General features: G+C 38.8%; 1 protein-coding gene across 2 annotated transcripts; it reads left to right on the top strand.

Moving 5' to 3' along the window:
- Window positions 1–25,943: 25,943 nt before the first annotated feature.
- Window positions 25,944–107,108, top strand: ERICH1 (glutamate rich 1). 2 transcript variants are annotated; one of them, XM_039322581.1, is made up of 7 exons: window positions 25,944–26,143; window positions 38,407–38,565; window positions 64,529–64,669; window positions 87,100–87,462; window positions 91,834–92,028; window positions 106,445–106,549; window positions 106,650–107,108. In XM_039322581.1, the coding sequence occupies exons 1-6, from the start codon at window positions 26,119–26,121 to the stop codon at window positions 106,519–106,521; spliced, it is 960 nt and encodes a 319-aa protein (XP_039178515.1). In that variant the 5' UTR covers window positions 25,944–26,118; the 3' UTR covers window positions 106,522–106,549; window positions 106,650–107,108. The 2 variants fall into 2 exon arrangements, with proteins under 2 accessions (XP_039178515.1, XP_039178517.1); XM_039322583.1 differs by lacking the exon at window positions 25,944–26,143 and adding an exon at window positions 79,739–79,850 and having other exon boundaries at window positions 38,429–38,565.
- Window positions 107,109–144,179: the final 37,071 nt, after the last annotated feature.

Below are 144,179 nucleotides of genomic sequence, written 5' to 3'. Positions count from 1 at the left end.
GGGTATCAATAAATTTATATGGAGTGGCAAGAAATCAAGGGTTAAGTTTAAGATTTTACAAGATGCTAGAGAAAGGGGCGGACTTAAAGCACCTAATCTGAAATTATATTATGATGCGGCCATTTTAACTTTAGTAAGTGATTGGCTCAATTTAACAAACAAAAATATTTTGGTTCTTGAAGGCTGGGATTTATTATTTGGTTGGCACGCATATTTAGTTTTTGATAGCAAAGTAGATTGGGTGTTTAAGTCACATATTTTAAGAAATGCCATACTCCGTGTCTGGAGGAAGTATTATTATAAATTGAACTATAAAATACCCATTTGGGGGATTCCTGGACAGGAAATTCAAGGGGTTTCTAAAGGAGTGAATTTTGACAATATTTCCTATAAAGAATTGCTCATTTGGTCAGGTACAGATTGGCAATTAAAGTCTTTTGATTTGTTAAGGCAAGAAAATATTTTACAATCATGGTTTCAATATTTACAAATAATGGAGAGATGGAGGGTAGATAAGAAGGTGGGAATTACTTTAACAGATGAGAACTTGGTAATTCAGATTAAAGATCAGAAATTTGCTCATATTAAAAGAATTTATAATGAGTTGATAAAATTGGATTCAGAAACAGAGTTAGTAAAAGATTGTATGATCAAATGGGCCCAGAATATACAGGAACCAATCTTAATGGATTCTTGAGAGATAATCTGGGTTAGAAATGTTAAATTTACTCAAGCACAAAACTTGAGGGAAAACTTTTATAAAATGTTTTATAGATGGCATTTGGATCCTAAAAAGTTATCTTGTATGTATCCGAATTTGCAACCCAAATGTTGGAGATGTGGTTCCTTGGATGCAACTTATTTTCATGTTTGGTGGACTTGCAAAAATATTAAAGCTTTTTGGATTATGATTTGGTGGAACATTCAAAAGGTTTTTAAAAGGAAAATTAAATTTACTCCCCAATTATTTCTTTTGGGTATTTTTGTGGATTTTGATGTTAAAGAAACTATTTTAATGCTGAATTTAATAACAGCAGCAAGACTATTGGTGGGTCAGTATTGGAAAAAAGATTCTCTGCCTTCTTTGGAAGAATGGGTGTTCAAGGTTTCTAACTTAGCAGAAATGGCTAAAATTTCTGCTTACTTAAAGGACCATTCACAAAAGAGATATGTTTCTGTATGGAGAAGATGGATAGAATATATTCAGAAGAAGTATGGAACAACAAAGTTTCATTTATTTTATGAATAATGGATTTTTATTAAATTATGAATTCAAGTTTGTAGAGAGTTAAGGGTTATTAGGACTCCGGTTATTGTATAAGTAGTAAATTTAAGTTGACTATGTTTAGTTTTCTTTTTTTTTCTTTTCTTCTTTTTTTTTTGTAACCCTGTATTGAGCTCTGGGAATTCGGGGGGGGGGAGGGGGTGGGGGAGGGGGGAGGGGAGAGTATGGGTAGTATCTTCAATAGTTCAGATTTTGGTGATAGAGGATTGCTTGGGCATTTTCCCTCAGACTGCATCGGATTGAGAAGAAGAGGAGAGGGATAAGTAAGTAGAAAGATGGAGGAGAGAGGGAGGGGAGGAGAGGAGGAGGTAGAAGGAAGGGGGAAGTGAAGAGATGAGAGGAGGATGCGGTCTGGGGGGAAATGGGTGAGCAATGTCGGAATTTGTGTTGTATTTTAACTTCTTATGTATCTAAATTTTTCTTCTTATGATTGTAATGAAAATAAAATAATAAAAATTGAAAAAAAAAAGACCTGGCCTACAGTCTGAATGTATTGATCAGATTGTTATTAAAGAGCGTTTAAAAAAAATTTAAAAAATAAATAAAATTCAGCAAGCATAAATAATGTAGAAAAATCAAGTTTCCCTATAAATGTAATTCATTTAGCAAAGAAATTTTAAAAACTGGCAGGTTGGTTGGTTGGTTAGTTAATTAGTTAGTTACTTAGTTAGTTAGCCAGCCAGTTAGCCAGTTTGGTCTAGTGGTGAAGGCACCAGGCAAGAAGGCAGGAGATTGTGAGTTTTAGTCCCACCCAGGCATGAAAGTTGACTGGCTACTATGGACCAATCACCAAGAGGCTGTGAGTTCTAGTCCTGCCTTAGGCATAAAAGCCAGCTGGGTGACTTTGGGCCACTAATACACTCTCAGCCCAAACTACCTCACAAGGTTGTTGTGGGGAAAATAAGAGGAGGAAGAAGGAATATTAGGTATGTCTACCATCCTGAGTTACAGAATTTATAAAAATAATAAAGATGGAATATAAGCAAATAAATGAACAAATCAATAAAGTAAGTTACAAGTTAGTTGAATTAGTAACCTGGTTGTTAAGTGAATCTGGCTCCCCCATTAACGTTTCTTGTCAGAAGATCACAAAAGATGATCACACAATCCCGGTACACTGCGACCGTCATATCAGCCAATTGCCAAGTGTCCAAATTTTGATCACATGACTATGGGGATGCTGCAATGTTTGTAAGTGTAAATAACTTTTTCAGTGCCGTTGTAACTTCAAACAGTCACTAAATGAATGGTTGTAAGTTGAGGACTAATTGTATGTATATATTTGTGTGTGTGTGTGTGTGTGTGTGTGTATGAATGAACCAATTAATCTTCAGAATGTTTTAGATTCCATCTTTCCATTATAATCAACCACGCCAAAAGATTATTTAGTACAAAAGTGAAAAAAAATGCCTAAATATAATTAGTGATTAAAATAAACTAAATGTGATAAAAAAGAAGAAAAAACAACTAATTAACAAAAGGGGAGGAGAGATTTTCATCAAAATCAACACAAAACTACTTCCGGTGGCGACGGCCGCGCCGATGGCAGCTTTTTTCAGCTGTCCGCCCTGGGATGTGTCAAAGCCAACTGAGACAGCGAGCAACAGCTGTCTCACGGCTTGGAACCTCTCCCCGGGAGAAGGGGAGGAGGTGAGCTTTCCTCAGATAGTGGTAGAGCTCCCTGAGACCCCAAAGCTTTTTTTGGGTGGTCGAAGGGTCAGAGCTCCCACGGAGTCTGAGGTGTTCTCCACATTCCAGGATTCCTTTGCCCTGATTTTTCTCCAGGGCAAAACAAGATGCTGCTTCCACATCTGTGCTTAAAATGAATTTGTGAGTAAAATTTAAAGCAGACAGAGCTGACCATGAGAGATTAAAATGGTGATTATTTCGAGACTTTAACTCTGGAAAAGAATTTATCTTCTCCTTTTTGCAATTAAGAGTGGTGAAAAATGGCGCTGAGATGTTGATTCTTTGAAAGGACTGGAACTTCTTTTTGGAACAATGTAACAGATTTTGTATTTATATAAAATGCAAGAATCTTTTTTTTTCTTTTAAGGGGGCTTTTGTCTTTTTTCCTCCCCTCTTTCTTTCTTTTTTTGGTATTTGTTGATTTTATAAGATTTTAGCAGACTTTTTAACAAGTGGTCTTAAAAATAAAATGGCTTCAAAGCGTCTCGGAGCTTCTGTTGTTTCTAAAGCCTTGATCTTCCCGGTAATGCAGACAGCTCAGCAAGCTAAGCTTAAGTTACCACCACCTTCTCCATCATCATCAGCATGTACATTTAAAGATTTACAGGATGCCTTGGGAAATATGGCATGACAGATCAAAAAAGAAATGGAGGAAATTTTTGAAAATAAAATTAGGAAACCGAGAGAGGACATAGCGTTTGCGTTTCAAAAGTTTGTTGGTCATATAGATCATCTGGATGATCATATTGATGATGCTGTGAAAAATTTTGAAAAACTGAAAGATCGAATTGACAAAGTAGAAAATAAGATGGAAATAATACAGGATGAAATTACTATGTTACAATATAGAGACATGGAATTTGCTTTAAGAATAAGGGGATTGAAGGAAAACACGCAAGAGGATTTGAGACAAGTGGTGGTAAAAGACATAGCTTTCATTTTGGGGGCTGAGCCTGAAGAAATACTGAGAGAGACGGAAAAAATTTTTAGCGTTAATTCAAGGGTTGCGAGGCAGAGGAATTTGCCACGAGATGTGGTTATTTATTTTTCAAAGAGATCACTTCATAATGAAATTTTACAGGCTTTTTATAAGCAGAGATTTCAAATTGCAGCTCAAGATGTTATAATTTTAAAAGAAATACCTTCAAAAATTCTTAGAAAAAGAAAGGATTTTGCTTTTTTGGCTGATGAGCTCAAAAAATGACAGGTCCGGTTCACATGGGAGATACCGGCTGGAATAGCGGTGCATTATGCGGGGATATATTATAGACTTAATACAATTTCAAAGGTGAAAGATTTTTACACTTCTGTTTATCTTTACGACCTGAGATAATAGAAGAAAAGTTGGAAGAGCAGCTGATTGAAGGTGCTATGTTATTGGATGTAGGAGACATACAGGCTGAATGCAGCAGTCTTTTGTGACAGAAGATTTTTTAAAGAAACCGAGAATGACTCGTGCAGCCTACAGACGTAACGAAAAAGAACAGCAGAAGGCGGATGTTGGAATTTAAAAAAAGGAAATGATGAACTTTTCTAGTAGTTTTTTTGAGACAGAAGATGTTTTAAAGGAATAGTGAATGATTCATGTAATATGTAGATGTAAAGAAAAAGAACAATAAATGTTAGTTTAGCTGGTAATTTGATGTTTTAAAGAATAGTGAATGATTTGTGTAGTATGTAGGTGTAAAGAAAAAGAATAATTGAAGGTGTTGATTTAGTGGAAAAGTTTAAATATTTGGGAGTATATATATTATAAACTTTTAATTTAAAGATATAAAAATAATTATGAGATATTATAGGTAAATGTGTAAAAGAATTTAAATTCTAATGATCTCTGTTGGTGAGAATTTTAGTGATTAAGATGAATGGTTTGCTGAAACTTCTTAAATAGGAGGGTATTAATAGATTTACTTAGGGGTGGGGGGGGAAGCAAAGAGCCAAGTTTATTGAATGTATATTGGAGGGAAAATTTTGTGTTTATTATGGATGAATGGTTGTTTAAAAGAAATATACACCTCAGCGTGGAGAAGATGGATAAATTACATGTAGAGTAAATATGGGTTAGAGTTGATATGGGATTAAAAAGTATTATTTAGATTATGAATAATTTTTAGTTTTCAATTTGGAATTGCTTATATTGTTATATTGTTATTTTTTAATTTGCTTAAACTTGTTTTATATTAGAGTTAAAGCACATTATTGATTTTATTCTTTGTATAGTTGGATAAGTTTATTTAAAATTTGCTTGTTTATTCGTAACCCTGTAACCAGCTCTGGGAAGTGAGGGGGGGAGGGGGGGAGGGGGTTATTCTAGGGGGGGGGGATATTGTTAAAAACTTGTATAAAACTTTTCAATAAAAAAAATTGACACAAAATTAATTCTATACTTAGGTTTATTATTAACTCTAGACCACATAGAATCATATTATTTCTCCCTCTCATTTTTCAAACATAAAGACTTTTCAAAAATAAACTCAGGAGGATAATTTTAAAATTAAAATTTGTATGACCTCTATAAAGTATCTAGATTTATATCTTTCTTCAAATACATCACAATATAATGAATTAAATCTGTCTACATCAGGCATGTCAAACTGCCAGCCCGCAGGCCGGATGTGTCATGCCAAAACCACACCCACCCCATTGCCCGCAATGGGGAAAAAGTACTGATACATCGTGCAATGTCACGTGACATTGTGAGTTTGACATGCCTGGTCTACATCTATAGGTAGCATTTCAGTAGACAACTGAATGGCAAAAAGTGAAAGCTAAATTCTCTAAGATAAGATTAATGCTATCCAAATAAATACTACATCGAGACTAATGTATATTTTAAGAAGGATTCTGTTGTTAATCCCTATTAGACACTGTAGTCAAATAGATAACTTAATGAGAAAATGTTTGTGGCAGGATGAAACCAAAGTGAGATTAGTTTATGATGACAGCAGCTTTAACCAACCAGTTTTATTTCAACACTTACTGTATATTCTTTGGGAATAAAAACTTTTATGAATATTCCCCTCTTTGGGCATACTTGGAGAGTAAATGTGTAACACTTCTAAAATCTTGTCAAGTTTTCAGGTCTAGTTATATTTAACAGGGATCTTTATTTCTATTTTAGAAATCTGCCAATTATAGCTGGTCAGTAATAGGTAAGTAAGTACTTTTGATCCCAAATTATATGAGAAAATGATGTCTTTTGAAAGTAAAATGGAAAATGTCTTATTAGAATGCTTTGGCCAAACAGGATAAATATCTCAAATCAGTCAATTATTAATGGTTATTTCAAAGACTTGGATAAATTGCATTTTGAATATGATTTACTTACAATATTTACTTGCAAATATATACTTGGCTGAAAAATATATTTGGTAAACAAAATGGCTGAAATGTTTTAGCAGCCTCTGAGGCAACTGCAGTTTTAGGATTCTTAAGAGATGAGCATATGAACAGAAACAAGAATTCAATTTTATGAAGAATTAAAATGAAAATAAAAGTTTGTTACATATCTGAAGATCTGAATGAAGATCTGGAATACATAGTTTGGAGAATCAATAGGTAGCAGCATTAAGAAATGTTAAGTAAACCTCTTTATGATTTAAGAGGAAATTAATTCAGCAGGAATATTTTAATGTATTTATTGAATCTCTCAAAAATACTTGGATCTTATATTTTGTGGGACTAGCTTGTCATTAGCTCAGATGATCTGTTCTTGTCTAGCTATAGTTTTGAATCACTACATAAATTAATACGGTTTTGGAAACAAACACTGAAGATCTGAATATGATGTTGAATTATATTCATAAAATATGGAATTTGTCATCTCAAGAAAAACTTAGGTTCTCCAGGGCCTAGGGTATGGTAAAGAAGTTAATTTTATGTGAATGGAAGTTAATTAACTTCCAAATGAACTGGTGGGAAGAATTACAGGTAGGTCAAAGAACCCTTTGGCTATTAGCCATCTTAAAGATACCAAGGGCAGTGTTAATGGTTGATATACTCTTCCAACTTTACACTTCTGAAAATTACAGAGATGCCCATGATTATAGCGCTAAATATATCCACAAATAAATAAAAAGGATAAAAACCTGAAAATATTCAGGTATCTTCTATGCAGATACTTTAAGTATCTTCTATGCAAACTTCAAAGTAAATGAAATGATAGTCTGAATTGCCTCATAATCCCAAAAAGCAACCAAATTATTTATTTATCAATACATAATTATTAATACATAATTTTATTTTGAGAAGTATAGTTGGAGAAGAGACGGTCCCTGTTTAGAAGCAGAGAAGATAGAATTAATTATTTATAAGGCTAGGCTCCTCTAAGCAGAAGATAGTAAATACATAGACTAATGATATAAGAACTCCAGTTACATTATGGTAGCAAATCATCTCTGAATATCTTGAAGGGTGAGTAGTAGAATGACAATGTAGGCCTCTTCTCATGGAAGACACAAAGAACAATGACTGAGTTTTCAAAAGTCTCTTGTGGTTATAAAATTAAGTCCAGCAAAGGCTTTAAAATATCTGTTTACATGCACCTATCCCAAAAATGATGGGGTCAGTCCTATTCAGACCATCTATTGATAGCCTTTGCTGAAGTAAAATTCCTGCACTTAGAGATGGATGTACTTTTTGCCAACAAAATGAGAAATGGAACATTTTCTCTTTACTGCATTTTTTCCCAAATACAAAAGAGCTTTTTTCCATTCTGTTCGGCTAGTACAAATGTATACTGTCTGTCTAGTAATAAGTAACATGAAGATACAGAATCTTATTTGACAACCACTTCCAATAATACTTGCAAATGATTGCCTTTTAAGTTGAACATTCCCACCTTATCCTCTCCCAGAGGGAAAATGATGGGTTTTTATATCTTTGTTAAGCTCGTTGTTTAACTGAACAGGTAAAAAGAAATCTGGTATTTTTCTTGAAATATTCCTGTGGTCAGATTTATTTTTTTAAGACAAATATGATAATGCTTAAATTTGAGGCAGTGTTATGCTTTTAAACTAACAACATTATACTAGAAAGCATAATTCCAGGCTGTTTTTTAAAAACTTTACGTCCTCCAGAGGAGCTTGACCAACTGCCATAATTCCCTACTCAAAATGTTCAAAGGCTATTTATGGTTTATGGATTCTACATTCAGAAAATCTGGAAAGTCAGCTGTTGTATTAAGAATACTTTGCTGCAAGCACTAATAAAATATACAACTCTAACATGCCCTCTTATATATAACACATTAATTTAAGCACAGATAACTCTCAGGGAATATACTGTAACATAAAGCTTCAGTGTAGCTAAAAAAGTAGTTGCTTTCATCCTTACATAATAACAGCTAAAAGGACATGAAAGTTATGGCTATTATAAGATCCAAACATTAGAAGCTTACACAATCAACCTCGTGTACATGCACCAATGTTTTCTGAGTCACAACTATTTCCTTATGCCAACTTATCTAACATCCCTGTTTTCCACCCATTGGAATCAAAGATATGCTTAGCTATAGAATTAGATAATATGACAATATGACAAGTTCCTTACCGTGGACATCTGCAGAGTACTTTCTGCTTGCCCTGTTGTTATGGATATTTTTTAGCTTCCTCGGCCTAAGAACATGAATTGAACACATGAAGGGCAAACTGAGCAGCTTCCATTTCTCCACTCTTACCTGCTTAAAGCAGCACTGCTGGGCTGCCTACCTGACTATTATGCTGTCATTGCTTCTGTGGGGAAGGATAAAATAGCAACATTTTTGATAAACCAAAGGCGAGTTCCTCTCCTGAGGACAATTCTTTAAGGTCCATGATTTTAGATATCTAACAATCTGGGAGGGGAGGGGAGGGGAGGGGAGGGGAGGGAAGGGAAGGGAAGGGAAGAGAACAGAAGAGAACAGAAGAGAACAGAAGAGAAGAGTTTATTGGCCAAGTGTGATTGAACAACAAGGGATTTGTCTCTGGTGCATAAGCTGTCAGTGCACATACAAGCAACTAAGTGATAGGTCATAGATCCTAAATCACAAATATGTCTCCAATGTTAATTTTTGGACATGTTGTGTATGATGGTTCAATCCCAAATGCTGAGCGATCTGTCTCAAAAATGGTTTTGGAACTGATACATGTAGTCTACTTGATAATGGGACCAGAAAGTACATCCTTTTTGGTTCTGCTGGAACTTTCAATTATGTTATTAATCTATAAAGGTTGGCTTAGGTTTTGTTTTAATTCAATCTAAGAGCATTTCTTTCATTATTCATCCTCTTGGTTTATGAACTGTCACAGATTTCAACGAAGTTCTAGATTCATGCATATACAATCTGATCTGTTTCTGCTTATCAATGTTGCAACCAATGCACACACTGTTATAGACACAGATACACAGAATATCTCAGATCCTCATTTCTGCAAGTCTTAGAAGTCACAGAGGCCTGTCTATACAATAGGCATTGCATACTCTCTTCCTCCTCTTCTCTAAAGTTGAGGCCCATTTGAGATTGAAACCCAATTCAAATGGCCCTCCTACCTTTTCCTGATTGGCCTTAAAGGGGTCTAGCAAAGAACAGTTGTTAAAAAAGAAAAATCATTGGCTTCTTCCAAGACCCCACCTGACTGAAGGCCCAATAGCTTAATAGAATCCTAAAACAAACTACTAGAAATATTCTCTTGATTTTGCAGTAAAAAGACTTGGTAGTTACTGTTAAGTCCTTCGCGAAATGGCAATGACACGAGAAGCAGTTGTAGTTCTCAGGAACTCTTTATTTCTGTTCAGCATACTGGTTACAAGACGCCGACGACGCCCAAATCTCCCTGCCTCTTTTATAGGCGATTCCCGGGCCAAACTGCAACATTGGGCGCGCTAGCACCCGCGCATGCACGCGAGTGCTGGCGACAGCCAGTCTGGTCCCGGGCAGCTTGCACCTGCCCAGGACCGTTGCAATGCCCCGAGCCTGCTTCCACAGGCTCAGGACATAACAGTTACCAAGCTTTCCGCAAAAGGAATCTTTCATCAAATCAGCAGAAGGTAGCACTAGCAAGTTAAGAGGAACAGATAAATATAGAGAGAGTGAGGAACTTCAACCTTCTCTGTCTAGCAAATTCAGCAGAAGATAAGAATGCTATCGGTATCTGGATCTTGCATTCCACATGCACACAATCAATGTAGATAAAAGCCAACGTTCTATAGATCCCTGAAACTTCAGACAAAAGGCTTTACTGAATTATTTTTGTTTCTAATATTCTCTAAATTTATATATTAATATATTCCTACATAATTAGCAGGTCCCATGAGTATCCAGAAGGTGATTGTGCTGTAGCTTCATTCTACTAACAAACTGAGAGGACAAGTCTTTATATTAGAAAAGATCTTTAAAAAATAGGTCATCTGCTAAAATTCCAACAATATATTAAAAGTTGGATAATTTTAATATATTCAATAAAAACCACTTTAGGAGCCCTACTTGTCCCTAGTACAAAATACAAATACCGTATTTTCCGGCATATAAGACGACTTTCTAAGACACAAAAACCTTCTTAAAAGTTGGGGGTCGTCTTATACGCCGAGTCGTCTTATACGCCGGAAAATACGGGTATTCTATTTTATTCCTTTACACATGTGGTTTGGTATATTACTCATCAAGTTTTCTCTCCCCCCCTCACTCAAAAAGAGTCCTTGATTGGTAGAGTGGCAGTGGGAAGAGCAATTAAACTCTAAGCTGTTTGTTTCAGCAATCCGTCCCCGCGGCTCACCTCTAGCAGGCGTGTGGTTTGCAGCTGCTTTTTGCTAACTTGAAGTCACAGGCTGATAAATGCCTGGGGGTCTCAATCTGTCTCCTCGCTGCTTCGCACTTTCCGAGCTGGAGATCAGGGTGGGAGGGAAGGATTGGAGGGAGAGGGAGGAGGGAAAGGAGGGTGTGTGTGTGTGTGTGTGCGCGCGCTTCTCCTCGCTGCTTTCTGAGCTGGGAAGGATTGGAGGAAGAGGGAAAGGAGGCCACGCCCACGCACACACACACACACAGGCTTTGCATTTTCCGAGCTGGAAATTGAGCTGGGAAGGAAGGATTGGAGGGAGAAAGGAGGCGTGCGTGCGTGCGTGCTTACTGGAAATCAATAGCCATTTTTACAGTACTGCACAAAAATTACTTTTTCCTTATCTCACTCCTTAATTTTCATTAATGTGCCATGAATAGCCAATGCAGATATGCATGCTTCAGCAGGTGAATCATTTTGTACAGAAATCAGCAAGGTTTAAATAAGTTAAAAATTACAACAAGCAACTACTGAAATATCTGTCAGCGCATCCTCTTCGGTGCCCAGAAAAGAGCCGACAAACAGGAACGAATGACAAGCGAATGGCCTTTAATCCATACAGCAACAAAGTTAGCACTGGGAGTGAGTTGCTCCCAGTGCTTTACATAGGCTCCCACTTGCTGTTCCCACCCCCACCCCCCGCCCGGCAAACCAGCATCTGGCCTGTGGTGAATAAAAGCAATTAGCAGAGGCGTCACCCCCCCCCTCCGCTTGACGTGCCATTCTCTCCATGGCGTTCCAGGAAACAGAGTAAGGCAAGTTCCTCTTTCCCTTGCTGTCTCTCATTGTGCTCCCTGTCCCTAAGTGTCTCTGGCAGTCTGGTGTGCACGTGCACACACACACACACACACTTCTCCTCGCTGCTTTGCACTTTCTGAGCTGGAAATCAGGGTGGGGGGGAAGGATTGGAGGGAGAGGGAAGAGGGAAAGGAGGGGGTGTGTGTGTGTGTGTGCGCGCACGCTTCTCCTCGCTGCTTTCTGAGCTGGGAAGGATTGGAAGGAGAGGGAAGAGGGAAAGGAGGCATGTGTGTGTGTGCACGCGCGCGCATGTGGGATGGAAGACCAAGAGGAGGAGATCCAGTCTCCGGAGATCCCGGTGCGCAGCCCGGGGGAGTCGCATGCATGCCACACACACGCACACACACGCTCAGCACTGGCATAAAAGGGCGCCTGCGGAGGAGAGAATACTGTACTCATTTGGGCTTACAGGTGGCCAATGAGAACTCAGAAAACTTCGCTCCCTTTCCTCCCTCCCTCTCCCCTTCTTCAGCGAAAGGGTGTATTAGCATGTCCATTTTTTCCCTAGGGCATATAAGAGGACAGGGAGGGCTGGGCAGGCAGGGAGAGCTGACCCACCCAATCCAACCAGGCTTTGTATACAACAACAAGCCAATCACCGGTAAGGTACATCGCTTGCCAGTGATAAGGTATATCGCTTGCCATGATTGGCTGGTTGTTGTATACTGGGTACGTACCGGTACAGTACAGCACCAGTATCTGTACCAGTTCATACAGTAGAGCACCAGTACATACAGTACTGTATACAAATGTCCAACAGTCAAGATGCCATCATGGCTCCACCAGCAAGAAGAAGGAAATATGAAGCCAGTTTCAAACTTAAAGTTGTAAACTTTGCCATGGAACATAATAACTGCGCTGCTGCAAGACAATATGGAGTAACAGAAAAGATGGTTCGGGACTGGAAAGCAAATGAAAAAGCGTTAAAGAGTATGGCAAGGGGTAAGTGTGCATTAAGAAGAGGCACCCCACATTGGCCAGAACTTGAAAAACATGTAGCAGACATGGTGAATGAGCATCGCCAAAATGGTTATGTAGTGACACGAAATAAAATATGTTTGTCTGCACTTCAGTGGGCCAAATCTAACCCAGATCACAGCAACAGATTTAAGGCCACTGTATCTTGGTGTACTAGATTCTTGAAAAGGCATAATATGGTACTGAGGCAAAAGACAAAAATGGCACACAAATTACCTGCAGATCTTGATAGCAAAGTAATTAGTTTCCATCGATACGTAATACAACAGCGCATTAAACATGGCTATGCGTTAAGTAGTATTGGAAATATGGATGAAACTCCAATGAATTTTGATATGGTTGGAAATAAAACTGTCCATCAAAAAGGTGAAAAAACAATTTTAATTAAAACAACAGGACATGAGAAGTCCAGTTTTACAGTGGTACTAGGATGCACAGCTGATGGTGCCAAACTGAGACCAATGATTATTTTTAAAAGAAAAACAATGCCGAAACTCAAGTTCCCTGTTGGTTGTTTTGTACATGTGAATGAAAAAGGCTGGATGGATGAAGAAGGGGTAAAGCTATGGCTTGATAATGTATGGAGCAGGCGACCAGGTGGACTTCTTCAAAAACGTAGTCTACTGGTGTGGGATATGTTCAGGGCTCATTTAACTCCCAGCACCAAGCAGAGGCTTGCAAGAATAAACACAGATGCGGCAGTTATTCCTGCAGGATTGACATCGTTGGTACAGCCACTGGATGTGTGCCTAAACAAGCCATTTAAAGATCGCATTCGAGAACAGTGGAATGAATGGATGGTTAGCGGCGAAAAGTCATTCACAAAAGGAGGAAACATGCGTGCTCCACAGTTGGATGTTTTGTGCAAGTTTGTCATAAAAGCCTGGAATGATATTGATGCAGAAACAGTAATCAAGTCTTTCAAGAAGTGTGGCATATCAAATTCATTAGATGGTATGGAGGATGACTACTTGTGGCAAGATGAAGAGGAAGCTGAAGCTGAGACCACACCATCTGATACGGAATTCGATCCATATGATGACTGCCTTACAAATGTACCACAAGATGTCATTGATATTTTTATGATATCAGATGATGAACAGGATGATTTTGAAGGCTTTTAAAGGGAAACTGTCACGCAAGCAAAACCTGTAAAAATAGCTTGCAGTTATGATGGGCGTTGCTGACTTGCCAGGGACTTGCCCGGCACTTGCTCTTTCTATTGTTTTTTATCTTCCTCCTATCATCATCAGTTCAGTTTGGTTGACAGCTTAGAAAACAAACAGCATGGCAGCTCCCATGGTTTTATTGTCTTATCCTTCCTTTCAGCTTTAGAGTGAATTAGGAAAAGTTTAATCCACTTGCACTGTTTTATGTTTATATGTTTGATGACAGCCTTATGTTTATAAATGACAGTTTTTCTGCTAAGTACCTGCATGTCATAAGCATTTGAATTAAAATTACCATATTGAAATCAAATCTGATGTTTTTTAATTTTTATTTGGTGTGCGTTGGAAGAGGGGTAGTCTTATACGGTGAGTATAGCCCAAACTCTATATTTTAACTGGAAAAGTTGGGGGTCGTCTTATACGCCCAGTCGTCTTATACGCCGGAAAATACGGTATCTCAATTGTGTTTTACTGCTCAATTATCAACCGTTGTCACGATACCTATATATAAATCCCACCTGAATGCCCAAGAACTCTTGCCAGAGGCAATACATGTAAAAAGCCCCAAAATAATGGCACAGTATTTCCCCCCCCCATCTTAGTTGGTGACTCAAATGAGAAAACTTTAAGACTGATTATGTCTTAAAATTTAAGTAGTTGTTTTATTACTTTGGATCACATGAAGGCAGAAATTCTCAATTCTGCCTTTAAAAAGAAAGCAGGGAACAGGAAGAATAGAGTATGTATCCCTTACTGCAGAATCAATTACAAATAAATACTTTCGTGGAATATTGTGACTTAATTGAATATTGCGAATTGCAAAGGGAATTAGTTTGAAACTTAAATAATATTACTGTATAGCAAATTCCAATATGCAAGAAGCTTCGCTGGTGTAAACTAAACACCCATTATTCATCCTAGTAGGTCAGATCCCTCTAAAGACTTTAAGCTTGATATATACTTCCATTTTTAATTAGAACTCAGTTTTCCAACACCAGATGGAAAATCTGTGGGTTATTTTCTACAGGTTGCAAGTAGTTTCCAATCTCTTTTATATCCTTCCTGTTATAAACATTCCACAAATACTGCAAATATTTTGATTTTTTTATGGCTTATCAATAAAGTTCAAGATGGGCTACAGTACATTGAAACCAAATGCTAATAGCATCAAAGCACTGAAAACATGACAAAGTATAAATGACATCAAATTCAATTAAATTGTGCTCATCAACAATTATTTCATAGAGAAACAACAAAAAGTTGCTCACTCTGCGATTGGGTTCATACATTGCATTAATCATGATTTAACTATGATTTGTTCACTAAGTCACAAAAGTGGGGTACAAACAATTTATCAAGGTAAAATCAAACAAATCACATTATAATTCTGGCAATATGTAAATCCAGCCTATAAAATAACTATAAATTAGATGTTTCTGATACTAATCTCAAAACCAGAGAAAATAACACTGGACTGAGCTTAAATATTAGTACACTTTTACTACTGTATATGTGAATAGGCATAATGTAGTCTTTAAAATTGTCAGTATTTCCAAGAAGTTTTAAGGATAAGCTTCTGCCAGATAATGAATCTAAAAAGTAAAGTTATTGGACATGATCTAATCAAAGCTTAGAGTATCTCTAGTGATTTAAATGGGGAAAAACTGTTCAGCAGTTCAGCAACCTGGGAGCCAATTATACGATGTTACCAGACTGGTTTAAAAGGAACCGAGTGTGACCTGGGCTCATCCCAAAAGAAGACTGCAATTTTTGTGATATGTTTCAAAGACAATGTAACAATAGCAGATGCATCTCTACATTTCAGTAGGATAGAGCTGCAAAACTAATGACAGTCTATTTTTGCAGCCTAAAATCTGTAGTTCTAGCATAAGCTACAGTAACATCCATGTATCATAGGGAAAGGGGGGGAACTCTGCAGAACAGGCACACAAAAGTGGAGATGTGATTATTTTGCTATCCCTCCCAACATTTAAAAAGTAAACATTCAGTATAAGATACTAGCTGCCCAGAGTTCCACAAAAGTGAGATGGATGGCATATAAATTCAATAAATAAACAAACAAACAAACAAACATCATGAATTATTATAAGTAATGGGTTGTTTTAAGCATGATTTCTTAAGAAAGCCACAACAGCTGAATTTGTAGTTAACAATGAGTAAACAACAAAGGTTGCATTGGCTGGTATCACACAATATGGTGTAACAATTAAGCAAAGGACAAAAGTTACATTTTTCCAGAGATTTGTGTGCCTCCTCCCCGATGGCCTTCCATAAGCCTTGAAAAGCTGGCTACTCTCCCAGGGTCTGGGGTAGAATGGCTGTGGTCCCCTTGTTAGATAGGTTTTGGGATTTTGGATGTTCTGTCTGGACAGATGTAAAAAAAAAATTGTACCTTTCATATTATATATTTTGTTATCTTGTTTGTTTTACATGGCCAACCACTCAGAGTGGTCTTGGCATCATACAAATAAAATCAATCAAAAATAAAAACGTGGTATCTAATTGTGGCAACATCCCCAAACACAAGTAATGAACTCCAAGCAGTGGTGGGATTCAAATATGTGAACAACCAGTTCTCTGTGAGGATGCCGCTTCCGGAAGTCCATTCTGGGCCTGGGCAACAAAAAATTAGCTACCGGTTCTGCAGAAGTGGTGTGAACCGCTGAATCCTACCATTGACTCCAAGCCACATGCTTCACACCAAAATGAGTACAAATGTCCTTAGGATTGTGCTGATTCACTGCTTTGCCAAGACAAATCTATCTTTCTAGCTGATAGCAGGGACGAGGAGAAACTCCTCTGGTGAGTTTGCAGAAACAGAGTCAAGAAGTTGCTGATTCAAAATCCCCTGTGATCAAGACATTTTGCTTTGGATCCACTACTAAGAAAGACACTGGAGGAAGGAAGCCAGACAGAAATGTGTTTTGCCTGGTCTAAGTCTGTTTCTACTATCAAGGGGAACATGAATGAAAGAGAAGATAAAGATATATAAATATTTGTGACATGGGAGCTGCCTTTTTTCACTTAAATCTCATTATTCTTTAAACCTCTCTGTCAAAGATGGGGGAAAAAAAGTTCTGTTCATTTCAGTTCCCCTCGGCTGCCTCTTTCTAAGTTATGGAAAAATGGATGCTACAAGGAGGACCAAACCTCTGTGATACAGGTAGTCCTCACTTATCAATCACAACTGAGCCCAGCAAAGGTTAAATATTGGAGACGGAACTGGGATATTCAAAGAAATGTGTGGTATAATGAAATATGGAATATGGCAATAAATGATAAATTAACAACAGAAATTAAATTTAAAAAAGGGATGATTAAAGTAAATAATTATAATGAAATATGGGATGACTTTATAAAAACAATCTTGGTGGAAGGCAAAGGGAATAAACCTGCTCAAGAATACATGCTGTTTTGGAGGGGATAAAGACACAATTGAAATATATTGTATATTGTTAGTTGTTATACAAGAAGAAATATAGGTAATAAAAATGGTCTCCAGGGGTCTGGGTGCACTGTATTTTCATTTTTATACTGTTTTTTATTTAGATTTACAAGTGTTGTTGTATTATTTGTATTTGAATAAAATAAAAGTTTATAAAAAACAACAACAACTGAGACCAGCAACTATACCATCAAGCGATATGGTTATAAAGTGAAATGTCACATGATGATCACACATAACTTAAGATGACACTTCATCAATTTCAGCTAAGGTCATTAAGTGAATCATCATAGGTTGTTAAGCACATCAGGTGACCGCAACTTGCGATTTCCTGCTGACTTCCCCACTGAATTTGCTTGTTGGAAGCTTGCTGTTGCAAATGGCAATCACATGGCCGCAGGACACTGCATAGGCTGCAGCTTCAAAGTCAGGTTGTAAGTCTCCTTTTTCAGTGCCATTATATCTTTAAATGGTGAACAAGTGGTTGGTAAGTGAGGACTCTCTAACTATTCAATCCACTTGGACTGCTCCATCAACAAGATGTGTCATCACTGTATGTTACATGCGAAAGGAACCTCTTAATTTCTACTAACAGAGCTACATGTTTACCAAACCTTTAGCTCCTTCAAGAAGTTCAGTTTAGGAGATAAATTTGCATAAGACCAGGGGGAGATGTGAAAAGGGGGGTCAACCTAGAATTGCTCTGTGGCCATAAATGAACATAAGTCCAATCCCCTTTGAATGCCATTGACCCTTATGTCTATGGATATTCTCAGTCATCCAGGCCATGGTTGTCCCAACCATGGACACTGCAACCATCATAAATACATGCCAGTTGCCAAGCATCCAAATTTTGATCACGTGACCCTGGGGATGCTACAATGGATGTACATATGAAACCCATCATAAATCACTTTTTTTAGTGCTGTTGCAACTTTGAATAGTCATTAAATGAATGGTTGTAAGTCAAGGACTACCTTTCATAACTCTATGAAACCCAGATAGAGGTTCACTTTAAAATATATGAAGAAGGATCTCTTCTTGAGATCAATGTGCATTCCTTTTTGACAAGTGAGAATATTTGGAATTTTGAGGACATATTATGGAGTCAATAATTCCCATGATTCAATAGTTGGCAGGATGAATCACAAAAAGCCCATTTTACTAAAGAACAGGGGAGGCTCCCTTCATCCTTTCAATTCTCCATTCTATTGCCACCATTCTCAAATGCTTTCTATCACTTCAAGTCTTATTTGTGCTTTTTTTCTGGGTAAGATAGCAAACTACAGTATACTATAGAGCCATATAATTTTTATTTTTTAAAAAACATCTCTGGGTTATACATAAAAACCAGAAAAATTTTCTGAAATAAAAGATTGGTACTTCGCTTTGCAGGAAGCTAGGCTCTCAATTTTTTAAAACTAAACATTTCATTAAAAATGCAGAGGAGGCTTAGAAACCTACCAGGCATCTTAAAAGGTATCCATGGCCACAAAAGCATCCCCAGGTATTCCCACTGGTGTCCCAGAGCTTGATACAATGAAAGAGCTGATGATAGGCAGTATAAACACTACCAATTATGTTGTCTGACAATGCATTCTAATCTCAGTAGCAAAAAAAATACAACATGTACCCAATAGCTTTAAAACTACCAAACTCAGTTGTTCCAAAATTGGAAGGAATTTTGAAATCCTTCTATAATCAGAATGAAGTCACCTCATGGTGGAGAACAATTGAAATAAAATTCATTCAGATTACAGGTGGTCCTCAACTTATGACCACAATGGAGTCTAAAATTTTGGTCATATGTTGTTCTAGTTTAAGGAATGCTGACTCTGTAAACTGCTTAGAGGGGGCTGTAAAGCACTGTGAAGTGGTATATAAGTCTAAGTGCTATTGCTATTGTTTAGCAAATCTTTCAACATTGTGCAGAAGGTAAGAAGGATGTATGATGTGTCCTTGGTTGTTTAATGTATTCATGGATAAATATGGAAGGAATGCTCATGGTGATGTTAGAAGTGTATTACTTGGAGGCATGAATGTGTGTGCACTTTTCATTAGAAATAATGCCATATTATTGGCTGAGGTACTGTATGATGCAACAAAGTATAAATCTGAAAACATATGTTTCAAAACCAAAGTATTTTATGTTTGACAAGGGAAAAGCAGTGAATTATTCTATGTTATATAGTGTGTGTGTGTGTTAAAAAATTAAAATACATGAATTTATGTACCTTGATAGAAATGTTTAGAGAGAGTAGGAAAATGATTGTAAGCATTTAAAGAAGTGCATATGCTGGTATAATGGTCTGTTGAAAAAAAAGAATGTTGGACATTCATTGTGGCTGTGTTTAGGAATATGCTTCTGCATACTTACTTATACTAAAGTGGTAATAGGCTAGGTCAGACGAAACATAAAGATGAGTTGGATGCAGTGGAAATAGTATATTTATATATGTGTGGTTTTAAAAAAAGATAATACAGGGAAGTATGAATGGATGTTGAATTAATATGGTCTGTAACTAAAAGCAAGTGGAAAATAGGTGGGTTGGTCAATGAACTAGAATCCAATAGCAAAATATAATTTTGAGAGAAAGAGGAGGGCACTGAGTAAGTTATGTTGCATGAAGTAAATGAGATTCTTTAAGAGAGAGAAATGAGGTTTAAAGAGCATAAAAGCAAAGTGGTATATGGATATGCTGAAAACAAGGATAGTTTGCAAGGACATAAAGACAGGGAAAGGTACAGTATAGTGAAGGATACTGGCGTAAAACAGTATTTAGATTTCCTTTTCTTACCTCTTGGCTTAGTGTATTTGACTTATTTCATATTCTTTTTCTGTGCTTTACATAATCTTGGTTATTTCTAAAGGGAAAAGCATGATGGATATGTATGTATGCTGAACACTGGACATCTAGCAACGTTGCATCAGTTAATAAAACATAACTGCAGCAGCTGTTCTCCTTCGACTCATGTAGTTTGGAAAGCCTCCAGCAAGATGCTCAAGCAGGAAAAAAAGGCAACTTAAGCATTCTGTTACTTAAATTGTAGGAGAATGGTAAATGTTTATTGAACTTGATGCAACTGCATTTTAACTGTTCTTACAACCAAATAAATACAGAATATATGGTAATTTATCTTTCATATTAAAATCTACAAAATTACAAAACTGTTGTACTGGCTATTCAAGAGCCTACTAATAGTGTAATTATTGTATTATTGTTAATTATACACATTGTCAATGGTTTAAACAGTGCATAAAATCATTTTGTGTATGTATGTAAGTATGTATGTATGTATGTCAGTGACTAACAAAACAAAAACTTATTTTTTTTAAAAAAAAGAAAGCAAAACATTGTGGCTTTCCCCTCTATCAGCTATCTGTAGTGGATAAATATGCCATGCCCAAGTTAACAGTTCTGGAATGATAAGGATGACTGTCCCAAAGTGCTTTTTCCAAAAGGCAACTGGGCTTTCTTGGTATTTTTTTTTTCTTTAAAAGCATTTCATTTATCATCCAAGAGTACAGATCTATGGTAAAACAGAAGCTTCTTGGATGAATCCAGTTGCCTTTTGGGATAACCATAACCTGGATGATTGAGTAACGCCACAGATGATAAGGATGATTATTCTAAAGAATGTCAGTTGCGTCACCAAATTAGGGCCATTGTAGCATTAAAATGGAAAGATGATTCAGATTGATATCCCTAGTACTGTATCAATCTCTAGCTTTTGATGCTGGACCAGGGTAGAAATATTCCTTGCAATCAGTGACAGGCTATGATTATCAGAATTGAAGGATTCCTTTCTTTCACTTCCTAAGTTGCAGATACATAGTTTTCTTTTAAAAATTTAGTATTGTTACTTACTGTTCTATGGATGTAACATATTAGGCATTGCTGTTCAGTAATATAAATTTTTGCAATAATTTTCAGAACTCACAAGGAATTTTTTTTCATATTATAGCTTCAGCTGTTCAAACTGTTTACCATAGATCTATAATTCCTGAGATCCTATTTTTTGCTTTGATACTTCTATATGTTGTGTGTGTGTGTTTGTGCCTCCAAATCAGGGAGAAATCCCTGCAGTTTTCTTGGCAAGGTTTTTCAAAAGCGGCCTGTCATTGCCTGCTTCTTAGGGCTGACACTGACTAGCCCAAGATCACCCAGCTGAATTCACGACTAAGATAGTACTACAGTAGAACACATGGTCTCCTGCATTCTAGCCTGGTGCCTTAACAACTACACCAAACTGGCTCTCATATATACTATTTATAGCCTAAATATATTAAACCCACTGGTGAAGAAGGAAATCATACAGATGTATCTGCATATCATTTTATTTTATTTTTTTATTTTCATGTGAGAAAATACTTAGCAAGAGCTGCATATCAATCAGTGCTATTTTTGTCCTGATTTCTTTTTCAGGGTAAATAGAATTTACCTAAATGATAAAATACCAATTCCATTTATAGCAGATTACCTCCAGATTCAAATGAGATCAAGGTTGCATCCATAATTTTCAGAAAGGAACTAATAATCATATGAATAATCTAAAGTGAATAGTTTGCATTCAGATGGAATACTGATGACTGACAACGTTTGATGTTATTGTTCAAGGTCTGAAATAAGTTTTTATTTGATATTAAATGTCAATATCCAAGGTGTCAGACTACCCACTAGGTGAATATGATAGTCCATGAAGATTATATAAATGTTTTAAGCCCTAAAGAAGATCTTATTCTCATCAGTTTAAAATGGGAAGAAAACCAACAGCAACTAAGCACAACAAAATAACATTAATCAACTCATCTTTATGAGACAAAACCTGACAATTTGGTTTGTTCATTAAGCTAACTTTTCAGGATCTCTTTAATTTGAGCCACTACATTGGAAAAGCCAGTGCATATAAGTGGCCTAACATTTGATGTCAAGCCACTGACATCACCACAAAAATAATGTGACAGCTACAATAGGAATTTAGTGACTTTTTCCAGGATTACCCACACTCTTGGTTCTCTCATTTTTAACTAATCCAACCAACCATAGCTAGCCCCTTCTTCCCAAGAACCTCTACAAACAGAGCATAATTAACTATTCAGTCCAACTACTCCTTGTCCTGTCAGTTGTAAGAGAAAGAAATACCTATTTCCTCATGGGATGGAGTCCAAAGGCAACCATCTAGTTCAGGAGAGGAGGAAAAAAAAAGTGCATTGGTACACCTCCTCCACCCCATCCCCAGCAGTTTGCATTTCACTTTTCTTTTACATAAAGAATAAGTACAGGTAGTCCTCAACTTACAACTATTCATTCAGTGACCACTCAAAGTTACTGTTTTTCACACACATGACAGCTGCAGCAACCCCCCCCCCCCAGTTACATGCCTAAAATTCAGACACTTGTCAACTGGCATATATCTGAGGGGTCCTTGAAGATCTCTGAGCTTGGCTGTTTTGTTGCAGACATTTCATTACCAAAACTAGGTACTGATGTTGAGATGCACTGATGATGTTACCTACTTTGGGTAATGAAATGTCTAGAAGAAAACAACCAAGCACAGAGAGCACCTGCACCTCTCATGTCAACCCTGAGCTACAAATATTCTCCTTTATTGGTATGTATTTAGGATGGTCGCAGTGTCCTGGGATCATGGGATTTTGCGACCTTCTGACAAGTAAAGTCAGTGGGGAAGCCAGGGTTCACCTAACTGTGCTACTAACTTAACAACTGCAACGATTCACTTAACAACCATGCCAAGAAAAGTTATAAAAGGTTATAGAGAAAACCCATCTTGCTTAGCAATGGAAATTTTGGCCTCAATTGTGGTTCAAAATCGAGGACTACCTTCAATGGGGAATATAATCTCAAATCCTGATTGTATGTGTCATCCAACTTGCTGCAGAATTTAACAAGGAACAGATATATAGCTTTTGCTCAGTGTCTTAAACTCCGGAGGAGAAAAGCTTTGGAAGTTTGTTTGGCACGAAATGGACCATTGCAGAAGGGAGGAGCGCGGGAGCGTCGCCTCGCCTCACCAGCAACGCGACTCATGTTCGCGGTCGGCCTTTCTGCACCGGGCGGCAATGTCGATCTAAGAAACGCGGGGTATTTGCCTTCCACGCGAGACTTTTCCGAAGGAAAGCAGCCCACCGCGCTTCTGATTTACAGCCGTCCTCGGTCCTCGCTTCTCTTTCCACCTCGCTCAAACTCCTCCGCCGTTGGCTGACCTCACCTCGGGACTAGTAGGCGTCTCGGAGAAGAGAGACGAGGCGGTTCGGAGCTGAACCCCCCAGCAGCCTCTGTAGTTCTCTGGCTCGTTTCCCCCCCCCCTCTCAAAGCAACCCATCTTCCCACAGATTTAACGGGCGGGATGGGCGCTCGCTCTTTACTTCTTTGAGGAAACAATGAAGTAGGTTCGCGCTCTCTTCACACTTCCAGGACTCTAGAAATCGAGACCGCGCCCGAGGGCGTCTGTGGGGGCAGCGGTGGAGGGAAGCAGTCCGTTTGGGCCCAAGCGCACAGTGCTCTCCTCCCTGCCCTCGCCACGGCTTGGCAAACGGGGGCCCAAAGACACCCCTCATATCCCCGCGGAGTGTTTGCAACGTCTCTGACAGAGCCTCGTGGAGGAAACCCTGCGCGCTCCTTGGCAGCTTAGAGAGCCTCGCCTACTGAGCGCCCGAGAACGAGCAGGGGAAGCGAGCGTCAGTCCGCAACCCCTCAGCAGCCGACGGCGTCGCACTACCGAAGGAATGCTGGACGGCAGTCGCCCCAGCCAAAAGAACAAGAGACACGTGCCCGCGGACACGTTCCTCCCCTCCCCCCCGGCACTTTCCGCGGCAGCGGGATAATCTCCTCTCGCTCTAGCTTTTCCAGAAGCGCCGTTTTTTTACGCGCCTGTTCCCGCTCCCGCCGACATGGATACACTCGTACGAACTGGCAGAGGGGGGGGGGGGGGCTTAAAGCACCTAGAATTGATACTGAGGATGACTGAGAAATATTGGGGTGACAGGACGTCCTCGACCGTTCTCCCATCTTTGATCTGTAGACGCTCGCCGCAGTCCCAGTCGTTTCTCCATCTGGGCGGTGGAGGCTACCTCAGAAACGGGAGCATCCTCGGGGCCTTCCCGATTATTTCTGAGAAAGTTCTCCCTCGCCCCAAAAAGACGTCGCCGTCGTTGCAACACTTCGTTTGCCCAAACGGGAGCCCGGCTTTTAGGAGGACGCCGTGGTATCTGCTCCTTCGATCCTTCCCTTGTAAAGACAGACACCCCTCCCCCCGAGTTTCCTCCCTCGCGCTTTCTAACCCAGCTTCCATATATCGTCGCTCTCCCCACCAGCCACCCCAACTCATCCTTGGTTTTCTCTCTCACACTTCTACAAGCATCTCCAGGATTGGGACTTCGGTCCCCACAAAGAAGAGACGGGGGACTTAAAATACACGTCCTGTCACCCCAATATTTCTCAGTCATCCTCAGTATCAATTCTAGGTGCTTTAAGCCCCCCCCCCTTCTGCCAGTTCGTACGAGTGTATCCATGTCGGCGGGAAAGCGAGGGACGGCCACTGTACCCCCACTTCTCGACAGCAACGATGCCGATTGTGGCTCTCATCCCACGCAATACTCCCTCTCCGTGACCGAAATAACCGCAGCTGTCACAGAAAACTCCCGTTCTTCTCAACTCCGTCTGCCCCACCGTCGTCCCCTACCCGAAAGAAACAGCCTCCGCAACAGATGCTACCCCAGCCCACGAGCATCGTCTCCCTCATCAACGCCACGTCGAAAGTCCCTCCCCGGGCTTTTGACTCCAATGGCCCAAGGTGAACCCCTCTGTCGCCCAATGACTACTACGGTATTAGAAATCCCGGTCGGAACAACCACGCCGAGGCAAACGGCAGCGTTTCCTCTTAATGACCCCCCACATGACTTAATCTTACCAATTCTTTCCATCTCCAGTTCGGACACCCACCCACCCCCCCGAAACCCACACACTCCGAGAGTTTGCTACGTTAACGCTAATTCGCCGCTGGCCAAGCATCTTTGCTCGCCGTGGCTCGTTTTAAATCTTCGGCAAAAGATATACTTGAAAGTTGTGTGTGGGGGCTAACCTTAGATGCCCCCTCCTGCCTCTCCGCCCCCGCCCCACACCACCATCATCACACGAGGGTCCTGGGCGGTCTTGCTCATTGGCTGCCCGCTTACCTTTTTCAGCGCGGACATTCTAGTGCATTATTCATTTAGCGTATAAGTGGATTGCATGCTGCGTTCAACGAGTCAGGTGAAGGAGAAGCCGGGGCAGGAGGAGATAGTAGTGGTAATAACAGTGGTGGCAATAGTGAAGGTGAAGAAGAAGAAGAAAAGAGGCAGAGAAGTATGCATAATAACATTATCTCCCGGGTGTATTTGTCTCATAGACTCGCGCGCGGCCGACACACATTCGGAAAACGGCGCCTCTGGATAGTTCCCTTGTCGCGGTCCAGGCGCAGCCGGCTGCTCCGTAAAAAAAGCGGCTGTGCGCTGAGCAAAGCGGGTTTGCTCGCTGCTGCCGCTGTCCGAACCACTCTCGAAGCGAAATTCTCACGTTCTGCGCAGCCGCGCACGGTCTCCCACACCCTCCCTTCCAGAGCTCGGCAGGCGAGGCGCGGTTCAGTCCGCGGCCAGGCAGCCCTAGAGGGGAGAGGTCTTCCCGCCCTTGGAACGCTGGCGTAGAGACCGCCCCCTTCAGCGCAAGGGCCAATGGGAAGCCAGGGCTTCTGCGGATAGATACGCCCGGATGGAAAGAGGAAGCTGGGAGCAGGTTGGAGCTTCAGCAGCAGCATTAGCAGCAGTAGGAGAACGTGGAGGGCTGTTTTCAACTTGGTGCCTATGATTCTCCCTTTGTGAGGGGTGTGAGCCTTTCGCTGCTTTTGTGCGCCTCTCTGGGACACATGGCCTTGAACAGGAGGAGAGAAGGTGAGGCGGCGGGGCGAGCTGGGGAAGCAGGCAAACAAGAACGTCACTGTGCAGGAAGCATAGAGATCAAGCGGGGACGGGCTGGACAAATATCCGCCCCCCTCCTCCTCCCAAGTATAGTAGTGGAGTTTGCTGCGATCGGTAGAGAAGAAGGCTTTGTTTGTGTTTTGGGCGTGGATAAGGCACTAAAGGCTAACGAGAAGAGCCTCAAGACTTTTCTGCTGTTAAGGGGTGAGAAGATTGGAAGAAGCTGTGGAAAGAGGTCATCAAACAGTGGATGAGAGAGAGAAGGAGAGACATTAGGTTTGCTCATAATGCCTGCCACATGGGTTGGTGGGCAAAGTAAGGTCCTATAGAAGTGAAGCTGCCAAGTGACATAGTAAGGTTTATCTGTTTAGGTTCCACCTCCAGGTAATTCCCACAGTTGCCAGGAAGCATGATCAACCAGCCAGCAAATCTGAGGAATGCCATACCAGGAAAGACTAGACTCTATTATTAAGAAGTCACATCCTAAGATCCCAAAATTGGGATTGCTGAATGTCAACTTGGTCAGAAAAGAGTCCTTTCAATTGCTAAAGAAAATGTGTTTGTTATTTTTCAGCCAAGTGCTGAAAAATATTTCAGTGAGTAATTGATGAAATTATATATTACTAGTTTTTATTTCTCTAATATTGCATCACATACATATACAAGTTTTAATGTTTTTAAAAGAATGCCTGGGACCTTGAGATGAATTGATCTATATACCAGATAAAGCTAATTTGTCAGGAATGCAGCAAGCCACAATTTTGAAATTGAAATTGTCTATTTACAGAGATAGACCTACTATTACATAAGTGAGTCGGCCTCATCCAGAGTGGGTAGGGGGAAATGGGTAGTAACTGCCCAAGGACAAGACTATCATGAATAAAGTGTAAAGTGTCACCTGGTCTCCCAGTCCCCCCTAAATTAACTTGCAGTTTTCAGATATAGTTAAATAGCCTGTCCTGTTGTCAATGTTAAAATAAGACAACAGTGGGATTTGGTATTTAAACTGAAAAGGTTGATAACTTATTCTTCAAGCTGCAAATAACTTGCATCAGCCCTATAACTAAATCTTGGAAGATAAAATAGAGTGATCAATTCCCTTCCTACTAACGGAGTTGCATTATTCTAAAATTATGCTTGTAAATCTGTTGGGAAGATTTTTGTAGTAAATCTTGGAAGTTTCAAATTCTTCTGGCTGGATTCAGAGGGAAATATCAATGAACAACCATTAGCCTAGTATAGGCCAAAATGCACTCTTGACTGCTATGTATTTCTCTACTTTTTGGTGGGATGGCATTCATCATATCTGCTGCCATAAGGAAGTCCTAATATGGAAGATGCAGAAATGTTTGTTTATTTAGTATTTATATCTCGCCTTTATTTTATAAATTACTCAAGGCAGTGAATGTACCTAATTTTCCTTCCTCTCCTGTTTTCCTCACAACAACTCTGTGAGTTGTGTTGGATTGAGAGAAAGTGACTGGCCCACCAGCCAGCTTTAATGCCTAAGGCAGGACTAGAACTCACAATCTCCAGCTTTCTAGCCTGGTGCCTTAATCAATGTCTAGGTCAGGGTTGTCAAACTGCTGGTCCGCGGGCTGGTTGCATCATGCAAAGGCTGTGCCCACCCCAGCTCCAGCAATGCAAAAAAAGTTGTGATACATCACAACATGTCACGTGACGTGGTGAGTTTGACACCCATGGTCTACGTCATTATTCCTGTATAAGTGAGAAGTTTATAGAACCAGTATTATGGCAGGAACATAATGGCATGATATGAGTGGGGCTACATTTCCATGAAAATTATAAATTATTTCCACTGGCTCTAATATCTTCTGTGGAGCCTGACTATAAATCAAAATATTGTGAAAGTAGAGAATCTCATCCAGAGTGGGTGTTTTTTAAGGGGAGAGGGGCAAAGTTAGTTATAGTGAACCTCAGTATAAGATGTATAGGCTCAGCTAGATGGCAGTACCAAGCTGACCTTGGCTGATCTTTAAAAAGTAATCAGGGTTGGACCTGGTTAGTGTTTATATGGTAGATATAAAGTCTTTAGGGTAGATTTGGAAAGTAAAAAAAAATATCCTGGGAGAAGGCAGTAATGAATCTCTTCATATTATTTCCAAAGGAACTCAATGAAGATATGCATTATTATATGTGAAGATGTCTAATAAAATGTCTCTAAACACTTTGTATGTGTGAACCCAGCCAGAGAATGTAAACAATGATGAGTTGCTTGTTAGAGGAATAAATCTTAGTTTGTCACTAATGCTAACATTGGGAGTACTAAGTTATGATTTGTTCAACCTGTTCAGATAGTGGGAAAACCTGAAGAGTAGCAGTTGGACAGAAGGAAAGAGCATAAATGTGCATTTACAGTATTAGTTTTGGTTATCTGTTAAATCTGTTAAAAGGTTTCCTGTGTCATTTAGTTATTCCAGTAAAATTAGGAATGACAAAGAGAGCTAGATTTTTCACAATTTTAAAATGTAGATAAGGGTTTTTGAAGTGGTTGTAAAACAATAGAGTCATTTACCATTGGAACTTCGCTGTTGAAGCAAAGGAACACCTTATCCTTTGGGTCAGCAAAAAACTTAAGCAATGTAATTACTGTCAGTTCCACTCTTCCTTTACAGCTGTTCTGGCCAAATTATGTGATTCTAACTGATGGGTGTGCTAATGCACCCTTCTGTTCGTCTCTCCAGAGTGTGCAATTCTTCCCCTTGGTAAATGTCATCTGTAGCATGGAAGAGCCAAGCTGTTTTATTTATTGATTCTGTGTCATTTTTGCCCATTGCAACATTTCATCTCGCAGAAGTTCACCATCACACCAGTTCAGGTTTGCACAAATTCGCCTCTGCCCTCAATTCCCCTTCTCTTAAGTTTTATTTGTAAGAATTTCATATATATCATTTGGGGCTAGAAGAGAAGATTAAGGAAACTGACAAAAACTGTTTGGAATTTGGAGATATTTATCTCTCCATTCCTTGAATTCTTTTGCAAAATCATCTCTTTTCAATAGCATAAGGGGTAGTGCAATATCATGCTCATGTATAATGGGTAAATTGGGGAGAACAAGAGAAAGGGGTGGGATGGAAGAAGCAACTAGGTTTATATAAGCTAGGTATCTTTACAGGTACATTTTAAAAGGAAAGGAGGAACAGAGAAAAGATCTGGTTTTAACTGAGAAGCAGCGGATGCTAGCCATTCAAGGGGAAGGTGATAAAACCATACACACCTGATACAACACTCAGAGACAGGTGTTTTGCCCGTCCTTGTTTGTTTATGGCCTTCAACTCATTCTTGACTACTGGCAATTGCCTGGGCATTTGCTGCAGTGTTCTTGGCAACACCTTTCAGAAATGATTTGCCCTTCCCTGCTTTTTAGGGCTAAGAAAGAGTGACTGGTCTATGGTCACCCAGGCATATGGGATTAGAGTTTGTAGCCTGATGCCTTAACCACTATACCAAACTGGCTCTCTCCTTGCGCTAGGTGCTACAAAACAATACTGATTTTATAGACAAAATCTAAAAGTGATTAGATATGATTTATGTACCCTGTTATAATGGGTCCCTGTCACCTTTAGCAGGAAAAGCTTCTTTTAATCTGCAGCACAATGAGTACAGACAAGTTTAATATTGGGCTGAGAACTAGATAAGTCTAGTATAATAAGGAATATGGGTTGCTGGAATATACTGGAGTCTGTTCAAACTTCAAGTATTTTGTCTTGTTACTTCTGTACATTTTATGTCATCGGTCTTTTCTGCATGCTTCATGTTTCTCCTCTCAATTGCCCTTTTAATTAATTTTCCAAATTAAAAATAATTTCTGCAGCATTATAATTCTTGGCTCCTTTCTTTAGGGAGACTGGAACAGATTCAACTTTCATTTGTACAAAATCAGCTAGCTCATCACAAGTCTATACAGATCATAGAATTTTTACATAATTGATGTCGGTTATGCTCTTTTTTCATTGTAGAATTTTATTTGCTTCTTATTTAATTAGTAAATCATAACTTAGAGCAGAATCTAAGGTAACAGAAAATTAAAACCCCTTTATTGCCATCACATATTTCTCTAAACTTTATCAAAATAGGCAGTTTGTTTTTGTATCCTATTTCTTGGATGAAGTATATTTATGAGAGATTGGTTAATGGAAGGTTTCAGTACTAATTTAGGATATTTTTTTGTTAGATATCATATGATACAGATGATGGCTTCATTTTTCTATTATGTTGTCCCTTCAACAGTAAAAAAAAAATAGCCATCTTCTACTAGCTTTGAATTCTTATCAATTTCCAGGGCCAGTTTTCTTAATAAGTAGTAATACAAGAATGACAAGGAAAAGATTCTTTGCATTTATTATTAAATTGAAAACATTAATATCACATTTGTTTTTACATAGCTTTTTGTGAAAAACATACTTATCTGAATTATGTATTAATAAATGTACACATTTAGTGTTTCTGTCAGCATACTTTATAGCCCAGAATTTTGCATACCTGTATATCCATTTTTAAAAGAGGAAAATATGAAGGTGACTATATATAGGAAAATGTTTCTCATTCACAATATAGAAATAACAAAGATGAGATACAGAGCTAGTTTTCAAATAAAGCTTAAATATCTTGTTGTTTAAGAACAGTTTTTAAAAAGATGCATTTGCAAATATGTATGTGAAAATGCTCACAACCTCTCTCAGGGGAAGTGGTTGAGCAAGGGGTCTCATTGATGTTGAAGTTACTGAAATTTATGGACATGAAATGTTACAGGAGATCCACATTTGGAGATCTGCACTGTTTGCCCAGATTTTTTTTATTAAAGGTATTGTTCTTATTAAGAGAGAAAATAGACAAAATAAAAATCATTGTGGGCTGGCGATTCGAGCTTGTGAGTCTTGTATAGAATGCCCTGTGAAACTATAACGATGAATTGCAACACATCTGAAAATAGCTGTAGCTTTTTTCTACCTCTAATTCACATAGCTGTTTTTTAATATTTATTTATTAGATTTCTTTTCACTCCTTATTACATTATAAGTAATAATATAATATTACATTATTACATTATTACTTACTATATTATATTACTTACTTACATTTAAGAATAATGTAATATTGTAATAATATAAGCAGATATACATAGTACTTCTTCCTCTTCCTATTTTCCCCACAACAACAACACTGTGAGGTGGGTTGAGTTGTGAGAAAGTGACTGGCCCAAAATTACCCAGCAAGTTCCTAAATAGCTTAGGATCTGACTTTTTTTTCATATGTTTCTAGTAAGTATTTCTGCCAAATGAAGTGATGGTGGCTGATCATTAGTGAGCAAAGTTCTATTATAGTGATATCAAAATGGCTTCTGCAAAGACATTTGCCAAGTGTTATCCTTCTGGTCTTTTAGATTCCCAGCAAAGACATTTTCGTTCAGACATTTATTTATATTTACAACATTTATTTTTGTTTGGAAGATTTTATGTATAAAATTCTGAACGATTTTTGAACGACATGTTTTTATGTTATTAACTGTTTCATTTGGTATTTTAATAGTACATTTATGAGCTGCCAGCTATTCATCTTTATGGATAACTGTACTTATATAAATATAGTAATGAATTACTGCTCGTTGACAAGGTTGTTTCTAAAGGTTCTCTTTAGCAGGAGCTTTTTTTGAATAGAAAAAGAAAAGGAACAAACAGATGTTACTGGTTTTCCACTTGGCAATTTGGTATACTGTGTAATTGGTCCTAGTGAAAGCACAAAACAGAGGGCTAATTTTCTCTTCATGCATTCTGCACCTCCTATGATGATGTCACATTTTTTGTAATTAGTTTCTGGATGCATCTTAGGGCAGCTTGCACTGCAATTTCATCTTGTAAGTATTACCATTAGATATTGCTATTGTATTCTCTTTTCCCAACTTTATTTGTTCTTTAAGTTTTTGAACTGCTAATATAATCTTCAGAATATAATCTGTAGGGATAAAGGTGAAATGGGGCACAGGTAATGCTTGATTTATGACCACTATTGAACCCAAAATTTCTGTTGCTAAGCAAGACAGTTGTTAAATCAATTTTGCTCTATTTTATGAGCTTTTTTTTTAACCACATTTGTTAAATGAATTACTGTAAATGTTTAGGTTGTTAAATGAATCTGGCTTCCCCATTGACTGTTTGCCAGAAGATCACAAAAGATGATCACATGTCCCCGGGACGGGCAACTGTCATAAATGCTTATTACATAATTTCTTTCCAACATAGCATTGGATTGGAAACTATAAAAGGAAAGACAATTGGTAAGACAAAACTCAACTTCTCAAGGGCCTGAAATAGGCTAATTGATGTTACCATAGGTTTTTTTTTTTTTTAATTCAAACTGGTTGGGAATAATGAAATAAAACACCAGATGGATTCCAAGGCATATGGTAATGTGTTTGAATACTAGCAGAGATTATTGTAAGGCAGGAATAGTGAAAGATCACAGTGTTTGGAAGGCAATAATTGCAGTGGATAGCTTAATGGTACATATTGGTTGAGGCACGTTGTTGGTTTGATTTCTGGATTTAAAGGGGCTTTTTCTTAGCTTTTTCAAATTGTATTAAGTCTGTTCTAGAATAGCAAAAACTATGCTCAGTTGTTTTCAGTAGAGGCAGAGGGTTCTAGATATTGCAAAAGCTGAATTGGTAAGCTGCAAGAGACCCTGAGGAATGAAATTGTCCATCCCTGTTGTAGGCCGCATTAAATGTGATCTAGTGGCAAATACTGTTAACATCTGAGTCTTTGTCTGTGAAAACAGATTTGCACTTGGCCAGCATTCCTTTGAAATTGGAATAGTGTAATAGAGAACATTGAATGTAATCTGTCAGTGCAAGAGATTGATTTGTGAGTGCAGGGTTTGTTCATTTGTGAATGCTGTGGTGTATATCTGGTGCAGGTGATTGATAGGAAAACTAGGGATATAGAGACAGCATTTTGGGCCGTGGACAAATACAACAGAGCCTCATTAAGTTTAGAAAATGTCATCCTTGCCTTTGGTTGCTAAACTACATTCTTGCTGCTATATTCTTCTGCATATGTGCATTCTGTTTGTGACAAATGCTGTTCATACTGTGCAACAATATGCCCAGGTGTTCGTTTTTCTTTCGAAAAGTTATACAAGCTGCTCCACCTTCCCTTCCCTGTGATATTTCTTGTTTACACTGGGATGTGCAGAAGCTTGCCTACAGGCATATCTAAATTAATAGTACTACTAGGAAAAAAAATCTCCCCAGGCACATTGTATATAATTTTCCCCTACAAAAGCAGCTTTAAATATGGTTTCTGTTCACAGTCGTTACTGTGAACAGAACGATTGTTTCAGGTGCCTTATTCAGAATACAAACAGTCCATGATTTAAAAGAGAGCCAAGTTACATTTCCAACTTTTCTTTTGCCTGAAATTTAAAAAAAAAAACTGAAAAGGTTTTGTTTCTTGAGGAATATAATTATTATTTTCTTGGCAATTACTCATCCTTACTGCACAGATGTCATTTTCTTCTCAGCTTTTCTGATAAAGATGGCATTATTGAAGTTTTCTTAGTGTTGTGAATTGTTTGCATGAATCTGCCTGGAGTATTAATGACAAATGACAACTTTGGGTATTTACTATTTACCATTTACCATTAGAAGAAAAGCTATAGGCCTTTACTTGGCCAAGGCCAAGAAAAACTAAGCATACATAGAAAGGGCTAAAAGAAACATGAAGTATTCACCCAGATACATTAAACAAATGACAGTTTACAAAACCTATTATTTCAGAAGGGTTTGTGTAGGTAGGTCTTTAAGCAAATATGATTTGATAACAAAAATTACATGGTTCTACATAACAGCTGTCTGTGCCTCCAAATAATGTTGGAAGCAAGCAGAATTTCATCTGGGTTGGATCTAGGCTTCTAAGAAGTATATTTTTCATACCTTTAATGTGCATTGGGGCTAAGAAAATGTTCCCCTCAGTTGTTGGTGAACTCTAATTCTAAGGTCCTTCACCAATGGTCATCTTTGCTAAGGGTATGGAAGTTGCAATAAGGTTGCATCTTGAGGGTTGCTGATTTATCAGCCCAAGTTAACATTTCTTTTATAATTTGAAAATTATATAATTTGTTATGGGGCTCACGTACCGTAATTTTACTTTTCAGTTAAAAAATGAAAATAGCTGAGGTGGTCGCTGTTTCTGATATCCATTCTCTCTCTTTCTCTTTCTTCATTTATACGTAGCACAAATTACCTGACAAAACTTTGCAAAGCTTACATGACCTGAAAAGTCTTGTTGGCTGATAGCAATGCTACCTGATAATCATATGACGGCTCTACCATTGTTACTAAAAAATAATAAATCAAATTTTGCATAAGGCCAAATGAAATCTACAAAGTAAAAGTGCATGTGTAACCTTTAAATTTCTTCCATACCACAAGGACACAAGCAGAAGATTACAAAAATTTTGAGGTACCTGCCCTGCAGCAGTACAGTAGAAAGAGTATTGCCATCTGCCTTTGTAAATGTCCATTGATAGTTGGAAAAGGCCTATAACTTTTGCATCAAATATAATCGGGATCCTTGAGAAAATATATAGCTGGTATAGATTGAACTGCAACTGTAGATTTAGGAATCATTGTGTGATTTTTGACCTTGTCTCTGTTTAATGCACAGTTGGGAATAGTCACAAGATGTTAGTTTCTAGATCAAGATCTTTTTCCAGCTGGATTAAAAATTACTATTCAGGTGAGATGGGGCAACCTAGATACAGTCAAGTTTATTCTGCTATCTAAACTCTGTTTTATAACCTGGACCTTAAGGCTGGTGTTAGCAACACACTTGGCAGTGACAAATACAGTTCTAGGAAACCTAGAAGTCAGTCATTTTATTTTGGTCATTGGCCAGTAAAACGAAACAAAAGGCTGACAATTGATTAAAGTAAAATAAGCTTTAAATCATATCACAGTAGAAGTGAAAATTGTAAGTTAAACATTTAAGAGTCTGGGACTGTAAAATGTACATATAATTTACGTATGACAACAAATGACAAAACAATAAAATTACTAATTTGAAATATATAGATTATAATTATAATACTAAAAGCTATGGAAAAGTTGTAATTAATATTATTTCTTGAAAAATGTAGTAATTAATATATGAGGAAGGATAATGCATAAAAAGTGATTATGGTTTCCAAACTAAGAGTCCAATTATAGTGACTATTTATGTTGATAAAACAATTCTGGCAGCTAATTAACAGAAATAAGATTCAGTTGAGAGTAAGGACATGAAACATTAATAAACAGTGGAGACTAAATAGCTCCATTTGAAATGTTTCCAAACAGAAAATACCTAGGAGATACTTGAAAAGAAATTGTGGCGAATTGTACAAACTACGGAATAGTGCTTAACTGTAATTATTGTAGTAGAAGCAGATTGGTCTGATAGTAGCAACTTGAGATGGAAGGAATCAGAGCGGCCAGAATATTTGGTGATGAGTGAAAATAGTAATTCCTAGCATCTATGGAGATTCTCAGTCATCCATGTCATGGTTGTCCCAAAAGTGCTTTTTTCAAGAGGCAACTGGACATTCTTTGTTTTTTTTTCTTGAAGCTGTTTCGCTTCTCATCTAAGAAGCTTCTTGGATGAGAAGCAAAGTATTTTCAAGGAAAAAGAAAGAAAGTCCAGTTGCCTCTTGAAAAAACACCTTTGGGACAGTAATTCCTTTGGGACAGTAATTCATGGCGAGTGTCATTATAGAAGAAGCAATACAATATAACATATTCCAACATTTTAATTGCTTCTCCACTGCCCAACAGATGATGGCTGTCCCTGAGAAACTATTAGGTTTTAATTTTTCAAGTATTTCCCTACACCAGAGATACTGGAAGTTGTCTATCATAATTAAAAGGGCCAAACCAGCTGATTTTTGAAAACCAATTGGACAACCATTTGTCTGAAATGGTATAGGGCTTAGACTAGAAGATCTCCAAGGTCCCTTCTAACTGTGTTATTCTGGAAAAAAGTTTAGGCCAAGAGGAAAGGATGTATATCCAAGTGAAAGTTTCTATTTTAAGTAGGCCAGTTTCATGGAAATGTATGACACTTGGAATGCAGCAGGATGCTTGGGAGATAGAGCTCAAGCACTTAGACTGAACACTTTCAACGGGAAGAAATGATCTGTAAGGCCTTCCAGTTGGTCTCCAAAAGGAGGTTTCTTGTTGAGAAGGCTTTAAGCACTATAGGTATATTCTGAGCTCCTTTGGAGAAGTAGATAGAAAGATTGTAGAGGTACAGTTGTTTTTTGTACCTTTAAGCCAATGTAATTGGCATGGGATTTGCATTTACTCTTGGCATGGAAAACAATCCCTAGGTCAGGGGTAGGAAACCTTGGCTCTTTTATGACTCATGGACTTCAACTCCCAGAATTCCTGAGCCAGCCTGGCTCAGGAATTCTGGCAGTTGAAGTCCACGAGCCGTAAAAGAGCCAAGGTTGTCTACCCCTGACCGAGGTATTTGAAGGTCTTCACTTGTTCAGTTGGTTGTTTGGCGACTAGACATGTGCCTTAGGGCTAGATTGTTCAATCTCAAGTGAAGTTACTACTAATAAAAGAGAATATTTGTAGCTCAGGGTTGAAATCAGGAGTCCCTGGTGCTCTCTGAGCTTGGTTATTTTCTTGAAGATGTTTCATAACCAAACTAGGTAACATCATCAGTTACTACTCTGTATGAGCCAAGTGTTATCCCAATAAAAATTGTACTAGAGCCTTTGTCTCAAAAAGTTTAAAATACAGCCATCATCATCATCATTAGGTCCTGTGCAGAGCACATTGAGCAGCAAGTGTTTTCCAGCAATTTTAATCATTCGCAGCATCTTCGGCATTGCCCCGAGAGACATTTATCATCTTAAGATCTTCCTTAAGTGTTTGGCCTCATTTTTCCTTTCCTCCAAGAGGTATCCAATATACAGTAGTGCAGGTTTTGGATGTCGGTCTTTAGGCATACATAAGATATGACCAACAAGCCACATTCGATGTTCATTCACAGTTCTCGATAGGTGTTCTAAATCTGATCTTTATAGTACTTTTAATTAGTGATGTGGTCACAATATGAGATGCAGTCACAAAGTGTTTATTTAAATACAACCACAAAATGTTTATTTGAAGGTGTTCAAGAAGTTCAGTTGTTTACAGTGCACCAGTGAGATATTGTCTTTTAAGTGTCTTGAGTTTTTTAATAACAGATTATCAGTTGTTCATCTCGTCATGGTGACAAGGCTTTTCCTTCTGTTCAATTTTTCCTAGCCACATGCTTAATTAAAAAAATGTAAAAGAATTTAAAACTAGGAACTCTTCCCCAAGGTTCCAATATCTTAGGGGCTGCCACAAAGAAGAGGGAGTCAAGCTATTCTCCAAAGCGCCTGAGGGCAGGACAAGAAGCAATGGATGGAAACTAATCAAGGAGAGAAGCAACCTAGAACTAAGGAGAAATTTCGTGACAGTTAGAACAATTAACCAGTGGAACAACCTGCCTCCAGAAACTGTGAATTCTCCAACACTGGAAGTTTTTCAGAAGAGATTGGATAATCATTAGTCTGAAATGGTATAGGATTTCCTGCCTGAGCAGGGGGTTGGACTAGAAGACCTCCAAGGTCCCTTCTATTCTATTCTATTCTATTCTATTCTATTCTATTCTATTCTATTCATGTTTTTCTGTGCATGCTTTGTAATAGTTGTAATAGTTCCACTGTCATCCCCATCCTCCAAGATGTATAGTCCACAGATCGGGAACCAGAGAGCTAGTGTGGTCTAATGGTTAAGGCACCAGACTGGAAACCAGGAGACTGTGAGTTGTAGTTCCATCTTAATCAAGAAAGTCTGCTGGGTGATCCTGGGCCAGTCACTCTTTCTCAGTCCAACCCACCTCATATGGCTTTTGCTGTAGAGGAAGTAGGAGGAGGAAGGAGTATTAGGTATGTTTGTCATTTTGAGTTACTTATAAAATAACAAGGGTGGGATAACATAAATAAATAAATAAGTAAAAACCACTGCTGTTCTAATTCCTGTATCTTGCTGTGTGATTTTTTTCCCCACTTATGGGTTCTCCTGCACAAGAATGACTGCTCCTTGCTTAAGGAAGGCTTTTGAGACAGGAAGCTTGAATGCCTTAAGCTTTTTCTTGCTTTACCAAGGTTTTAACATCTTTATTCTATTGTTACTTTTTTAGTGTTCCAGAAGAAAGTCCTGGAAAAAGTCTTTCCTGCTCCTGTACTTCCCGATGTCGTTTCTTCAAGCGTAGAGAGCACTGCTCTTCTGAAGGGTGCACTTGCAACTCAGGAAGACCCAAAAAAGGAGACAGCTTTGGAAAAAGATTCTAGGGTGCAAGGTAATACTTGCTTGTGTGTATTTGCAGGTGGGTGTGGGTGTACATACACATGTTTGTGCTCATGATCATTAAACCTAACCAGTTCCATTTTGCTTTACTGTGATATCAAAATCCAATCAATGTCGACAAGGTTGACTTGATGCAACAGGATCTGTGAAAGATACAGGTCACTCCAAACTGTTTTGACTCTGGGGATGCTGGCAGCTTCTCTGCTGGGCTGCTGGCTGCCAGCTTCAGATGTTCTGCCAGCCAAACCATTGTACATCTGCCCAATCTCCCACAACTTTGGCATTGTTTTACACACACGTCCAGTGGTCTAGATCTCAGGACACATATCAAGCACTAAAACTAAGGGGAAGAGACAGGAAGACATACCAGGATTTGCTGATAGGAGAAAAATAGAATTAAATAATCCTGGCAATAAATAACCAAGGATGGGGTGGGGCACGTGGGTAGTAGCCTTAGCTTGCATCTAGCAGCTGGGCCAGCATTTTCCTCTAAACTTACTCCATATTGAACTGCAGACTGACCATTTGGCAAGGTTTGTGCTGGCAGAAACTGGAAAGCCACTTTAAAAGTGGAGCAGATAGAGGCACCATCCTGCTGGGCCAGAGTCACACTAAGGACAACAACATGCATTCATGTCAGCAAGTAGTAATTGGCCATCTATGCCACAGCAAACAGGGTGTCTGAATAAGCCCTGTATCTTTATAATCCAAAAAGGATTTTGGATGAACTCAGAATGATATATTTGGGATTTAATTGCTTCTTTGCTGCAAAGCTACACTTCTTCTTCTTGTGCCATATCCGTTATCAGACGTTGGCAATCATGTTGGCGATCCTGTTTTTATCAGCAGCCGCACAAATACCCAAAATCATTTATACTAGAGCTCTCGGCTTCAGGTGCATCAGTGTGAGGACTGCGATTGATTATTTTTGCCTTTTAGGTTGGATCTGAATATTGAATTACTATTAGTCATAGTTTTAAAACCGTAATGCTTCTCTGAAGGAATAACAGCTATCTAGCATTTTTTTCAACATAAAATATTAGCAAGGCAAAAAAAACTTCAGAAGCTAAAAACATATCATAAATATTCAGCCAGCAGGTGTAAAACAAAAGTCACCTTTGATAATTTGCCACTGAAACAGCAACACACCTGTGAATTATAAACTATTATCTTTGAAATACTGACAGATGGACACTTGGGAATTACACTTTAGTATTCAGCTGAAAAGAAGAGCGGATGCAGATTGGTTGAACTTGTTTTACATTCAAAACAACCATGCAGTGAATTATGATTCTTCCTGGAACATACTTCCTTAAAAATTCCTTCACTTATGAAAATCATGCATGCTGTTGCCCTGAAGTATCATCTGGCCTTTTCAAATTGGACACAGTGCTTGATATTACAATCTTGAGAGCATGATGCAATCAAGCATTCTAATCAGATTCACGTTTATATGAATGGTTTCCACATTAGCATCCCATGTAAGTAGTCCTTGGTTAGTCCTCCCTTCCATCCAGGACAAAGCACATAAGCGTTGCTTGAGCAGGGTCCGCAAGATTGTCTGGGACACTACACATGCTCTTCACAACCTATTTTCCTTGTTACCTTCTGGGAGGAGGCTCCGTAGTATCCAAAGCAGAATATCCAGATTCAGTCACAGTTTTGTTCCATACAGTGTTAACTTCGTGAACTCTAAAGCTTCCTCCTTCCGTTATGTATTCAAGATGGACAGTGATTAATATTAATATGTTGCTTATATGTAAGGGTGTAGGTCTATACATATGTTGTATATAGTATGTTTAAATGTGTGTTATGTATGCGTACACTTGGAGAGCAAGCAACTAAATTTCATTTTTAATGTGTGCCGTTGTGCCCACAGGAAAAAATAACAATAAAAGTTATCTAATCTAATCTAATCTAATCTAGTGACTGTTTGCAGTTATCGTTCCAGTTACCGTTCACAATTATGATGATGAAAAAGTAATTTCATGAGCATATTTATAATCTTCACAGGTCTGTAAAGCAAAGGAAAGCTGAAGTATGAATATAAGCATGGTCATGGTTTCACATAGCAACCTCTTTGCTTAATGACCCAGTTGTAGTTGCTAGGAAGCATTTTCAAAAGAGATAAAATTGCATGACTCTTGACATGAGCCCAAAGAATATACAACTTATTTTATGCTACGTGGCCCTCCTAAGTAATAAAAATGCTTTTCTTTTTTAAAAAAAGTATTCACTGTTCATATTATCCTAATAAGATGGACTATTTTGCATCTATGTATATATCATTTGATATTAGGGGCGCATGTCTCTTTGGACATAAAGTTCACTGCAATCCCACAAAAGATGCATTTAGTTTAAGGAGTTGCAGACAGGTGATTCTCTGTGTGTTCCTAAATATCTTTTTGCCTTGGAACGCGAAGTGTTTCATTGCTCTGCTTGATTTATCAGTATAAGACAGCTTTCTTCAAATCCAAGATGCGTCCAGCTATGCTGCTTTTGGAATCTGGGGATTTCTAGTTCCAAACAGGGAATTAATTCATTCCAACACTTGAAGGTTTTAAGAAGAAATTGGACAACCATTTGTCTAAAATGATATAGGGTTTCCTGCCTGAGCAGGGGGTTGGACTAGATGACCTCCAAGGTCCCTTCCAACTCTATTACTGTTATCATCATCATCATATCAAAATTAGTTAAATAAAATTAAGTCCATAGATTTAAAGAGGCTGCTGTATATTTAATTCATTGCTTATCATTTTATCATAATACTTTATAATCAAGTATTGTAATTCTTTTTAACTACAAAACATTGAGTTTTGCTTATTCCTGATGATTTCATGGACATATCTATGAAGTGTTTTTGACAGCATCAAAGTGTGGGATCTTCTTTAGGTTATATAAATAATATAGGTTATATAAATTGAAGTCTTTCCTTGATTCCTAAAGCTGCAAGGCCTATAGCAAATAGTTTATTGACAAGGACCTAGCAAGATTTATTTAAGTAGATTGGAGAGCAAAGGAATGAACAGCCTGTAGCCCTACAATTATATAATCATTACATCAGGAATAGATTTGAGAACATTGTTGGGAGCCAGAAATCGTGCATATTCAACATCGAAAAGGAGCATACTTACTATAAAATCTGAAATCTGCCGCATATGAATAGCTAGAAGAATCATAATATATTACTAGATAATAATAAGGCCAAAAAAGTGCATTAACAGATGGATAGAATCAAGACCACATGAAGCGTTAATACCACTTTACAATGGCTTGGTAAGGCCACACTTGGAATACTGCATCCAGTTTTGGTCACTGCGATGTAAAAAAGATGTTGAGACTCTAGAAAGAGTACAGAGAAGATGATTAGGGGACTGGAGGCTAAAACATACAAGAACGGCTGCTGGAATTGGGTATGTCTAGTTTAATGAAGAGAAGGATGAGGGGAGACATGTTAGCAGTGTTCCAATATCTCGGGGGCTGCCACAAAGAAGAGGGAGTCAAGCTATTTTCCAAAGCGCCTGAAGGTAGGACAAGAAGCAATGGATGGAAACTAGTCAAGGAGAGAAGCAACCTAGAACTAAGGAAAAACTTCCTGACAGTTAGAACAATTAACCAGTGGAACAACCTGCCTCCAGAAGCGGTGAATGTTCCAACACTGGAAAGCTTTAAGAGGAGACTGGACAGCTATTTGTCCGAAATGGTATAGGGTTTCCTCCCTGAGCAGGGGGTTGAACTAGATGACCTCCAAGGTCCCTTCCAACTTTATTATTATTATTATGGATCATCGCACAGTCAGCCAGATGTTCAGACTGGATTTGGCATTTTGTCTATCTATCGAGTCCTTACCCAGGACCTGGGATAGGCAGATGTGGATGTTTGATGGTATTACAGGTATCGTCGCAGGATGGAAGCAGTTCCTAGTAAGGCCGCCTTTTGCAATTGACTAATAGCGAATTTGTCAATGCCAATGGTGTTCAAGTGGTGCTCCAGTTGTTTTGGGATTGCACCCAAGGAGCCTATCACTATTGGTACTACCCTTGCTTGCTTTTGCCACTGTCTTTCTATTTCTATTTGTAGGTCTTTGTATTTTGTTATCTTCTCCAGTTCTTTCTCGTCTGTTCTGCTATCTCCAGGCACTGCCACGTCCACTATCCAGACTTTTTTGTCTTTCTTATCGACAATTGTTAAGTCTGGGGTGTTATGTTGCAGGTGCTTGTCTGTTTGAATTCTGAAGTCGCAGAGCAGTTTAATTTTATCATTTTTCTATGACTTTCTCTATTTTATGATCCCACCAGTTTTTGCTTACAGGCAAATGATATTTTTTGCAGATCTTCCAATGCACCATTGTTGCTACTTTGTCATGCCGCTGCTTGTAGTCAGTCTGTGCGATCTTCTTGCAACAGCTTACCAGGTGGTCCACTGTTTCTTCAGCTTCTTTGCATAGGCGGCACTTACTGTCTGTTGCTGTCTTCTCAATTTTGACTTTATATGCATTTGTCCTTAAGGCTTGGTCTTGTGCAGCCAGAATTAGTCCCTCGGTCTCTTTCTTCAATTTTCCTGCTCTTAGCCATTGCCAGGTCTTGTTATTATCTGCTTTCCCAGCTATTTTTTTAATGTATTGGCCATGTAGTGCTTTGTCTTCCCATGCCTCTATTCTGTTCTTCATTTGGTCTTTCTTGTAGGCAAGTTTGGTCTCTCCAGTAAGCCTTCCTGATATACTAATTTCAGTGCATCTTCATCATTGTTCTTCAGATATTCTTCCAAAGCCATTTTTTCTTCTTCAACCATCTGATGTACTTGTAGCATTCCACGCCCACCTATTTGCCTTGGTAGATAAAGTCTATCAATGTCACTGCGTGGATGAAGGGCATGATTCATTGTCATTATTTTTCTGGTCTGCCTATCCATTGCTTTTAGTTCTGCTTGAGTCCAGTCCACTATTCCAGCTGTGTACCTAATGACTGGGATTGCCCAGGTGTTGATTGCCTTTATGGTATTTCCTCCATTGAGTTTGGATTTTAAGATCTTCTTCACTCTCTTGATGTATTCACCTCTAATCTTTTTCTTGACTTTATCATCATCATTATTATTATTATTATTATTATTATTATTATTATTATTATTATTATTATTACGGATCATCGCACAGTCAGCCAGATGTTCAGATTGGATTTGGCATTTTGTCTATCTATTGAGTCCTTACCTAGGACCTCAGATAGGCAGATGTGGATGCTTAATGGTATTACAGATATTGTCGCAGGATGGAAGCAGTTCCTAATAAGGCCGCCTTTTGCAATTGACTAATAGCAAATTTGTCAATGTATTATTATCATTCATCGCACAGTCAGCCAGATGTTCAGACTGGATTTGGCATTTTGTCTACCTATCGAGTCCTTACCCAGGACCTGGGATAGGCAGATGGGGATGTTTGATGGTATTACAGGTATCGTCGCAGGATGGAAGCAGTTCCTAATAAGGCCGCCTTTTGCAATTGACTAATAGCAAATTTGTCAATGCCAATGGTGTTCAAGTGGTGCTCCAGTTGTTTTGGGATTGTGCCCAAGGAGCCTATGACCATTGGTACTACCCTTGTTTGCTTTTGCCACAGTCTTTCTATTTCTATTTGTAGGTCTTTGTATTTTGTTATCTTCTCCAGTTCTTTCTCTTCTATTCTGCTATCTCCAGGCATTGCCACGTCCACTATCCAGACTTTTTTGTCTTTCTTATCGACAATTGTTAAGTCTGGGGTGTTATGTTGCAGGTGCTTGTCTGTTTGAATTCTGAAGTCCCAGAGCAGTTTAATTTTATCATTTTCTATGACTTTCTCTATTTTATGATCCCACCAGTTTTTGATTACAGGCAAATGATATTTTTTGCAGATCTTCCAATGCACCATTGTTGCTACTTTGTCATGCCGCTGCTTGTAATCAGTCTGTGCAATATTCTTGCAACAGCTTACCAAGTGGTCCACTGTTTCTTCAGCTTCTTTGCATAGGCGGCACTTACTGTCTGTTGCTGTCTTCTCAATTTTGACTTTGTATGCATTTGTCCTTAAGGCTTGGTCTTGTGCAGCCAGAATTAGTCCCTCGGTCTCTTTCTTCAATTTTCCTGCTCTTAGCCATTGCCAGGTTTTATTATTATCTGCTTTCCCAGCTATTTTTTTCATGTATTGGCCATGTAGTGCTTTGTCTTCCCATGCCTCTATTCTGTTCTTCATTTGGTCTTTCTTGTAGGCCAGTTTGGTCTCTCCAGTAGTTAGTAAGCCTTCCTGATATACTAATTTCAGTGCATCTTCATCATTGTTCTTCAGATATTCTTCCAAAGCCATTTTTTCTTCTTCAACCATCTGATGTACTTGTAGCATTCCACGCCCACCTATTTGCCTTGGTAGATAAAGTCTATCAATGTCACTGCGTGGATGAAGGGCATGATTCATTGTCATTATTTTTCTGGTCTGCCTATCCATTGCTTTTAGTTCTGCTTGAGTCCAGTCCACTATTCCAGCTGTGTACCTAATGACTGGGATTGCCCAGGTGTTGATTGCCTTTATGGTATTTCCTCCATTGAGTTTGGATTTTAAGATCTTCTTCACTCTCTTGATGTATTCACCTCTAATCTTTTTCTTGACTTCAGTGTGCTTGATGTTGTCAGCTTGAAGGATACCCAAGTATTTGTAGTATTCTTCCTCGTCCAGACTCTTAATGTTATTTTCATGGGGCATCTTGATTCCTTCAGTTTTCACTATTTTTCCTTGTTTGATAGTAAGTGTGGCACATTTGTCCAAGCCAAACTCCATTACAATATCTTGGCTATATATACGGACAGTGTTGAGCAGCGATTCTATTTCAGATGATGTTTTTCCATACAGCTTCAGATCATCCATGTAAAGGAGGTGGGATAGTCTGGCAGATGTTTTTGATGTTTGATAGCCATGTCCTGAGTTATTCAGTATTGTTGACAGAGGAAACAGTGCAATAACAAATAGTAATGGTGATAATGAATCTCCTTGAAATATTCCTCTCTTGATATTAACCTCTCCCAGCCTCTCACCATTGATCTGCAACTGTGTCTTCCATTGTGCCATCGATTTTTGCACAAATTTTCTGATGTTTCTACTACTCCTGTTATTTCTAGGCACTTGATTATCCAATCATGTGGCAGAGAGTCAAATGCCTTTTTGTAGTCAATCCATGCCACATTCAGGTTGGTCTTCCTTCTCTTGCAGTTTTCCAAGATCATTTTGTCTATTAGGAGTTGATCTTTTGTTCCTCTGCTATTGGGGCGGTTTCCTTTCTGCTCAGGTGGAAAGAGATTGTTTTCAACTAGATGCTGTTGTACTGCATCAGCTACCACACCAGTTAGTAATTTGAAAGTTGTTGGTAAGCAGGTAATTGGCCTGTAGTTACCTGGTGTTGCCCCTTTTGCTGGATTTTTCATTATTAGGTAGGTTTTCCCAGTTGTTAGCCACTTTTCAATTTCTCCTCCTTGTAGTATATTGTTGAATTGCTTGGCAATGAGTGGGTGTATAACAGTTAGATGTTTCAACCAAAACCCATGCAGTTCATCTTCACCTGGTGCTGACCAATTTTTGATTTTCTTTGCTCTTTTTTCTACCATTTTTGTTGTTATTACTAGTTCTTTCATTTCAACTTCTGTTTTATTTGCATCCACCTCTTTTAACCAAGCCGCATCCTTGTTGTATTTCTTTGGGTTATCCCATATCTGCTTCCAGAACTGCACTGTTTCTTCCTTGTCAGGTACTGACTGATTCCTTGCAGTTTCTCCATTGATGGATTGGTAGAAACGTTTCTGATTGGATTGAAATTGGAGGTTCTGCCTATAGTTTGCAATTCGAGCTTCATATCTACTGATTTTCCTGGCTATAGCTGTTATTTGTTGCTTTATTATTTCCAGTGCTTCCTTGATCTTCCTTGTTTCTAAGTGGTATTTCTTGATTAGGTATTCTTTGGTCTTCTTGTTCTTCAGCTTCTTTTCTTTCATCTGTTCTAGCTTGCTTGCATGTGATCTTAACTTGCTGATCTTATTTTCTAGTCTAACCTTCCATTTTTGTGGTGCACTGTTTGTTTGTTTTTCTTTTTTGTTGATTTTACATCCCAGGTATTCTGTTATAACTGCAGCTGTGCTGTACATTAGTTGGTTTGTTTCTTGCAGTGAATTGGTGCTTATACTTGCTATTGCAGTATTTGCATCTTTTAATGCTTGTGCTAGCTGTTTCTTTGGAACAAGCTTCAATGCAGGCAGCCTTATTCTGTTGTTTTTGTGCTGTTCTAGATGCTCAGTTATTCTTTGTTTCAATTCTTTTATTTCTTTAGTTAGAGGGTTTTGTTCTTCCTGAGGAAGAGGTGCCTGGTTTCCAAATGAGAACAGTTGTATATCTCTACTGGATTCTTTCACTGCCAACTCCCCCTGGTTTGCCTCTACATTCTGAATTACTTCTTGTAAGGCTTTGATTTCTTTGCCCTGGGTAAACCTTTGCAGTTCGTCCAATTCTGTTTCTGTAAATACTTTATTTCGTGTTATAAATCGGCGTTGATCTGCTAGTCTCTGTTCTGTTATTTCTGATTCTGGATGTTGTTCTTTCCAGAATTCGTGCATTCGTTTTAGATATCCTCGTCTTGTTGGACTTGATCTGTAGTAACAGATCATTATTTCTTTGTTTTCCATCACTGTGTATCTGCGACGGGTAAACACCTTTTCTTCCAGTAGTTCTGCAGCTGCTGGCCCTGGTTGCTCAGCCAACAGTCCTGAGTCCTGTAACCCATTTTTCACCAGATATCCAGGAACTCCAATATCTAGTGCGGACCTTGTTAACCCGGGCGACGTCCGAGCCGGTATGGCATTCTGAAATTTACGTCTCACCATATTTTTTATGGGAGAGACACTCTTTGTCTGACTCCTCTGATGAGACCTGTCCAGTATGGTTGAACCTCTGGCATAGCTCTCATCTTCCTCAGAGTACACAAGCCCCACAACCACGTCAAGGTAGTGCCTTATTATTATTATTATTATTATTATTATTATTATTATTATTATTATTATTATTCCTCATATTGATAATATTTCTGTAGAGTGGCAAATATATTGCTAGAATCCAAATCTGGGGTTGCAATAAACTCTTGTTTGTTTTTAATGTAGTATTTTAAATGTAATGTGAGTCCTTTCTAAATTCCTTTGCTGCACTTGTGTTGATTTATAAGAACAGATGTGTTTCTTTGCCAGTTCAGCAAGAATCCACCATTCCATTAGCTTAAAGCATACTTTGCACACACAGCCTTAACAAAATGTTGCTTGTCTTGTATTAAAAATGTCTGTGATTTTGAGGATTGAGGACTGGAGATAGGCTGGCAAGCAAAGCAAATATTGTCTATACATATTCATGATAGACTCTTTGGCAGTGCAATATTGGAATAAACAACTTCTGCAGACTGATTAAACAATTCATTGTAGCAGTTAATTACTGTTGCAAGAAGGAGCGGCAGACTGTAATTATTACTTTGCACAGTAGAATATGACATTTTAAAATGGTTTTCCATCAAGAATTTGTCTTCTGTTGGGTGCTTATGTTAACATGATATAATTATCAATATGGCTGCCGATTATTCATAATCTTCTGAAGCCATAATTTTATGGTTTGGATCAATGAACTGCTGCTTTTAACTCTCAATTTCTATTGCATAGATCTTCTCAAGCATTGTCAGATAATTATCTAGGCAAAATTCCTTGAATCAATAAGAGATGGTAGAGTAGAATTACTTGATTCTCATTTATATATATGTTTAATAATTTCTAAACTATACACCATGCAAAATTAGTAGAAGCATTTATCCTTAGAAGTAAGCCTTGGTCCAGTAGAATTTATTCTAATGTAAATGTGCAGAGATTATAGCCCAAACTTTTGTTTTATTAAATTATGCATTTCTGGTATCACACTAGTTCTCCTCTAGTGTAACATTTTGGTTATTTTATTTTTTATTTATTTATCAAATTTATTTGCTTCCATTTCACGTTTCAGGCAGTTTCTTATTATAGCTCTAACAAGGACAAATCTATAACATCACCATATGAAGACAAAAAACTAGTTTCTGGCAACAAATGGCAAATGGGAAGATGTGTGAGGGGTCCTTGGTGCACTCTAAGTTTGGTTGTTTTCTTGCAGATGTTTCATTATCAAACTAGGAAACATCATCATGCTAGTAGGGAGTAGGATTTGCTCTCAGTTTATATCTAGTGGCTTGCCCTGTCAGTGTTGGTGAGAATGTGCTTGGAGATTCTTTGGTTGGACTGTTTACTGATAGCTTCCTTGGCAATTCCTTGATTGGGGTATGGTTTACTTCTTGATTGTTGGTCTGATGTTAATCTTGATGTTTATCTATGCTCATTTGGGTTTTGATTGCTGGTAGGGAGGGGTTTTGGTCATTTTGTTATCTTTTTGGCTTGTTGGTTGCCTCTTTTATACAGTATACAGATGTTGTTTATATCTGTGTGTCTATTGATGGCCAATTTGTGTCTCATAAAGGATGCTGTGCCTCATAGTTCACAGATACCACAGGTTGACATCAAACGAAAGAAAGTGGAGGATTTGGACTGCCGGACTGGAGGTTATACTACCAAGCATCTATTCCAGTGTTTCTCAACCTTGACAATTTTAAGGCATGTGGACTTCAACTCCCAGAATTCCACAGACAGCAATGCTGGCTGTGGAATTCTGGGAGTTGAAGTCCACATGGCTTAAAATTGTCAAGGTTGAGAAACACTGATCTATTCTAACATGGCTTAAAGAATGGATAATGCTTAGAGATAAAAGACTATTGTACCTAGAGGGGCATGACCTACAAATTGGTTGGCATGCATTTCTTTGGTATGGGAAGAATAAAATACATAGATACTTTCAAAACCATTTTATAAGGAAGGCACTTCTTTCAGAATGGGAAAAAATAAAAGAAAAAAATTATATTAAGTTACCTGAATGGCTTTCAACAATGGAAACTTTTGCTTACCCAAATTTAATTAACTACAATAAAGTTCTGACTTATAAAGATATTTTGGACAATGAAGGAAAATTGAAAGACAGACAAGATCTACAAGAACAAGGTATTGATCTAGCATGGTGGCCATATCTGCAAATGCAAATGAGATATGAAAAAAATGTTAAAACAATGGGATTTTATAAAGAACAGACAGAATTTGATCAGATACTGCTAAAAACAGATGAAAAGTTGATTAAGAAACTCTATAGATTTCTGTTCAACTTAAAGATGGAGGAAGAACAAGTAAAAGAAACAATGATATGACAACTTTGGATATAATATAGAATTAGAAGATTGGCAAAAGTTAATGGGAAAGAAATATTAAATTAACTAAAGCAGTAGCATATAAAGAAAACTTATATAAAATGTTTTACACATGGCTTATGACACCAGTGAGATTAGCAAAAATGTTTAAAAATACTTCAAGTAATTGTTGGAAATGTAAACAAAGACCAGGTATTTATTATCATATCTGATGGACATGCTCTAAAGCAAAAAGATTTTGGGTTAAAATACATTTATGGTTGGAGAAAATGACTAAAAAACAAATAGACTTTAAACCAAAATTATTTTTGTTAGGAATAATAAGAGCTAATTATGAGAAAGATTGCAGATACTGTATTTAATACTACACTTATTAACGGCAGCAAGAATTGTATTTGCTCATCATTGGAAAAATGAAAACTTACTAGCTGAAGAAGTATTAATTAAGAAAATTCTAGAATGTGCAGAAATGGATAGATTGACTTTAAAGATAAAAGAGAAAGAAGACTCAGTGTTCTTTAGAACATGGGACAATTTCTATCAATGGCTAGAAAGACGAATTAGAGAGAAAGGAATGTGATAGGTAATTTTGAATATATATTAGCAAGATTGAGTGATTAATTAACATATTGTTTATGATAATTAATTACTTTTTGTTATTGCTTGTTAAATACATGAACCCAGACATTATGCTGTTTACTAAATATTGAGAATGTTACTTGGAAAAACCCCAACCCTGACCTTAATCCTAACCCTAACCTAAATCCCAACCCCAACCCCACCTTATTCCTAACCCCATAAAAACTAATAAAATTTATACGAAAAAAAAGAATATGGTTGCCACATCATCCCGTTAATGGATTTGGTCAGTAACCCCATAGCTTTGGACTTCTGTTATATGCGAAACCATAACAAGCAGTGATGACCCCACTCCAAAAGATAATGAAAAAGTGTAAAATAGTAAAAGACCAGTATCTATATAGTATCTGTATAGCCAATCAAAAGTGGATAAAAATCATAGCCCTGATACAAATTAGCAACAGGTAGTATATTAGCAGCAGGTAGTATATTGCAAGAACAGATAGCACACTTGTTTTTAGCCAAAGGTCTAGGAGCTTGGTTCTGGTGCCTAGTCAACTGCTCTCCTATGAGTAGAATGCACATGTCAAATATCTGCAGATATTTGGGAGAATTAATTTCAAATAACTTTCCACTCAGAACTACTAAATAACCTCCTTGGTAGTCCCCATTGTAATATATCTCCCAAATAGCCACCTCTGTCTCTAGCTAACACGAAGTCTCTTATTACGCTATTGAGACCTGGAAAACCTTTTAGAGATTATTTCATCCCCAAGAATTACTAAAGAAGAATAACAGTTGTTGGGGTCCAGTGCTCGTTGATTTATTTACTTATATTTACAGCACAACATGTTTTCTCTCTGAGTGGAAAGAGGCTCATTCTGCAAGGATAAAGGAAATAGACTTGACCTTGCAAATTACAGATGTACTAGCTTGCTTAATAAGCAAGCTATATGCAAAATACATTTATTTTAAAATATTGGGTTGGATCCAAAGTGAAATTGTCCTTGCTGAGGAGCAAGCAGGATTTAGAAGAGACCACTCATCCTTGGGTCATGGTTTTATCCTGCAGCATTTAGCTGAAATATATACTTTACTACCTAAAGCAGTGGTTTTCAACCTGTGGGTCGGGACCCCATTTGGGGTCGAACGACCATTTCACGGGGGTCGCCAAACAAGGCTGTCCACCATTTTTTCCCCCTTTTCTTTGGCCACGCCCCTGGCACCCAGTGATGTATAAGTGGTTGGGGGTCACCACAACATGGGGAACTGTATTATGGGGTCACGGCATTAGAAAGGTTGAGAACCACTGACCTAAAGGAATGCTTTTGGTAGCCATTTTGGATTTAAAATCAGCTCTTGATTTGATTCCAAAGGAGAGGCTATGGAGAAAATTTTAGGGATCTTCAGTAGATAAAATGTTGCTTCTTCTTATTCGTATTTTTTATTGTAACATCTTATTGAGAGTCAGGTGTTTCTCCCAGGGGTATCTTTCTGGAGGTGTTATCATGGAAAGAGCAGTAAAAATAAGGGTGGCTTCTAGCTCTTTACTTATGTCACTCTGATTGTATGCAGGTAACATACCAATTTTGTCTATTCCCCAGATGGGAATGAGATGGTATTAACTTTCTTTTTCCTAAAAGAGTTATTACAGTTGTAAGTCAAGGACTATCTGTATTATCTGAATTACACAGAAACCTGGGAGCAAAAGATTTGCTTGTCTGGAGAAAGGATTCTTTATTTATTTGTACCCTGCCTTTATTATTTGACAAATAACTCAAGGAGGTGAACATATCCTACACATCTTTCTCCTCCTCCTCCTCCTCCTTGCCCCACAGCAACAACCTTGTGAGGTGGGTTGTGCTGAGAGAGAGTGATTGGCCCAAGCTTAGTCTTTCTTAGCTTTCATGGCTAAGGATGGATTTGAACTTACTGTCTTCGACTTTTGAGCCCGGTGCCTTAACCACTACACTACACTACACTAGTTAAGCAGTATCACTGGCATGGTGATATTATGAGGAATATGACATTTATATTCAGGATCATCTCCCAGCGGAGGGGGAGGAGAAAATCTTCATGCTTAGATCTGCATCAGATGGGTGAGAGGCATCTCTTAGTGGCTTCTCTCTAAGGGGTGAGAAGAGCTTGGTGCTTCCCATCGCATGAGAAGCTGCCGTTTTTCCATACTGTGGTAGGACAAGGGGCTGGGGCAGGACAAGTGGGCTGTGCTGGGAACCATGGATTAGGAGCTCATGCTGCAGAGCTGAGTTGGAGGAATTGTGTTGGGTCTAAGTGAGTGCGTGAAGCAGCTTGTGTTGTGGTTGAGTCCAACTCTGAGGGCTGACATCCCAGAGCTCCACTGTATGAGATTGCTCTAATGCCAACAAGAGCTTTTTCATGCTGGTGCTTCAAAATTAGTAAGGTCTGAGGCCCTGCTTACTCACTACAGAGTACACTCTAAAATGTACATAGATAGCAAAAATGAATGCTGCCAGAAGGATGACTCTGCAAGCCTTCAATATTTGCCTCTGCTTTTTTTTTTTTTTTTTTTGCTGAAAAGGACATAGAAAAGAGAACAGTTTGCTAGGAAAATGTTTTGCTAATTTACTATGCCACTAAACTTTCATTAACTGTATGCTTTCTAAATTACTTCATTTGTATTCAGTTAAGCCATGTTAGTTAGGAATCCTTGGAATTGTAGCCTAACATATCTGGAGGGCATCACACATATCCTGATCAAGTGCTTTTCAAATACCCTCCCATCCTACTGGTTATCAGATGGAAAGGGCTCCTTCCGGATATATTTGAAGGCCCAGGGTGGTGGGAAGTGAAGCACTGGGCTGCATGGAGGACTAAAGTGATCTTGAGGAATAATCAGATCACCTTGTGAAAGGCAGCACAAATTTAGCATCAAGCATGCAGTGGCATCACTCATGGGAAAGAGTGGGTTAAGGGAGAATGTGTTGAAGAAATCTTGCTAGGCAGAACTAGAAATAAAACAATTTCCCTTTTGGCTTAATATATAAGGAATAGAGAGGAAAAAACAGAAATAATTAGTCCACCTATAACAGCGGTTCTCAACCTGTGGGTTGCAACCCCATTTGGGGTTGAACGACCATTTCACGGGGGTCGCCAAACAACGCAGTCCGCCATTTTTTCCCCTTTTCCTTAGCTGTGCTACTCCCTTTTATTCTATTGGCTTTTGAAAGCCAATAGAATAGACTCTCTTGAATAGAGTCTAATTCTATTGGCTTTCAAAAGCCAATAGGAATTGTCCAGGCTTTCTTTGCCCTGCTGAGCCCGCCAAAAGTCCCATTCTGCAAACAGTGCTGCAAGTTGTCTGCAGCGAAAGCGAGCTGTCTGGACGTTTCCACCCCTCCCTGCTGAGCAACTATTAAACATGTAAGTAAAAGAGGGCCAGGGGTGGGAGGTGAGAGGCCGGCGGGCACAGGGAGGGTTGCTGGCGCGTGTGGGGCCCGGCGGGTGCCTTACCTCCCTTGGGCTGGGCCAGCTGGTGGCCCAGCCGGTGGTCGGCCTGCTCCATCTCTGCTGCTTGCCAGCTATGCCTCAGCCGGCGCAGGGGGCGGCACCACGCATGCGCGGCGTTCCCGGGCAGGGAAAGTCCTCAACCTACGACCGGTTGGGTAGTCCTCGACTTACGACTGGTTGGGGGTCGCGGCACTAAAAAGGTTGAGAACCACTGACCTATAATATATGTTGGCTCTTCACATCTGCTTTCTGTGAGAATGAATTCCTTAATAAACAGGTGTTTTTGTTCTCCATATTTCAGGATCTTTCCTTCCTGTCATCACTCTAAATATTTCTCCTGCAGACCTTGTCTAGATGCTTCCAACCACTCCTCCAAACTTGTCGGGATATTTCAGACCCTTCCTTTTGGAGGTGATTTAAAGCTATATCAAGCCACTCATTCACATACAGCCTGGATTATTCAGGACAACCCTTCTGAACATTTTATATGGATTCCTGGAACCCTTCCGCCAGGTTATTTCTGGCTTCATTCAGGGATTCTTGTCTGAGTCTTTTCAGAAATGTTTACAGCCATGCTTGCACCCCTGTTCCTGGAACTTGCTAAAGATGCTGGAAGCCATCTTAAGGTTCTTTCAAAGCCACCAGGTTATACCCAAATCACTCCCTCCTTAAACTTTACCATGCTCTTTTTTGATGCTTTGGAGTATTGTTCTTTGGGTTGGCTGGAGCTGGAAACGAGTGACAGGAGCTCATCCCAGCCGACAACAGCAACCGAGTCTCGAACACGAGCCTGCCAATCGTCATCCTAGTGTCCTAACCACATGAACCACTGTGCTTCTTTTCTTCAAGGATATTTACAGGTGTTTCAACCCATTTTTTGGCATTTTATTTAGAAATTTCAGGACCTATTTTCTCCAGGGCTTTCAAGGATTCCTGAAGCCATTTTTTCAGAACTGGCTGGGTTCTTCAGATGATGAGAGGTTTTCTAGAGAGCTTTAAAGCCATTGTAATATATTTCTCACAGGTCCTTCAGAACATTGTGATATATTTCCCTTATGGTCCTCTATTGATTTTTCAACCCAACCATTACTTAGGGCAGTGGTTCTCAACATGTGGGTCGGGACCCCATTTGGGGTCGAACGACCATTTCACGGGGGTCGCCAAACAACGCAGTCTGCCATTTTTTTCCCCCTTTTCCTTAGCTATGCTACTCCCTTTTATTCTATTGGCTTTTGAAAGCCAATAGAATAGACTCTCTTGAATAGAGTCTAATTCTATTGGCTTTCAAAAGCCAATAGGAATTGTCCAGGCTGTCTCTGCCCTGCTGAGCCCACCAAAAGTCCCATTCTGCAAACGGTGCTGCACCAGTTGAGTAGTCCTCGACTTACGACTGGTTGAGTAGTCCTCGACTTACGACCGGTTGGGGGGTCGTGGCATTAAAAAGGTTGAGAACCACTGACTTAGGGTATCTCAAAACTCTACTTTAGACTTCTGTAGATCCTGAATGTCTTTAATACATGTTTTAAGCCATTCCTGAATCCTAGATGGGGTGGTTTAGTTCCTTCCTCCTTGAGTTTTTTTTATATTTCAAGCCATTTTTTGCAATCTTATTTAGATGCTTCAGGATCTTGTCCAGGTTTTTCAGTGACTCTAGAAGCCATTTTTTGGGAATTCAGTAGAAGATGAGAGGCTTTCTAAGGATCCATGAAGTCACTGTAATGCAGCAGGTGGTTGAGGTGCTAGAAAAGCCAATTCTTGAGCTAAATTTTTCATCTGCTGGAGCATCTGATACATATTAGTTGTTAAATTCACACCTCAGTTTCCAAACTGTCTTGGTGCCTGCAGATGGTATCCATTCAATTCAGTCTGCCATTGCTCCAGCTTGTGGAGGCAATGCCATGCTGTGCTTTTATTGTAATCTGTGAAGTTTTGCGGGAGTAGATGAGATTAATGTCAGGTTCAAAGAAATCAGGAGCCAGCGTAGTGTTCAAAAGTCCTATGAGTTTATTTCATGCTACTGATCCACAAGAATCTGTCAAGGCAAATTGGAGGTAGGTAAGAGTCAATGAATTCACATGTGTTTGTATATATGTGGATTTAGGTCACTTGTGGGAGCATAGCAATTCCAAACTGATGATACCTTGACCCCACCCCTTGGTTCAGCCTGGTCATCTCCAACACTTGCTCTTAGATTTGTATATGTAGGATTAAGTATAATGAGCCATAGTTCATTAATTTCTTTCTCTTGTTTTTGGTGTAGGAGGGGGATATTATTTTCACTATTTGGCCAATTACTGAAGAATGTTATATGTAAGATTCAGGTAAAATAATAAGTTACATTGTCCTAAAACATCCATTGTAATTTTACCTAAATATTTATAAGATGGAATTTATATGTGGCCCATGAACAAAGGTTTTCACTTACCTCTTCTATGACACCCTTCATGGCATTTTTCATTCTTCTCTTGAAATTGCCTTCCATCACCAATTAGTGACAATTGGCAGCTAGAAGATAAAGTAATTGGTGAGAATGTGAAATCGCATTAACTTTTTTGGAAAATGAGAATATAGGTTTAAAAAGACTGAATCCAGAACAGCACATAATTTTCTAAATGCATCTGCTGTCTAGTTCCTCTAATCTGAATGAACTTTGGGACAACTGTTGAACATCCAAGGCAATTTATAATTTAAAGTAGCATTAAAAAGATTAGCAAATAATGTTCCTGTCCCAAAGGAACTGGAGGAATAGTTAGAATAATAAAAATTTGTGATTGGTAAATTAAAATACAAACAATAAAACCTTTGGCCTCTAAAGGCTGGACTAAAAATAAGTGGTTTTTTTAAATGTATTTTATAAAGACAGTGGTAGCCAAATGCAACTGCTTAATGATGCCTTCCAAACTCTGGGAATGATGCAGGAAAAGACCATCTTCCATTTGTCTAATGCATCAATCTCAAAAAGCAGTGGAGCTTCTAGGTTTCTTCTACAGATTTTAATCTTAGGTCAGGGGTAGGGAACCTTGGCTCTTTTATGACTTGTGCTCAGGAATTTTGGGAGTTGAAGTCCACGAGTCATAAAAGAGCCAAGGTTGCCTACTCCTGCCTTAGGTAGTCAGGCTCTTAAGTGCTTAAAAAGGGAGGCAATTCCCATTTGCCTCCCTTAATACCAAAGAGAGAGAGAGAGAGAGAGAGTCCATGCTTTCTGGACAGTGCCAGGTTGCCTATCCCTATCCAGTAGTTTTCATTTTCCTTTTTTGTTTTAACTAAATATTTAGTATTTGTTTTCCAATTGTTAGGATCCCAGGAATTCTAAGCTTTTCAATATGCTATAAGTGACAAGGGAAATGTATAAATGTTTTCATGAAAGCAGATGATTGAGCCAAATTCGCCACGAGGGAGACATTCTTGTTTCCTCATGTGATTTCCACCAATTAAATTGTCTCTAGAGGCTACAACCTGCATTTCCCATTCCAGCAAAAGTTTATCTGAACCCTACAGAATTCAGTTTCACTATTGTTTAGCTATTGTTTGTTTAACTTATATGTCACCCATCTCACTAGAGGCAACTGTGGGTGGCTTACAGTCAATAAAAACACAATAAAACATTTAACATATCAAAACAATAAATATTAAACCTGAAATTGTTTTAAAAACATAACAATGGATCTCTGGAACTATCTATAGTCATCTATATATTTGACCGTATATAGCCCCCATGAAAAGTCTTTCGATCCATAGAACCTTTGTCTCTTTCATACCACAACAGAATTCAAAAGAATTTCTAGAGGTAAAGTTTTGGATGAAGTGTGTGGAGAACATTCTCACTTTGTTCCCAAATGCCAAACTATAAAGAGAGAGAATGAAAAGAAAACCAATAGAAGAGATGCTTAACTGGCTTCTCTTTATTGAGGAACTAGGATGGAAAATAGGGAAGGAAGATGGGGAATGAGAGGCAGTTCAGTGATTTACTTGATCCCTCTAAGCTTTAACAGAGATGTCACGAGATGATTCATGTCATAGATAAACTAGTTATGTTCACACATGGTAGGGAAAAGACCAACCTGCTGCCTTCGCAATACATGCTAAATTTGGTTAGGGACTTTTCTTGGGGGGGGGGGGGAAATGACTGATACTCTGACATCATTTGATTTTGGTGCTCATTCCAGTATTGACTTTTTGCATTTGAGGCTTAGTAGCTAGGATCTGCCCTTCTTTCTGCAGCCTGCAAGGTCTTTCTTGCTAAGGTTATTTCTCAGCTTCTTTACTGTGTTCAGATCCATACTTTTACAAAGTTTAATCCCCGGGAAGCTGTCCAGTCCAAGTTTATAAGAGCTGTCCTTGCATTTCTGAGATGCATGAAGAATGCTGTCTTCTGGTTAGAGAAATGTTTGGTTTGTGTGGATTCCAGAGTCTGGTGCTAGCTAGCTCATTAATTTCTAATTCAATTTTCTTTTCTATGGGTATCTGGCTCTAGTAGTTCTAAAAGACCATTTTAATCAACTCGGTTAACAAGAGCTAATAGCAAACTTCCAATCTTTAGATCTCTGTTTGGATAGCCTTTGTCCATTAGGGCTTGGAAATGCCAGGAATCATCTTAAACAGTGTGTCTGGAATATTGATTTCCAAACCAGTCTAAGCCTAATATCCAGTGCCATAATCTGTGAAAAAAAAATTTCTCAAATGGGCATATGCCATCATCCTAGCCCTCTTCCATTTCAACTCTGAAATTTCACAGAGTCTTTATCTTGTTGGCTGCTTTATCCTCTACAATCCTGTGAGGCCCATTTAAAACAGCCCTATAGAGGTACATATGTCCATATGGGGGATGAATCTGAGGAGTCCCTGAGACCCATAATCCTCTGTTGCTTCCTTTGGAGTCGGGATGTCCAGTCTTGTCCACATTAGGACGTGTGGACTCCCCAAATTCCCCAGACTGGCTGACAGCCATCTATTCCTTTCCATTACCTTGGCAAGAAGGCACAATGCTTATTTGTTGTTTCTTCTATCTGACCAGGATTCTGATGTATTTTCCCAGGTTGCCCAATTCTGCGCCTCTATTTGTTTTATTTGTTCTACCGACAACTGAAGGCTAGTGCTAATCTTTGTGATTTCCAATAGAATTTATATTGTTTTAATATATCAATAATGTTTTTACTGCATTCTATGCCTACATTTTATTCATATCTATATATTTTGGGAGTATGAATTTCTGTATAGTATTTTCCTGGCTTCAAGGCCATAATAAAGCTTTGCTGGTGATTACAGGACTCTGCAAAGCATTCAGAAGAAGGGTTTTGTGTGCCCTCCCACTCATTGCAGAGTATTTCTTTCAGATGCATTGCCAGACCTAGCATGTAGCAAAATTCAATTGTGCACAGCGGATACCAAGCTTAAAAGGCATCACAGGGACTCGTGATCAATAAGCTGGGAATTCAGGCACCGGGCTCTTATTTTGGTCTGGTCCAGCAAGAAATTATTTGCTAGGTGGAGCTGGGTCTGCTGATAAATTGCTTTTGACCTGCTGTATCGGTACTTATTGCTGCTGTTAGCCTAGCAGACATATACAAATGGAGCCCCTAATCAAAGCTGGGCTGAGTTGCCAAATGCAAAAAAAAAAAAAAAAAAGAATAATCAAAGAGCAATTCTCACTTGCTGGTTTATACGTTGCTGTAAATTATAGATAGATAGATAGATAGATAGATAGATAGATAGATAGATAGATAGATAGATAGATAGATAGATAGATAGATAGATAGATAGATAGATGTTCAGTACATAATAGAGAATTTAATGAGCAATGTGCATTTCAGCCTCCTGCAATCTTTCTGAATCTTGGCAACTTTAAGATGTATGGACTTCAATGCCCAGAATTCCCCATCCACCATGCTGGGTAGTTGAAGTCCCACCTATCAAAGTTACCAAATTTGATTAACGCTGTCCTAGCACAGATGGCTCTCGACTTAGGACCATAATTGAGACCATCAATTTTCATCGTAAGTCATGATGGTTGTAAAGTGAGTCACCGCATGGCTGCGCTTGATTTTGTAATTGTTGTTTGTGGCGATCTTAAACGAATGGCATGGTTGTTAAGCGAACCCCTGCTATGGGCAGTTTTTGCTTGAAAAAACAAAGTAAACACTGGTTTCAAGCAAAAACATCATAAATCATGCTCACATGAGTTGCTAATGCTGCCCAGGTGCTGAGCACCCGTAATGGAGTCATGTGACTGCAACCATTTTTCTGAACCATTATTTTTTTCCTGTGAACCAATTGTAAATCAAGGACTACCTCTGTAGGCACTATAGATGAGTAACTTCAAGAGTCGGTCCTTCCTCATCATACCTCTTAGTCTTGAATTGAGTGACATCCTTTGCAGAGAATATTGCATTCTTTGAAGCAGGATATATCGAAATGCTTCCTGAATCAGGAATACGGCTGTATTCCGGCAGTGTCTTAGTCAATTAGTCTTGCTGCAAATTGACACAGCAGGATGATCTGCTCCCTGCAACGGCACATTGGAAATTTGGGACAACATTTTCAAGAATGGAACCTATAGACTAGGTTTATAAACCTCTTCAAGTATGACAGCAAGCAGGTTCAACATTTTGGAAGCTGAACAAGGCAGAACCAAGCAGAAACTAAATTTAGTGTAATTGTCATGTAAATATATTTCAAAATAAAAGTATTTAGTAGCCATATTGATTCTAGTTTATGGAAGGTTTTGAGGGTTGCATGAAGCCTTTGGGCGTGTCTAATTTGGAAAACTGTGCTAAGGCTATTGGAAGTTTGCAGGATGTCTCCTGCAAATTTTTGCATTTACATTTACTAAATAAGAAATTTTTACAGGAAACTAAGATAGCTTATCTAAAAGTTGCATTTTTTTTAAAAAAAAAAGCAAACCAGTATTGTCTAAGAGCTTTTAAACTTTCACATTTCTTTTCATTAATTCCAGCACTGATTAACACCTCATTATTCATCAACAGTGGAAGGAGAAATCAACCTCAAGACTTGTCAGTTTGATATAGTTTGAACCTGAATCTAGGGGAAATGAATTTCCTGAATAGTTTCAATTAATTTTTAGCTTGATGTCTGTCTTTTCAGATTGCATGATTAATCAGTTGCATCTTACTGCATTATTTTTCTCTTTGACCTCTAATAAAATCTGTTGGAGCTATTTTTTTTAAAAAAAGCTTTTTAAAAAAGCTTTTTAAAAAAAAGCTGAGAAGAGCCTCTTATGGTATGTCCTAATTTCTTCTCATGTGTGCAAGAAAATGGGCTGAAATAATAAGAGTTCACTTAGAAATTGTAGAAATGGGATCTATGTCCAGGAATATCCATATTTTGCTTTTACAAAATCAGTGGACAGTAGCTCTGTGTTATAATAATACATATGAGGATAGGTCATTAGTCTATGTTAAATTTCTCATACTGAAAATCAAGGTAATACCATTATTGCATTGACAAGCGTAGTTAAGTGCTATTAAGGTTTTTCCAAAAGTTTTTCAGCAATACCATATAGCTGCTTATGAACAATATTTATTCTGTTTTCTGTTCTACTCTGTGAGAATTATTCTGCTTTTTAATGAATTTATTCTAAAGATGATAGCGGGGTAGCAGTTTAAAATTTGACAGGTTGGCATTGAGTCATTCTTAAATTCTGACAGTTATATGGACAACTCTTTGCAGATCCCTACACATTTTCAAAAATCATTTGCCATTGTCTACGGCTGATAGAGAAAGAATGGTTTAAGACTGCCAAGCTGGCTTTTTTGCTTAAGGCAAGGCTACAACTCAGGTTTCCCTGCTCGTAAACTAGCACCTTAATCCTTAGACCCCAGTGGCTTTCAGTGTAATCTCTAGCATTGTCAGGTATCAGGGAAATCACTAATCCAGTGCAAGTTGGCTAAAGATCAGGTAATGATGTGATTCATAAAAGTATGTATGATAGTTTTCTATATATACACACTAAGATAGCCATAATCATTGTATTATAATAATAATAATGATTATGGTGGTGGTGATGGTGGTGGTGGTGATGATGATAGGAACAGCTTCCATCCTGCGACAATATCTGCAATACCATCAAACATCCACATCTGCCTATCCCAGGTCCTTGGTATAAGGACTCGATATGTAGACAAAAATGCCAAATCCAGTCTGAACATCTGGCTGACTGTGAATAATAATAATAATTATAATAATAATAATAGTAGTAGTTGGAAGGGACCTTGAAGGTCTTCTAATCCAACCCCCTACTCAGGCAGGAAACCGTATACCATTTCAGACAAATTGTTGTCCAGTCTCTTCTTTAAAACTTCCAGTGTTGGAGCATTCACAACTTCTGGAGGTAATTTGTTCCATTGATTAATTGTTCTAACTGTCAGGAAATTTCTCCTTAATTCTAGGTTGCTTCTTTCTTTGATTAGTTTCCATCCATTGCTTCTTGTCTTGCCTTCAGGTGCTTTGAAGACTAGCTTGATTCCCTCTTCTTTGTGGCAACCCCTGAGATATTGGAACAGTGCTATTATGTCACCTCTAGTCCTTCTCTTCATTAAACTAGAAATACCCAATTCCAGCAACCGGTCCTTATGTCATGGTTCCGACAGATGAAACCCTTCAAAAGAACTTCTAGGCATTGTTTTCCTTAAGGAATCTTTTATTTGGGAAACAAAGTATCAACACTACATAATTGAACCCAAAAACTAAATTCCCCTCCCCTGGATACAAATTAATGAAGTACAATTCCCACCCCCAATAAACAGTCATAAACCACATTCCCCAATTAGCTTGAACTGTGGGCTTTCTCCCCAGCTCTCCAGCCCACCAAAACATTATCAGCTCTGGACCCAGTTTGTCCTTGGATTCCAGGCAGAGTTATTATTATTATGACTAACTGAACTCTCATTCCAATCCCCCCTCCCAGCACCAAGTAATTCTAAAAGCATAGAGAAAATGGCTGCATTTTCATCTCTTCATTCGATGTTAGCAGCGTTGACATCTATATGTTTTAGCATCCAGTCCTCTGATCATCTTTGTTGCTTTTCTCTGTACTCTTTCTAGAGTCTCAACATCTTTTTTACACCGTGGTGACCAAAACTAGATGCAGTATTCCACGTGTGGCCTTACCAAGGCATTGTAAAGTGGTATTAACACTTCACGTGATCTTGATCTGTTAATGCAGCCTAGCATTGTGTTGGCCTTTTTGGCAGCTGCAGCACACTGCTGGCTCATATTTAGGTGATTGTCCACTAGGACTCCGAGGTCCCTCTCACAGTTACTACTATTGAGCAAGGTACACCCTATACTATATCTGTGCATTTGGTTTTTCTTGCCTAAATGTAGAACCTTGCTTTTTTCACCAGTGAATTTCAATTTGTTAGATAGCGCCCAGTGTTCAAGTCTGTCCAGATCCTTCTATATCTTAAGCCTGTCTTCTGGAGTGTTGGCTATTCCTGCCAGCTTGGTGTCATCTGCAAATTTGATGAGTTCCCCATCTATCCCCTCATCCAAATCATTGATAAAAATGTTGAAGAGCACTGGGCCCAGAACAGAGCTCTGGGCACCCCACTACATACTTCCCTCCATGTGGATGCGGTTCCATTGAGGACCACATGCTGAGTACGGCCAGTTAGCCAGCTACAGATCCATCTGGTGGTGGTGCTGTCTACCCCACATCTGAAGACACCTGACCTCTTTAGCAACCTCTATATCCTTTCCTAAATTTACATCTCTTATAATTGAATCACCAACCAGAAGGTGACTTCCCTTTTTGGATGCCTTACTCTTCTTGTATGACTGATGTGCAATGCCTGATTCATACTTTCCCCTATCCAAAACAAGTTCTTATTTGTAGGGAAGTGTCTATAAATCCTTACAGATGTGTCCTAATGTTTAACAGTGCATACAAAGTTTGAATCATTGTTTGAATCATTAAAGCAGCCACATATATAGTATTTCAGGCTTGTGAAGCTGCTTCATAAGCTATCCACAGCTGTCTCTGCATGCATGGGCATGTATGGTAAGGCCATGTGGGAATTGCATATAGAATGCAATTTAGATTCAAAGAGGAGAAGGTGATTTTTTTAGAACATGTCTGGCATGTATGTGTGACCTGCCAGCTTCTCTTTATATCAAAGAGGTCTTCTTCTGTTAGGGTACGGTGGCAGCTACATGGTATAAAGGAGAACAGGCATAACCTTGAAGAAAGAATGCAGGATTGTTTGCATCAACATCATTTAGGCCCAACAAAGATGAAGCATTGAGGAAGAAACTCAAGTTTGCCTTCCCTTGATTGGCATAAGAGGGGAAAGCAAGAATGTCAGGCTTTTACGATTCTGTTATTATACTCTGTAATAATAAGATGGAGTTCCATTAGTCCTTGTGGAATCTGTTTCCTAGCAGACTAAGCTACTTACAAGGAGCAGACACAGAGGGTTCTTTAGCAAGTTGTTGAGTAATATAGTAAGTGTGGCTATTTGCCCTTTGTTCTTGGAATCCAGTTCACTGCATAACCCTAGTAGAAGCTATGGTAAGTCTTATTTCTACCTCAGTTTCCTATTTATTCTCTCCTAGAAAAGACAAATGTGATTCTACCTTCAAGAAAAATATACACTGTGACTCTGCCTCCTGACGATTATGTACCAGTTGCTGTTAATGAAAACAGTAAAGGATCCTCTGAAAGTGATGCTGAAGACAGTAGTAATGGTGCTCCAGGTAGGAGAAAATGCTTCATTTTAAGCAGTCAGTGCTTAAATATATAAGCTGCAGGTAAATGGAAAGTTGCATCAGTTTACAGGCATGTACAACCATGTATGAAGTAAAGTGTCTGCTGGGATATACATTGTATAAACAGGAAATCATTCTAAAATCAGTGCAGAATCCAGATTGAAACATCCCAGACAGATGCTCTGCTCTCTGAGTAATGGTGAAATGCTTCTCACGTTATGTTAACTTTGTACATATTACAGTGTTTTAACAGTAATCAAAAATAGAGCTGGAAGGGACCTTGGAGGCCTTCTAGTCCAACCCCCTGCTCAAGGAGGAGACCCCATACTATTTCAGACAAGTGGCTACCAATATCTTCTTAAAAATCTCCAGTGATGAAGCATCCACAACTTCTGGAGGCAAGCAGTTCCACTGATTAATTTTTCTCACTGAAGTTTCTCCTTAATTCCAGGTTGCTTTTCTCCTTGATTAGTTTCCGTCCATTGCCTTTTGGTGTTTTGGAAAATAAGTTGACTCCCTCTTCTTTGGGCAGCCCCCCAAATACTGAATACTGCTATGCCCTTCTTTTCTCTAGACTTTTATTAAGGTTTTATAAAGTGGTACTAATACTTCATGTGATTTTGATTCTGTGCCTCTGTTTATGCAACCAAGGATTATATTAGCTTTTTTGGCTGCTGCCACACACTGCTGGATCATATTTATTTCATATTTAATAAGTAACAAGTAGTGAATCGGCAGACCACAATACAAATTAAGCAGGTCTGTTTGGGAAGCTGTGCTAGAAACTGCAGTTGTACAGGTTTCTTGAATTTCATTATTGTCAGGTATTTTGTGTATGCTTGGGTCATATTTCTGAATGTCCAAATAAATATTATTCTTGGTACATAGTAAATTACTTTTTTCAGGGATAGTTCAATACAGAAACTATATTTAAAATGCTATTAATTTAAATTTACTTTATTCTCAGCATTCTTTGAGTACTATTATCAGCTTAATTAAGTATTACTGGACTTACATTTAGTTGAATTTTAATTTGGCGGGGTTGGCAAATAAAGGCACAGCTCCTTTTGTTTTTCATACTACACTACTATAAATGTTAACAAAGGGTAAATCTACTTGCTGCAAACATTTCAAATATATACATAGAATTTCAAATGTAACATTTTTTTTTACATTTCATAATACAAATTAATGTGATATATTGCCTATTTGTATTAAGAGGAGACTGATTAAACAGTCTTATCTAAATGGAAAGATATGTATTAACTTTATCAAAATTCACCTTATCAAAATTCAAATATTCCTTTAAGAACCGTTTCAGATCAATTGACATATAAACTCCTGTCAATTCTAGAAGAAATTGAATAAATTTTAGGCATATATAGCAGTTACCTTTCCCCATTTAAGGACTGCTTCTGGACAAATAAATCTCTTCCCATAGATTTTTACAAAGGAAACAGTTAGTTTGTGGAAGAAGACTTCCCCTTTTGAATAGTGACTACCTGGTGTTTAGTTCAGCCATGTCCGTTTGTGTATCATGTGACCCTGTAGGGAGACTTCTTGTGTTAAGTAGACACCCATCATATTATGACTGCCTCTGAGTAGGTAATCTTACAGAAAATGCCAGATACTTAAGTAAACAGAGACCAACATTATGACATGTAAGTAACAATATAGCTAATACTGTGGAGTCCTTGGCATTCTCTGAGCTTGATTGTTTAATTTGTTTTGTTACCCAACTAGATGACATCATCAGTGCTAGAAGGGGGTGGGGCTATTCTGCTTATATACCAGTGGTGGAGAACCTGTGGCACGAGTGCCAGAGGCGGCACTTGGAGCCCTCTCTGTGGGCACACGTGCCGTTGCCCCAGCCTTGTCTCCCCCCGCGACCTCCTCCTCTCCAGCAGCCCCCCTGAAGGAGAGTCGCCCTCAAGCGTGGTCCACATGGAGCAGTGCAGCCAAGGACATGGCAGCCAGGCAGCGTAGACAAGATTCTGCCCTCACACCCCATCATGCAGTTGATGCTGCTGGACGCGGGTAGAGGATGTGGCTGCCATAGCACTGCTGGGCTGCCTGGGCAATCTGCAGGGGGCCCTGGAGGCGGAGAGTGGTCCTGTGGGCAGGCATGGATGGGGGGGCAGAGCGGGGGCAGAGCAGGGAGGTGGAGCAGGGGCGGGGCCAGTTTTTGGACACTCGGTCTCTAAAAGGTTCGCCATCACTATTATATACAGTCCCTTGCCCTGTCAGTGTTGGTGGGAGTGTTGTTTTCTCTTGATAGTTCCTTAATTAGGCTGAGAGAAGAAAAAAAAATACTGTAGGAAAATGTGACAAACCTAGATGTCACACATCTCTGCACCCATTTGGTTACCAGTTTAAATGGACATGTTTTTATTGTTCAGACAGAATGAAAGATTTGATGGATGTCAGATTGCCTCACTGAAAGCTAAGAAGGCAAGGAACATCAAGAGGAATTAATTTCAGTATATAGACTGTAATCTGGCTGCACACACTTTCTTAGGATTTTCCATTTTTTCCAGTTTTATTATAGTGTTAGTAGAGAAGATTATAATTAACATAATTGTGAGAAGATGGTTTATTTCTTTAACTTTGGTGTCAAGTCTTGTTTGGCTTGACATATAATTTGTATTTTATTGCTGTGTTGCTATAGTGCAGCACATATGGAGGGCATCTCATGTTGCAAAGGCTGCTTTAAGACATGTCCTAGATAGCAAAAGAAATAATACAAGGGTTGCATGAAACATTAGAATGACTTGCTTAATTTGACATTTTAGTGAGTCTGCTAATGTTTTTTTCTCTGAGATTCAGTATCAGGGCAACATTTAATGAATTGGCGATCTAATGCATGTAGTTAAATCAATAACTTAATCACTTCAAGCTGTTTAATTCTTTTACTCTGCTATTCCAATATATTTGGGTTATCAGTTCATTTAAGCAGACTTCTTTTTAGCTTAAAGTCATTCTGTCTAATTTATGAAATAAGTAAAAAAATGACAAAGAAATTAGCATTAATCATATTTGTGTGCTGTACAATTATAGTCAAGGGATCGCTTATTTTGTTAGTTTACTAACCCAGGTGATCAATTATGACCAAAACAGTATTTAATATCTAGACTAATAATTGTGTGATTGCTGTAGTGTAAGCTAATAATAAAAGCTTCTTTGTTTTTGTTTTTATCCTTTTCTCCCTGTGTAGACTTTATTCTGTCCTGTCTACTGCGATTCATAACTTAGCCATGGGATATAGCGCAAGAGTCCATAATGTAACCATATTAGATCTGAGTTAAGCAGATTTGGAGATGGAGACAGAACCACAGCAATCATAGCCTCTCAGAAGAAGTTGCTTTGAGTTTCATAGTAAAAGAAAGCTTTATGTGTTCTGCTTAAAAACCGAAACTTACAATAATTTGAATGTTCTTTTTCATAATCAGAGAGATTTTGAGAGGATTTATTTTCCTCTTGATAAACAAGAGTCTCTTAATGTTGCATAGTGGGTGCCACTTGGAAACAAAAGTCTTAACGATTTTAAAAACTATGACCCTACAAACAAAATTTGTACCTGTGATTATATTCAATAATGACCAGACCCGGAAACAGAATCCACAAATTTGAGTAGAACTTTATTAATAATGACTATAATAGTATAATTTGAGTATAATTACATATATCTGTATGTAATAGGTACTCCTGATGAGATGGGCGACTATATAAATTTGATTAAATAAATAAACAATGTTGAAGGCTGACTAAGTTTTCCCTTCCCTCCCTTTCACTGCGGGTAGAACCAGTCTTTCTTTCTCCTTCCAGAGTTTAAAACTTGCTTGTATTTATGCAACCATTGTCTCAGCTTAGTTTCTCCAAGTTCATAATATCACAGCAAGAAATGCACTATGTGGTTTTTCCATTTTTTCCCAATTCTTGCCTCATTTTTTCTTCTCCCTGCCCTTCTCATCCAACAGTCTCCACCACTCTCTTCTTTTCTGTCTCATATTCCTTTTCTCCCCTTCAGATATGCAGCAAGCTTCCTGTTGTCGTAGCAACGTAACAGTAGACCATTTGCAGGAAGGAGAAATGATGAGGGGTGGCAGGCACAATCTTGTTAGTTTACCAAAGGACCTCCTAAAAGGCTATGTAGATGCCCATATTCATTTACTCACATGCCTTATCCACAGCCTGATCCCTCACATTGATTGGGTGCTTTTGACATTGAACATTTTGACTCCATCAGCTAGAACATAGAATAATAGTATTGAAAGGGACCTTGAAGGTCTTCTAGTCTGACCCCCTGTTTAAGTAGAAGACTCTATACCAGTGGTTCTCAACCTGTGGGTCGGGACCCCATTTGGGGTCGAACGACCATTTCATGGGGGTCGCCAAACAAGGCTGTCTGCCATTTTTTCCCCTTTTCCTTTGGCCACACCACTGGCACCCGGTGATGTATAAGTGGTTGGGGGTCACCACAACATGGGGAACTGTATTATGGGGTCACGGCATTAGAAAGGTTGAGAACCACTGCTCTATACCATTCCAGACAAATGACTGTGCATATGAAAACTTCCAGTGAAGGAGTACCCACAAGCTTATTTTTTCTCACTAGCAGGAAATTTCTCTTTAGTTCTGGGGGGGGGGGGATCTTTGAGCAGATGCCTTAAAGCAGGAGTCTTCAACTTTTTCAGAGATAAAGAACGTGGATTAATTTTGAGATGGTTTGATAGCATGGGGAAGGAAGGGTTTAAATGAATAGTAAAAAGAAAGACTTCACCGGAGTAGTCTTCTATAGTTTCTGTCTTCTCTTCTCCATCTAGTTCACAATCTTGGATCTTACTGTGCATCTCTGGATCTTGGCAACTTGGGATGCCCCCCAAGCTTCAGTGGTAGAGTGGTCAAAAAGAACTACATGTAATATGAAATAAATGTCTATATGTCTGGAAACTAAATACCTAGTATTAGACCTTAAATTGAGATGGATGGAAAGATGAAGATGATGTGAACCAAACCAAAATCCAGTAACCTCATAAATCATTCTGCATTATTTCTGCTTAAACAGAACAGTGTAAAGAATGTTGATATGCTTTAATCCAGGGATCTTCAAACTTGGCCCTTTTATGACTTGTGGACTTCAACTCCCAGAATTTGTCCTCCAGCGTGCCTGGCTGAGGAATTGTGGGAGTTGAAGCCCACAAGTCATAAAAGGGCCAAGTTTGAAGACCCCTGCTTTAATCACATACAATTGCCAGAAGTTTTTGCTTAAAATTATTCTTATTTTCTATATAAAGCTCCATTTCTCCTTAAACCCTTTTTCAAGCTGCTGCTTGAACTTTTGTACTACTTTCAGCTGCCATGTTCATAAATTTAACACTTACATGCATAACATAAATTTAACACTTACAAATTAGAAAATTCAAAGATCAGCTTATTTCAAGTACCTTAACATAATGACTGATGATATAAGAATCTTGACAGGAAAGCCACAAATCCATCAGGCTGCTAGAGATACTTAGCAAAATTACTGAGTACATGTTATACTTGGAACTTCTACATTTTCATATTTCAGAGGGGAAGGTTATAACCAAAATGCTGCTCAAATAGAAGATTGTGAAGCCAAACTTGACTATTCCAATTTTGCAAGCATTTTGTGTCTTAAATCATAACTGACTGGATGACAGATTTTAGTTATGGATTTTAATCTGATATAAGTAGTCCTCAAGTTACAATCATAATGGAGGCCTGCCCATCATGGTCATAACTCATGACGGTTGTAAAATGGATTGGTCATGACCTGATTTTATAACTTTTTTTGCAGCAATTGTGAAGTAAATGCAGTAGCTGTTAGGCAAATCGGTGGTTTGCTATGGGTGCAAATTTGCCAAAATCCAAAAGTAAATGCCAGATTTTTTTTTTAGTAGTGTACATTTTAAATGTCATTTGAAATAATGGAATCCACTTTATCTCATTTTTAACTTACTGTACTGTACTGGTTATATTTAAAAATAAAGTATTATTATGCTCTGATCTTTTCAAGTGTTGTGTTTCATTTTTTTTCCATGCAGCTAGGATTTGTACAATTTGAATATTACTAATTTGTATAATGGCATATTTTTGCCCAAACAAACTTATGACACTCTTAAGGATCACCAAAGCATAATTACACATAAAAATGAATATTTGTATGTTTTTTTTCTCTCCCATTTCTAGCTGGTAAACAATTTGATTAACTGCCCTACTACCCAGTGGATTGAACAAAATGACACTATTCATTTTTATCAAATGTGCCAAAGATAGCTAAAATTGCATACTGCTTAACAGTAATTTATTTGCTTCTATTTGCAGTGCATTGGTGTCAGAGGAATTCATTTGTTTATGCTATGAAAATGACTTGTGAAATGAGATCTTAAGAATCATTAGTATTGGGGTAGAAGAGCGACAAACCCTCCAAGAAATTGTTCAATATGGCCTATTTTCAAGTATTGCATTATGATTATCACAGAACCCATAAAATTAAAGATTCAAGTGTTTTTCTCCTCATTGACTTTACAAATCTATTTGGGCAAAATCATGTATTTAAATGTTTTAAATCAAGATAGGTTAAGAATGCGTTAATGTATTAATCTAATTTTTAGAGTACATTTAAAAGTTCTTAGTAAGAAGTAGAGTATGAAGGAAGAAAAATGTAAATAAGAAACAACGGGGCAATAAGGACAAATATTCTAAAGAAGAATAAGGGGAAAAATATAAATAATAGAAGATTACCGTTACATAATCGCTGTTAAAAAAAATGGGAGGAGTATATACTGTGTATGTCTGTTTGTTTTGTTTTGTTGGTTTAAAAATAAAATATATAAATAAAATAAAATAAAAGTTCATTGGGAATAGACAATCTGATGTCCTCCTGATGTGTTAGATTTAGCTACCACTCCGGTGGCTGAACATTATTATGAAAATTTTAATCCAAAAACTTATGAAGCAAGATGTAACCACATTGTTGCATTAATTAAAATCAACAGGATGGGTTTAAAAATAGTGATTTTTTTTTAGTACATCAAGGCTTAAGCCTTTTTATATTTTGTATATGTGTGTATGCTAACAGTTCTAAATATGTTCATTTAAAATCTTAATATAATGTATCTTGTTAGCAGTATTTTATGCAACATTTATCAGCATTATTTAATATGTCATAGGGAAGCTTAGATTACTCCAAGTAGTTTGTTGTGGTGGAGCACAGACCTGATCTGAAATGTATTCTTCAATGGGTAGATCACAGCACTTTTATTCAAAGCTGTAAATTCAATTGCTTTGCTTGTTAGCTTTTGCATGATGTCCCCCCCCCCCTCCGGAGTTCAAGGCAGCTTTCTCTGTGAATCTTCCATTTATCTCCACAACAACAATTCTGTGAAATGGGTTCATCTGAAAGAAGGTGACCAGCCCTAAGTCACCCAAAGGAGCTTCCATGGCTCAGCATGAACTTGGATCTTGGTCTCCCCAGAATGACTTTAGCATTTTAACCACTACACCACGCAGGCTTTCATTTATTTAATTGAAGTCTGTGTGTCTCTCTGCCCTTGTATTTCACACATTATGTTCTGCTTGCCTGCTTGTATTTTGAAAACAATCTTTATAAAAATAAGCAACCGGTTTTAAAACATAATTAATGAAGAACCATTTTAGGATGCTAAGAAAATTGGCAGCTGGAGGAGTCATTTGTGTTGGTGATCTTTGGTTTCTGCTTAATAGCTAAAAGAAGAAAAGGCCAGTAAGCATACTGCTCGGCATTTTCAGATATCCATGTGAAAATGTAGGGAGGAAATGGATGTATATTCCAGGTGAAATAGACTGGGCTTAATCAAATAAGCACCGTTTTTCTTCTTCAGTCTATATTGGGTCTCCAACTCCTGGTCCGTGGACTGTTACCGGGCCACAGCATGCCAGCAACAGGTCCACACAAATAAGCAAAGTCCAATCCATGGGATGAAGACAGCATACAAAACCATGCACCCTCCAGTCCATGGAAAAACCTTTCTCCATGGAACCGGTCCCTGGTGCCCCAAAGGCTGGGACCTCTGCTCTATATAATGTCAATTATGGAGAAGAGAACTATCCCAGTTTAGATTACTGATCAGGAAGAGGAATATAAGCTTCTGTCCCCATGTCTTGAAGAGTACATGGATGTGTATGTGATCCCCTATGTTTTATATAACCTATGATATGATGGATGATGCCTCTTTTTCATAATATATTGATGCCATCTTATCATGGGCTCACAATTTCAACTTTAACCATTTCACTCCATTTGTTAATTTTTCACAATTTGGCTTTGGATGGTCAAACATTACTCAATAAATAGAAGCAAGTTATGAATATGTTTTTGTTCATTCTTGGTGTGCTAGTGGAAAATAAAAACCTATAATCCAGTGGGAAAAGTAGACAGAAAAAAAAGACCAAAAAAACTGTTTCCATTTTTTTTCTGTTTTGCACATTTTAATAGGAATAGGCCCTTCCAAGCAGGATGTTGTTTAATGTTTCTGGGACATTTGTGCAGCAAACGTCTAAGCAGTTATATTTTACTGTAGCAACTCTATAAAAATACCGGTTAGGGCAGAGCTCTGCTCAAAAATTATTTGAAATGGTTTGTTTTAAATTTTCACATCAACCTGTGCAATTCAAACTTGTATGAAAATGCCCTTTATATTAATTTTCTTCCAGGAATAGCCTATGTACCTAAACAATCTTTTTAATCCTCAGATTTTCTCCAACTACAAGTGCAAAACAAAAACAGAAAGGATGATTTACCACCATTTAAACTTGGAAACATAAAAATTGTAATGTGAAACCTAAAATAATCTCTGCATACTCCTTTTTAATTCCCCTAAAAAGTCAAGAAAAGGGGAAAAAAATGTTATCTCCATCCATGGTCCATTCCATTGCAGTCCTGTCCCATCCTCAAACAAGAGAAGTGTGGTCTTCAGTCACCAAAAAAATGGCCACTTCTGAGCTGGACCATGATTTTGCCCAAACAGATTCCCTCAAGTGATTGTTTTCTTTTCGTATTTTGCTATAATAACATTTCCGTATATGAAGACTTAAAAACTTAGTCATACAGTTTGAATAAGACATTATTTAATTCTCATTGAACACCTCTTATTTTGATTTTGCCTTGTGTTAAGACAAAAATTCATATTTATTTCTATCTCTTTCTGTAATCCTGAGTGCATAAGCAAAAAGAGAATGCAAGTCTACACAATGCCGCAAATGTCCCTTTTCTGCAGCAAGTATGGGATATTAGTAACTCCCCTTTCTTCCTAATGTATTAAAAATGGAGGGATTTTAGGTGTATCTATTATCCACAGCCGCAAGATGGCGTTCCTCCTCAATGTAGTTCCTGCAGAGGGCAGGGTGAAGCAAGGGCAATCTCTTTCTGCCCTGTTGATTCCTTGCATGTAAGCGGTCACATACTTAACTCTGATATTAACCTGCCTTGTGTTATGAATGGATTACTTTCTCAAGGGTGACATGGATCAGACTGGGGGTCAAAGGAATGCACTGATTTAGGCTGACAGCTTTGCACAAGCCAATTGTCTGTGTGACCTAGTAATAACAGAATGAAAACTCCATTGAGGGTGGGTAGGGAAATTTCTTCCAACTATAGATGGTAATGCTGTCTAATATCAAAATGCAATATAGCAGTTTTCAGGAATTTTAAGGAAAAGCTTTAGCAATTCTGAAAATTTTGATACTTTTTTTAAAGGAAATGTTCGATTCAAGTGTAAAAGTAGCATCTGTGTCTATATAATATATAATATTTTGATGATCAGGAAATATTCAAAAATACAATGCCACTTGACATTTACAGAATAGTCCATATCATATCTGGGTTAACTTGCGCAACTGCTTTTTTCTCAAGCTGTTTTTCTATATATTGTTCCGGCATGAAAATGTTTCTATCCCAGTTAAAATAAATGTCTGATAGAAACTAAGGAGTATTGTTCAGTGTCAGCCAGTTTTAGGTCTTGCATTAAAATCCTGCTCCTTCTTTATTACATATAAAGTAAAATTCTAAGTCTAAACACTGTTCATTCTAAACAACCTCAGTCTGAATTCATCAGGTATTCTTTACTTAAACTCAAAACTCAACAGCTCAAATCTGTTAACTCTTGTTTGTTCAGATTCCTCATTTCTGTGTACCTGAATAAATGAAATGTGTTAAAGCTTTTACCCTAATTTTGCCTACCCAGATCCAAATTGAATTGATAACACTAGATACACGCTTGTCTAATATTGGTTATTTTGTTTTTAAAAAACGAACAAATTATATTATGGCTCCTTCACCAAGGAGACCATAAATCCAAGTGCTTGCATCCAAGTATCATTCTAATATAGCACAAAAGGGCTGCTACTACAAAATATTAGTGGAGTTTCTGCCTCCCAGCTCTGCTGTCTCTGGGGCTGTACAGCCAGTCAGGTTAGAATGACAAAAGAGTGAACCTATCAAATGCAGATGTTCACTGAATTAAAATTCAGAAGGAGAACTTTAGATAAATTTAACGGCTTGCTACTTTTATTCAGTATCATGCTGTTCCTATTACTGCAGATTTTATCAGCTGCCCAATAAGCATCTCATTGTCGTCACTGATGTCTGCATGTCATTTCAGATTTGCAAACTTTGATATCAAGAAAGCCAGTTTGGCCCTTAAGTGCTATGAAACTAAGCTTGTGCACACTTTTTTGTGTCATATCTGAATGCAGTATTCATTTACTTTTCCAGCAAAGAATCAGTGATCAAATTGCTATTTTGATGTGTTTGAGTCTATTGGAGACTGTAATGTTTGCGAATGAAGGCAAAGAGGTGTCCCAGGATAATGTTGTGGGATCCAAGTTCCCTGAGGATGGGGCACCAGCCACAAGTCAGAAATTTGGAAGCACAAAACCTCTGGTCCCAGTGACTGAGCCAGATTGGATCCTGTAATGTTTCAATTGGTTTTTTTTTTATGAAATAAACATTACCCTAAGATCTTGGTGATAATTGGGATTGGTTATATTTATAAGACCTCCTTATTGAAGTAAGAGCAGGCTACACAAAAAAATTTCTTCTATGCGCAAGAACTCAAGTCTTGAATCTGGAGCTTCCCAAATGCTCCAGAAGGGCATTTTTCCATGTATATTTCTTTGGACTGCCATAGTTGTCCCTTACCATTTAAAATTAATGTGGGGCAGCTCTACATAAATCTTGAAGCTCGCTTTGATGCAATATTGACAAATAGGGGCAATCAATATAAATAGGCAAGTTATCATTAGGTGATGTGTTCAGTTACAATTAAACAAACAAAGGGAGAGTTTTAGAATATCATTCTCCCAGCCAAATCTTCGTATAAGTATTTTGATTACTTATTGGCTAGTTATTTAAAGTTCTCAGTGTAAAATTTAAATCTCTGTTGATAATGGCTTCTCTGAAACTTTTAAGGACCATTTAAATGAATGTGGTCCCAAACATAGGTGTCACTTCCATGGAACCTGTTACAAGGGTGAGGCTGAGACCCAACAGAATGAAGTGACCTTGCAAATTTTTGAAGGCTTTCAGATTAATAGTGTGGCAGTTATCCACAATAGTATAATACATTAGTAATGCAATTTATAACCCTACCACTATTCAGAACATGGACAGCTTCACTGAAAATTAAGTTAGAGAGATGCTTTGCACAAAATGTAATGAAACCTTGACATTTCTTTCCAGTGACACTCTTTCCCTGGAGGGCAGACATGCTGTTGTAAAGAAATGAAAAAAAAGCTCATTTTCTCCTTATTTCTTTACTTCATTGCTGAAGTGGCAGTCTTGTAGGAGGGTTCATTTAGTTACTTTAAAAGAATTGCAAAAAGACATTAAATGTCAGGGACTTTCTATCAAAGAAGGGACTTAGAATTTTAAACTACCATGTGTTTAGAGTTTGCTGAAGAACAGCATCACAATAATCAACATGTTTGATTATTGATAGTTGGACAATACTTTAATTGACCTAACTGAGTTATCACGAACCAAGTGTCAGATTTATAGAATTTTACACCTGGGAAAGGGGATAGGAAGAATTTCTCCCTCTTAGATTTTGCTTTTTCATTGATTTCCCTATAAAATCGAGTTTTAGATTTTAAAAGTTTCTAATAGATTAGAAGAATTTTTGTATTGATTTTTGTATTTATAGTGTTGGCTAGCCATGAAGAAGTCAGTCGTGCTACCATTATCACAATAATTAAAACTCTATAATGCTAAATAACAGCACAATCTGTACTGTAAGGATCTTAGATTCATTGGGCAAAATGGAAATGTCTTTGGTTTCCTAAAGCATAGATTTATTTCCATAGTGCCCTAACATTCAGATGTTTGATTATATTTTAATGGATGTGAAATAGATGTAACCAAATATACAAATTTAAATCTGGTCCGTAATTAAAGGAAGAAGAGAAAAAATGCTGTCTCTGTGTGTGTTTGCTTATGAAATAGAAAATTGGAGCAATTAGGTATCAACATTTGGGGAGAATTAAATTAATCAGGTCTTTAAGATTAAATAAATGCCGTCACTATTTTTCATAATAATAATTAGATCAATGGTCAGAGAAGTTGTGATAAGAACTTTTTAATGAGGTGCAAGGTTTTTAATAAGGTGCAATCAGAATGCTTAAGTTGCTACTTGACTAGTAGGAAACATCTATCCCTCCCCGAACACTGGATTCTGTTAATTAAATACATTTGTGGATGTCATATTAAGGTGATGTCACAAGCCTTTTAAGCACCAGCAAGATTGTTGAAAATAAAATTTTAAAAAAACACTACCCTTTGCATAATAATTTTGCAAGCTGTAATGAGGCAGTGATAAAATATTTGTTCACCAGTATTAGGCTTTCAGGTAAAAGAAAATATATGGAATATTTAAATGAATATATGGGGAAGAGATAATGTGAGGCTTAGATTAGTGAATATTTCTGAAAATACTGCGTGACTTTGTTTTCTGCCTTCCTTGGTATTGAAAATACCCTTGGTGCCCCCATTAGATACTGAAAGCAAAAGCTTTATTTCTCCAAAATAATGGACTTTGGCAATCATGTAGCTGGCCAGTGACTTTCCAATCCGCCACTGTAATCTGAAAGGACTGATGGATATAATTGCTTGAAAAAACACTCTACTCTGCTGTCTTAATGCATCAAGATAGTCATCATTCAATTACACATATTCAAAGCTATCCCTTCCATTTTCTCCTTTTAAGCCCTCTCCTGAAGTAAAGTAAAAACAAATCAGAAATGTAGTACTCTTTTCTTCCTTTTTCTCCCTTGGCAAACCCTTTATTTATTCTTTAACCAGCGTTGAATTTTCACAAAGCCCATGTTGAATAGCACAGGAGAGCAAGATCCGATTTGACCCCAGATGCTCTTTGCCAGGATGCATCTCAGGTTTCAGAGCACACCATTCTCGGACTATCCATCCATGTGTGAAATGATGCATTTTAAAGGAAACATTCTGCTGCAAGGATTTTTTTTTTTCTAGCATTGCAGTTTTTCTTCTGCCTTTGCAAAAAGTCAGTTATGATTGGAGCCAGGTTCACAGCAGGCAAAGTCAATATAGTAATAGCTCCTTTATTATTTACTGAATATTAAAGGAGGGAGTATTGTGTCTGTTTTCTTAACATCATGGTGGGAGACAAATCTAATAAATACATTAATAATAGATATAAGTATTGTAACTTTAAAAGACAGGTCACTAAATTTAGCAATACACAGTGGAATGGGTTTTATCTCTAAAAAAAACTTCATGGAGTTTATTCCACAGTAGTCCACTGGATAAAGTAACAGAATGGTTAAATTTGGAGGGGAAAAAAAACACACTTTTAACAATTTGGTTAAAGGGGTAGAAGATCCAGTTACATCATACAGCAATAGCACTTAGACGTATATACTGCTTCATTGTGCTTTACAGCCCTCTCTTTATAGCAATTTACAGAGCATATTATTGCCAACTATCTGGCTCCTCATTTTACTGAGGTTGAGTCAACCTCCAGCTGGTTGAGATCGAACTGCTGGCAGTGAGGGGTGAGTGAGCCAGCAATACTGCATTCTAACCACTGTATCACCACGGCTCTAACTATATATAAATACAGTTACTCCATCAAGCCGAATGAACCTGCATTAAAAATGGGGGAAAGAATGTTTGAGGCTCTTTGAATGTCTCATTCATAAACCAAATTTTGGCATGCCAGATTAAGGAAAACAAAATTGCAAAAAAATAAAGGGGGGAGATTAATTAATAAAGACTTAAGGTTTTCTAACATGGCCTCATACTTCTCAGAACCATTATTACATCTCAGGCCAGTACTTTTAAGCGTCATAAATTATGTAGCTCCTGAAATGTTCTCTTCTCAGCAACTGAGAACAAGGCGTCTAATAATCTTACAATCCTGGTTCTGCTGCAGAACATCCAGGGAAATGCTTTGTATGTTTCCTCAAGCTTGGTTGGCAACAATCCACAGGCTATTATCTGACCTAGGAATGATGAGGAAGCAAACTGGAGATAGTTAAACTTGGGATTTACTATCATCAAATGGAATGATGGACACTAATTGACAATTTTGAAAAGGGCCAAGACAGTGTCATGGAAAATTGGACTATAAATAACTACATTAATTAGCAGCTATAAAGGGCAACAATGAAAGATGGTTTATTTCCATGTTTGTGAGCTTCTTGAATTCATCTTGTTGCTCTCTGTGTGAAACACAATGCTGCTTCCTTCCAATATATCTGAAATGGAAAATGGAGGCAACCTGGTGCCATGATTATGAGCAGATATCTATGGTACAAGTTACCTTCAACATTTTGTCCTTAACAGGAAATTGCTTGTTACATTGGAGGGAAACCTCAGTTGTGCAAAGATCTGGATGCATGTCTGTCTGTAAAAGGTTGAATTGTTGGGCATGTTCAGAACACCAGCTTGAATAAGCTGGAAAAAATGTAAAATATATTCCAATGTGATCTTTGAAACAAGACATCTTGAACATTGTGTTTCAGTTCTGCAGAATGAGGGTGAAAATAGAAGTTAAAGAAAACATGGGTGACTGCCAAAATCTGCCTCCCTGCTGTGCATTCTGGCAGCAACCACTACTGCCAGGGATAAGAAAAGGTAATGGGAAAACTCAGTATGATGGTATTATGCCACATGGCATATTTCACAACGTATTTTTAGGAAGAGGGCTGTGGCATTAAAATTGCCTTGAATGGCTTGATGAATTTTTGGCACACACAGGAAGTGTGATGATTATTTTTATCAGTCAGCTATCATATTATTCTGCATTGTCTCAGGAAAAGGAATGGATCTGCATTTGCTTTGTAGCTGTTCTGTTCTGATCTCTTAGACTGATTTCACAGGTCTACAAGGAGAAAGCCTTGGAAATGAAAGTAGCTAAATTTTACTAGAATTGGGTCACTAATAAAGGAAAATTAAATCCTGAGTATTAATTGGCTCCAATTTCCAAGGTACAGCTTCAGGTCAAAATTGCATCAAAATAATTCAAAATTACAAGAGGGATGTGCGATTATGCTCCGTAACTTTTCTACAAAATGTGAGAATAGTGCCACACCAATCATTATAACTTTATCTTTTTATTGATACCAATAACATAACTTTCCATTCATTTATTGGTTTTTCATGTAACGTTTTCGTGCTTTTCCACTCTGCAACAGGTTCCACTGTTGTAATCTGGAGCCCAGTAGCTCTGCCTTACTCTTAGGCAATTCCAAATCCCTGACCAGGTCATTTAGTTCACTGTGTGAAATTAGGAGGAGTTCAGGAGAAGCACACGGTGGGCTAAAGTTTGTATCTGCTGATATAAACGGTTCTGGATCAGCTGCATCATGCTCATCGTCTTTATCATCATCTTGAGTCTAGAGAGTAGGATTCTGTTGGATCTGGAATTGGCAAATCCTCACCCTGGGGTACAGGATGCAGTGAGGATGGAATGTTTGGATATTCCAGGGTCCACTTCTTCTTTCTTGAGATCCCTTTTGTAATATGGGGGAACCAAGCAAAAATAGCAGTCGCTACTATGATTGGGACACCATTGGAACTGTGAAAAGCATGGGTTTTTGTCTTCTTGTTTAGCCAATGACGCAGAGAAGTTGCACATGTAATGCAACAATAATGAGGGGTCCAACTCTTGTCCTGATCCCCTATTTTGCATCCAAAATATAGATGGTATGCCTTTTTTTACCACTGCCGTCATACTGCATTTTTGAGATGCAAATGTAACCTGACCACAACTGTAGCAGAAAATATCTGCATTGTTTACACAGTTTCGAGGCATCTTGGCTTCTGAAGGAAAATACCACGCAGCTGTTCCTTGGAAATGTTAGGCAATGACACTTTCATAAGCCACCAGATGTAACTATATCATGCGTAGATCTGACCAAAACAAATGTACCTTGCAATAAAAGAACAATAAATTACAGTTAGGTATTAATCTTCAGTCTCAAAGTGAAGATAAATTTATACACTTCCATGTAGTACCATTTTCATTGTTCTATTGTACTTTGTCGAGAAGTTACAAGGTATCATGATCATTAGACACCTCCCTCCTTTGTAAGGAAATATTCTCGCCTGTTTATAAATCTTTATTGTGAAATATCTTGAAAACTTTAGCCAACCAGCACCTTTACTGCATGTTTTCTAATTCATCTAATCAAAATCTGGGATTAGGATTAACGTATTTTATCTCAGAGGTTGATAATTTCCCAAAATTTGTAGACCGGTGATATTTTCTAGACAATTATTTGAGATAATTTATATAGAGATCCTGTGTCTCCCTTCTAGCTATAGCAATAGCGCTTAGACTTAACATACTGCCTCATAGTATGTTAAATCACTCTCTGAGTGGTTTACAATGTAAGCATGTTGCCCCCCAAAATCTGGGTCCTCATGTTATCGACCTTTGAAGGATGGAAGGCTGAATCAACCTTGAGCCTGTCAGGACTGAACTTCAGGCTCTGGGCAGAGTTTGCCTGCAATACAGTCATTCTAACCACTGGGCCACTGGAGCTCTTCTACCTTCATCACTTTTTACATCTGCATGAAATTGTTGAGAGAGACCTTCGGGAGTTTTGGTACACTCTTCATCTGATGAAATACAATGTGCCACAATGGCTTTTTCAAAGAGTGGTACAGTTTTCTGAGATGACCTCTTTCTGGTGGCCATGGGCTGGCATAAGGAAAAAAAAACTGAAGCCGGGGCACCAGCTGCAATCAACAATGGTGCTGATTTTTTTCTAGATATGTAATAAACCTTCCTGCTATTGATAGGTTATATACATCTTAAGTAAGACGTCTAGCCTTCTGCTACACCTCGTTTGTCCATTTTGAAAGAAAATTATTTTAGAACACTGGCACATCTGCCAGTAACTTGAAGGTCGGAGCCGTGGTGGTGCAGTGGTCAGAATGCAGTATTACAGGCTAATTCTGGTGACTACCAGTAGTTCGATCCTGACCGGCTCAAGGTTGAATTAGCCTTCCATCCTTCCAAGGTCAGTAAAATGAGGACCTGGATTGTTGGGGGCAATATGTTTACAAACTGCTTAGAGAGGGCTGTAAAGCACTATGAAGTGGTATACAAGTCTAAGTGCTATTGCTATTGGCAGACTCAACCTGTTGTACTTGAATTGTGACTGGAGAGGTTATAGGGAGAAAAATCTCTGGACTCAAAACGTTGGCAGCCTGATTGATTCAAAGGCTGCCAGTTAGTTTACTGGCAAAGTACAGGAAATAAGCACTTATAAAATAATTGCCAGTGGTTATTTAAAGCCCTGCACACTAGTCTATCGAAGAAATGCTGGAACAGCTGCTGATTCTCCTAGCAGAAATTCAAGGTTAGCCCTTCTATGTAATGACCCCTGAGATTTAGAATAAGTTCTTGAGTCTTTGAAGTGCTCAGAGGAAGCTTTAAAAGTAGATGTCAATGGCCAGGCTTTTAGTTAATATTGGCTTTCGTGGATTGTTTAAATTATTTAACTATATTCAAAGTTTTTTTCTTATTTTAAATAGTTTTATTTGGTGGGGAATGTTGCTAATGATACATTTAAGCAACAGGTGATTCAGAATTGTAGTACTAATAACAAGTATACAAATGAGTATGGTTTTTTTTCAGCTGCATGACTGTCCTAATATTACATTACAGCTGAAATTCTTCCTTGGTGTTAGAGCTGACTTATCAATAGCTTCCTGAAATTCAGTTGCAACGCTAATGATCCCAGTAAAAGAATTGTCATTATTGCTATATTTCAGCACAACTGCCACCTTCCTCCATCCCTTCAAAATATGCAAAATGACGTACAGATCAGCCATTCATGTCCCAGGAGGGCAGCTTGGGGAGAAGAATTATAGTTAATAGTCTATAAGCAGCCACCTTGTGTGTTCATGGTTACTTGGAGATAATTGTCTCATTGCTGTAAGTTTTCCATCACATAGATGTGAGCACTGGACTAATTATTTTCAGTAGCTGAAGATCTAAGAACAAGCCTCATTGCATAGTTATAATTCATAACACACAGTTTTTCACAATGAACAAGAGTTTAGTGTAAGAGCTGTCTTTTTTAGCAGTCCACTCCTTTGTAACCATATATTAAAGATATTTAATATCTAATGTTGGTAAATAGCTAAAGCTCTGGTATACTGTTTCCTTCAAGATCAAAATTCTACTCCATGATCTTGAAAGCTATATATCCACGAAGATGGACAACCCAGTGAACAGCGTAGCTGCTCCCTTACTCCTATGCAGGATATAGCCAGAGGACACAAGGGACAACTATTTTTGCTGAAATAAATGCCTAATTTGACTCCCTAAGTTGGAGGAGAAAATTCTGGAGCATTCTTCTTACAGTGCATTACTAGAAATTCCGTAACAGAAAGAAAGAGCGATAAATAAATAAGAGGTTGGATATACCTCCTACAGAAACCCTTCATGTATTCCTGTTTATTTTATAAAATACTTCTATTATTGTTGTTGAGATTACTATGAAAGAGAGCTTCCATTGAGGTGCTTTATATACAACCAATTCAGAATGACTCGATTCATACATTCTTCATAGTCACACACAAATGTTGTTTTTGGTTTTTGAATAAAGGTTCCAATGTTTCTTTAACTAATAGATGAGTTTTTCTTGGACTCCCTCCACAGATAAGCAGTGTGTGGGATTATGATTTTCTATCAGTATAGGAAAAAAAAATTTATAATCCCTTTTTGCTCAAGCATTAGGTCTCTTTGCATTTTTTTTCCTTTAAAAGAAGAGCTTAAATAATGATGCCTTAACATCTGTACTATTTTATGCAGAGCGGGAATGTATTTATCATTGGTTCTTCCTCTCATGTGTCTGTATTCTCCCAGGAGATGATTGTTTCAATTGTCATACAGGTAAAATGCTGTTCGGTGTAGGTATGTGGTACAAATTATTTCAGTCTTTTTTGTGCTGCAGCATTGAATTGCAAATGGGTTTTTATTCCTCCTCCTTTGAAGGGATCAGAACTGCTCTGTGCTGACTCACTCATCTGTCAGCTAAAGAACTTGCAACTCTAGAGCTGATATTATGAAAAGAGAGGTAGTTTTTCAGAGATAACAAAGCTCGAGAACAGAGAGGTTACAAAAATGAAATTGCAGTTCTCATCTTTAGAGCAAATTTATTAGTACAAAGGCTGGGGATGAATTATAGCTGAGGCATCAGATAAATATTGTGTGCCAGAAGCCAAACTTGCAAAAATAAAGCATTTAGAAATCAAAAACATAAGATTTTTCTCATATGTTTTTTATCACTAACTTCTCAGCAGATGTATGTGCATATTAATTCTGCTTATAGACCTCAGTGAAGGGCATCTTCTGGGCAGTGCAGAGGTAAATTAAAAATGTGAAACAGGATACACTAGCAAAGGTAATATATAATAAAGTAGAGACAAAGCTGGTGCCAGCTGGTAGAAAGCATACAATATTAACAATCAACTCAGCAGTAGAATAAGATGGGTATTTAAAACAATATTGTCATTCCTGTTGGCATTTGCTGAAAACAGAGCCTTATCGTGTATCTGCAGAGATATGGCTGTGTCAGAGAACATGGAATATGTATACTTCCTTGCTCTATCTTTTAAGGATGTCAGAGTTAAACCATACCATACTAATGTTAGTCTATTGTTTTTTTGCCTCAAGTTGGCCAGTCTGAGGGCAGCAGGGGGCTCCCAATATCCCATTTGAAGACACACACACACCCAGAGTTTTGGTGGGTGGGCTGAGCTGAGCTGACAAATTAGAACATTTTCATTATTTGAAGGAAGTTTCATGTTAAGATATGTTAAGACATGAACCTGATATTTTAAGCAAGCAGAGAGTTAAGATTCCAATAACTCTTCTGAAAGCTCTTCTCTGCTGAAAATATCAGGCCCCTTCCCCCAAATTTGAAGGAAGGGGTAGAATTATTTTGCCTCCTACCCATTTTGCCTAATCTTCCCCAAGTTCCAAAAGTGGGGGGGGGGGCGTTTCGATCATACTTGCTTCTGTAACCTTATGATGTCATCAGGTGTGGCCCAGAAAAAATGAGATTGCTCATTTCACTCTTTGTCATTACTATATAGACAATTTAAGGTGATTTAGCTATGAAGACCTTCTGAACCTTCCTGACAGTTAGAACAATTAACCAGTGGAACAACCTGCCTCCAGAAGCGGTGAATGCTCCAACACTGGAAGTTTTTAAGAAGAGACTGGACAGCCATTTGTCCGAAATGGTATAGGATTACCTGCCGGAGCAGGGGGTTGGACTTGATAACTCCAAGGCCCCTTCCAACTTTATTATTTCTTATTATTAATCATTAACTGGTAAAAATAATAATTGCAGAAGAAGGCAGTTTAATAGTAGGTGAGAAAGACCTTGGGAGAAGAGAGGAAGAGAGGCTATCAAGGGAATGGGTGGAGCAAGAGGCTCAGAAGAGGCCTTCCCCAGTTTCTGTGAAGGAGATGGCAGGAGATTTGTACTTTCAGAGTTGCAAGATTCTGTTAATATAGCCTTATAATAAAGTAGATTTAGCTCATCTGGTCGCGTTTCCTGTCTGGTCTACCTGGCAAGCTGACTGTTAGAATAAAAGGGCATTGGCATTAATTTTATTATGCCATTTGTGTACATATCACTTTCTAGAGCAGCGGTTCTCAACCTGTGGGTCGCGACCCCACTTGGGGTCGAATGACCATTTCACAGGGGTCGCCAAACAAGGCTGTCCGCCATTTTTTCCCCCTTTTCTTTAGCTGTGCTACTCCCTTTTATTCTATTGGCTTTTGAAAGCCAATAGAATAGACTCTATTCAAGAGACTCTATTCTATTGGCGTTCAAAAGCCAATAGAATCTATTGGCTTTCGAAAGCCAATAGAATAGACTCTCTTGAATAAAGTCTAATTCTATTGGCTTTCAAAAGCCAATAGGAATTGTCCAGGCTGTCTCTGCCCTGCTGAGACCGCCAAAAGCTCCAGTCTGCAAACGGTGCTGCAAGGAAAGCTTCCCTGCCTGCTGAGCAACTACTAAAAGTAAGTAAAAGAGGGCCAGGGGTGGGAGGTGGGAGGCCGGCGAGTGCAGGGAGGCTTGCTGGCGCGCGTGGGGCCCTGCAGGTGCCATACCTGCCTGGGCTGGGCCAGCTGGTGGCCCAGCCAATGGTCACCCTGCGCCATCGCTGCCATTTGCCGTGGCCGCCCAGGAGTGCCTGAATGGGTGGTGGCCAAGGTAAGGCTAGCGGGGCAGCGGCGGGCGCTGGGAGGGTTGCTGGCGTGCGTGTGGCCCGGTGGGTGCCTTACCTACCTGGGTTGGGCCAGCTGGTGGCCCAGCCGGTGGTCATCCTGCGTCATCACTGCCCTTGCCAGCTAGGCCTCGGCCGGCACAGGGGGCGGCACCACGCATGCGCGGCGCTCCCGGGCGGGGAAAGTCCTCGACTTACGACCGGTTGGGTAGTCCTCGACTTACGACCGGTTGGGGGTTGCGGCATTAAAAAGGTTGAGAACCACTGTCCTAGAGAATAATTCTGTTACCCCTAAAGGGCTTAAGGGTTTAAAATAAATTCATGGAAAATGAAATTGTGGCTTGGGATGGATAGGCAGGAAAATACTATATGAGTACTTTGATTACACTGAAATTCTACAGTGCTGCACCAGGAAGACAAATGTGTGTGTGTGGGGGGGGGGGGTTTCTTTCTCCCTTTCCCTTCTGTCTTTCTGGCAAAAGTCTCTCTTCCCTTTCCCCCCATCTGAGATCCTTAAGCATCACAGTCTTAGAGAAAAGGGATGTTTTTTATCCAGATAACCAAATTGCTTCACATCCCCTATTATATTTACAGTCCATTATGTTTTCCTTTCAATGTGCAGAGGAGAATGACAAAAAGCAACTTCCCAGAAAGCGGCGGAAGAAAAAACGGAAGAACGTTTTTCAAATGCCTGCTGTTGGACATGGAAGTCCAGCAAAATGTGGAGAGCTTGAACACCTGATTGGAGATAACTTGCAGCTGCAATCCAGGGAGGGTCCAAACTTGACTCTAAACCAAAAGAGGAAAATGAAAAAGAAACGGCGAAAAGAAAAAATGAGAGCAGCTGGCTTGCTCAGAAAACCAGTTGCTACTGATTTCACATATATGCCTGAAGAAAAGAGAGAAAGAGAGTTTGAAGTTGCAGATAAAGCAGATAACATTCTGGATTTTTTGCAAAGCACACAGGAAATCTATTTTTCTGACAGTAGGTATATTTCATCATGTATGACAGTGACTTGAAGGAAGGAAAACAAATTATTTTTCTCTGTCAAATATAAGGAGGGAGAAAGACTGATAGCTTTGTGCTCTCAATTTGAGAAAGAAAGGATATACATACATCAATCCCATTGAGCCTGTGCAAACTGTTTTAGATTCACCTTGCAGGTTAAGGCGACCTGATACAGGTAGTCCTTGAGATATGACCTCAACTGAGTCCAACATTTCTGTCGCTAAGTGAAACGTTAAGTGAGTTTTGCCCCCATTTACTTTCTTGCCACAGTTGTTAAATGAATCACTGCAGTTATTAAGTTAATAACATGGATGTTAAGTCAATCTGGCTTCCCCACCAATTTTGCTTGTCAAAAGGTCACAAAAGGTGATCGCATGATCCTGGGACACTGCAACCGTCCTAAATATGCACGTGTTAGAGAATTTTAATTTCTCTATTGGTGAAAAAATAAATCAGAAGCTCTCACAGTTGACTGCATTTAGCTGATTCAAAATAACTTCTTTATATTTATATCACAATATTTACAATACCATACATTCTTCTTTACAGCAACATAGCTCAATTGAAGACTTTTTACCGAGAGATACAGAGAAAAACCTGAGACTGGAAAATTCAGCTTCTAGCTCAATACCTTTTTTCACAGACTCAGTAGCACTTTCTTCACATTGGCTGACTGAGTTACCACATGACTCTTCCTGCTCAGGAATATTCCAACAGAACCAGTTGCCAAGCATCTGAATTTTGGTCACAGGGCCATGGGGATGCTGCAACGGTCATAAGTATGAAAAGCGGTCCTAAGTCACTTTTGTTTTTAGTGCTGCTGTAACTTTGAATGGTCCCTAAACAAATTGTTGTAAGTCAAGGACTCCCTGTACTCTCCTCTGAAAAGAAGGCCTTAACAAAACAAACCCTAAAAATGTGGCCTTGAACTGATTGGGCCCAGAGCTGTTGGAGGCGAGTCCTGTCAGCCTTTTTCTCACGTGTCTACTGAAGATTTTCAGATGCATAATACCAGTCTGTAGTGTGGGAATTTCTGCCCTGTTTGGCAAAGCCACCAAACCTGGAACTACGTCAGCCAAGACTGCAGGAGAAAACTTCTCCTTCAGCCTCCTTCCACAGTGCTTTCCTCTTAAAAAAAAAAAAAGGACTGTATTGCTTCAGCTTGGAGAGGATGTTTATTGAAAACTATTTTGAAGCTAAACCCTCCTCCCTTTTGAAGATATGACCAGTCCTAGTTCCTATACTCAGGAAACAAGAAGACTTTTCCACTGCCCTTGGTAATAAGGTCTTCATTTAGTTAAAAAATTTATAAGATCACCCAACCTATAATGATTCTGGGCAGTATATCAGCTAAAAACATGCCCAATATAATAAAAGGGGGAAAGTAGACAGTCACCTGGGAACCAACACAGCTAACATATTGCAATTCCCTCAGAAGGCACATGGTTCCTGTACTTGCTGTCTAAGAAAAGATCAGGTCTTCAAGCTTGTCCCAGTAAGGATGGGATCACTCAAACCTCCAGGATGATATCCGTCTAGAGAAGCATTCCTCAACCTTGGCAAATTTTAATCCTGGTAGTTGAAGTCTAGACATCTTAAAAGTGGCCAGGATTGAAAAACATTTGTTCTAGAGAAAGTATAGTTCTACATCTCATTGGACGACACTTACTTAAACTTGGGATCAGGATTGTGTCATCTCTTTTGGATGAGAAAGGTGGAGAAACAAGGATACTCGGATAGCCAGGCCTTATGCCATGCAGGACTTCATACTGCCACTCAAGCAGAAGTAGCCACTCAACCTGTGCCACCCAACCTGTACCACTCATGCAGCAGAAGAAGAATACACATGGAATCTGGAAGTGGACCATTCATGGGAAAGCAATCAATTCCACTTTTCAGCTCCAGTACCAAGTCTCTGTATCTTCAGAAACTTTGACCTCTGGCCGTTGCTTCTGAATACCCCGATTGGTCTGTAATAGATCATCTATGATCTTATTCTGGAGGAATGGCCAACCTTGGCATACATTACCAAGGCCCAGTGAAGGCACAGTTTTTATTAAAGTTTGCAATGACAAAGATAAAAAAGAACCTAATACAATGTAAAAATTAGAAAAGAATGAAAAGAGAAGATAGAAAGTGGAGAAAATAAAAGTGCTCAACCCTTAGTCACCTCATATGTGGACTATTGCAGTGTCTTCTATATTGGAAGCTATAGCTGATTCAGAAGGTGGTGATATGGATAGTTAGAAGTTTGTCCGGCCATGGATCAGTACAGGTAGTCCTCAACTTATAGCCATTCATTTAGTGACCATTCAAAGTTACAACAGCACTTGAAAAAGAGATTATGACCGTTTTCACACTTATCACTGTTGCAGCATCTTCACAGTCAGATGTTCAAAATTTAGACTTGGCAACTGGTTCGTATTGATGATGGCTGCAATGTCCCAGGGTCATGTGATGACCTTTTGCGATCTTCTGACAAGCAAAGTTAATGGGGAAGCCAGATTCACATAATATACAGATCACTGCATTGATTCAAGCTTCCTGCCTGCTCTTGTGTTCTGTTTGATGCCTACTTCCAGGATAGCTCTGATACAACAGCAGATGTAAGGAACTATGCTATTAAATGTACTTGAATATATGAACAATCATAACTTATTTTAATGAAATGCATTTCTAAATGCATGCACTGAAACCACCCCTTTTCACATAAGCTACAGAATCTGTTTTCTCTGTCTCCGTTTAATTCCTGAAATACAGGGACAGTGGTGTATACTATGATTTCACGCTACACTTTCCAGAAGATGCAGTGGCACAAAGGTCCAGTAAATTATTTATGAGCAGGCATCATACACCCACAGGCAGAGATTTCAAAGAAAATGATCCTGCATTTTTCGGATGTGGAAGTAGTTGTGCTGAATACTGATTCCTTTATTTTGTTCAAATTGAATTTCAAACACATCTGCAAACCCTCGTTGGAATGTAAATTTAAAGCTTTACCACCAGAGATGATAATTGGGCAGAAAGAAAGGGGTGGAATGTGAAAGGATGTACAGCGAAGAAAGTTTATTTTCATATTTGAAAAATATGTGAAAAAAATTCCTATCTGTCTTTCTATCTATGATAATTAGTTATAGCTGTGAAAGAAAGTTTTTCTTCTGTTTTGATTTACATTGTCACTGGGAATAGTCAATTTGCGCTACTACAAATATTGGCATAACTAGCATCTCAATGCTTTTTATTCACTTTCCTTCCATGGTCTCTCATAAACAGGTGGAGGGCTTCTCTCCCCCTTTCAGCCTCTTTTTATGTATGCTTGATGTTATTTTAGTAATGATTTTACTTTAAATCATAGATTAGGGAATAGTAGTACTGAACTGGGATGAGTTGTTTTACAAATACAGGTTCCTCTTTTGAGGCTGTAGCACTAAGGGATTGTTAACATATATATGGAAGATCCATGAGACACAATTGCCATCTCATCCCGTAATCCTTTTAAATGGAGGGAGTTCATAATTTTGAGTTCAGTCATTGATTATGCACGTAAAGGTGGACCTTAGCCTTTAAACATTGATATTTATATGAAGTTCTTTTCATTATAAATATCAGGTCGAAGTCACACTCTGTGTAATGCCTGTATTTTCTCAGCATAAGCTCATTTGATGTTCATCCAGACTGGACTCAGGATATGTGACCTCATGGTTTTATATAGTTCCAGCAGAGCAGGATGGACCTGGCAAATTTAATAGGCCCAGATTCAGAAACACGGTGCTATGAGTCCCTCATAGTCTTTTTTCACTTCCAATTGGGTAAATGTTTCTCTGTATCATTTTTTAAAAAATAAGTCTGACAAAAGTAAAACAATGGAATGAAAAGGCAAATACGAACCTTTACATACAGGTAGTCCTCAACTTACCGCCACAATTGAGCCCAACATTTCTGTGGCTAAGAGGGATAGTTAAGTGAGTTTTGCCTCCCTTTTTCTACTTTTCTTACCAGAGTTGGTAAATGAATCACTGCAGATGTTAATTTAGTAACATGGTTGTTAAGTGAATCTGGCTTTCCCATTAACTTTGCTTGTCAGAAGGTTGCAAAAGGTGGTGAGGTGAACCCAGGATACTGCAATCGTCATAAATACATACCATTTGCCAAGTGTCCAAATTTTGATCACATGATCACAGGGATTGTTCATTGATCATTTAAGTGTGAAAAACTATCATAAGTCACTTTTTTCAGTGCCATTGTAACTTTGGATGGTTGTTAAATGAATTGTTGTAAGTCGAAGACTCTCTGTACACTGTAAACAAGAGAAACCTTGCTAACTGCGCCTTTTTTCTTTCCCTTAAGAGCTATCAAAATGTGCAGAGTCAGCTGAGAGCTCCGGAAGCGTCCATGGGGTTTTAAAGAGCCTTGAATCTGGCACGCTGTCATCATCGGATATCACACGTCTACGTCAAATTAAATCATTTGTTCTCCTGCAGAATGTGGAGGAACTAAATATTGCCCTGAAAGACCTCAGCACTCATTCAGAAATGCCTCACGGTAGGTTGAATGCACCCAAGCTGGTTACGCGATTCCTTCTCGGATGCAGATTTCCCGTAAAACTCTTCTTCGCAAGCATTTTAATTTCTTCTTTTTTAATAATTAATGTTTGTGTAAATACAAAGGGTTTTGTGCAGAGCGTCTTTGCAGGACACAATGTAGATTCTTTTTTCTAACTTCAAATAAGTTCCTTGTACGGGAAAAGAGAATTTAAATCTTGAAATAGATTTCTGGTCAGTTGTGGCTTTCCATGATCTTTTGCACAGTTTCTGTGCAGCTTGCCAGATAGCTCTGAAAATGGTTCTCAAATGTAATTTGTGTTCCGACAGATGGGAGATATTGATTAAATATATGACAGGAGAATAATCATCTTAAGTATATTTAATTTAGTTTAATGAAATGAAATCAAATTTAATCCTAGCCTTGCCCCTTATTTTATGGAAAGACTCCTAGCCCAGAAAGAAAATGTACAGATCTGTCTATCGAATTGATACTATATAATGTATCCCCTTTATGGAACAGCATCATTGCCAGAACATCTTTGGCTGGCATATATCAAGTTCCAGTTCATGGAATGCTTGATTCTTAGCATTGAGGGGGGGGGGAAGAAAACCCCAGCAGGAATGAAAAAGCTTTGTTTTATACAATGACAATCAGAGATTAAAGTTTAAGGTGAATAAAAGGAAGCTATTGTAGTTAATTTTTTAGTACACTTTTCTTAGAAGTGTAGAACATGTAGAGCAAATGGGCACTACATTCCCTAGCAGAGAGGAAGGAAATAATTTGCTATAGGATCACAAAAAATCCTAACTGTCATCATTCTACATTAGCGGTATGTCTGCCCCTTGAGTCTAGTTAATATATTCATACTTTCATTTTGTGGGAAATTCATTCATTGCATCCAGTAAGCAATTACACGTGATGAAGAAATGAGAAGAGTATCAGATCCTTCTTTCAATAAATTCATGTACTTTAATTTCTATGATAAATCAAGAATAAAAATATCCTACCCTCTACAATTCCCAAATGATCAATAGAATTATGAGAGCCCATTTGTTGTTTAAGGCATTTAGAAACCAGGAGATGGTGAGTTCTACTTCCCCTTTAAGCCTGTCAGCTGGTCCCCCTCTCTCAGCCCTAGGAAGAAGGCGTGGACAAACCACTTCCAAAATGCTGCTAAGAAGAACTGCCTGGATTTCTCACCAGGAGTCTAGACTGACTTGAAGGCAGAAAAATAAAGTAAAACATTGCATTGTTAAATTGAAATAAAAATATCTTAGCTTCTCTAATTGAAAAATTGATCAAAAGATAACATAGACTATGTTGTTTGAACTGATCCAGTTAGCTTCGTTAGAGCATAGCATTCCATAATTTGGATATCTAATATAATATATTATTGTGTATTAGTTGTTTATTACTCATTTATCTAGATGGAATGAAGGTCTTTGAAATGTTAATTGCTTTGATTTTTGATCTGATAGTTACAAATTTATTTCCTTTGTTTGCTTCAATTTCCATTTCCTTAAGGGAATACTAGTTAATGAGAATCAGTTTGGTGTAGTGGTTAAGACACCAGGCTAGAAAGTGGGAAGCAGTGAGATCAAATCCTGGCTTAGCCATGAAAGCTGGCTGGGTGATTTTGGGCCAGTTATTCTCTCTCAGCCCAATCCACCTCACAGAGTTGTTGTTCTAGGGAAAATAGGAGCAGGAAAGTGTGTTGATATGTTTGCTACCCTCAGTTATTTGTAAAAATAATAAAGGTGGGATACAAATAAATAAATAATATATTTCTTATTATTAATGTTTGTATATGATATACATATTGTTTTTATCTAATCTGTTGAAGGTTAAGAGCATAATTATTTTAGGTACACGTGTGTTAGTTGCTTTTTTATTTCAAGCTTATCCAGATTTAATAATAAAGTGTAAAAAGTTGGAACTTTTCTGTTGGCATATATTTCTACTTATTTCAGTTAAATCTTTAATTTCACAAGTTTATGCTTGGGAATACACATGACTAAAGATATAGGCCAGTTACTACTTAAAATTATAATGCAATAATTAAAATAGCTAAAAAAGACATAACAAAAATCACAATAATTGCTTTTTTGCTTTGTTATGAAAATGAGTTTTACAAACAGGATGTATTGCTAAATCCTTTTTTTATGTTCATATTCACTAAATTTTTAAAAAATGCAGAATATGTTTATATGTTGAGGGAAGAATCTGGGATTTTTCAGTCAGTTGTTCTACTTGAAGTAAGTAGATCATTTTCTAATATATAGTTACAAATAGTTCTCAAGTTACAACAGTTCACTTAGTGACAGTTCAAAGTTACGACCCCCCCCCAAAGTACTTATGACACAGTCCCAAAGTTACAAATGTTGCAGCATCATGGCAATCGTTCACTCTTACAACTGACTGCAGAGACAATACATCATTCTCTCTGCCTATCCCCCCCCCCCCGGGGATCTAACAGGCACTGGCCCTGCTATGCTAGTCCACCGGCTCCTCTCCACCCCGTTACCAATCGCTCACTTACCTTTCGAAGATCCAGAGTTCCAGAAAAAGCTGACCACTCCTTCTCTCTCTTCAAGCAAGATGTCTCTTCTCCAGCCTTTCTGCTGTGGGGTTTGTGCAGCGGCTCGGTTTCTTTGCTTGCTCCGGGCGCTCCGAAGCAGAGTGGTGAGAACAAAGGCAGAGCGGGACATGCGTGCCCTGCTCAGCTTGGCTGGCTCACCAAGGCTGCCTGCACCTGATCCACTTTTGGAGCACCAGATAACCTCGGTGAGTGCTTTTGTTGTAGAGGACAGATGCCTGAAGGAGTGTGAGATCGTGTCCCCAAAGGCTTCTGATCTCTGCGCCAAAAGCTTTTGCAAAGGGACAGAAGGTTTCAGGAGAGCGATCTTGCACTGCTTCAGGCCTCTGTCCCTTTGCAAAAGCTTTTGGTGTGGAAAACAGAGGCCTCAAGGAGTGTGAGATCGCGTCCTCAAAAGCTTCTGTTCTCTACACCAAAAGCTCTTGCCCCAGAGAACAGAAGTCTTTAGGGGTGCGATCTCGTACTCCTTCAGACTCACCAAGGTTGCCCGGTGTTCCAAGAGCAGATTGGGTGTCCTGTGCAGGCAGCCTTGGTGATCAGCCAAGCTGATCAGGATGGGTTCCTCTCTCTCTGCCTCTGCTCTTACCACTCTGCTTTTGTAGTGCCAGGAGCAGGCAAAGAAACCGAGGCAGAGAGGCTGGAGAGGAGACAGATTGCTTGATCATAGAGATCTTCAAAAGGCAAGTGAATCTCCACAGGCCCGGTGCCTGTGGAAACCCGGTGGGGCAGGACGGAGGGAGGGGGGGGAGAAGCATGAGATATCACAGTGGGTCTGGGGAAGCCTTGGGCAGTCGGAAGCACTAAGCCTCCCATGGTCTTCCCCACCCTGAGATATGTCATGGGCACTCAATGACCTGCTCATTCGATTAGCAAATGCATTGGGTAAAGCAGGGAGGGATCATGTTCATTTAACGTGATCCAATTAACGAATCCTCAGATTACGAATATAATTGGCAGGCTTTATTACATCCGTAACCCAAGAATTACCTTTATATTTAAAGCTTTTTCTAAGATGGCTGTGGTCGGCAACAAGTAAGTCAACAATTGAAATTGGTGTTGTTTCGTTTCTTTTCTTTTTGGAAGGAGCATTATCTTTTCAGTCTGTTGCCAAGGAAAGTTGCCGAATCCATTTTGAATCAATTTTAGAGAATAATTTGCTTGCTTAGGAAAAATGGGGACAATTCCTGGCACTGAGTTATTCACTAGTTGTCCTCTTTTATGCCAGCTTTTATAGTACCACTGAGATAAATTCATGCAATTAATAGTAGCAGAAAGGCATTAAATTCAGAGATTCATTTCTTGATAGAACTCCTCCTGATGATAGTAAATTAAAAGCCATTTCAGATACAGTGAAGCTCTCATGGGTTCAATTCAGCAAAAACAAAAGTTTATTCTAAGATTAATGTGTAAGAAAGAACGATCTAGATTCATTGTTCTTCTGAGCTAGCTATTTCTAGCCAGCTAGACATATATTGCCCCAATGTATCCAGTGAGGTTAGCAATAAAATTTGGGGAAAGGGTTACCTGTGGATCAGCCCCACAGTTTAATTTGCACACAGATTTCAATTCTGTTTATTTAACATTTATTGTCATCTAAATACACTGGATACTGAAAGAGATCTGGTGCACAAGGGACTTTGTTCCATATTTGGCTATGTATTCCTGTGAACAAAGATTTGTGATCAATAGTTTTACAGTTTACTTCAGGGATTATAGGAAGTATATTACCTTCTCTAAATACAGCTTTGTCTTTTTATCTTTGATGGTGATAACTGTTGCCAGTGGATTAGGAAGTCATAACATTCTATTGTGCTTAGTATGGCAGTTTTGGAAATGTAAAAGACAAATATGGCCTTCACCTCAGAATAGCTAGAGTATGGAGTCTATACTATGGAGTCATTGCCATCCATGGGAATAAGATGGAGGCAAGTGACAATATGAACATTACAATGTAAGCTCCCCACTTTTGTATGTTAAGCTTGATATCCCATGTACATAAAGACATGACATTGCCATGTTTGTTTCATCATTCTGGCAAAGCAGATGCTGTAGATCAGGCACGTCAAACTGCCGGCCCACAGGCCGGATGTGTCACGCCGAAACTGCACCCACCCCATTGCCGGCAATGGGGAAAAAGTCCCGATACGTTGCATGACGTCACGTGATATTGCGAGTTTGACATGCCTGCTGTAGATACTTGTGTTTGGATATGATCAGGGATGATACATGCCTTCCTTTTATTTCTTCTGCATGTAACGATTTTGTACTTTAAACCATCCATTAATCTTGCGGAAATATACTTTCTAATTCAAACTTTTTAGAAGTTTTTTTTAATCTTTCTTGTGATGCCTATGTGAAAATCTCGCTTATGTTTTAAGACAACATATGTACCAGTGTAACCTGACAAAATTTGATACAGAAGTACATTCGGTTACTTATGTGATCCATGTGAGATCCAGAGGCATTCTGGGAAACAGAGGTCATGCTGAATGTTTTGTCTTCCATTGTGGCAGGTTGCTATTGAATTGGTTTTTTAATTGAAAGCATGTAAAACATGTATGCTCAGGTACCCATAACATTTCAAGCAGAAAATATATAATATTACTCATCCAGAGTATTCTAATGAGTCGTGCATTATATTGCAAAATATTTCAAAACTCAGATTCCTTTGCATTTTCCAACCAATAAGATTGTAAGAATCCTTCTGACACAGATTTCCAAAAAAGACCAAAATAATTGGAAAGGCTTTCGGTGTGTTGTAGATACTTCGTAATTAAACAATTCTTTCAAAAGTTCTGTCATCTAAAAACAAGGCCAGAGCTTTCTTTATCACCAAGCTTTCTTTATCACCATGCATATCAGAGAAAATATGCAAAGTAGATCATATGGATAGTCTTAATAACCTGCAAAAAAATGTATCATTCCTGCATTTTAAAGCATTTAATCATTGCCTTTGAGCTAATCAATGACATAATTATTTTAAATCTCACATACCAGATAAAGAGCCAGATAAAAGACAGTTTTTCAATAGCGAAAGGAATGATTTCCCAAAAATTGTTATTTGATGTAAAACTTAATTTTGTGGCTTTTGTTTTATACTTTTCATGCATCAAAATATGTCATACTTCAGTTCAGGAAGTTGCAATTAAAGAAAGCTGTGGCAAAACAAGACGCTGAACTAACTAAGATTAACTGAAGCCAAATCCAGCAGGGCTATTCTTATGTATTTATGGAATTAAAAGATATATTTAGAAACAAAATCCTGCCATAAGACAATTGACCTATCTGTCCCAGTAATTATATTGGTTGTGGTACAATCATACTAACTTTAATTCAGACAGATCTGCTCCAAGAGGCCAAGGGTGGAAGGCAAGTGTTTGGAAGTGCAGAGTAAACAAGTAAAACCATTCATTTTGTGAAATTATTCGAAATTACAATGGCCCTGAAAAAAGTGGCTTATGACCGTTTTTCACATTTAACAACCATTGCAGTCTCCCCTTGGTCATGTGATCAAAATTCAAGTGCTTGGCAACTGGCATGCATTTATGACAATTGCACTGTCCCAGGGTCATGTGATCATCGTTTGTAACCTTCTCAGCCAGCTACTGGCAAGCAAAGACAATCGGGGAATCTGGATTTGCTTAACCACTGCATGATTCACTTAACAACTGCAGTGGTTTGTTTAACAACTATGGCAAAAAAAGGTCATGAAATGAGGCAAAACTCGCTTAACATTGCTAAGCTACCTTGCTTAGCAACGGAAATTTGGGGCTGAATTGCTATTGTAGGTCAAGGACTGCATGTATGTAATGGGCCGAAGGATTAACATTGAGAACAGGAAGAAGAGGCATAACCATGACCCAGTCACATAAAAGAAATCTGGGTCTGGAGAAGAAATAGAATTAGGGAAAGCATTTCAGACTTGATCCTCCATAGTTCTTAGGATGATAAAAGGATTCAGACTTGCTAGATTCTCTTAACCATAATCTGGTAATAAAAGTAGCATTAGCTTTCACGTCTTTGGTTTCCACGTTTGATTATCTCGCAGGGCTGATAGTATATGCTCTGCCCAAGTCTATTAGCTTAATCACTGGCAGGATTTCATTGAGATATATAGCACTGAGCTCATTGGGGAAAGGCCAAAATACAATAAAATAAATAAATAAACTTACCTTTAAGCTTGTAATTGAAGTTGGGTGTGCTTTTAATTTTTTTTTTTAAAAAAAAGTTGTGTGCCTCTGTTTTATTTGGTGAAGCTAGACATATTTGTGTCACCGATATTCTACAGTATTTATTTTCCCTTCATATTCGAGTTTTCTCCTTCTTGTAAATCACATGAATGGATATGACCATATAAAGCAGTCCTATTTGCTAGGGTAGAATAGAAACACAGGTATGGTGAGAGAGAAAATACCAAGGTACAAAATGTCAATATGCATGCACACTGCAGCCTTGGGACTTGTACTGGAGTAAAATCAGAGGGCATTTTACACATTAATTACCACTACCATGTTTCTCCGAAAGTAAGACCTACCCCAAAAATAAGCCCTAGCTTGATTTTGGGGGTGGGCCTAATATAAGCCCTACCCCAAAAATAAGCCCTAGTTTTGGGGCAAGGCATATACCTACAAATCAAGCTGGGGTGGGGATGTGGAGCTGCCCCACGCGCCCCTCTCCTCACCAGCCCACTTCTTCTGCAGCATCTTCTACAGCCAGGCCAGCATTTCTCAGTCAGAGGCCTTTCCGGAATGCCACTGCAGCTGAGAACCAAACTATGGATTCAATCCATAGCTTGGTTCTGCAAGACCTCTGCAGCCAAGAACCTAGAAACCGAGCTCGGTACTCAGCTGCATAGGCCTTCCAGAATGGCCTGACTGCAAAATGCAGGCTGGAATGCAACTGCAGAATGAATCTGCTTCTTCAGCCACAGAAAAAGTGGACTGGCTGGGCAGAGCTGTTGGTGCTGGAGGTGAGTATAAAAGACATTTGCCAAAAATAAGGCCTGGTGCCTCTTTTGGAGGCAAAAAAAAAAAAGACCTGGTCTTTATTTTCGGGGAAACACAGTACATGTAGGCTGCAGAAATCTAGATAACCAGAAGAGGGCAACAGAGGGAGTTATTTGCTGGCATCTAGTGTACGGTAGCCTTACTAAAAAAGTAAGTATAGGAGTGCAGCCTAAGAAATTGCTTGTGGTATGAGCTTGTAATTCCCTTTTTAGTGTATAGAATTTTTATTTTTAGTCCTTCTAAGGCAGGGGTGTCAAACTGCCCGCCTGTAGGCTGGGCACGTCACAAGGAAACCGCGCCCACCCCATTGCCGGCAATGGGGGAAAAGTTCCAATAGTCACACGACATCACATGATGTCGCGAGTTTGACATGTCTGTTCTAAGAAGCCCTAATCTTATCTGACAACAAAGAGTTGCTAAAGTTGCAGCCTTTTGTACAACATAATAGTTCTCCAAGTTTACTGCTCCTGAATCTCCAGCTGTTCTATATGGAATGACTCCTTGGAATGTATTTTCTACAGTGATCTTAACCACATGTCCTATTTGAATGATGAATGTAATTGTCCTGCTTTTATTTGGTGTCTGTTTTATCGAACATAAAGCCACAGGAACACCATTCCTTTTTTAACTTTATGAAACAAGCTGTTAAAAAAATACATCAAGCTATCTTTAAGGCTGTAAAACAAACCCAGGTGTAAGTCTGCATTCCTCAAACGATTATGATATAAATTAGATTAGGGAAGCATGGGTGCTGTTTTCCCTGTAAAACAAGTGCATAACCGTGCATCATGCAATTTTTCCTGTTTCTTCATTACTTTTGGTCTCCTGAGACAGACCAGATAGCAGCTTGACACATCTAAAAGTGCAAGCATGGTCCTGAGTCACAGCTTCATTTTTTCTTGCCTAGACAGTCAACAGACTTTAATTCCCTCTGCTGTACGTGGCACCCATGTTCATGATTGACGACCTACACCTTATGGACTAAGAGGTTCCTCGGAGATTAAAAATAAAGGGGTTGAGTATAATGGTTGATTGCTTTCTAGACAAAGTTGCTGTTGGGACTCTACTTGCTCACATTGTTTGGATCTATTTTCAGGATTTTGGCAACCTCCATACTACTAATCCAATAGCAGTCAATCTATGTCCAATGGTAGTAAGTTATTCCTCATGAAATTTTCAGCACGTTGGCCTTGGAAGTACTTTAGGTTGTTGGTACAGTTGGAATAAGTATTTGCTTCTAGCTTTTAGCAACCTCAAAAGAGTGAATGAGAGAGAGAGAAATCCTTGAATGTCTATTTATTGTTTATTTATTAAATTTATTTTAGTAGCAGGAAGCAGTTGACAGCCCAGCAACATTTTGAAAGGCAGATGCTGTGTTGTGCACCTCAAGAGATGTAATATTTCCTACTGCTGAAATCGCAGAAAATTGATGTCACTTTTTGAACCATCAAAATGGAAAGAGTCATGACCATCACTTAATCTGAATCCATCTGAAGAGCTTAGGTGCTGTGTGAGTAGGAAGCGCCCACCCTCTGGTTATTAAGGCAAGCACTGAACCAATCGGTTCAGTGCTTGCCTTAATAAATAAATAAATACGAAATAAATAAACGTATGGAAAATATATTGCTTCCAAGATATAAATGTGGGTTTCTTTCCTCACAGCGATAAAGGTGTTATTGTTGTATAAATTCATTGTTAAGCCAGCTGCTTCCAATCTTACTCTTGACCAAATAAAGCAGATTGCTTGGAATATGAGTGTAATGAGCTAGCAGGAGCACCTTCTGGTGGGCCCTTCATGGATTTTAGTACATCTGGAAACCAGGAAATATGAGCCTGCTAGCAAGAGCAGCATTTCACATGTAAATTTGAGATATGCTTAGCCAAATCATGGCAGAGGCATAGCCAGAAGTCTTTTTAAGTTTGGAATGCCATCATCTCAAGAGTATATTAAGAGGTTCTTCTCCTTCACTCAGATAATCGAACCATTTCTTTGGCCTTAAAATCCCCTCTTCTTTTAAGACAGACTGTTAACACTTTCTTGTCAGCAAGCATCAAGTCAAAAATAGTCCTCTTTTGTGTTGCCTTGGAAATTATCACCCACTAGAGAGCTAAAAATGTTTTCTAAGCACTTAACAAAAAGGAACTATGGAACTGTCCTCTAATAATTCTGTGAATTCTCTAGATTAGTAATAGATGTTTATATCCTATCACCTATGCACAACCTGGATTCTTCTTTGTCTTCCATGTAATAGAAATCATATTCAAAGAAAGAGAAATCAAATAGGTGCTACCTTAAAAATTGAATCATGCAGACGGTGTTTAGCATTTAACAAACATTGCACAAGATAGATAGATGGCTGCAATTCTATTCTTATTTTCCGTGGGCATACCAGTCCAGCATAAAACTATAGATCAGGGGTCCCCAACCCCAGGGCCACAGCCCACTACTAGACTGCCGTGTGTTTGAAACAGGCTGTGAGAGAGATGCATATCATGCACATAAAGCTCTGCTCGCACGAGTGGTGGGCAAGCAAACAACTTGCATGAGGGAGGGTGCTTGTGCTCGTGCACAAAGCTCCACTCGTGCAAATGGAGCTTCACACGCAAGCACCCTCCACTCAAATGAGTGGAGCTTCGCATGCAAGTGCCTGCCGCTCATGCAAGTGGAACTTCTTGCACAAGCACCCTTGTGCACGAAGCTCCATTTGCACGTGAGCACCCCTCGCACAAATGGAGCTGTGCACGCACGCATGCCTGCAACACATTCCTTCCCCACCCCCTGTGCCAGGCCAGGCTACCAAGCCAGAAAGGTTGGGGACCATTGCTACAGATAACAAAACTTGATTTACAACAGTTCATTTAGTGACCATTCAAAGCTACAGCAGAACTGGAAAAAAAATGACTAATGGTCATTTTTCACACTTGTGACTGTTGCAGCATCTCCATGGTCACATGGTCCAAATTCAGATGCTTGGCAGCTGACTCATATTTATGATGGTCGCAGTGTCCCAGGGTCATGTGATCACTTTTTGCGACCTTCTGACAAGCAAAATCATTGGGAAAACCAGATTCACTTAAAAGCCATGTTATTAACTCAACAACTGCAATGATTCACTTCACAACTGTGGCAAGAAAAATTGTAAGATGGGGCAAAACTCACTGAGCAACTGTCTTGCTTAGCAACAGAAATTTTGGGTTCAGTTGTAGTCATAAGTCAAGGACTACCTGTAATTGTAGCTTTGCTAAATTGAGGACTGCCTGTAATGAGATTTTGTGCCTTTTGGAATTAGAAGTTTAGGTCTTCCTTTAGCTGTTGTCTGCAAGATATTTATGCTCACAATGGATCTCACTGGGTGAGGCTCTGCATGACTTTGTTGTAGCTCTTGGCCTCCTTCATCTTGATTGGCACAAATGGCTTCTCTGCTCCTTCTCTTGAAGGAGACTCGGTGATTACTCTATAAGTTGCTTGTGCTGGCCACAGACTGCTTAGCTCATAACTAGGCTAGCATAAGCTATCATGAGCAAAAGAGAAAGAAATACAGGTATAAGTAATCTAGCCTTAATCCTTAAGAATAAATAAATACATTTGCATATAAAATTTGGCACAAAGAATAACAAAAAAAAACCCACACCCCAAACTATGGATAAACAAAATGTTTACGCATGTACAAAATCTGGATATGCAAAATGAGACTACAGATGACAAGGGCTGCCTTTATTAAAGTTAGATTCTATTCTTCAAAAATAAAGGTGCCCTCAGATCAAATTTGATTTCTGGTGACTTCATAGAGACGTCCGCATCATTTTTCTTTATACCCATATGTAAGAGATGACCAGGCTGAATTTGAGGGCGGGGTAAATGCCTCATCAGTTTGGAATCTCTACGCCCCATAAGAGACATAAGTCCAGCCTCCCCCCCCAAGTCTGTTGACTCTTATCTGGTACCAATTTGCCTTGATCATTAGTAGTTCAGATTCTTGTAAATAGGTAGTATGAGATAAACTTGTAGTCCTGTATTTTTGAACATTCTGGTTCCTGGCTTCTTGCACCTGATACATATGGAAGTAGTTTGGTTTTATCCTCTTCCAGGATATTGTGATAGTGCACATTTTTGTCATGCTGTTCTAGTGTTCTCCTTTGATCCCTCAAACAGGTACTATCTAGTACCTCAAACAGGTACTATCTAGTCAAGATTTGCCAGCTACAGCCACTTGTCTTAAGAATTTAAATTACGCCAATTGCATGTGTGCCAGAGATGGATGTTAGCTATCATTAGTATACTTTCCTCTGTGCCTGCAGTGGTAATATTCCAATTAAATTCCATGTGAATATGTGTGGTATCGGATGGGTCACAAACACTGTAGATTTGGCATATGACATCAGTATATTTAAAGAAACAAGTGGGTCAGTCTACTAAAAATTGCTAGGAACATTTACGGGTGAAAAGTTATATGAAGAGCCTTTGAGACAGGCATTGTGTTTTTGCTTTGAAAATATTAATGTCCTTAATTTATGGCTATGCTGTATAGCTTCTTTAATACACATAGGCTCCAAGCTTATGCATACTTACCAGGATGAAAAGCTAATTTTATACATATACGAGATTGGATTCTCAGTTGACATGGGTTTTGTTATGGGCTTGTGATGCACATCTCCACATTATTCATGCCTGTAGCCTTCCATCAGATATTCAAGGAATTTCCCTGCAAGCAACATTTCTGGGTTATTCTCAGTTACACCTTTTATATAATACATAGAGATATTCTTTTTTTTTTCTCCCTCTGCCCTATTAGCAAAAATAATTTTTGCATGCATCTGCATACCTGGAAACAACATGATTTTAAGTAAACAAACTTGGGGCACATCACAGTTGTGTCTAATCATACTTCATTGATAAAATGTGTAAATTAGTAGCCACTCTAAAGTTTAAAACCAAACAAGAATTTGCCTATGTACTGATTCCTATTTTTTAAAAAATAAAGGAACAGATGGGAAAGGTAGGAATGGGAGGGGGGAAAACTGATGAATTGCAAAAGGAGAGAGGATTTTGTGTTAAAGATTCAAAGAGAAGTAGCAAAAGAGGGAGAATAGGGAAAACAGATATTAAGAGAGATTTTTGAGTAAGAAACCCAAATCAAAGAACTGAACTGGATAAGTGTTAAGAAACTCGAACTCCTAAGTTTAAGCAGAGGTTAAAGGACGGGTGAAATTGTTACTGGTGGTGTCTTTTCAAAGATCTCAGTCCCTCCGGAATAATGTTTTAAGAAACTTACTGCTAGCAACGGGACCACAGCTGAAACTGGAAAGGGTCAGGTCTTCCAGAAAGCTTTTGAAATCAGAGCCAGTGCTGCCTCCCAGGTGTAAAGAACGAGAAGGCATTCAGGGAGAAACGAAAAAGCAGAAGCAGAGACAGGGAGAAAAGAGAATTTAAAAAAAAAAAAAAACATGTATACTGGCAGACGAAGGTGGGAAAGTGTACAGAGGAAATGTTTAGCCCCAAAAAAGGAGAAGGGGGGCAAGACTGGCAGTAAAACTGAGGACTGAAAGGAAACCAGTACAATTAGTGGCATTGGGGAATGGCAAGTATATTGAAAATGGAAAGCAATGCATTGGAAAGAATGGTGTGGGGGTTTTATTTATTTTTAGTCTTCCACTCAGCCTTGACTCCTGGTAATTACACAGACAAATCCATCTAGGCAGCCTTTTTTGAGGAGGTTTGTTTATGCCTTTTTCCCAGGACTGAAAGAAAGTGAGCTGCCACAAACCATCCAGTTGCTGTCTGTACTTAAGACAGGATCAGAATCCAGGTTCCCCTCTCAGATTCCAGGACCTTAACTACTAAATCAGTGGTGGCGAACCTATGGCACGCGTGCCAGAGGCAGCACTCAGAGCCCTCTCTGTGGGCACGTGCATCATGCCCCGGAGATGGCAACCGTCCCTCTTCAACCAGCCGCCCATTAACTCGCCGAGGTCGGTCCCAGCACAGCTGGTTTCCCTCCCCCGCATCCCATCCCTCGCATGCTCTCCTTTTCCTGGGCACAACCCACTGCATCGCCTCCTCAGCTGTCGGCCGTCAGTCCAGCTCAAAAGCTGCTTCTCTGAACTGCTGGCATTGGGCTGCGGAGCCCCAGAGTGCGCCGTTCGAGGGGCCGACAGGCTGTGGCTGACGGACACTGTCGGCCCCCATGCGCTCGCTGGCCTCTGTGTGCATGGGCCGATGGTGTCAGGCAACAGCCTTCCTGGCCCCTGCCTCGCCTTGCCCTGTGACAATGGCACCCTCACCCTGCCTCGCCTTGTCTCGCCTGACCCTGCAGGGTGAACCTCTTGCCCACCGCCTCACCTGCCAGAGACCCCCTGGATCTCCCCTAACCCTGCCCGGTCCCCACAAGCATCCCTCCTCACGACCAACATCAAAGTGACCATGCCCACCTTGGCCACACCCACCCAGTCTACCATGACCACCATAGCCACGCCCACCCAGTGGGCCCTGCCCATCTGGCACCCGGCAATAAATAAGTGGGTTTTGGGTTGCAGTTTGGGCACTCGGTCTCTAAAAGGTTTGCCATCACTGGACTAGATCAAAGTGGTAATGTGGAAAAGTCCAGTACTTCATGGTATAAATTTGGAAAGCTCTTTGCTGGAAGCAATTTGTATTGGAGATCAACCGGTTGAAGACTTTTGTAAAACAATTACCAAGGTTCTTGAAATGCTTCGTTAAAGGAATTCAAAGACTTTTAGTTCTGTCGTAAGATAACAGGCTTGCTAAAAACATTGCCATGTTTTGTGAAGAATTTGTTTTTCTCTTTCATAGATCAAGTCATGGCAGTCTCTTCTTTGTTTCGCTACTGGATTACAGATATCCTTTCTGGAAAGAAGGACAGGAAATGAGCCGAATGAGAATCTCCATCAGTACAGAGTTAAGATCTAAAACTCTGATTCAAATCTGAGAATATTTGGGGGGGGGGGGATGTCCTTGAATGCAGGTTCACTGAGACATTATTTTCTTTTTGCTTCAGGGTTGTTGTTTTTTTTATGTGTCTGGCTGAATCTGCAAGGGCCATTTTGGTGCACCCAGAGATCTCAGACAAATGGCCTCAGTGAAGTCCATCCCACTCTGGTTTTCTTCCAAGAGATTTGGAGTGGCCACATTACAAGCCAGCAAGTTCCAGCATTGATTTAAGATGTTGGCTACAACATGGATCGCAAGAGCTGTGACTTGAACTAGAGAAGTCTGATGTTCTTTTTTTTCCGCTTAATTCACTTTGAACAAAGCTCAGAAACTCTTTTGATTGATCGCTCCACGGACAAGCTGAGAAACTTCGTAGGCCAACTTACAGGCAGCAGAGAGGAACACACTGTCTGGTGTGCAAAGACAGGAAAACTTGAGAAGATTGGCCTTCCCTATCATATCTCTGTTGCTGTTTTTTAAATACTTACTGTAGGAGCAGAATAAAAGGTGGATCTTTTTTCCTGTATTCTTTATCTGAGTTAATTTGACATGGGATGATAAAATGTATAGATTTCATTTTGAAATAGAGCACAGTCAGTTTTTGGCAGACTTTAAAAAAAAATATATCATGTAATATTGGGGGTATGCTAATCTAGACGAGCGTGTCCATTAGTTCCTCTTAGAACTGCAGCCTTCACCGAACGGCTCAGATTATTGGCAGAGGTGTTTATAATGGTTTTCAAGAGAGAAATCTAGCACTTGCACAATAGCAGCTTCCCCTGCCAAAATGTGCTCTTTATATAAATTTTAAAGACACCAGAGAGAGAAGTGTCCCTAAGAGACATCAAAATAATTTATGCAAAGAAACTCTGCAGAATAAATATTATTTCTTAAAACTCCATTTGTAAGCATATACTCCAAAGCCAGCTGCCTTATGCGTCTGCCTCTGCGTTCTATAGAGAAGAAAATCTGCTCCTGAGTACAGGGTGAGTTTATTAATTTCTGACCAAAATATGACCACACGTGTATTTTTAACATTTAATAAATCCCATACTAGCATGCTTTCCTTCCATTTGGCCTGCTGGTGCAGCAAAAATGAAGAATGCTGCCGTTCTCCCAAAGTTGCTGAGTCTCAGACCCCCTAAGATGCATAACTAATGCTTATTTCAGCAGTTTCCGAAGGACCACAGAGGAACTTGATCCTTGACAAACATATCTGACTATATACTAATTAACTCCACTATCCTCAGAAATACCCAGCTCTCTCCTTAATACTCTAAATACAGTGGCTTCTGTAAGTTGTATATTTTTATTATGCATTCATATTAAGCCTGCAAGGTGTATGCATTTGTCCTTTCTCTTCTGCATCTTCAATATAACCTGGCTTGCTATGATCAGCTCCTCTTTTTTTTTTTTTTAAGAGCGCAGTGCATTCTCTGAAACTGTTTTGGTGATACAGGTAGTCCTCAATTTACAACCATGCATTTAGTGACTATTCAAAGTTACAACGAAACTGAAAAAAAGTGGCTTATGACCACACTTAACAACCGTTGCAGAATCCACGTGATCAAAATTCAGACACTTGACAGTCGCAGTCTCCCAGGGTTACTTGATCACCTTTTGCAACCTTCTGACAAGCAAAGTCAATGGGGAAGCCAGTTTCACTTAACAACTGTTTTACTAGCTTAACAACTGCAGTGATTCACTTGACTGTGGCAATAAAGGTTGTAAAATGGGGCAAAACTCACTTAACACGTATCTCGCTTAGCAACAGAAATTTTGCAGTTGTCTTATTCAGACATTGACACATTCAAAGATTCAGGTAACAGATTATGGCAGTCTGAATATTATATTTCCACTCAACAAATTTTGAAAATGAGTTGATGGCAAACAGAAAAACAGAGTATTTACATACCATGTCTTTCATGGGACTGAGTTCCTAGTGGGTCTGGTGAAGTGTAGGGCAAGGTCACTAGCCACAGCCAGTTGGAGTAGGAGGTTGAAGAACTCACACTTCTGTGCCATAGAAGCAACTAGATATACAGGAAGGCAAAAGGATATGAACTTCAATAACCTGAAGTCAAAGCACAGGGAGACCATAAAAGGCATCTTGTGATCAAGACAACAAGATCCCACATGCCAAACAAGATTAGGAGGAGATCTGCACACAGCACAATGATTCCTGGAACTTTTCAGTTGTAAAAAAAAAAAAAACCTCAACAAGGCTTTTGCCAGCAAGGTTGGGAATCCAGAATTAGCTAGTCTTACAAGGTCTATTGTTTTAAAGATAGCATAAAGAAGATTTATAGATTTATCTGCACAAGCAACCCACAGAAGTACTTCTTCCAGCCTACATTTTCTGGCTTCATTACCAACAGGCCTTGCAAGGAAAAAAAAAGGGGGGGGGAAACAGAACCATTAACAACTGTAGACCATGACTGCATTGCATGTATGTCAGGAAAGTGTTTACCCATGTAACCCAACAGCCCCAAAACACCTAGAAGCTAATGTGACAATCTCAGGGTGGGAACATATTGCGCTACAAAGGACAGGAGGTCATGAAGGAAAAGTGGCAAGGTATTTAGCTTTGATCTTTGTCAAGACTCCTGGATAGCTATTAGATGAGGAGTAATGAGAGAATTTGCCTTGCCTAAAAGAGGTCGCTACTACATGCAATTCAGCCAGCAAGCAAAAAAGAGAAAAGCCATTTTGGTAGTATAGCCAGCTTAAGACCTCTGTTAAACCAACATTACCCAGACTATATTTATGAAAGGAATTTAGGCTTGATCTAATTGGTCTCATTGCATAAAGTACCTTCAGCTGAATATGCAAATGCAATGGATGTTACTCCCATGAACCAAACACGATTGTAACGTCACTCATTCCGGTACCTTTGCTCAATTTCATTTCATAAAAGAATCACAATGGGATGAAAAAGAAAGAAAACCACTCTTATTTCTGCACCCGTCCTCTGGAACGCAGTGGCCCTCAAGATGAGATCCGTCCCCACCCTCTTAATCTTCCATAAGAGCCTCAAAACCTGGCTCTGCCAATTGGCCTGGGCCCCCGAAGGTGGCATGTGATTCTGGAACTGGATACTGCACTGTTTGTACTTTGCTCTCTTCCTTGCCATCTCTCTTCATTTTAATATTATTGTTGATGATCTTAATATTTTAATGCTTTATTTTGTTGTGTTTACTCTGATGTAAGCTGCTTAGATTTGCCTCTAGATAAGATGGGTGGAGAATAAATTTAGTAAATAAATACTAGTCTGCGCTGAGCCACAGGCTAAACTAGGTGATTTAGTGCAACAAACTTGCAAATATACCTAATCCAATTGCTCTGTCTCATTTACTGATTATTCAGTCAGAGTCATCCCCAGGAAGTCTAGTCCTCATGCAGATATAAAGGGATTGGTTTGTAAAACTGAGCAGGAACTATACTACTCTGTCCTGTAATGCAATCAATATTCTATTGGGATAGGCTTCCATGCCATTCTATATTTCCAGTTTTTAAAAGCTGAACAATAAAAGGAACTGGTTTGGTCTAGTGATTAAACCACCAAGTTAGAAACTGGGAGATGGTGAGTTCTAGTCCTGTCTTAGGCACGAAAGTCAGCTTGATCTTGGGTTATTCACACTCTCTCAGCCCAACTTACAGGGTTGTTGTTGTGGGGAAAAGAGGGCTAAATATCTTTGCCGCCTTGAGTTAATTATAAAAATAATGAAATCTATAAATACAGTTATATTAGGAATTAAGGATTGGGGTGAATTTGGAAATGGATTATCCATCCTTTTGCCCAGCATAGAACTTGACTTCTTAAGCATCTTAACAGATTACCATCCAACCTCTGTTTAATCCCTTCCAAAATCAGCCTGTTCCACTGTTGATATCTCTGACCATTGGTAAGCTCTTCCTGATGTTCACCTGAAAACTTGCTCTGGCCATAAGAGCTCATTAAAACCCACATCTTCAGGAGCCGTTTATCTCTGATGGCTCGGTGGTTAAAGTTCAGTATTTTAGGCTAACTCTGCCCATAGCCTGGAGTTCATTCCTGATGGGACTCAAGGTTTACTCAGCCTTCCAACCTTCCAGGTTTGGTAAAATGAGGACCCAGATTGTTGGGGGAAATATGCAAATAGTGCTTCTACATTGTAAACCAGAGCCCCCCCCCCCAATCTTTGGGCACTGGGACCGGTTCTGTGGAGAAAGATTTTTCCACGGACCAGAGGGGGCGTGGATCCGTGTGCTGGATGGGGCTTCGCTTATTTACTGGCATGCTGCGGCCTGGGGTGCCGGTCCATGGACCAGGGGTTGGGGACTCCTGTTGTAAACTACCCAGAGACTGCTGTAAAATGCTATGGGGCAGTATATAAGCCTAAATGCTATTCCTAATGCTTATCTTTGCATACCTAGCAACAGAAGGATCTTCCATAAACAGGATTCTTGATGTGGGAAAAGCTGGCCTCTCTGATCTATTTTTTTCATACCATATAATAAAATTAGGGATGGACAAATTAAATCATTCTGTTTTGTATTATAAACACAAATATACCTTTATATACCCCCAAAGATATATATTTCCTAACATTCCTTTAAAATGAACCTTTTTGGTGTATTTCTTTTAACTGAAAACTGCATTACTAAATTTAAGAAGTGTGTTATCCAGAAGATGTACTCCATTGCACAAAGTTGTCAGAGAAGTGAAATAGGTTAATTTGAAAAACGAACAAAATACATCTTTGCAGCATTCTTGGCAAAAAATACTATGAAGAAAACATGACTATGCAATCATCTCGCTTCAATATTTGAATTTAATTTATCATAGACTTTTAATCAACCAACATATCAGAAAAAAATGAGAAAGAAGCTAGTTGAGGTCAATGTTTGCCTGATAGCTTTATAAATTACCTGTAACATGAAATAAACTTGTTCACTAATCAAAGTTGGTGCCTCTAGACAAGAAGTACACTCTACGGAATAAAAATGCCAACTGGTTTGTGGCTGCCTTTAAAAATAAGGCAGTTTTTAAAAGTAAGAAAATGAAAGAAATGCAGAATTAACTGGAGTATAAGCAACAATGTTGGGCTGGAGAGCATGAAGGATAAACAAGGAGACACGCAGAGTGATGTGTATGTGTGTGTGTATATATATAAAAGAATTGTGATTATAATAGTAAAATCTAATACCAAGAAAAAGAAAAGAAAGAAAAAGTGCAAGAGAAAAAAAAGGGAAATGCAATACAATAAGGATACACATGTGTATATGTGCACATTGTGTGTGTGTGTGTGTGAGAGAGAGAGAGAGAGAGAGAGACTTTAGAATTTGGTGATTCTACACCCCTTCTAATATTATCAACATTTATCTCTTCATTTCAAATACTTCATTTCATATACATTTCATATTCTTATCTATAAACAAACAAATCCATAAGAAATCATCTTTTTAGTCATTCTGTCAGACGAAAGTCAATAAAGGGTTATCAGAAATAACAACATATCTTGTTTTAACCTTGATCAAATAAACCAACTTTACTTCCTTTTACTTCTAATAGTCTTAATCTTTAGTACATTCAAATGTTGTGGGATTTGATTTCTGATCATTTCTTTGGCCCATTGCACAAAGTTCTTTAAGGCCTTAATAATCCTCTTTTGTATAGTCAATAGGAGAAACATATTAGGTCTCTCTTTTGGTTTGTCATTTGTATTTCCCTTTTAAATTTTAAAATTTCAGCCAGTTTCTTTTATAGATCCAGTGATATGGATTAGATTGCAAATATGCTTTAGATTACAGATTGATAAATTAATGATATCCATAGTAAAATACAAAAATAGCACTGATGTGAATGGGAATACTGAAATCTAGATAAGTTCTATAAAAATATATTGATAGAATACTACATAATAAGATAAAAGCCACACCAAGATTGGTTGATAGGCATACAGATTGTAGTTGTTTTGTTTTAATATATAGTAGAAAACTGAAACCAGATTCATATCTGAATCCTACAGATTATGAGGGAAACCATTCTTGTTAGAATCATTGGACTGCATTATTCATTTTGCTAGTAAATAGCTTTTAAAAACTTGGGAGGCTATTCACTTAAATGCAAAATTGCAAATTGATATGTATTAATTTTTTTTCAGTTGCATTAAGATAAGCACATTGCAAGAGTTTTCATTTGTTTTGCTGCTTAGCCCTTTCATATTTTGCTAATAAAATACAAAGTTATATTCATAAAAATTGTAATGTTTGACCATCTAAATTAATCTAACCAATTAAAAGCACAAATTCTTCCTTGGAGCTGCATTTCATCATCAAGCTCAGTTTCTAAATATTGGCAACTTGAACTAGTGTGGATATCAACTCCCAGAATTCCCCAGCCATCAATTCTAAGAGTTGAAGTTGAATGCATCTTAAAAGTTGCTGAAAATTGACAACCTGTGACCTAGCTGATTCTGATTGATATCAAGAAGTTGAGTTAAATAGGACCTCCTTAGTATTTGGATGGGATGACACCAGGAAATCTAGTTGGCTAGAGTAAACAATGGAAGAATTTTCAGAGAAACAGACAGTGATTTTAGAAGAGGCATAAACAGCTCTTCAAAAGTATTCAGAATTTTAAAAAGCCACTTTCATTTACATGAATGGAACAACCCAAACATTTAATAATGCAAAACAGCAGAATACATTTGCTTTAAATCACTATTAAATAAAGACTTGTTGAATATTAATAAATTAAGCACATAATATCCTTTAGATGCCTAACAATCACGAAACTCGTTGGATGATCCAGGGCCAAACACTTACTCTCAACACTAGGAATCCCATCAAACATTCAAATGAAGATTAAACTATTTGCAATATCTGCTCATTCCTTTCTGATGAGAAGGGCAGGAAAAAAAATTCTTTTCAGGTCAAGCAAAATCAGTGATAGTTCAGGAACTACCCATCATTACCTGAGCCAACTTCTCCTCATGCATGTCCTTAATCTTGCTCAAAAAGAACCATTTTCCAACATGTATTTAAGGGGCACAAAATAGTTTGCAGAGGAAGCAATGAAATACCACAAAAGAGTACCCAGCTTTATTTTTGTGAAAAAAAAAGTTTTAAAAGCCAGTAGGAACCATCCAATAATAGGTAGCAGCAGCACTAGAACTTAAACTTATATACTGCTTCATTGTGCTTTACAGCCCTCTCTTAGCAATTTATAGAATCAGCATATTGCCTCCAACAATCGGATCCTCATTTTACCGGTATTGGAAGGATTGAAGGCTGAATAAATCTTGAATTGGTCAGGATCGAACTATTGGCAGGCAGCAGAATTAGCCTGCAATACTGCACTTTAACCACTGTGCCACCATGGCTCAGTAGCCTGGACTGAAGAACTTGTAAACTATTCCCAAACCGGATTCTCTCAAATCAGTTTAGAATCAGGTAAGTAGCTAAGTAGAATCAGGTAAGTAGCTAAGTAGCTTAAATACTGAGTGCAAATATGGCCTTGGTCTGGTCCATCAAGGCTATCCTTATGAGCTTTTCAGAAGAAGGTTCTTCATGTTACTTTATCAAAACCATCGGATGATTAAACCAGCAAACATAAACACAAGGTCTCACTTTCTTAATTTCAACTATGTTTCTTAAAACAGCTCTGGCATCGTAACATCTGCTTAAGGCCTACCCATTGTACTGCTCTTAATAGCATTTGGATTCTCTTCCCCTTTTTCTCTAACAACTGGATAACACATAGCAAGAAAAGAACCTACTGTATTGCTCACAGCTATCTTTTTCATGTATTTTTAAACTGGCAAACAGAAAAGCATCTTGCTGATTAATTGCCTTTTGCCAGGCTGCATTGCTACATTCTGCAGCACGATAAAGCAAAATCTTAAATGTTTAGATAAGTGCGCTGTAAATTGCTGTGTCCTCTGCTCAGCAAATTGAGTGGAATCTATACAGGAAGGGCCTTTGCGGTTAGAAAAAGATAAGTACACAATCTGAAAGGACTAAAGAACATAAAAAGCTTGAAAAGCACTCTCTGGAAAGTCAGGATCCTGCCAAGTTAACAAAGAATGACTATCAGCCTCACATCCTTTCCAGCCATGGCCTTCAGCCATGGTGGCAAACCTATGGCACACGTGCCACAGGTGGCACGCAGAGCCCTCTCTGTGGGCACAGGCGCCGTCGCCTCAGTCCTAGGCCTCCACCACCGTGTGCAAAAAAAAAAAAAAGTTTCAATCAATCAATTTCAACTTCCCGTGGGGAAAAAAAAAAGATCTCGCAAAGTTGGAATTGCTTAATTGAACTTTATTTTCAGTCCCACATAGTGGTGGAGGAAGTGACGCGTCGGAGCTGGAAAAAAGGTGCCCTGTGGGAGTGGGGGGAGCGGCGGGAGCAGGGCACTCTATGCAAGGGGTGGGGCAGGGCCTATTGCTTCCCTCCCTCTGCCAGACACCTGCCGAAGCCGCGCATGTAAGGTTGCCACTCTCGCCCAGATACCCTTGTCTCCCCCAAGCATTTTTTTACTAATCTGCATTTCAGCTGCATTCCATTTCTCCATTCGCTTCTCGCAAGAAGTTAGAAAATCTCATGGAACTTTTTTTTTTACCAATAGTCCCACAAACATGTGGAGAAGAGAAATGGAATGCAGCTAAAAGGAGAAACAGAATGCAGCTGAAAGGCAGGCTAGTAAAAAAATGCTTGGGGGAAGTGAGGGCATCTGGGTGGGGGCAGGGGCAGCAATCTTACCCTGCATGGTGGCGGGAGAGTTAATGGACACAGAGGGCCCAGGAAGAGCTGTGCAAAGCAGGTGGAGGGGAGGCCAGGCAGATTGTGGGCACTGGCGGCACCAGCATGGAGGACAATCACATGCGCGAGTGGGACATCCGTGCACAGCAGAGGCGCTGCCCAGGGCCGGAGGGGAGGCCAGGCAGATTGTAGGTGCTGGTGGCAGCGTCAGTGTGGAGGGGACCTTTGAGTTAAAGAACTCTGAGTGGTGGACTGCAGGAAGAGACCCTGCTTTGCCATTGCCCCCACTCTGTGGAACACTTTCCCCCTGAAGGTGAGGCAGCCCCCACCCTCCTAGCCTTCCAGAAAGGTGTGGCAACATGGCTCTGCAGCCTTTCATGGGGAGCCCAGAGGAGCATGCTGTAGTGGGGCTGGCTAATGCCCTGAAAGCCATCCTTTCACCGTTTAACTAATTTTAATAGTGTTTAAATCATCCTTGCCTCCTTCTAATTTTTTAACTTTTATATATACTCTTTTTATATTTTAACTTTTTACTGTACAATATCCAGATTCCCTCTTTGAAAGAGATGAAGAATTCAAAAATATAAACAAACAAACAAACAAACAAACAAACAAACTGTAATGTTGTAAGGTACTTGCAGGGGAAGAATGGAAGAAAATTCTCTAAGAGACCAGTCCTTAATTCTGCTCATATGTAACTTCTGGAATTTGCTTCAATGTGGTATAGAAAGAGTACCTTTGGATGCTTCAAAAGACAAATAGTTGAAGTTGGGATTATTGATAGTTGCTCCATCATGAGATCCTCCATATTAAGGTTGTTTTTTCTCCTTCTCATTTTCTTTTTGCTTTCAGTTTGTATTTTTAATTTGTTTGGAATTACCTCTTTTCTAATTTTTTAAGATATTTTCAAAGCTTAAATATTGTTTTGTTAATTGTGAATACACACAAACAAAGAGCGTGTGTGTATATTTGAGGGAGGGAGGGAGAGAGAAAGAGAGAGAGAGAGAGAGAGAGAGAGATTTAGAAAAATAAAATCAAATTTAAAAAATCGGAAACTTGGGTTCCAGAGCTTAGTAGCATTCAGGAAGAGGATGGCCAAATAGCATGACAGCTTAATTAATTGTACCTCAGCACAACTGTTGAATCATTTAAGAGTTACCTCTCCCACTGCTTTCCTGTTGTATGATAAATAAGAACTAAACAATGGCAGTTGGGAGGAGTTGGGAGTAGAAATACAGAAATACAATGTTCTTTTCCTTACTATGCAGCAGAAATGGGAAGCTGCTTTTTGACAGTCAGAAGCGTGAAAGGGGCATCGGTTGGCCCATAAACTGGTCAGCAACTTTGGAGGATCTTCCCCCCACGATCTAGCGACTCAGCCATAGTGCACATTGAAAACAAATGGCTGACACTCGTTGAAAAAAAAAAAAGTCTAATGATAGTCATTTTTGTTCCTTAAAAGTATTTTTAATCTTGGATGCATGTTGAAAAGTCCATACATAATATTCATTTTCAAGCATTCAGTTCTCACAGCAGTATCTTCTTATTGTGAATGCACCTATGTCACAGAACATATGATACATGCTCCAACTTGTTTTCCTGACACTACTATATATTACTGAAATTCTCTTTTTATGATCTTTAACTGGATGAAACAGTGCATAATAGGGCAAGAATTTTGAATCAAGGTTCCTCAAATGTACTAAGTTACAGAATGTGTCCAAAATCCAGGACTCATGTCTCCCAAGAGAATGAGATTTGGAAAAAATGTGGCTGCTCCAGTGCTTCTGTTTGCTGCTGCAGTCAGAAGATCTTCTTTTTCAATGTTCTGTGACAGTTTCCTAGCCAGTCTCACAATCCTTTGCTTCCTCCCTGACCCAGCAGCAGTCAGTAACCTGCCTGCTGGAAGAGAAATGAAGGCGGAAGGAAGGGAGGGAAGGAAAGGAGGGAGGAACCCCCCCCCCCACACACTCTTCCCGGCCCATGGAGAAACCGGAAAAAAGTCACACCTACTCCCACTGCTTTTTTGCCCACCTGTGGCCAGGAAGGAAATATCTTGAAATGATGCCCCAATGGGGCAGGGGAAAAGGTTGTCTAATTTTTTTCCCTAAATGCATTTAAAATAATATTTTGGACAGCCACAATTTTTATTCTCTATTTAGTGCAAGATGTAGTTCTATAAATTTCACATTGGGAGGCTATTCAGGGAAAATTACAAATTTTATCTATAAGAATGGAAAATCCAGATGAATGAGAGTTGATTCTGTAATAAAATATTCTATAAATTCTGAAATTGACGATAGAATAGAGCAAGTACCAAGGGATGATAGGAAGAGTCACCTGTAAACTCTGCTTCCCCAAAGAACCTGGTAGAAGAGAAAGGATCAGTTGTACGAAAACCAATTACACATCTATGCTAAACATATGCTTTAGTCAGAAAACTGACTGAAATAAACCCAGCTGCAATTAGAGCCTTCTAGCAACTCCTATTTCTCCTGCAGCTGCAAGATGCTCACTTTACAATTAATGGACTTTGCCCCAGATTCTTTTTCATGCACTTATTAAGTACCAACTGCATTTTGCAAAACTATCACTTCCACAGTGACACACACACACAAAAGGAACTTGTGTGAGAGGTAAGGCACTTAGAACAATCATTCCTTTAAAACAGAATGATTCTCAGCTGAGAATAGGCCAGGATATGTGGCTGTCATTTCCAAGCTGAGTATCATGAAACATGCTTGTGGATAAGGCTACAAAAGTGAACAGAAACAAAATGGATACTATTTCCTCACCTCCACCACCCTCCCCTGCTTCCCCCTCCCAACCTTCCAGCCATTACTACTAATCGTTTTATGAAGGAGATCCTGGAAAAGATCAAAACAGGAAAAGGCGGACAAGATCAGTTGACTTTTCTTTTCCTATTATCATCAATTGGCCTTTAGGCAGGATATACTGTAGGCCAGGGCTTTTCAACCTTTTCACCCATTGTACCACTTTTAAGATATGGCAACATCCGAGTACCACCAGTCGCCTAGCAAGGTGTCAAAAACCTGATGACCCCCCAAAAAAGAAAAAAAGTGATAAAGTACAGGTAGTCCTCGACTTACAACAGTACGCTTAGTGACTCTTTGAAGTTACAATGGCACTGAAAAAAGTGCCCCCCAAGCCATAGCCAAACAACACACCTGCCTGCCCACCCGGTGGCGCTCTTCCTCCTGTCCGAGGTTTTCTTTGTTGTGAGCATTTCTGTTGAGGATTGGCAGTGGGGGTGGGGTGGGGATGTTTGGTTTTTATTCCCCCTGTCTGCTGGGTGGTTGCAGCAGGTTTTGGTCACTTCACATGACCCTGGGACACTGTGATCGTTATAAATATGAATCAGTTGCCAAGCATCGGAATGTAAATCATAAGACCCTGGAGAGGCTGCAACATTCCAGCTGATTGGCGCTTCTTCTGGGCTCAGCAGAAGCGCCAGGATCAGTGCTGCTTTCCAGCTGATTGGTGCTTCTTCAGGGCTCAGTAGAAGCGCCAGGATCAGCGCCGAGCCCCAGCTGGAGCCTTGCGCTGATCCTGGGGCTTCCACTGAGCCCTGACAGCCCTGAAGAAATGCCAGGATCAGCTGAGCCCTGACAGCCCTGCAGCTCCAGCCATCTCTTGCTCAGGCTTGTGCGGTGCTGCCACCGGTTCAGCTCATTCTCCTACCCCGCTACCACTTTTCTAGGATGGTTGCGTACCACCTGCCAGGTGCCAATATACCACAGGTGGTACCCGTACCACTGGTTGAAAAGCCCTGCTGTAGGTTCATCTAAAACAAAAATACAAGTATTGATTTTATTTCTAGTTGTCTGCATTGCTTGTTACCTTGTTCAACCCTATGGGGGGAGAGGGCAACTGACCTTGGTGATACTGAAAAGCTAACCAGATTGGAGCCTCGCTAGATGACAGACACGAAATTGCAGAGCTATAGTATTAGCCCTCCTGGATAAACCAGACAAGAAACACAACTAGATGATCTAACTCTATTGTATGACTACATTAGCTTGAAGGTACAAACTTCGCATGGCCACTTTTTACTGCTTAATCCATTAGTTGATCCTAAGTTTCTTTCTTTGACCATTAAGCCACCAGAGGCTCCTGCCTGTCTTCTCTGATTGTTTCCTAGGCAGCATCTCTTCCTTTCATCCCAAAGATCATGGGTGTCAAACTCGATCGCATCATGTGAGGCATCATGATGTATCATGACATTTTTTTGCCTTGTGGAGCTGGGGTGGGCATGGCCTTTGTGTGACACAACTGGCCCATGGGCCACCAGTTTGACACCCCTGCCCAAAATCATCCATACATTCTATTACATATAGGCTAGACTGAGAATTTGAAAAAAAACCCAAATCCAAGTAGAAGGCAAGCTATTGCTCTATTATTGGCAAGAAAATAACATGGATAATGGTATCAAAATAGAAGACTTTATTTGGCCAAGTGTGATTAGATACACAAGGAATTTGTCTCCAGTGCAGAAACTCTCAATGTACATGTAGATGTCCACACATTCTTGGTAAGGTTAATTTTAAGAAGTCCTTTAGATGGAATGACATATTTTTCAATACAAACAGATGCTGGTGGCTGAGTACAAAGAATACTGCTATTGTGCACTCAAATATCTGATCTCCAGTTATTAATGTATTTGGGTGTTTATCTTAGCACAAGGAAAATATGTGAATCTACCTCCACAACATAATTCGTATTCAGGGTCCTCACTCTGGGCACTTATCCAGCCAAAGTTAAGTGCTTTTCAGTCCAATTAATTTTGGTCACATACATTTGAAAGCATGTTTCTTCCAAATCAATATTATTTTTAAAATGTTCTATCTTTTCTGGATGATGTCCTGAAGTTGGCAGAGCACTTAAAATTGTAGACCCAATACTATCATCATAGGCCCCATGCCTGTTTCATCTTGGTGTTCAGAATAGCTCGGGTAAGACAGCCAAAAGAAAATCTATCAACTTATTAATTTTTAGCCATCCCACCACAGTCGCCGGTAATTTTGATTGCTATTCACATGATGTCTTTAAACTCAGGCTCCAGGAGGCACTTAACAAATGACCTACATTAAGCTGGTGTCCCTACCTGGGATCATATTTGGACTTCAGCCAGGTAGCCATTATATCACTGAACATTTAAGGAAAATGAATCACCTAGGCTACCTTTTTGTGCCGTAAATCTTTAAAAAGGCATCAGGAAAGTTATCTCAAAAAAAAAAAAAAAATCAAAGAAAGTCAAGTTTGTGCCCTGAAGCTAAGCGAACAAAATGTTCTTTCCACCATCTTTTGAAAAGGAAAAAAAAAAAAGACTTGTGTAACAAGGGCATAATCTGTAAATATTTCTAAGTCCTCCTGTTTTTACTGGATGATGCTGAATTGTGCTGGCTCTGTATTGTGGCATTCTGCCCTCTGATGATAAACAGCTATGCATCACAGCTTTGTGTTCTGCCTGCTACAGGCACAATACTGCTAAATTAATAGTTAATTCAGAGAACTTGACTATTATATTACCTTTGGAATTAGAAAATGAAAATCTTGCTGTCATCTGCCTTGAAGGAGAAAAATGCAGTCTCCCCCTGGATGATGAAATTGTATCTTGGAATCATTCCCATTAAAATCTGGGCGCTTGCTTCCAAAATAAATGTGCATTTCATATATGCCACCCAGAGTCCTTATTGGAGAAAGGGTGGTGATGGCACATAAATTTTTCTACATGTGTATGCAAAAAAATAAATATGCTGCCTATTCCTACCATATGCCAGAATAGGCAATGCCATGCAGGTATTATTGTTTTTGTTTTTGTGTGTGCATAATTTCCTTATGTAGAAGCAATTTGTAGTTTGCATAATTAGCATTTAAGGATGCTAGTGTGGGGTTTTTTGGGGGAAGGAGCAGGTTTGAAGACAGAATGAATGAATAAAAAATGAACGCTCTCTTAGAAAATCCCATCCACTTAGAATTAAATGCATATTCTATTTTATTTATGTAAAGCCTCAACAAAAATGTCTTCCATATATGGGTCATTGTTATAATGGTTTCTGACTAAGTCAATATTCAAAATTTGGATTGACAGATTTTATTTATTTTTTAATTAGTAAAATGAAACTAACCAGTATGGCTTAATTTATCATATATGTTTATGAGAGAGGGCTAGTTTTGTGAAGTGGTTATGATGCTGGAGGAAAAACAAACTGATCTCGGGCCACCCATTCACAATCTGACTTACCTCACAGGGTACATATTGTGAAGAAAATAAGGGGAAACACTGTGCAGGCCACCTTGAATGTATATATGTACATAGGAATAGAAATCTAAAAAAATAATGTCTGAATTGCAGGGATTGCATTTATTCAAAAAACAAACCTCAGCTTGCTAAACAAGAGTTGGTAACTGGAAAACACCACTGACTCTCCTGTACAGCCACAAATTCTCTTGTAGCCCAAGAGAAGGGATTTTATTGCAATGCAGGAGTTAGGTATAGGAAGAAATCCAGATCACTGGTCCATCTAAAACAAATCCTTTGAGGGTTTTTTTTACAGCATTTGGTTTCAACATGCAAACATGACTTCCCCTATTGATCCATGGTGAGGCTGGCTCTTGTATTTCCATTCTGATGAGTTTTATACTCCCATTCTGGAAGCCAAGCATAATTTTAGGATTATATCCACAAGCAAATACTACTGAAGCATCGGAAGAACAATGATCTTGGCTCTGTTTCTACTAGAATCCTACATCTCCCTGAGTTGTCCAAGAGATACCAGAATATTTGAGGGTCCAATCTGAGTCAGTCACCAGGACCAGAGGTTTATTCTTCCAAGCTTTTGGACTCGTGCTGGAGCCCATCCTCAGGGAACTTCTAAATTCATTTATTTAATGTATTTATTTAATCCCACCTTTATTATTTTTATAAATAACTTAAGGCAGTGAACATATCTAAGTCTCCTTCCTCTTCCTATTTCCCCCATAACAGCAATCCTGTGAGGTGAGGTAGTCAGGGAAAGAATGACTGGCCCAAAGCCCCCCAGCTAGAATTCCTGCCTAAGCAGGACTTAACCACTAGACCACGCTAACTCTCTGTACACCAAAGTAGTAAAATGCTAGTCAAGGCAGAGGAAGTCAGTAATGGGCTGACATTATAAATCACTCAGAGTGTGCGGTAAAGCGCTATGGATCAGTATAAAGTCTAAATACTATTGCTATTGCTATTACTCTTCTTCCCTTTTCAGAAAAAGAGCTGGTGAAATAACGCAAGGGAGCACAGCCTACGAGAGGATATTAACACCTCAGGAGAACTATCATCTTCTATATGTGTAGCCAATAAAAATGAAAACATTTAACTTTCTAGACTTAGCCATGCATGTCCAGTACGCAGCTCAGCTCCTTCTCCTAAAATGTCCACACATTAAATGAATAAAACAGAATAAAATGTAGTCACAGTTTCCCAATAATCTGATTCCCCTGTCCCATTCTTCAGCTTCAGAATGCTCTGTATATTTTTCAGTATAGTCCCTATGTTTTTTTTTTCTGTATCCAGAGTAACCAAGATTTAGATCGCTTTTGATTTGCTTTCTTAATAAGACTTGAACATACCAAAAGAGTTTTCAGATATTGGAGACATAACTTGCTCTAGGCTGAAGGGTTAAGGACTTCTGCCAACACATAAGCTTTGCCGATAAATCACATGTGGCAGGTTATATAATAGGCTTGCGCTTTATATACTGTATCTGTAGGACAGTGGCATGTAAAAATCTTAATGGGAACGACATGCTCCGATCTGAAGAAATTTCACATTGGCCCAGGACTGTAGTTTATAGAGCAGTCTAGGCAAAGTGAATTCAGTAGCTAATCATATAAGCCTCTATGGCAAGTTTTTGTTTTCATTAAGTTGTGGTTATCCATCATCTCATTTTTTTTAAAGGAAATTGAAAATTGAAAATCTCTGAAAAAAAACTTGGATAAAAATGGTTATCTATCTGCGGAAAATCACACCAGGTTATATAAGATTATTGCAGGTAAGATACTTTATTTCTCTCCCCACTATCTTTTGCTTTTGCTTACACTTCTCTAGGGCTACTGTTTGGGTCAGCTAGCAAAAGAATATTAAATTTGGTACAGTCAGATTTCCCGCCATCAATGGGACTCTAATTAAATTTGTAGGGGGATGCCTTGGTTAGCAATCTGGATAACTGGCATCGTTCTACATTGCCCAGAGAAAAAAGTGTGTATTTTGTTACTGTGTTTTCAGATTTTTTAAAAAAATAAAACTATTTTTCTTCTATGTTTGTAAATTACAAACATTTATTTAGACCGAATCCAATACCTAAATAAACCCCCATTATATTTAACAGGAATTATTTCTAAGTGCAAGAACGTATATCATTATCTATTTGCAGACATCCAGGAACACAATGGTGCACCATTAGAATGTGAAGGAAATGTAAATAATGTAATTATGCTGAGGTTCCTAAATTATTACCAGAGCCGAGTAGTAATATATTCCTGTATTAATGGAGTAGGATTTGAATATTATCTATGCAAAAATCACAGACTCATAGAAAACCTTTGATTTTTCTAGCTTTCCCACAGATAGGATTCTACAACAATACAGCACATAAGAATATAATAATTGCAGGAACAATTTGAATGAAGCAGCTTTTGCTGTGATTCACTATATTTGATGGCCTTTAGAGCACCTACCATTTTAATAATCAGGAAGTCCCAGAGGTGCCAGTGGAGGAGGGGATCGTATGTTCAAAATGGCAGAGCGCTGGTTTCTTTGGCAATTTAATACAGAATGACTTTCTGGTTACCTTGCCCGCCTCCGCCTCTTATTAACTGGAATTCTCACATTGTAGTCTCTGCTCTGCATGTCTGTGTGAATTTCTGTTCATAATACTTTAAAGCATCAGTGACATTCACCAAGGCTACAGCCATAAATTCTCCTCCCTTATGCTTATTCACAATAATCAGAATGAAATGTAGTAAACGCTCTTTATAAGAAGCCTTTCCCAGTGCCAATCAGCAATGGGGGCATCTTCTAGTTGGCTCCAGTGGTGAAGGTGGTAGCCTAAAGACCAGGAGTCTGAGAGTTCCAGTCCTATGAAAGCTGGTTGGGGGGTCTTCGGTCAGTCCACCCACCTCACAGGGTTGTTGTTGCAGGGGAAAATAGGAAGGAGTATTAGGTGTGTTTGTTGCCTTGAGTTATAAAATAACAAAAGCAGGATAAAAATCTAATAAGTAAATGCAGCAATAACTCTTAGTGACAGTGGCAATTCAACCCAGCTTCTCATTTGGAAAATCGGAATAAAGCCCATATTCCATAACTTTCATATGACTACAGTGTATGGGATTGGGATTTTCTTTTTTCTTTTAAAAAAGGTTGCTGACCCTAAACTGTGGCAGGGCTTTCTTGTTCAGTGCTATAAGGCCACCCTTTAAATTAGACTCAAGTCACAAGCCAGCTGTTCTGCTCTAACCATTGAAGATAGGTGGGGTGGGTTATATGTAGAAATAATCAGGTCCCAAACAAAGGATTATGTAGTCAATAGACCAGGATCTCTGAAAACTAAAAGGGACAATTTGGGAAGATGGGGTTTGGGAAAACCAGTGAAGCAAAGCCTCTCAGCTGGGAACTGAGGTAGGACTGAGCATGCTCAGTAGCCATGGAACACGACATCTTAATTAGAAAAAATAATTTAAAAATCAGAGGGAAGAAGTAGATAATTGGAGGGCCCTGTGGCAAGAATTCTCATGCAGGTGGTTAGGAGACTTCAATAAAGGAGAATATTTATAGCTCAGGGTTGAAATGAGGGGTCCTTGGTGCTCTCTGATTTTTTCTTGCCTGACATTTCATTACCCAAATTAGGTAACATCGTCAGTGATAGTGAAATGTCTGCAAGAAAACCACCAAGCTCAGAGAGCACCAAGGCTAGGAGGCGGGATTATCTTCCTGCAAAGGCTCTTTGGGTATTCCAGGTAGTAATCTATTAGCTTTATCTTCTCTCATCTGAATGCTTCAACGGGGAATTTGCTTTACCGTCTTGCAGACTCAAGCGGCTGGGAAGTTAGCCATCAACCCTGTGGACACGTTGATGCATCAGGCAGCCCTGTTCCTGGGTTTGTTCGGGACCAGCATCTCTACCTACAGCTTAATTCAGCTGTCTCAGAAAAAGAGGAAATCTGTGGATTTTTAATCAGATTTTGCATCTCAAGCCCAAAGAGCTAAGCCTGAGGAGCACCCATTGATTTTTCACTGTCACTTTCAGAGGCAACTCCACCGGCTGAAAGGTGTGCAGAGAATCATCCTCTGCTCTGAATACAAATCTTCTCATTTTGTATTCCACAGTTTTTCTTGGAAGGTGAAAGAAGAACTTCAATTATTTCCCTCCTCAGGAAAACAAACTTACAAAAGAAGAAGAGCTAGAAGAAGGAAGGGGGAGAGGCATTACATTTTATGGCAAGATGGACTTCCTAGGAGAAGCGGTGGATTTCTTTTGCTGAACTTAATACACGCAGAAAGAGATCGGTATATACAGAGATCAGTTAAAATCTGAGCTAGAGCAGACAGACAGATTGCCAAGTAGAACCGCTTTGTTATTACAGGTAGTCCTCAACATACGACCACAGCTGAACCCAACATTTCTGTGCTGAAGTGAGACATTTGTTGAGTGAATTTTGTCTCATTTTACGACCTTTCTTGTCTCAGTCGTTACGTGAATCACTGCAGTTGATAAGTTAGTAACCCGGTTGTTAAGTGAATCTGGCTTCCCCATTGACTTTGCTTGTCAAAATGTCACAAAAGGTGATCACATGATCTTGGGACACAGCAAAGGTCATAAATATGAACCAGTTGCCAAACATCTGAATTTTGATTACATGATCGTAGGGATGCTGGAAAGGTCAAAACTGTGAAAAACGATCCCTTTTCTCAATGCCATTGTAACTTTGAAAGGTCACTAAACAAACAGTTATAAGTTGAGGACTAGTTGTACATCATCAAATCATTTTGGGCAGAAAGATTAATAGAGCAAAAGGGGAGCAACTGAAAGTCTGAGGACAAATAAGAATGTCTTTCCCCTTCCTCTACACACATGAACTGATTGCCATGATTTGGCACCACCATCTCAGCTGCAGACCTAGACCTCAGGTGCTAGAGGGAAGTGAAATGGCTGGATGCGTGTGCAACACTGCACAAAAGATAGGCCGTATCTTAACAGGCAGTTCTATGCAAATGGATGGCTGGCTCTGTGCTTTGATGGGCAGGGATGACAGGGATGTAAGTTGGGGCTTGATGATTTTAACACCCTCTCTGTGGTGTAGTCATATAGATAATAGTTCTCAGACATAGAGCCAGTGCTACATCATTTTGTGACAGCTAAAATCATAGGGTTGACCAAGCCTTAGAAGTCATCTAGTCCACACCCTTCTGTTACCCTTTGAAGTAATACACCCAGGAAATCAAAAGTACTTGGTTTTGTAATTTTGTTGTTGCTGTTAGCACTACCTTTATTGTAAAGCTATTGTAAATCTCGCAAGTCTGAAAGTACTTCTCCCTCCCTTGCCTTTACTTCTTAGAGAACTAGGGAGGGTCACTTCTGAGATGTGTTCTCCACCCCCTCCCTCCTTTGGACTGAGATTTTTCTTATCAGATCACTGTGTAGGCTGTGGCCCTTCCTCCTGTCTCCCAAAGTTATTCTCACATCTTCAGGATCCACGAATGCATCTCTAACAGGTGGCCATCCAGCCTGTTACCCTACAAAAAGAGTCTTGCATGAACACAAACAGATGTGTGCAAGATGAGACTGAACTTATTTGGAGATGACTGCAACTGAATGTTGTATGACGACTGAGTTTCAGGTTGCTACTTTAGAAGAAAGAGCAACATATTAGATGCATAACTATCCTTTGAGGTAATCTGCAGATTCAACCTTCAGTCAATATCTTCAATTGATGAGTCTTGAGTCTTGTATCAGTGAGAAACTGGGTAGCTCTTTCTATGCATCCCATTCACTGCAATATGAAACAACACAGGAGAGCAACCAGATGCCATGTGCAAAGATAAGGTTTCTTTCAAAAAAGTGTGACTGTGTTTTGTAATTATTATTATATTTTTTTTGTTAATGGTACACATTATTTCCGTTATAAACAGAACTTATGTTCAACCACTCTGGAACATTGTACACCTTTTTCTTGTTTGTTTATTTTTTTAAAAAAACAGGATTGCCTAATGCATTATTATAAATCATAAATAGGTTTGATTGGCATTATACCCTGCTGTATTTTTTTCTTTATGTCTGAGCATAATTGTGAAGACTTGGAGAAATTAGAAAATTGGTTTTTAAGAGATATTTCTCAAAAAAAAATTACCTAATGCATTAAATTTAATTCCCCATCCAAGTCCATGGTTTAACATGTTTAATTCTTTGCCAAATAGTCCTTAATTTAACCATCATTCTCGGGGAAGTTAGCAAGCTTTAAATTAATCTTCTGAGGATATTGGAATGCTTTAAAATGGAAAATAATGTATCTTGTTATATGAGACAGAATGTTATTATTCCTTAAACAAATGTACATGGTTTATTACAAAGTGGATTCAGAATCTTATGGGTGATTTAGGCCAATGTCCAGCCTCTATTTAGTGTTGGGATCCAAATGCAAGCATTTCTGACAGATAGTAATAGTAATAATAAAGTTGGAAGAGACCTTGGAGGTCATCTAGTCCAACCCCCTGCTCAGGCAGGAAACCCTATACCATTTCGGACAGATGGCTGTCCGGTCTCTTCTTAAAAACTTCCAGTTTGGAGCATTCACAGCTTCTGGAGGCAGGTTGTTCCACTGGTTAATTGTTCTAACTGTCAGGAAGTTTCTCCTTAGTTCTAGGTTGCTTCTCTCCTTCATTAGTCTCCAGGTGTGTTAAGCCTCCATGGTCCTGCTCCTCTGGCTGCTTAGTTTCCATTTGAACACATCCATTGAAATCCATTATTCCTCTGGATCATCGGCTCCACTATGGAACCTTATTAAGAAGTTTTCACTAAAATTCAATCAAAACCTGCCTTCTTATATAACTATTATAACTTGAATTCCTTACTTTGTCTCCTGCATCCCGGAATTAGGAATGATCAGATCTTACCTTGTATCGGGGCTTATTCAACATACATTTTAGCGGTGCATAAGTGAAGATTTAAAAAAGTCGTAAAATGTTATTTCTTATTTAGAAGAGAAATTCATTTTCTACAGGTGAAGCAGATCCTGCAGTCCATCTGCTCCCAAACCTCAGAGGCAATCACAGTAATATTTCATCACGTGGCAGGTTGACTTGTGTGAATGTGTGCTTGTTTCACTTAGTGAAAGTTCTAATCCTTTGGGACAAAGTTTCTGATTACAAGTAGGAGAGATATTTTGACTGCAGCACGATAGGTGAATAATTAAATGTGCTAAGGATTCTGATTAACAGCATTGTTTATGATTATAGCTTTAAAATTATTCCAACTCTATATTTGGCAAGGAACATACAGAGATGGAGGCACATTTCACATTTTCAAAATCAGCCCAGAGTTAGGCCCATATATAAATGCTCTAACAAAGTGTTTCTCAACTTTGGCAACTTGAAGATGTGTGGACTTCAACTCCCAGGAGTCCACACATCTTCAAGTTGCCAAGGTTGAAAAACACTGCTCTGACATGATAGCAGCTTATGCATATTTTTCCAAACACAGGTTCTTATAATGTACTTTATACCATAAGTCCTTGTTAGCTATAATAATTAGGACTGGCAACTTGGTCTTTAAGTGAAGCAGCTGCTAAGTGAAACCATGACTCCACTTATACTCTTACTTAGGTGTCCTTTGCTTTACACACCTGTGGAGATCATAAATGTGAGAATTGGTTGCAAAGTTACCTTTTCATCACTGTCACACAGAAAATAGTCAGTCATTAAGTGAGATATCTGTACTCTCTATAGAGAGCAAGACATGGAATGAAGAGCTAATCTGGGACAATCCCATGCAAGCAGAGGATAAGCCTTGTGGAGGAGGGCCAGGATGAAACCTCTCCTTCTGAGCTCCACTTAGCAATAGCACTTAGACTTGTATACCGCTTCACAGTGCTTTACATCCTTCTCTAAGCAGTTTACAGAGTCAACATATTACCCCCAACAATCTGGGTCCTCATTTTACCAACCTCAGATGGATGGAAGCCTGAGTCAACCCTATGCTTGTCAGGATTGAACTCCAGGCTGTGGGCAGAATTAGCCTGTAATACTGCATTCTAACCACTGCATCACCAGATTGCTCACATAGAGAAGGATTACAATATTATCTAAGATCTTTAGAAATCAAAACCTATATCTCTCTAAATTTGATGGACCACTCGTTCCTGATCACATCCCCCCATGTTGTGGGTACCGTCTGCTAAGGAGTTCCATCCGATGGGACCCAAATGATATGCTTTTTCTGCTTTGCCTCCTGCCCTCTGGAACATCATTCCCCCTCTAAGCTGAGGTTAGCCCCAACTCTGTTAGCCTTCAGAAGGCCCTGAGAATGTGGTTCTTCCAATAATATTGAAGAATCCCATGGGAGCTTTAATTATGATTATACTGTGTTTAGATGGATGCTTTTTTCTAGCAGTCCTGCTTTTTTTTTAGTGTTGTAATAGTTGGGACATTATTTTTAATTGTTGGTTGTACACCACCTAGAATCACATTCAGTAAGATAGACTGCCGTATAAATTTGTTAAATAAATAATTTAATTTAATGAGGAGGTCTTTACTTCCGGTCTAATTCGAGCTAACTAGAAATACTTTTACTTCCAACACCCTCTTCCTTTTAACATATGTTACTTAACTTGCATAACTCTGAAATCCTTGGCAATGCATCAATAACTTAACACAAAGTACAAGTCCTGCTGGCTCCATGCTTGGGAGGTTTGCAACAATTAAGTGAACATGTTGATATTTCCCAAATATATACTTAGATGGGCACAAACTTTGCAGATTTATTGAAGTTCTGTTACAGGAGATTTATTTATTTATTTGTGTGCTGCTCATCTCATCTAGAGGTGACTCCGTTCCAGGGACTTGTCACTTCCATAGAAAACTCTGCAGAGTTCAGGACAAATTGTTTTATAGCAGTACTGCATAGAGCAAATGGCCGCTGCATTTATTTCCTGATTGTCCCAAAGGCCAAATATTGCATTTACTTGAATAGAAGATTATTTAATCAGGTAGTTTAACCTAAAATGGGAATGTCACCCTAGATTTGGTTGAATACATATAATAGGGGCACAATAATCTCCCTTTTGATAAATTCTAGATTTATATGCAGGGTGCATTCTCTCTCATGACGAAGGACATGACCCTGCAAATGAACTAAAGTTGTGTGGAAGTTGCGTTGAATTGAGGTTAAAAAAGCAGTGAAAGGCTGATATTTATTAGTCTCTGGGAATGAATGTTACTGTTGTAAATGCTCTCATAATTCATATCCTCTGGAACAGGCTGGATTTTGCTGGCGTCACTGTTTTTCAACTTTCTTGCACTGTCTCTGAAATGACTGACTGAGAACCTCTGCTTTAGAGGAATATTATACTCGAAGCTGAGGATATTTCGCATCACCATTGAAGAATCAGAGTAAGGCTTGAGTAAATTTCACTTGTGATAGTTCTCTGGATTGCCTTAGCTGGGCTGCTTCCATCCAATTATTGAAATACTTCACCCTTTAGGAGTAGAAAGTTTTTACAGCTTTTTCTTTCCTATTGTCAATCTGCACCTTTTACTGATTTTATGGACTGAGGAGTGAAAATCTAAGGAGCAAATCAGAAAGAAGCAACAAAACAATGCTTTTTTAAAAAAGGGGGGGGAAGAGCATGCCTTTCACTTCCTCTCATAGATATTGCTCAGAAAATGGAACCATCCACCAAACCAAGCTAAAATTTAGCTTAATCAAATGACATTTTAATAAAGCTCACATTCTAACCACCAGACAAAAGACTACAAATGTTTACTGCAAAAAGTAAAGTTAAAATTTGATTTCCATACAGTAGTCCTGTCCTTCCTTGCTGTCAGATGATAATCAAGTGGAATTTTGCAGCTGAAATCTGGTAACCTTAGGATGAGTGTTTAATTGGACATCGTAAAAGGGAACAGGATTTTAATTAGGATTGTCACAAGTAGTTGTACTGATTATATTCTTCAGACTTGGCACCTGGCTGTAATTGCTTCAGAATTAATAGAATGTGTGTTATCTAATCCCTCAGTGCGATTGTTACAAGCATCTTAACATAAAGAAGCCAAAATTATATAGACTTTGGAAGTCCATCTGTATTATTTTAAGACAAATCCATGGTGTGGGAAGAAAGTCTTCATCCTGGTTCATCCAAGCTGGATGAACAACATGATGACTGCTTTGGGAAGAAGGTTACATTTTATTGAAGAGCCAGACTGAAAGATGGTTCTGGCAGGAAGGAAGAGAGAAATCAAGGGCTGAGCACATGTGGAGTAGGTTTTTATACCCTCTGAAAGCCTTTTGTTTGGAATAGTTTCCTGTTCCTGTGGCATGAACTTTGAGGCTATTTCCTGTGTCACGTATTCTGACCTGAGTCTAGCTGTGCCTCTCTGGTATTCTTTATGGTGATGGGTTAGTCCTATTATCATATCCTTCTTCCCTGGTGATGGGACTAATGGCTTCTAGAGTTTGGGTGGGGTATGCAGATTTTAGGTCTTTGTCTTCTTGAGTTTTCTGGCTCCAACGTTCTGATGGTTTTACATTTGCATTTGTATAGGGCTGGCTCCTGGTGGAGACAGAGAGACTTGGGGGCAGGGTTGGTTTCTGCTTTTAAAAATCCTTTTGAGGAAATACATTTTTCTGCCTTTTTAATGTTTCCTTCTCTAGGGCTCTGACTTCCCTCAGTGGTATGTATCTCCCCATCACCGCTACCACCCAAAAGTATTTTTTTATGTTTGTCCAAAGCAAAATTGTGGGTTTTGTATTTGTGTGGATTTTTATTTACCTGTGTTTCCCTGAAAATAAGACTGGGTCTTATTTATTATTATTATTTGCCTCCAAAAGAGGTACCAGGTCTTATTTTTGGGGTGGGTGGGTGGCTTTTCCACTCATCTCTGGCACCAATAGACTCACCCAGATGGCCCACTTCTGTGGCCAAAGGAGCAGCTTCATTCTGCAGCTGAGAATGGAGCTCAGGCCTGCATTTCACAGTCAGGCCTTTCCGGAAGGCATCTGCAGCTCAGTTCTCGGCTGCAGAGGCCTTGCAGAATTGAGCTATGGATTGAATCCATGGCTTGGGTCTCGGCTGTAGTGGCCTTCCGGAAAAACCTTTGACTGTGAAATGCAGGCCTAGGAATGCCCTAGAAGAAGTGGGCCGGGGAGGAGAGGCCTGGCTGCAAGATAAATGGGTGCAAGGTGCACGGGGAAGCTCCACCCCCTCACCCTACCTTAGCTTGATCTTTAGGTGTGCGCCTCACCCCAAAATTAGGGGTTATTTTTGGGGTAGGGCTTACTTTCGGGAAAACATGGTATATGTAGTTTATTTTGAAGAATTAATATCTTATTTTTCTTAAAACAAAAAAAATGTAACTTAAAGCAATAATACTATCAAACCAATAAATGATAAAAGCAGAGCAAAATAAAAATAATAAAAAATAACAGGCTTTCTGTAAGGTCCCAGTCCCTTACTTGAACTTGAGATACCATATCAATCTAATTAGATAACCCAAGCCGAGACTTCTTCATCAAGAAGCACTTTATTTGATCAAATTAAGCAGCTGGATGGCCAACAATCTGGAACGCTGGCAGAGTTATGTCCAGAAGTGCCATGCATTAGAAAGTTGGTAGCATTGCTTTATAAACTTTGTTAGCCAATGAAAATCAGACAACAGAGCCATTACATCATAAAGAAGACATTCATCATTCCTGTACACTCCCTTATTCCCTCCTTCAGTATATCACATCCATGTACATGATGTTTCCCACACTTGCATGAAATTTCTCTGGTGCAAAAGCTGATTACAAAAAGCAAGAAAGCAACAGTTAGATTAACAATTTCCCTTTGTTCCAGAACCCTTCACTTTCAAAAATAATATTGATTTAAATTATTAATATTAATATTAAATTATTTAAAAAGTTACAGAGAGATTGAATACTGCAGCTTAGCACTGATGGGGAAATTTACCAACTAAGCCACAGGTGTCAAATTCGTCACGTGATGTGTCGTGACGTATCGCGGCTCTTTTTGAATTGCCGGCAATGGGGTGGGCGTGGCTTCAGTATGATGAAACTGGTCCGCGGGCTGGCAGTTTGACACCCCTGAACTAAGCAATTCATCAATTATGTAATCACAAATTATTTCAATCTTATATATGAAGACATTTTAAAATTTAATTATTTCCTTATAAACAACTTGAACTGAATCTCCTGTCTTATTAATTACATTCAGCTGGTATAGCTATTACTGGATTGGTTTTAATTTAAATTTAAAAAAAAGGAAAGGGAAACAGAAAAAAACCCACTGGACAGCCTCATCAAAATAAATTATTATACTACAAAGTACTAGAAACCAACCCACACTGTTCTAAATGCTTTGAACTGACAATATTTTTTTAAAAAGTCTTTCTATAGTAGAGGTACCATATATTTAGATTACAAAAACCTGAGTTAACTCAACTTCAGTGTATTGCATTTTGCAGGCCAAATAAGTTAGTTAGGCTATCCAATAATGAATATCTACCATGCAAACTTGCTCATATTCTTTAGATTACAAGAATTTTTCCCATGTCCTTCATTTATATGTATTCACTAAATTTATCAATAGAATGATGACTATCTTGTAATATCAATCTCTGTGTGTTTATGCAATACAAATCAAGGCAATTAGAGGAAGATGGACCCAGAAGGGGAATTTGAAATGGCCTACAGTAGCGATTTAAACAAATTTTAACACTGAGCATTTCCTATGCATTCCTGACAATTGTTTGTACTTGAACATGTGCTTCCTCCTTCAAAGGTCTCATGCAATTTGAACACAGCTGAATGTTCTGACTCACATTCAACATAGATGTCAAAACTAGAGCAATTGTATTAAATAAGGGGAGGAATATATATTGTTCTGGTAGATTGTGACATACAGGGCTGCAGCTGGATGTCTGCTTATTCAAAGGAAAGCAGTGACAGGAATAGGGACTATTAGACCTCCTTAAGGGAATAATGCTGAGATAATCCATTGGGCATTAGTGCTAAAAGTGGCTGCATCTACAAGGTTCAAGTTAGGGTTATCAGTCCAAACAAAGAAGGCAAGCTTAATCAATCCAAGGTCAAGAGCAGGGGTCCCCAATCTAATGTCCAGGCTGCAGCATGCCGCAACCGAGCCTTGCAAACAAGTGAAACCCCATCTGTGGGATGCAGGCAGCACGCCAAACCACGCCCCTTCTGGTCCGTGGAAAAACCTCTCTCCACGGAACCAGTCCCTGTGCCCAAAAGATTGGGGGGCTGCTGGTCAAAAGCATTTGGCCCTCATATTAAAGGTGATGGCTAATGAAGAGGTGAGAAGAAGACTGTCACAATTGTAATCCTAGTCCAGTGCCAGTCCAATCAAAAGGCTCTTTTGTTTCCTTACTGGAGCTGCAGCAGACATTTCTTCAAAAATACCTCTCATTGAACAAACACAGATTCTCTTTACTCTTTTAATTTACTTACTAATTAAAAACATTACCTTGGACTTTGAACTTTCCTGAATGATTTTTCCTGCATTTTTGAAGAATTTGATTTTTAATCCAATAATATTCAGAGACATTTGACTGTAATTCAGCAGACTCGTGGACATTGCAAAAAGGATCCTGATTTCTAAAGTCACTGACATATTGTCTGAGAATCGGAAAATGTTGTAATCACAAATCTGGAAAAGAAACACATTCGATGATTTATTTGCTTTATGCTAAAAAACAAGCAAGCAAGCAAGCAAACACAGTTCTGAGGCACAATAACTGAAGATTTTGTGCTAAGCAAAGCGGAAATACTACAATTAATATAGGATAAATACATAGATTTTCCTTTCATAAAATTGATATTGCAATGTACAATCCTTTGCAACATTTGCTTTTTCTTGAAGACAGTCTTTCTTTATTAAAACTCTAGAAATACCTCAGGTTTATAAGATTCCAGGATATATTATTCATGTTTTCAAACATATTTTATAACAAAAGGCTAACATTATTATACCCTTTAAGGAAGAGTCAAGAATTTCATATTTTATTACTACTCCGTATGTTTCCTTCAGTTGTTTGGGACTGAAGAATAAGCCAAAGCTGGAGCCCAATTTAGTCATTCTTTTTAGAAAGCTAGTCTTACAGTAAAATAAAATGATCAGTCTAAATTGATCAGATTTGTCTACAATTACTGGCAAGTGCTTTCTTTCAGTTCTGACAGGGGTCATAATTTCTAGCTATAATTCTTTTATCTGGTGCAGTTATTATTTTTATGGTAGCCATCCAAGCAGAAATCAGATGCAAAGATAGCCTATCTTCCTTCAAGTTCAGTTTTCTAGGAAAAAATTAAGACCAAAACAATATTTAAAAAAGCAAAGATGTTGCCTAACTATTAGATATTTGTTTCACGGGTGCTGGATCAACTTGTTTAACTGTGTTATAACAAATAAGACACTATAACAAATAAGACATTATAACAAATAATTTTGTTTTTTGCAGTTCATAATAACCAGATTCATACAATATGCAAAGTCAAATCAAACAAATTTTGGCTTTATAGGTCGTGTGAAAAATGACTGTTGATTCTGACAATATTCACACAAAGATGTAAGCCAGAATTATTCTGACATTGTATGTGGTTAACAAGAACAAAAACAAAATAAGTCAAATCTGAGCTGTAGCCATAATTTCTCATGCAATATACTGTTGATATGATTTTATCATCCATAAGAGGATGGTAATCAGATAATGGTGAACCTTATTCTATTTCCTTTGTCATTATTAGATGACAGAGGTTTGGGCTTTTGGTGGCTATATTCTTCAAGAATGCAGGCTCTATTGGAATACTTTCAAGCACAATTGAGCCCCAAATTTCTGTTGCTAAGTAAGACATTTGTTAAGTGAGTTTTGCCCCAGTTTATGACCTTTCTTGTCCCAGTTATTAAGTGAATCATTGCAGTTGTGAAGTTAGTAACATGGTTGTCAGACGGCACAAAAGGGGATCACATGACCCCAGGACACTGCAACCGTCAAAAAAATAAGTCAGTTGCCAAACATCTGAATTTTGGTCATGTGACCATGGGGATGCCTCAACGGTTGTAAGTGTGGAAAAATAGTCATAAGTCACTTTTTTCAGTGCAGTTGTAATTTTGAACGATTACTAAACAAACTGTTGTAAGTTGAGGACTATCTGTAGTTTGTACTCAGATATAAATGGATTCTGATTAGTATGAATGTTACTCATGTCAAAACTATAGTTTAGTTGGAGATATTACTCAGGCAACCATCAACAATTCCTACTGTACTTTCTCTGTAACCCATAATTTATGTGATTCTTTAGTATTCAACTAAAGTCATTAAAGCAAATGTCCATCCCTGATAGCTAGAAAGGAGAAAATAAATCATGAAATGATATTTTTTTTATGAAGACAGTGAAGGGTTTTTCCCTCCTTCTAGTGTCTAGTGAAACTATACCAAGTAAATCAAGGTCTTGGTGTACCAGCCAAAAACTGAATGGAATTAGAATTGACACATTTCTCATGACAAGAATAATATGATAGGACTTGAACTCTTCAATTATAGTATCATCATCAGTGAAAGCATCCAAAACAAAAGACGAGGGAGGTTTTATTAATTGATTTTTAGTTATCTGAGCAGCTGAGATTGATGGTCTTAGATCATGCTGAATACATACAAGATTTTGAAACCTGGACCAGATGGGATAATTGTTAGTTGGATCAAAGATGGGGAAAAAATCCTCTTTGAAGGAGAATGGTTCTAACCTCTTCTGAAGGACTACCAATGGAGTTACTTCTGAAGACATACACAGACATCAGAACCAAGATACTCACTCCATCCCATAAATGCTAACTGATACCTTACTATTCAGTTCAGGAATTCAAACCAACCAAAGTGAAACAGGCAGCCATCAGTTCATTAGTTGCCTCCTTAGTCTTGGTACCCAGAAAATGGAACACACTTCCTGGTGCTTCTCCTAATTATCACTGCGTTGCCTATGGAAAACCTTGGGGGAAGGAGGAAATCTTAAGTGTTTGGAAAATGGGGAGCCCCCAAAATGGTTATATTGTATGTAAGATACTGGTCCATTCTCCTGTGGTTTATTTGCTTTTGTATCTGTGTTTTACTGCAGTTAACTGTTGTTTTAATTGTTTTAACAGTTGTTTACCCCTAGAATCACCCAGTTGAAATGGGCAGCTATATACATCTGATAAATAAATGGCTATCTTAGGACTCCCCCCCCTTTTGATGTTTAATTGCATTATTCTATAATTTTAACATTTCTAACCCTAATTTAATTTCTAACGTTAACTTTTCATATTGATTTATTTATCAGTTATATTATATTGTACACCATCCAGAGTCCCTCTTTTAGGAAATACAAAATGTAAATAGAGGTAGAGATAGTAGACAGATGAGATAGATAGATAGATAGATAGATAGATAGATAGATAGATAGATAGATAGATAGATAGATATTTTATATGTAAGGGTTGAAGTATTTATATGTAAGGGTGTAGATATATACATATGCTGTATATATGTATATTATGTATGTGTACACTTTTGAGAGCAAGCAACAGAATTTCATTCTTAATGTGTGCCAGTGTGCCCACAGTAAAAAAAATGGTAATAAAGGTTATAGATAGATAGATAGATAGATAGATAGATAGATAGATAGATAGACAGACAGACAGACAGACAGACAGATAAATGATAGATAGATAAAATTCTGAAACACTGTACTCCATATGGCCTATATGTATTGCTGACTGATTTTGTTACTATTACTGGAATCCAAAATCTTGGTCTATGATGTTGAACCTTTAATTATATCGAATCATTTAATATTCTAAGCCACTGACAGAGCAATCTTATTTATATAAATATAGCAAAATAAGATACAAGGAATACAGAATATTCATTTCTAATTAAATGGATCTTGCATTTTTCTAGTCTACAGGCTGCATTAATATAAAAAGTACAGCATTTTATATTTGTATGGATCTTATTCAGGAAGGAATATTTCCTATTTTAAGAATTAGTCCATCGAAGGTATTTTACTGCACTTGTGAATCTCTTTATTAGCTATCCAATTTCTGATGGTGGTTCAAAGTCAATCTGGAGTCACCTTATTTTTGAAAAGGTCTCTATGCTACCATCCAAAGTTCATGAATGATTCAAAGACACCACCTGCTCTATGGACTTTCATACATCCTGGCTAAGTTACCAAGGTGCTCATTTTTATGGAGATGAGCTAAACAGGAATTAGAAATGCTTCCTTGCATAAACTTTCCAGGAAGATATAATTGTTGCACCTGATGCTTTATTTTGAAGAAGCCCAACATAAGCACTAGATAAAATGAGCCGTGGAACACTCATTATTTTATAAGCAGTGCTTCTTTTTCCTGGAAAAAAAAAGCTGAAGTTACTCAGAACACTGATGATATTGCTTCTGAACAAACAATAATTTCAGCTTAATTTACTTCCCGTTACCTCTTACAAAATTCCCTTTTAAAAACATCCACACATATGCAGCAGATAAGCTTGGTATTAATATAAAATAAATGCCTCTTGGATTTATTTCCCCCTGTTTCTATATAATGGGCTTTTGCAAACATTACACTTGTGTGTTTTCTAGGAGTCTGATTAATAAGAAAAATAAGAAGCGTGCAATTTAACACCATGGGTAAGTAAGTAAATAAATCATTCAAAATTCCCTTCCAAATCTTAGTGCTGAATGCAAAGCAGATAAACAAGAAGCTGGAAGTCTTGACCCTAGCCCAGTGATGGCGAACCTTTTAGAGACTGAGTGCCCAAACTGCAACCCAAAACCCATTTATGTATCATCGGGTGCCGGGTGGGTGTGGCTCATTGGGTAGGTGTAGTCCATTGGGTGGGCGTGGCTGCGCTGGTAATCGCAGACTGGGTGGGACTAAAAAGTTCAATCAATCAATTTCAACTTTGTGAGATCCTTTTTTTCCCCCCGAGAAGTTGAAATTGATTAATTGACCTTTTTTTTTTGGCACATGGTGGCGGCGGCCTAAAGTGAAAAGGGTTTATAAAACCCATCTGAAGGCCTAGGATTGGGGTGACAACACAGGTGCCCACAGAGATAGGTTCGTCACCACGGCCCTAGCCCTTTTTGGTATCCTGAATCCTGACTCCATTAGTTCCTTATCGGTGCCATAAACATTCCAGTATTTCCTGATCTGCAAAGACTTTTCTATTGAATTAATTAAAATAGGCAATGTCAGACGCCATGAAAATTAGAAGATTCAAGCAGTTCAAATATTTATTGCAAGTTTAAGTGCTCTATAAGAATCTGAACTACTAACAGTCAAAGGAAATTAACGGAAGTTAAGAATAGAAAGGAATTCAAGATGGGCTGGAAGGGACTCATGACTGATGATGTCTTTGACCCCTCCCTTTGGCTCAGCCTGGTCATCTCCTACAGGCAATTGCACAATTGCAGTACAAAAGAATTCTCCACAGGAGGAAAATGGATGATGATCCACATAGAAGTCCCTGAATAATCTATCCATGAAATGAAATCTCAGAGGAATCAATAAAAAGCAAAAGAAAATTAATAGATTCTGCCCCTATCCAGAATGTAAATTGTCACAGAAAGGAAAAAGAGGGGAGAGTTCTTACTTTTTTTCAAACTCTAACTGGGATTTGAAATATAGATTAAAAAAAATGTCAGCTATTAATTTCTTACCTCCAGGTATTATTCTAATTTGAAGATGAGAACAATACTGTCAATCAGTGCCTTCCATATTTCATTAATTGAATGTTTAATAATATGGATTAATTGTTGATTTAAAATATTACAATGTTACACTATGATAGGGTAGATTTTCATATACATGAATCTTGCCTAGATACACATCCACCTTGTCCAATGGTATCTATAAAGGAAAAAATTATTTTTGTCCTATATGAAATCAAATAACAGCAATGACATTTGAAGGGTTTGTGTTTTGGGTTGAACAGTCATTTTAACTGCTGCTATTCTGCCAAACAATACAAATGAAATATGTTTTCATGTCTTAAAGTCTATTTTATTCTTGTGGTTTTCCCGATTGTAACATATAGCTGTGAAAGCCAGGCTTTAAGGAAGGATGAATGAAGAAAGCCCGATCTTAGATTTGCAGTTCTGGATAAAACTGTGGAAAATATCTTGCAACATAAGAAGAACAAATAATCCAATTCATAAATGAAGCCAAGCCATACAGTAAATAAGCAAGCAAGCAAATGTAGACTGTTCACTGGAAGTACTAATCATGGAGCTAAGGTTAAATATTTTGTATACATAATATGAAAACAAGAATCATTGGAGAAAGCCTGGATGCCTGAAAAAATTAAAGGCAATTTCATATAAGACAAGGTGGTTAGATATCATCATCATCATCATCATCATCATCATAGTAGCAACATAACTCCCCAGACTTAACAATTGTCAATAAGAAAGACGAAAAAGTCTGGATAGTGGACGTGGCAGTGCCTAGAGACAGCAGAATAGAAGAGAAAGAAATGGGGAAGATAACAAAGTACAAAGACCTACAAATAGAAATAGAAAGACTGTGGCAAAGGCGAGCAAGGATAGTACCAATAGTCATAGGCGCCTTGGGTGCAATCCCAAAACAGCTGGAGCACCATTTGAACACCATTGGCATTGACGAATTCGCTATTAGTCAATTGCAAAAGGCGGCCTTACTAGGAACTGCTTCCATCCTGCGACGATATCTGTAATACCATCAAACATCCACATCTGCCTATCCCAGGTCCTGGGTAAGGACTCGATAGGTAGACAAAATGCCAAATCCAGTCTGAACATCTAGCTGACTGTGCGATGATCCATAACAACAACAACAACAACAACATGAGAACATATAAGAACACAGAGAAGCAATTTTTGACATCCAGTCCTGGTAAAATGATAAGCATTGTGTCAGGAAGAATTGGAAGTGATTAAATGATTGAGCAGCAACAATAGGAGTTTTGGAAGTTGTTTTTGGGATTCTTTACAATATTCCTAACTTAGCAGATGAGTTAACATCTGGTAAACCTCTCACTCAATCAATGCATTTATTCAAAGTGCAGTTATATCTGTGTTTTGATCCTTAAGAAATGTCAAGCTGGTATGAGCAGATCTTCCAAAACAATCTTTTTTTCCCTTCCCTTTTTAGATCTTACAGTTATGCTCCATATGTTGGAGCTAAAGTAGGCTTCAGAATTAAGTTGTCTATATGCTGTATTTAGAGATATCCATTAAGTTTCAAAACAAACACAAAAAATATATGACGTTTGGCAGTTCTTTGTAGAAAATTATCCTTCCACTTTTTGCACAGTTGTTTGCGGGTCATGAAAATGAGGAAGGTTTTTTTTTAATATATTTTTGGGAGTGGCAAGCAGGGTGACATCATTCTGGAGAAGACAAGCATGTAGCTAGCCTTCCCCTCTTCCTTATATTCTGAAAATGATGCTCTTCTACAGAAAAATAAGAAAGAAGTAACAGAGGAGAAGATGTAACAGAATAACAGAGTTCAAAGGGACCTTGGAGGTCTTCTAAGCCAACCTCCTCCTCAAGCAGGATACCCTATACCAGTGATGGCGAACCTTTTAGAGACCGAGTGCCCAAAAACTGCTCCGCCCCCACTCTGCCTGCCCACTCCTGCCCTGCTCCGCCCTCACCCTGCCCACCCTCAGGACCATCCACAGCACACCGCAGATCGTCCAGATGGCCCTGCAGTGCAATGGTGGCCACGCCTTCCACCTGCACTCCACAGCATCATCTGCTGCCCAGGTGCCATGTGCTTGGCTGTGCAGCTCCGCATGGGCTGCACCTGGGGGTGATTCTCCTCCGAGGTGGCTGCTGGTGAGGAGGGAGCTACGGGGGGAGGTAGGGCTGGGGCGACGGCATGCGTGCCCACAGAGAGGGCTCTGAGTGCCACCTCTGGCACTAGTGCCATAGGTTCGCCACCACTGCCCTATACCATTTCAAACAAATGGTTATACAATCTCTTCTTAAAAGCCTCCAATGATGAAGCAGCCACAACTTCTGAAGGCAAGCCCTTCCACTGGTCAATTGCTCTCACTGTTATGAAATTTTAGTTCTAGCTTGCTTCTCTCCTTGATTAGTTTCCATCCATTGTTTCTTGTCTTGCCTTCTGGTGCTTTGGAAAATACGTTGACTCTCTCTTTTCCAAAGCATCATAAAACGTCCACTCTTGCTGCTTTTCAGATAAAGTGCAGAGAATGTTACAAGTCCCCCCCCCTCAGCTGAAGTTCTACTGTGGACCCCAAAAAAGATATCTAAAAATATTCAGAGAGAATGGGGGGTGGGGAATTTTTCATTTTGCTACTGAACTAGGGACGGGGAGGGACAAATGTGGAATTAAATACAGCAGCTGTCTGTTCTGATGCTATAGAATGCTTGTACATATTCTAACATTTGCACAATGAAAGAATTCAGTTTGTATGGCACTGTCAATGGAAATACTTAATTCTATATTTAATCTCATTTAGACAATGCATAAAAAAGTGTTGCCACTATGTACACCAAAAACACATATAACTATATCTACACAGGTTGTGCCAAAAATCGGACCACATAGATAATTCATTAAATAAATTATATTAAATATTTGAATTGGTTGCCATTTTCTTCTAAAGATATCCTTACTAATTTGATGCATAGCCTTTACAAATTCCTGACCACTCATCATCTTCAGGCTGGGGTCTTCAGCTTTGTGCTTGTGCAAGCAAAGTGTGATCAGAGCTGCCGTCTCTCTATATATATTGATAGGGGTGTGTGGAGTGCTGGCTTAATTGCTATAGGTGGATTGGTTGGCTGTGTGGGAGTTATTGTTTGTGGATTGTTTGGCTGTTTCTTAACATCCTGAGTAGTTGAGATGCTGGCTGTGTGCCCATTAGTCTTTTGTGTTGTAACGACCTGGATAATGGGTTGTGTGATAACATCTTGAGATCTAGTGTAGTGATATCCTGAGTTCTGTGTTGCACCATCCTGGGTGGTTGGCTGTGTTGTAACATCCTGAACTTTAGCGTTGTAGCCTCTTGAGTTCTGTGATGTGATGTCCAGGGCTGAAGGCTGTGAAGTAACATACTGGGCTTTGGTTTGGCTCCGAGTTTGCAGTCCAGCTCTATGTTCATGGCGTGTGTCCGTTTGCTTTGTGTGGGGGTCGGAGGGAGGTGCAGCAGCTGGTGATGTTGTCGTGGTTTCGCTTCTGGATGGTGGTTGCATTTCGTCTGAGGGATGGCTTTGGGCTTGGGCTTGGTTCTGGTGAGGGTGAATGGTGGTGGCGTACTGTGTTGTTCTGGGTCCGGTGTCAGTTTTCGTGGCTAGGACTCGTTTGTTGATTAGGGCTAGTTTCCAGATGTCTGGTAGGCGGGAGGTATCATCATGTTTATTCATGTTGTGGGGGTGTTTTTCTTTTAAAATACTAAAAATGTGAATCCTGGGCATTATGTTAACCAAATAAAAGAAAAAACGAACACCAGGATATAATAAACCAGACTGTTTAATATAAACAAGCCTGTGGTTAAGAAGAGTCACTAAGCTTT

Source organism: Crotalus tigris, unplaced genomic scaffold (assembly GCF_016545835.1).
Source record: "Crotalus tigris isolate CLP2741 ecotype Arizona unplaced genomic scaffold, ASM1654583v1 scf7180000024117.2648584, whole genome shotgun sequence".
NCBI lineage: Eukaryota > Metazoa > Chordata > Lepidosauria > Squamata > Viperidae > Crotalus > Crotalus tigris.
This window is presented reverse-complemented; position numbering and strand designations above follow the sequence as displayed.

Excerpts from the sequence above, each read along its gene's own strand:
- ERICH1 (XM_039322581.1), top strand. The coding sequence starts at position 26,119 with ATGGCCTTGAACAGGAGGAGAGAAG. Across the intron at positions 26,144-38,406 it reads CTTGAACAGGAGGAGAGAAG|TGTTCCAGAAGAAAGTCCTG; the intron begins GTGAGGCGGCGG and ends TTACTTTTTTAG. Across the intron at positions 92,029-106,444 it reads TCATTCAGAAATGCCTCACG|ATCAAGTCATGGCAGTCTCT; the intron begins GTAGGTTGAATG and ends TCTCTTTCATAG.